The sequence below is a fragment of the Moschus berezovskii genome, chromosome Y (genome assembly GCF_049115385.1).
Source record: "Moschus berezovskii isolate FMDL1 chromosome Y, NW_MosBer_1.0, whole genome shotgun sequence".
Classification (NCBI taxonomy): domain Eukaryota; kingdom Metazoa; phylum Chordata; class Mammalia; order Artiodactyla; family Moschidae; genus Moschus; species Moschus berezovskii.
The window spans coordinates 42,294,625-42,438,803 of record NC_142489.1 but is presented as its reverse complement, the minus strand read 5'-3'; the positions used below and the strand labels follow the sequence as shown (position 1 = coordinate 42,438,803).

Genomic DNA, 144,179 nt, shown 5'->3' with positions numbered 1-144,179 from the left:
CCTCCTCAGAGAGTCATTTCGCTTTTTTGGATTTCTTTTCCATGGGGATCCCTGTCTCCTGTACAATGTCATGAACCTCCATCCATAGTTCATCAGGAACTCTGTCAGATCTAGTCCCTTAAATCTATTTCTCACTTCCACTGTATAATTGTATACTTTAATCTCTTTGATGTTCTGAATAGTGTCACAGGACCTGGTTTGGGTGTATGGTGTTAAATATATATATATATATATTTTTTTTTTTTTTTTGTGAAATACTCCAGGAGAGTATGTGATTTATCACACTCTTTCTACCTCTTTATTTGTTTTTTTTGTTTTGTTTTTTATTTCATGGGAGTGCACTTTTCTAGTCAGGCTCATGCTCTTTCCACATCCATCCCACCAGTACGCTAAGCTGTCCATGGTACTAATGTTACTCTACCATTGATGCCATATCCAGCTTTTGAGCGTGTCCTTTTTCAACTCTCAGGCAGAGGTGATAATTGTCGGGACCAGCCCAACAATGAACCGATCTGAAGGAACTGTGCTGCAGAAGAATAAAGAAAAAGAAGACTCAGAAATAAAGTGGGAATCAGGGGGCTGATACCATTTGCAGGCAAAAGCACAGATCCTCATCCTTGCATGATCTCTTATTTTTAACTTCTATTTCCTTATTTGTGCTCTAAACATATCTGTTCTTTACTATCTCAGATTGGGGAAAAGATACACAACTCACAGTCCTCAGTGTCAATCCTTCAGGCCTTTCATGACTTTGTTTAGCCCTTCAGCTACTCACGCCCTTTGTCAGCAAAACCCTCAGGTAAATAGTTAGTAAATGGATTCCCCTGGTGGCTCAGGAGGTAAAGCCTCTGCCTAAATGAGGGAGACCAGGATTCAGTCCTATGGTTGGGAAGATCTCCTGGAGAATGAAATGGGAACCCACTCCAGTATCCTTATCTGGAAAATCCTATGTAAATAGGAATATGGTAGACTACAGTCCATGGTGTGGCAAAGCGTCAGACACGATTGAGAGACTTAATTTTCAATTTCACTTACTATTATTGCTCTACTGTTTCTTGTCTCTAGAGTTTTGGATAGAAATTGGATATCACAATTTCTCAGTAGTGATATCGCATTGCAGTTTAACTTTTTGTATCAATGATAAGAAAGCAAATGAGGTACATTTCTAGAGGCTTCTTTCTAAGCACTGAATTACATTTATCTGCTGATGTTTCTTTCCCAATCATGTGGCTTGTCCTTGTTTATATTTTGATGTGTGAACCCTGGCCATTTTGTAAGCTAAGGTGTCATTTAGACAGTGTCAATGCGAAGAATTGACTCACTGGAAAAGATTCTGATGCTGGGAGGGATTGGGGACAGGAGGAGAAGGGGACGATGGAGAATGAGATGGCTGGATGTCATCACCGATTCGGTGGACTTGAGTTTGAGTGAACTCCAGGAGTTGGTGATGGACAGGGAGGCCTGGCCTTCTGGTATTCATGGGATCGCAAAGAGTAGGATACGACTGAGCGACTGAACTGAACTGAACTGAATCAGGCCAAGGATTAAGATTGCTGTTTCCAAAACCAGACACAGGAGGCAGCATTTCTTCAGGTTCTACTCTTGTTACCATGGTAACTGCATCATAAGAGGAATTTGAGATTTCTTCTTGTAAATGAGAGTAGAATGAGGTAGAGGAAAACCCCCAACAGCTTGTGTCTCCTTCCTTCTTGGTTTTATTGTAGTTTGTTTATTGCTACTGGTTGGGGCACAGGCTTGGATTACTGTTATATTGAATGGTTTGCCCTGGAAATGAACAGAGCTCATTCTGTCATTTTTGAGATTGCATCGAAGTACTGCATTTGGACTCTTTTGTTGACCATGATGGCTACTCCATTTCTTCTAATGGATTGCTGCCCACACTAGTAGATATAATGGTCATTTGAGTTAAATCCCCCATTCCAGTCCATTTTAGTCCACTGATTCCTAGAATGTCAACGTTCACTCTTGCCATCTCCAGTTTGACCACTTCCAATTTGCCTTAATCCATGGACCTAACATTCCAGGTTCCTATGCAATATTGCTCTTTACAGCATTGAACATTGTTTCTATCACTAGTTACACCCACAACTGTGTATTGTTTTTGATTTGGATCCATCCCTTCATTCTTTCTGGAGTTGTTTCTCCACTGATCTCCAGTAGCATACTGGGCACCTATTGACCAGTATCCTATCATTGTGCCTTTTGATACTGTTCATGGGGTTCTCAAGGCAAGTATACTGAAGTGGTTTGCCATTCCCTTCTCCAGTGGACCAATTCTCTCAGACCTCTCCACCATGACCCATCCATCTTGGGTGTCCCCACATGGCATGGCTTAGTTTCATTGAGTTAGACAAGGCTGTGGTCCATGTGATCAGATCGACTAGTTTTCTGTGATTATGATTTCAGTGTGTCTGCCCTCTGATGCCCACTTGCAATACCTACCATCTTATTTGGATTTCTCTTACCTTGGTTGTGGAGTATCTCTTCATGGCTGCTCCATCAAAGCGCAACTGCTGCACCTTACCTGGGACAAGGGGTATCTCCTCACAGCCGCCCCTCCTGACATTGAACATGGAGTAGCTCCTCTCGATCCTCCTGCACCTGCACAGCTGCCACCAATTGGACTTCGGGTTGTTCCTCTTGGCCCCTGGCCCTAGCCTCGGGCGAGGGGTAGCTCCTCTCGGCTGCTGCCCCTGGCCTCAGATGTGGAGTAGCTCCTCTCGGCCATGCTTCTGCACATGGTCGGTCATAGAGCTGGCGTCGCTTCTGCGATCTCGTATGTGAAGTCAAGTGGGTCTTAGAAAGCATCACTACGAACAAAGCTAGTGGAGGTGATGGAATTCCAGTTGAGCTATTTCAAATCCTGAAAGATGATGCTGTGAAAGTGCTGCACGCAATATGCCAGCAAATTTGGAAAACTCGGCAGTGACCACAGGACTGGAAAAGGTCAGTCTTCATCCCAGTCCCAAAGAATGCTCAAACTACTGCACACTTGCACTCACCTCACCCGCTAGTAAAGTCATGCTCAAAATTCTCCAAGCCAGATTTCAGCAATATGTCAACCGTGAACTTCCAGATGTTCCAGTTGGTTTTAGAAAAGGTAGAGTAATCAGAGATCAAATTTCCAACATCTGCTTGATCATGGAAAAAGCAAGAGAGTTCCAGAAAAAAATCCATTTTTGCTTTATTGACTATGCCAAATACTTTATGTGGATCACAACAAACTGTGGAAAATTTTGAAAGAGATGGGATTACCAGACCACCTGCCTCTTGACAAACCTGTATACAGGTCAGGAAGCAAAAGTTAGAACTGGACATGGAACAACAGACTGTCCAAATAGGAAAAGGAATACGTCAAGGTTGTATATTGTCACCCTGCTTATTTAACTGATATGCAGAGTACATCATGAGAAACGCTGAGCTGGAAGAAGCGCAAGCTGGAATCAAGATTTCTGGGAGAAATATCAATAACCTCAGATATGAAGATGACACCACCCTTATGGCAGAAAGTGAAGAGGAACTAAAAAGCCTCTTGTTGAAAGTGAAGGAGTAGAGTGAAAAGGTTGGCTTGAAGCTCAACATTCAGAAAACAAAGATCATGTCATCTGGTCCCATCACTTCATGGGAAATAGATGGAGAAAGAGTGGAAACAGTGTCAGACTTTATTTTTGGGGCTCCAAAATCACAGTGGATGCTGATGGCAGCCATGAAATTAAAAGATGCTTACTCCTTGGAAGGGAAGTTATGATCAACCTAGATAGCCTCCTAAAAAGCAGAGACATTACTTTGCCAACAAAGGTCCGTCTAGTAAAGGCTATGGTTTTTCCAGTGATCATGTATGGATGTGAGAGTTGGACTGTGAAGAAGGCTGATCGCTGAAGAATTGATGCTTTTGAACTGCGGTGTTGGAGAAGACTCTTGAGAGTCCCTTGGACTGCAAAGAGTTCCAACCGGTCAATTCTAAACGAGATCAGTCCTGGGTGTTCATTGGAAGGACTGATGCTAAAGCTGAACCTCCAATACTTTGGCCACTTCATGGGAAGAGTTGACTTACTGGAAAAGACTCTGATGCTGGGAGGGATTGGGGGCAGGAGGAGAAGGGGACGACAGAGAATGAGATGGCTGGATGGCATCACCAACTCAATGGACATGAATTTGAATGAACTCAGGGATTTGGTGATGGACAGGGAGGCCTGGCGTGCTGTGGTTCATGGGCTTTCAAAAAGTCAGACATGACTGAGTGACTGAACTGAACTGAGGGTTACTTTACTGGTAGTCTATGATCTTGGAGTCAATGCTCTCACTCCAGGCTCAGGCTCAGGGATTGATCTCTGGTTAGGAACAACGATTCTACAAGTGGTTTTCCATGGCATTCAGTTCAGTTCAGTTGCTCAGTCATGTCCGAATCTTTGCAACCCCATGAATCACAGCACGCCAGGCCTCCCTGTCCATCTCCAACTCCAGAGTTCACTCAAACTTAAGTCCACCCAGTCGGTGATGCCATCCAGCCATCTCATTCTCCATCGTCCCCTTCTCCTCCTGCCCCCAAACCCTCCCAGCATCAGAGTCTTTTTCAGTGAGTCAACTCTTCCATGAGGTGGCCTAGATTAACTCTGGACAAATGGCAGTTACAAAATCAGTCAGATAATATTAAAAATAATGGAATACACAAATATATACATGCATCCAGAAGCAAAGTGAAAATAATCCAGTAAAAATAAAGAACAGTCGATTTAGCTGGTGAAAAAGCAAATCTAAAGTTATATTTGCCAATTAAGAACAAAACTAACTTAACACAAACTGGATAACAAAACTAAAGAATAGCACCAAGTGGGGAATAAAGCAATGAAGACAAAAGTAACAAATATTTTGAGGGAAAATGACAGAAAAGAAAGAATAGATATGCAAAATTAAATAGAAGTAATTGAAGTTTCATGTACATTAATCTCAAGGGGAAGAGAAGAGTAGGAAAGGCATTAAATGTAGAAAGGATTAAATAGAGAAAAATATAATAGGTTGTAAAAATATTTAAAATTAAAATTATAAAACAGAAAAAAGAACACAGGATAAAACAAAGGAATTAATAAACAGGAAAATTCTGCCAAACTGTAAAAGTTCAATGTAGAGGCACAGGTTTAAGACAACAATAAAATATCTGATCAAATATAAACATATACATATACATTTATAAGGGAAATCATAACAGTCCAACAAAAATAGGGTACACTATATCAACCTGTCAAAAACAGGAAACCAAATATTATATCTAGCAAAGGAATATTAACGAAAGTACAAACTGGAAAACAAAACTAGAGCAAGGTGCCAATAGGGGTATAAAGCAATGAAAATAACACTAACAAAATGTTGAGAGGAAAGGAAATTAAGAAAAGAGAGAAAGATTAGATATTTAAAAGTAAAAGAGGTAGATGAAGAAGAATTATATACATTAAACATTAACCACAAGGGGAAACCAAGAGTATGAAAGGCAGGCAAAGGAATAAATGTGGAAAAAATATAATAGGGTTTTTTTTTTTTAATTTTAAAGTATGAAAAAGAAAATAGAAAATGGAAGAAGACAGTAAAGAGGAAAAAAAAAAATCACAAAAGAGCAATAAACCAACATAGAAGCAGAGGTTTCAGTTCAGTTTAGTTCAGTTGCTCAGTTGTGTCCGACCCTGTCCATCACCAACTCCCGGAGTTCACTCAAACTCATGTCCATCGAGTCAGTGATGCCATCCAGCCATTTCATTCTCTGTCGTCCCCGTCTCCTCCTGCCCCCAATCCCTCCCAACATCAGACTCTTTTCCAGTGAGTCACCTCATCACATGAGGTGGCCAAAGTATTGGAGTTTCAGCTTCAGCATCAGTCCTTCCAATGAACACCCAGGATTGATCTCCTCTAGAATGGACTGGTTGGATCTCCTTGCAGTCCGAGGGACTCTCAAGAATCTTCTCCAGCACAACAGTTCAAAAGCATCAATTCTTCAGAGATCAGCCTTCTTCACAGTCCACCTCTCACATCCATACGTGACCACGGGAAAAACCAGAGCCTTGACTAGACAAACCTTTGTTGGCAAAGTAATATCTCTACTTCTTAATATGCTATCTAGCTTAGTCATAACTTTCCTTCCAAGGAGTAACCATCTTTTCATTTCATGGCTGCAATCAGCATCTGCAATGATTTTGGAGCCCAAAAATTAAAGTCTGACACTGTTTCCACTCTTTCTTCATCTATTTCCCATGAAGTGATGGGACCAGATGCCATGATCTTTGTTTTCTGAATGTTGAGCTTCAAGCCAACCTTTTCACGCTCCTCTTTCACTTTCATCAAGAGGCCTTTGAGCTCCTCTTCACTTTCTGCCATAAGGGTGGTTTATAACAACAATAAAAATTGTGACTGAATATATACATATACATATATACCCATAAGGAAAATCAAAACAGTCTTAGAAAAATAAGCTACATTAAAAAGACCCAGCGATAAAAGGAAACCAAAATTATATCTACAAGAACACAAGGCACAAACTGGTAAATAAAACTAGATCAAAGTTCTAGTTGGGGAATAAAACCATTCAAATCGAACTAACAAATATATTGACAGGAAAGGAAAGAAAGAAACATTAGATATGCATAAACAGAGGTAGTTAAAAAGTCAGAGAATCCGGGCCAGCCACATTCTACAGGGTAGAAAAAGTCTGACACTACTGAAGCGTACTACACCATAGACACAAGACTTTTTTGCCTGTAGCAGTTCTGACCCAGTGAGAGTTGAACATGAAGGTCGCACAGCTGCTTGGCTTGAGGGGACCCTGGCAGCGCCAAGTGTGCAGGGGCTTGACTGTCTCTGCCACAGGAATTGTGTTCGTTATCAGCGTCTTTCTTTCAGCCTCTTAGTGTTGGCAATCAAGAGGCCTCTTTGGCCAGTCTTTCTCCATAGTTCTGCCTATTTAGACACTTAGAGGGCTTCCTTGTCTGGGGTCTTTCTCTGATATTCAGTGCATCAAGCACATAGAGATGGCCCTCCAGGCCGGGGTCCTACTCTGTACTTCAGCGCATCAGGCACTTAAAGGGAGACCCTGGGTCGAGTCCTACTCTGTAGTTTAGTGCATGAGACTCTTGATGGGTCATCTTCTCTATTTTTCAGCTTCTGAAGCTGACAAATGGGGAGAGAGAGGTTGTGGTTATGGCTCCACCTCCCACACGTGACTCAACAGTAACGTCTTGCTTCTGTGGCTACCTGGCTTACATTCACAGGCATTTTCCACCACAATCTCCTACCTCAGGCCCCCTCAGTCTGTCTCTCTGCAGTCAACAGACGCCCTCGTGCTGGGATTGCTCCAAAATCCCTATGCTCCAGCAGCCAGATGCTGGGCCTTCTAGGGGACCTGCATCCCTCTCTGGGGTGTGTATGTCTGTGGCAAGGACTGTCTGATTCCAATACATTTAGACTGCCACAGATCAGCTACTTCACTCTCGTTCTTAAATGTTTCTCATCTGATCCAGACAGTTGCTCCATGTGGTGTCAGACACCTTCAGTTCTCCCACCCACTGAAGACAGGCCCAGTCCTGCTAGCACTCCTGATTATCCCCATAGTTCCTTCATCCTACTGTTTTTTGTGGTTCCATATATTACTCTGGTCAGGTACTCCTATCAGCTCTCAGTTGGTGTTCTACAAGCACTTCTGTGTCTGAAAGTGCATTCCTGATACATCCATGGAGAGAGATGTACTCCATGTCCACCTACACTTTCTCCATCTTGTTCATCTCAACTTTTTGACTATTAGAAATAAGACTGCTAAGAATATTTATGTGTATGTCTTTGGGCAAACGTTTTTTTTTATTATTCTTGTTGGTATATACCTAGAAGTGTTATTGCTCAGTCGTATTATAACCCCGTGCTTAAATCTATAAGCAACTTCCAAAGTGTTTTCCACATGGGCTGTCCCATTTTGTATTCCCTTAAGCCTGAAATTTCAAATTTTTTTCACACAGTCAAGACACTTGTTCTTGTCTGTTCTCCCATTAGATCCATCATTTTGTTGTGCTGTGGGTGCTTAGTTTCCATCTGTATATATTTATTTGGTGAATTTCCTGTGCAAATCTTTCTTCCATTTTTTTCCGCATTGTTACCTTTCATATAATTGGTCAGATTCTTAAGTTTTCATACTTCAATGTTACAGTTATTATTTTTATTTAAATTCTCAATTGTCTATTTTGCTATATAAAAAAGCCATAAATTGAATATTATGTTAGAAGTAAATCATTCAGTCTTCTACAAAAAAGTGGGATGTTAGTTATTACCTTCATCAGGTTGAAGAAATTTTCTACTTCTAGTTTGCTAAGAATTTTTAATACAGAATGTGTTCAGTCGCCCAGTTTTGTCCAGCTCTTTACAACCCCGTGGACAGTAAGTCCACCAGTCTCCTCTGGTCATGGGTATTCTCCAGTCAAGAATACTGGAGTGGGTTTCCATGCCCTCCTCCTCCATGGGATTTACCCAATCCAGGGATGGAACCTAGGTTTTCCGCTTGCCAGGTAGATTCTTTACCAGCTGAACCACAAGGGCAGAATGCTGATTGGGTAGCATATCCCTTCTCCATTGGATCTTCCCAAACCAAGAATAAATTATAGATTTTATCAAATTATTTTTCAGCATTTATCCAGAGGATCCAACTGTGTTTCATTTTTCATTCTTTAGTAAGTTGAATTACACAGATGGATTTCCAAACGTTTAACCAATGCTGCCTTCTTAGGGGGACAAAAATCAATAGATTATGCTGTGCATACTTTGTATATATTTGTGAAGTCTGTGCTTCATTCTGGACACTTACTATTGCTGCCTGTTCAATTGTCAGTTTTCTCCTGCTGCCCTGTGTAACCTGTCATTTATTCTAGCCCCTGTGTTTGTCATCTGACACACTTTCATAGCTATAAGATGAAATTGAGTTGATTTTATTTCTACATCTCTCTACTAAATTTTATAACATACAAAACACAGTTATTCCAAGTATTTTAATATCTCTGTCTGCAATTTCTAAAATCTATGCCACTTCTGGGTCAGTTTGACTTCTCAAGGAAATTTTAATATGATTTTTCTTACCTTAGTGAGATTAAATGTCTTTTAATGTGGTTGGGGGCTAGTTCCATACCTTTCTTTTCAATTGGCTTCTCATGTTTTTTAAACATCTCAATAAATTTAAAGTCAGTGCTACATCTTTCTTAGAAAGTGTTGATGAGTACTTTTCACATTTTTCTATCAAGTTTTACTTTCTTTGTATACAAATATTAAGTATCATATTCTCAGTTTATGCATGATGTGCTTGGTTCTACCTTTTGAAATTTTTAGCAGTGTGATATCTCCTGCATGAATAAGCAACCAGTGGACACCAGGAAGTAAGAACAGGAAGTTCCACTAAGCCAACAAGCTGTGTCCTCAGGGGCACATTTTAGGCTGGCTAACCCTGCTAGTCAATTAGGAACATAAGAACTCCAGTGAAGCACACAATTCATTCTCCTATTGTCCAGAGTCAACAACCTCAATGAGAAACCTTGGAACTAGCTGGACAGGACATGATTACTTAAGTGTTTCCTCCAAGAAGCTGAAAGATTGTGAAAGCTATTCACAGAAATGAAGTGCACCAAGGTCTCGAGTTTAAGGCTAGGTCCAATGGACATGCCAGCAGGAATAAAAAGTTGAGAAAAGAGGTTTTTGAGGGCACCTGTTTAGAAGACTTTTGCACATGAGGCTCACACAACTCTGGGCAAGCTCCACCCCTTCCTGGGAACACTAATCAGTCAGGTAGTCATTCCCTGTATTTTATCACCCTGCACAACCTGAAACATTCATTTATCTGCTTCACCCAATCACCCTGTTAAAACCCAAGCCTGGATAATACACCTAATGAAGTGAACGTGAGTCCTAGACTTCTAACAAGGCACTTGAGGGGGAGCAGGTGTATTCAATGAATTATCAGAGCCTGATGACAGGGGTTTCAGACTGTAAACTAGGAAATGGAGAAGAGCTACAAAAACTGAGAAAAAGAGGTGGGATGGGAACGGTTTCTCATAGGTGGTCCAGAATTAAATGATTTTCAAGATTCATTAAGACCACTTGTAGTAGGAAAGCGAAATTATTTTCATTTCCACAGCCTAATTATCATGGAGGAATTTTAGTCAAGATATTAAAACCTACATAACAGTAAAAGGTGAGAATAACAGAATGAAACTCCAAATAGTGTGGCTGTGAAGCAAGGTTTGGAGAAGCACTCTGGCCTGTGAAGCCACAAGTTTCTAGCAAAATTATGGAACAGCTGACGCCATATAACTAGGACGAAAAGATGAAGACCTCCTCTCAACTAAGGTCCAAACGAAGCGTCAAGGTGAGCTGAAACCACAAAACTCCGCTTGACTATTGAACACCCCATAAGACCCCCTCGCTGTCCTTGCCTGGCACATACTCCCTTTCTGCCCACACCCCTTCTCCTGGAGCCATAAGTTACAGCCGTCTTCACCCTCTTCCCCAAACTAGTTCCATTCTGTGCTCCCTCTCTTTTTGTCTCCACATGGCCAGGGTAACTATGAGTCAGAAACTGTCTCCATTGTTCCCTGATTTACTTGTCATGAAGTGATGGGAATGGATGCCATGATTTTAGTTTTTTGAATGTTGAATTTAAGCCAAATTTTTCACTCTTTCACTCTCCTCTTTCACTTTCATCAGAAGTTCTTTAGTTCTTCTTCTCTTTCTGCCATAAGGGTTGTGTTATCTTCATATCTGAGGTTATTGATATTTATCCTGGTAAACTTGATTCTAGCTTGTGCTTCATGCAGCCCAGCATCTCTCATGATGTACTCGGAATATAAATTAAATAGGCAGGGTGACAATATATAGACTTGACAATTCCTTTTCCAATTTGAAACCAATCTGTTGTTCCATATCTAGTTCTAACTGCTGCATCCTCACCTGCATACAGATTTCTTAAGATGCAAGTGGTCTGGTAGTCCCATTTCTTTCAGAATTTTCTACTGTTTATTGTGATCCATACAGTCAAAGGCTTTGGCATGGTCAATAAAGCAGAAATAGATGTTTTTTTCTGGAACTCTCTTGCTTTTTCAATGATCAAGCGGATGTTGGCAATTTAATCTCTGGTTCCTCTGCCTTTTCTAAAACCAGCTTGCACATCTAGAAATTATGGTCCAGGGTTTTCTTAAGCCTGGCTTGGAGAGTTTTGAACATTACTCAAAATGCTTTCAAAAAGTAAAAACCCCATGAATAGTGCTCCATAGAGTTTCTTAGCAGAGACACAAAATATAAACTGCTTCAGTACATCAACTCTGAGAACTGGAAAAGGCCACCATGGGAAATGGTCCAGACAAGAAATGGTAGATTAACATTGGTCAAGGTAATCCTTTTATAGTAGTTGGGGCATTCCGTGGGAGAAGCCAGTATAAGAATCACAGTCCACCTGAATTTATAGAAAAAAAGAGAGAGAGACAGAAAGTATGATATGGCCTCTCCACTCCTAGAATGCCTCAAAATACACAGATTTTGAAAACTACATGCAACAGAGAATGAAGCAGCATTCCCGATGCCCAGAGATGAAAGTAAAGAAAGTACGCAGGGACAGAGAAATGACTGATTCAAAGAGTAGGATTCAGTTTCAGGATGGAATATGATTCAGACATTGAAACCCGGAAATAATGTCATTGTCAGTGACACAGGTAAGTGTAACTATAATCAGAATCAATGTAGAAAGGCAGATTAGAGAGAGGTCATATGATTTGCCTTTCAAAGGGAAAAGAAAATATTGCTGGCAATAAGTGCCCTAACCGAGGTAAACTGGACATCCAGTGCTGGGAATTCCCTCATTCTTAGCAAAGGGGCTGGTGAGAGGAAGCTTTATGCTGGAAAGATGAAATTCATTGATTCCCAAAACTACCTGCCAAATACACAATCCTCAGGGACTGACACAGAAACAGTGATGTAATACACACTTTCTGAGATCAGGTCAGTGGAAATAACCACTCCTGATTGCCTCTGTGTATTGGTAAGGGAGAAAAAATTAGTAGAAATACAGCAAATGTAACTATGCACATCAGCTGTGTCAAACAATAAACATCAGTCCAGTCCAGTTCAGTTCAGTCTCTCAGTCGTGTCTGTCTCTTTGAGACCCAATGAATCACAGCACACCAAGCCTCCCTGTCCATCAACAATTCCCGGAGTTCACTCAAACCCATGTTCATCGAGTCGGTGATACCATCGAACCATCTCATTCTCTGTCATCCCCTTCTCCTCCTGCCTCCAATCCTTCCCAGCATCAGTCTTTTCCAATGAGTCAACTCGTCGCATGAGGCAGCCAAAGTATTGGAGTTTGAGCTTTAGCATCATTCCTTCCAATGAACACCCAGGACTGATCTGCTTTAGAATGGACTGGCTGGATCTCCTTGCAGTCCAAGGGACTCTCAAGAGTCTTCTCCAACACCACAGTTATCTTGTGTTGTTGAAAGAGGGTGTTTGCTATGATCATTGTGTTCTCTTGGCAAAACTCTATTAGCCTTTGCCCTGCTTCATTCTATGTTCCAAGGCCAAATTTGCCTGTCACTCCAGGTGTTTCTTGACTTCCCACTTTTGCATTCCATTCCTCTATAATGAAAAGGACATCGATTTTGGGTGTTAGTTGTAAAAGGTCTTGTAGGTGGTCATCAGTTCAGTTCAGTTCAGTCTCTCAGTCGTATCCGACACTTTGCGAACCCATGAATCACAGCATGTCAGGCCTCCCATGTCCATCGAGTCAGTGATGCCATCGAGCCATCTCATTCTCCGTTGTCCCCTTATCCTCCCGCCCCCAATGGTTCCCAGCATCAGAGTCTTTTTCAGTGAGTCAACTCGTTGCATGAGGTGGTCAAATTATTGGAGTTTCAGCTTTAGTGTCAGTCCTTCCAATGAACACCCAGGATTGGTCTCCTTTAGAATGGACTGGTTGGATCTCCTTCCAGTTCAAGGGACTCTCAAGAGTCTTCTCCAGCACCGCAGTTCAAAAACATCAATTCTTTGGTGATCAGCCTTCTTCACAGTCCAACTCTCACATCCATACATGACCACGGGAAAAACCATAGCCTTGACAAGACGGTCCTTGGTTGACAAAATAATGTCTCTGCTTTTTAATATACTGCCTAGGTTGGTCATAACTTTCCTTCCAAGGAGTAAGCGTCTTCTAATTTCATGGCTGCAAACAGCATCCACAGTGATTTTGGAGCCCAAAAAATAAAGTCTGACACTGTTTCCACTGTTTCCCCATCTATGTCCCATAGGTCGTCATAGAACCGTTCAAATTCCGCTTCTATCAGAAGGCTGCTGCTGCTGCTGCTAAGTCACTTCAGTCGTGTCTGACTCTGTGTGACCCCATAGATGGAAGCCCACCAGGCTCCGCCATCCCTGGGATTCAGAGGGCAGACACACAGAAGTCATAATCAAGAAAACTAGTTGATCTGATCACACAGACCACAGCCTTTTCTAAATCAATGAAACTAATCTATGCCGTGTGGGGACACCCAAGACGGGCGGGTCATGGTGGAGAGGTCTGACAGAATGTGGTCCACTGGAGAAGGGAATGGCAAACCACTTCAGTATATTTGCCTTGAGAACCCTATGAACAATATCAAAAGGCACAATGATAGGATACTGAATGAGAAATTCCCCAGGTTGGTAGGTGCCCAGTATGCTACTGGAGATCACTGGAGAAATAAGAAAGAATGAAGGGACGGAGCCAAAGCAGAAACAATATCCATTGTGGATGTAACTAGTGATAGAAGCAAGGTTCGATGCTGTAAAAAGCAATATTGCATAGGAACCTGGAATGTTAGGTCCATGGATCAAGGCAAATTGGAAGTGGTCAAACAGGAGATGACAAGAGTGAACATCAACATTCTAGGAATTAGTGAACTAAAATGGACTGGAATGGGTGAATTTAACTCAGAACACCATTACATCTACTACTGTGGGCAGGAATCCCTTAGAAGAAATGGAGTAGCCATCATGGTCAACAAAAGAGTCCGAAATGCAGTACTTGCATGCAACCTCAAAAACAACAGAATGATCTCTGTTCATTTCCAAGGCAAACCATTCAACATGACAGGAATCCAAGTCTATGCCCCAACCAGTAATGCTGAAGAAGCCGAAGTTGAATGGTTCTCTGAAGACCTACAAGACATTTCAGAAGCATCACCCCAAAAAGATGTCCTTTTCATTATAGGGGACTGGAACGCAAAAGTAGGAAGTCAAGAAACACCTAGAGTAATGGGCAAATTTGGCCTTGGAGCATGGAATGAAGCAGGGCAAAGGCTAATAGAGTTTGCCAAGAGAACGCACTGGTCATAGCAAACACCCTCTTCCGACAACACAAGAGAAGACTCTACATATGGACATAACCAGGTGGTCAACACTGAAGTCAGCTTGATTATATTCTTTGCAGCCAAAGATGGAGAAACTCTGTACAGTTAGCAAAAACAAGACCGGGAGCTGACTGTGGCTCAGATCATGAACTCCTTATTGCCAAATTCAGACTGAAATTGAAGACAGTAGGGAAAACCACTAGACCATTCAGATATGACCTAAGTCAAATCCCGATGCTTATACAGTGGAAGTAAGAAATAGATTTAAGAGACTAGATCTGATAAATAGAGTGCCTGATGAACACTGGACGGAGGTTTGTGACATTGCACAGGAGACATGTACCAAGATCATCCCCATGGAAAAGAAATACAAAAAAGCAAAATGGCTGTCTGAGGAGGCCTTACGAATAGCTGTGAAAAGAAGAGAAGAGAAAAAACAAAGGAGAAAAGGAAAGATATAAGCATCTGAATGCAGAGTTGCAAAGAATAACAAGGAGAGATAAAAAAGTCTTCCTCAGCAATCAATGCAATGAAATAGAGGAAAACAACAGACTAGGAAAAACAAGAGATCTTTTCAAGAAAATTAGAGATTCCAAGGGAACATTTCATGCATAGATGGGCTCGATAAAGAACAGAAATGGCGTGGACCTAACAGAAGTAAAAGATATTAAAAGAAGTGGCAAGAATACACAGAAGAATTGTACAAAAACGATCTTCACGACGAAGATAAGAACGATGGTGTGATCATTCATCTGGAGCCAGACATCGTGGAATGTGAAGTCAAATGGGCCTTAGAGAGCATCACTATGAACAAAGCTAGTGGAGGTGATGGAATTCCAATTGAGCTATTTCAACTCCTGAAAGATGATGCTGTGAAAGTGTTGCACTCAATATGCCAGGAAATTTGGAAAATTCAGCAGTGGCCACAGGACTGGAAAAGGTCAGTCTTCATTCCAATCCCAAAGAAAGGCAATGGCAAAGAATTCTCACGTTACTGCACAATTGCACTCATCTCACACGCTAGTAAAATCATGCTCAAAATTCTCCAAGCCAGGCTTCAGCAATATGTGAACCGTGAAATTCCAGATGTTCAAGTAGGTTTTAGAAAAGGCAGAGGCACCAGAGATCAAATTGCCAACATCCGCTGGATCATGGAGAAAGCAAGAGAGCTCCAGAAAAACATCTATTTCTGCTTCATTGACTATGCCAAAGCCTTCGACTGTGTGGATCACAATAAACTGTGGAACATTCTGAAAGTGATGGGAATACCCTGACCACCTGACCTTTCTCTTGAGAAACCTGTATGCAGGTCAGGAAGCAACAGTTAGAACTGGACATGGAACAACAGACTGGTTCCAAATAGGAAAAGTAGTACGTCAAATTTGTATATTGTCACCCTGCTTATTTAACTTATATGCAGTGTATATCATGAGACACGCTGGGCTGGAAGAAGCGCAAGCTGGAATCAAGATTGCCGGGAGAAATATCAAGAACCTCAGATATGCAGATGACACTACCCTTATGGTAGAAAGTGAAGAGGAACTAAAAAACCTCTTGATGAAAATGAGAGTGAAAAGTTTGGCTTGAAGCTCAACATTCAGTAAACAAAGATCATGGCATCTGGTCCCAACACTTCATGTGAAATAGATGGGGAAACAGAGGAAACGGTGTCAGACTTTACTTTTTTGGGCTCCAAAATCACTGTAGATGCTGATTTCAGCCAGGAAATTAAAAGACGCTTACTCCTTGGAAGGAAAGTTATGACCAACCTAGATAGCATATTAAAAAGCAGAGACATTACTTTGCCAACCAAGGTCCATCTAGTCAAGGCTCTGGTTTTTCCAGCGGTCATGTATGGATGTGAGAGTTGGACTGTGAAGAAAGCTGATCGCTAAAGAATTGATGCTTTTGAACTGTGGTGTTGGAGAAGACTCTTGAGAGTCCCTTGGACTGCAAGGAGATCAAGCCAGTCAATCCTAAAGGAAATCAATCCTGAATATTCATTGGAAAGATGGATACTGAAGCTGAAACTCCAATAATTTAACCATCTGATGTTAAGAGATGACTCTTTTGAAAAGACCCTAATGCTGGGAAAGATTGAAGGCCGGAGGAGAAGAGGACGACAGAGGACCAGATGGTTCGATGGCATCACCGACTCAAGGATGATGAGTCTGAGCAAGCTCCAGGGGATGATAAAGGTCACGGAAGCCTGGCATGCTGCATTCCATGGGTCACAAAAGTCAGACATGACTGAGTGACTGAACAACTATTACATATTCTAATACTTCTCACCTCCCTTTCCTTAAACATGGGTTTGTGGTCTCCTCCACCCTGCTCCACCTTCTACCCCATCTGTTTTGTTTAGAGATGTATTCCTAATTTCTAAGGCAAAACCTGGCACACAGTAAGTGCTTGATAAATATTTATTGTATGAGCATGGATAGAACAAACACTATCAGACTTGCAAAGATGAAGAGCAAGTAAGTGCCTTGTGCAGGTTTTCAAATATGTCTACAATTTAATTTGCACTTCTCCCTATAAAAAGTAGAAACTAATTCTCCTCCCCTTGAGTGTGGGACAGACTTCTTTTTTAAATTGGGAAATAGTTGCTTTACACTGCTGTGTCCATTTCTACTGTACAGCAAAGTGAATCAGCTATCTGTATACATGCATCCCCTCTCTATTGGATTGCCTTCCCATTTAGGAACTACAGAGCATTGAGTACAGTTCCCTGTGCTGTACAGTTAGTCACTTACTTCTAATAAATAGAATGTGGTAGTGGCCATATGTGTGATTCCCAAGTCTGTATTGTATAAGATATTGTCATTGTCATCTTGCTGTCTTTTGGCGCATTCACTCTGGGAGAGTCATCCTCAATATCCTGAGGACACTCAAGGATTCCTGTGGAGAGAGGTCTCCTGTCACCATCTAGTCCCATCCTTCCAGGCATGTGAGTGAGCCACCTTGGAAGTGGACCTGCCAGACTCAGCCAGGTGACTGCAGTTTTGATTGACATCTTGACAACAACCTCAGTAAGAGACTCCGAGCCAAGACTGCCTAGCTAAGTCACTCTTGAATTCCTGACCCACGGAAATGGAAAGATATAAAATGCTTATTTTCTTAAGCCACTAAGTTTTGAGGTAATTTGTTACATAGCACTAGACAACTAATTTGTTGTTCAATTGTTCAAGACATGTCTGACCCTCTGCAAGCCCATGGATTGTGGCAAGTCAGACTCTGCTCTCCTCTACTCTCTCTCAGCGTTTGCTCAAATTCGTGTCCATTGAGTTGGTGATGCTACCTAACCATCTCATCCTCTGCCACCCTAATACATGCCTCAAATTAACCTAAGTCAACTTGGTGGTTCACAATTCATGTGTTCTTTTTGATGGATATTGGTAACCTCCAATTATTAGAATAGGTGAGGGCTCTAGTTCTTCCTGACAACATGACTGAACAAAAAACAATGGAAAACCTCAGATCTAATTCTGTGGTGGAGACAAGTAGAAACAAAATAATCACCCATTGCGCCTTCTGAACTCAGTAAAGTCCCCTTCCTTTGTCATTTTAGACCCATTGATATTAATCGCATTTCACATGAAAGGTTTATTCCAAGATAAATGTGACTTGGTTGCAATGGCAGGATCGACTAACCTTCCAGCTGAATTGGATGAAAGAATCCTCCAGAAAGTCAGTCTGGGTGACACAAAACTGAACTGAGTTATAAACTTCAGGTGTCACTCAGGGGGCGGTAGGCTTCTGGGCTCACCAGATAATTATACCTTATCCACGCCAGAATGAATTGCCTATACAAAATTTCCTGCCAACTTCACATCATTTCACACACAAGAACTTATTTTTAACATCTCCTATGTTAATTAATGAAACTTCTGGTGTGGATTCAGTTAGGCATATTTGAAGCTATGGGTGAAGGGGCTTTTCCAGTGTGTTGCTTCCTGATTAAGATCCTTCATTGCCAACTGAGTGTGGATTCTTGCTTACTGTACTTTGTATGGTATGTCACCACACCTTGGGCAGTGCATGTAGATAACACATATACGTTTTTGTCTATTTAAGTCTTTATGGAACTTATTACAGTATTGTGTCTGCTTTACATTTTGGTTTTTTGGCCCTGAGGCATACGGGATCTTAGTTCCTCCACCAGGGATTGAACCCATGCCTCCTGCATTGGGAGGTGAAGTCTTGACCAATGGACTGACAGGGAAGTCTCCTTTGTCTTTATGTCTCTTAATGTCTCTACTGACATGTTTGGAAACAAGTTAAAGACAATATAAAAATAACAGATGTTTGTGGGAAATTACCTGGATGCAATGATAGTCTCCAAACAAACTGCCAGGCAAGCTAACTCAGAGAATACTTAACTAAAAGCCTCATATACCAAGTAAGAAGTTCAAATCATGTGGTTTATTGAAGCAATTTGAAGCACACATTACAAGGTCTCCCCCAGTGGCCCAGTGGCTAAGATTCCCAATGTAGGGGGCCTGGGTTTGATCCCTTGTCAGGGAACTAGATCCCACATGCCTCAACCAAGAGTTTGCATACCACATGCAACTAATGAGTGTGCATGCCGCAACTGAAAGATCGCATCTGCTGCAGTGAAGATCGAAGATCCCGTGTGCCTCAGCTAAGACCCAGTGCAGCCAAATAAATAAAGAAGTAAAAATAAGTATTAAAAAAAAAAAAAAAACACCACATTGCAAAGCAAGAGGGACAAGATGGGACAGACTAACATAATAATTTAGGGTACCCAAGAGCTGAAAGGTTCAAACCACGTTTGCATGTTCCTTCTCTCTTACTCTTGCTCTCCTCCCTCTGTCTCTGCCACAGCAGTCTTCCTGGTAATGGTGTGTTTATGAGCACCAGAAGTGAGGTTTGAATAAAATACCCTAAAATGAAAGGTACCAGGGACAAGACACACACTTGCTCTGAGATGCCTGCAAGTACCCCTGGTCAACATCTGTACTCAAGAAAGTCAGATGAGCAGAAAACCTATTTGGGGGCAGAAATCCTGGAACCAGGATGAATGTCATTAATAGGAAGCAATTAAGACCTCACAGTTGGAGAAGGCAATGGCAACCCACTCCAGTAATCTTGCCTGGAAAATCCCATGGGCGGAGGAGCCTGGTAGGCTGCAGTCCATGGGGTCGCTAAGAGTCGGACACGACTGAGCGACCTCTCTTTCACTTTTTACTTTCATGCATTGGAGAAGGAAATGGCAACCCACTCCAGTGTTCTTGCCTGGAGAATCCCAGGGACGGGGGAACCTGGTGGGCTTCCATCTATGGGGTCGCACAGTCGGACACGACTGAAGCGACTTAGCAGTGGCAGCAGCAAAACCTCACAGACTGAATAGTGCATGATTCATGTACCTGGAGGCAACTGCATCAGTGTAATTTCCTACACAATACCCTTAAAAACAAATCTTGTCCTTATGTGTATAGCAGGAATATCTGGTGCCTCTCAATTTTTCCTCTCGCTTCCTGTCTATTTTTAGCATGTATATTCCTCTGCTTCATTTATCTATGTCTAATGTAGCTCATAAGATACTTGCTTCTATGTTTAGTTTCATCTCTTCTCCCTATTTGCTTCTCTTACTTTCCATTGCAGAATTGAATAATCTTAAATAATACAGCAAACACACATTACAAGAGATTATCATAGAATTAAGAGATTTTAGAAAAAAATATTGGTTTGAGAAATGATGATGGAACTTATTATATGAAATAATAATAGATAGCTTATCTATTTTTGGAAATAGCCAAGGGGAAAACCTTTGTGTTGGTGGTTTGTTTATCTACGTATTTTACCTCTAATAAGAGAGGGCTCTGAGGAAAGCAGATGTTGCAGAATTAAATTCAAAGTGAATTTGTGCAAATGAAACCTGGAAACTGGCTAATTCAGTTAATTTCTATGCATGCCATCAGTGAAACAGGAACTCTTATCATCAAATCAGATGCAAGAAGTCCAGTGTCCTGTTTCAGCAGGACATTGGAAACCAAATGGCTTTCCCAAAATTCCAGGTCCGACCATAAGAATTCAACCAGGTAAGAATATTCATGGTTGAGTTGTGTGGATCAACTCAGAACCAGGACCTATGGCTCCTTTATGAGGCCTGAAGCTGCTGTAGAACACATTCCACAAGGGGGAGCTGATTTGCCTAAATGAGGGAGCTATTTCACTTCATAAATCACTCTGCTGGTAATTCACCTGTTCTTCAAACTCATGTCACCTCTGACATGTTGTGAGTTGAATGTAAAAACAGGCTTCCTTGGAGTGAAAGAAAACAGTAAGCATAAAAAGCAGTTACAAACAAGTTTTACTAACACAGATTCTCATAAACGGGTCCTCATTATGGGCTTCCCTGGTGACTCAGATGGTAAAGAATCTGCCCACAATGCGGGAGACCCAGGTTTGATCTCTGGGTCAGGTAGATCCCCTGGAGAAGGGAATGGCAACACACTCCCAGTATTCTTGCCTGGAGAATTCCACCGACAGAGGAGCCTGGTGAGAGATAGTTATGGGATTGCGAAGAGACAGTTGCCACTTAGTGACTAACACTTTCACTTTTCACTTCACTGTTAGATTCAACTGGGCAGTTGATTGTTACATTTCTGGGCTTCACTGGAGACCTTACCTACCGAATTAAAATTGCAGCGTCTGGGGTCCAGGAACGTGCATTTTAAACAAACTGCACAAGGATTCTTCTGCACACCGAATTTCAATCAACAAAACTAAGGAAATATTTTAATAACACTCAGAAGGATGGAGTAGTCTTGTCTGGATAGAAGTTAAAGTTCTTTGTGTAAAAGTTGAAGTTTTTTCATGTAAGTTTGCAATTAGAACCACAAATGTGTATAGATGAAGTGCAATGAGTATCTTCCCCATCCTTATTAATAAGAATGATAAGGCAGTGGGCCAATTTTTAAAAAATTCATCAGTTGACATCTGGAGAAAATTTAGAATATTTGGTCATGTTGGGGCTTTAGTCACTTTTTTTCAAGTGAATTAAAATGGCAGAACATGTTGGAAGCTAACTTACTTTAGAGTAGAGTTTATGCTTCTTAACTCAAAGCCCAGTGATTTTTAAAAAGCCTGAGATAAAATTTCCAAACGGAAACGGGATTTACTTGGATGACAGTTTCAAGCTTAGACTCCTTCCTATCTCTTCAGCTTCCATTTGCTTCGTTCGAACTCGACTCCTCACCAGGAGGTTCTTTGGGCTTTGGAATTGTCATCTGTAAAACTGGAAGAATAACAGAACGTACCAACTACCAACTGTTTTCATGAAGAGTAACAGTAGACAGTAAAACAGCCCCTGATATTTGATATTCTTTTTGTGCTGTAGCCACTAAGGGTACAACTCATCCTCACCCATGTCCAGGTAATTGGGTGGAAGATTTTTTAGGAGAAAATAATGGTAAAGAACCAACAAGCTGGATTTTCCCCTGGTGGTCTAATGGTAAAGAACCCACCTGCCAATACAGGGGGCACAGGTTCAATTCCTGGTCCAGGAAGATCCCACATGGTGCGGGGCAAATAAGGCTGTGTGCCACAACAACTGAACCCACGCTCCAGAGCCCGTGAGCTGTAACTACTGAAGCCTATGTGCCTAGAACCTGTGCTCCACAACAAAGGAAGCCACAGCACTGAGAAGCCCATGCAATGCAACTAGAGAGCAGACCTTGCTTGCTGCAACTAGAGGAAGCCACGTACAGCAACAAAGACCCAACACAGCCAAAAACAACAATAAATAAACTGAATAAAAAAAAAGAGAATCAACAACTTTCCATTTTCCATTTGTCCACAGGACTAGCATGCATTCCACCAATTTTCCCACCGAGGGTAACCCTACTCCAGTGACCCTCCAACTATTGAAACAAGAACTTCCCTCAGGGCAAGGGTTTCCAAACTATCCAGCTCAGAATAATCACCAAGGGCACTTTAAAAAAAAAAATACAAATTTTAGATCTATTCTTAGATAATTTGATTTAGCAGATGTGGGAGGAGAGGGTGCAAGCACCAGCAATTTAAATGAGATTGCCCAGGGGATCCCAAAGATTAGGTCTGTTGGGAGAGTTGCCTGAGGGCCTTCCTGCCCCTTATTAATCACAGAACTGATTTCCCATGTGAAAATAGCCAGCCTTTTTTTTTTTTTTTTGTGAGACCAACTGGCTTGAACAGGACTAGGCAGCCGGGGGACTGACTTTTAGTTCCCATTGACCCCTATTTGGATGACTTTGTTCTTGTCCATTTCCTCAGCTATAACAGTGAGGATAAGGGGCTCCATGCAAGGATGTGGAGAGGTTGAGCTCAGAGTGTTGTTGTTGTTGTTTAGTCGGTAAGTCATGACTGACTGCATCCCCATGGACTGAAGCATACCAGGCTTCCCTGTCCTCCACTATCTCCCAGAGTTTGCTCAAACTTATGTCCATTGAGTCAGTGATGCCATCCAACCATCTCATCCTCTGTTGCCCGCTTCTCCTCCTGCCCTCAATCTCTCCCAGCATCAGGGTCTTTTTTGATGAGTCGGTTCTTCTCATTAGGTGGCTAACCTGTTGGAGCTTCAGCTTCAGTATCAGTACTTCCAATGAGTATTCAGGGTTGATTTTTTTTAGGATTGACTGGTTTGATCCCCGTGCTGTCCAAGGGACTCTCAAGAGTCTTTTCCAGCACCACAATTCAAAAGTATCAGTTTGTAGGATATTTAATAATAGAGGCGAACACAATTATAGCCAACTCTTTTTAGGGTATTCCTTCGAAGTGTCTCAGAGAACATGTTCAAAAGGAGCGTGCTTCCTTCTGTTTTTTATCTGACCAGCCCGACTTGTCTGTGGATGCTCCTAGCCTTCCAGAATTCAGCAGCATTTAATGAAGTTAGGAGGGGCTGAGTCCATTCCACCCACCATGCTCGCTGTCACCCTCGCTATGTCACTGCTCGAGATTAATCATAGCCTGTTAGTAAACTATATTCCAGAACTCATCTTGAACTTTTCTCATGTTCTTCCGTGTTAGATGACCTTGGGGAAACTATTCAGGAAGCCACATGTGTTGTCTGCCACACGCCCCAGGCTCATCTGGCAGGTGGCAGCTCTGGGCACTATTCCCACCACCACTCATTCTCCAACTTGGTCTCAGAGATGCTACGTTGCCTGCTGGGCATTGCAAAGGACACACTAACCTTTTCCAAACTTACAGAGGGTGGTGACAGAAAGAGTGCTTGGGTGTGGACAGGTCTGGGTTCCGCCATGTCTGTATTCTCGTGTGTGTGAAATGGGTGTTTCCAAGCCTCACAGGGTGTCCTCACCTGTGAAAGAAGGAGTGTAAGACCTCCCTCACAAGCTTCTGAAGCTTCAATAACATGTTATCCAAAGCACCTACCTGCCAGACTGCCCAGCCAGAATGCCCACTAACATTTTAGCTGTTCTTAGTATTACCAATTTTGTCAGTTCTTAGATGTACACTTTTTTTCCCCATTTTTAACCTTTTCAGATATGTGGCTGTGTCTTACAATTGGTGGCACACAACACGTTAAGTAGTAATGCTTTTTCTTGATTGTTGAGTTGCGGCAGGCATCCTGTTATATCCAATTCTTTGTGACCCCAAGGACTGAAGCCCACCAGACTCCTCTGTCCATGGGATTCTCCAAGTAAGAACTGGACTAGCTTGCCATTTCCTTTTCCAGGGGATCTTCCTGACCCAAGGATAGAACTCACATCTCCTGTGTCTCCTGCAATGGTAGGTGGATTCTTTACCACTAAGCCTCCTGGGAAGTCCTTTTTCTCAGTTGTGCATTGAAAAGTAGAATGTTGCACAATTCATGCTGTTTTAGGGTTGAATGATCAATGGCTAGAGCCATCAGTGTCATAATCGCACTCAGATTATTGTGCGACAGGACTTGTGTATCTTTGGGAAATCTTATAGCAATGTCTAAGTATAGTTTTTTCATTGTTTGCAGTGGAGGCTGGCGGGTGAATTTTGTCTCTCTTTGACCTAGCAGATGAATCTGCAGAATGACCCAGAGTCCCTAGTTCTGAGTGCCTGCTTCAAGAGAATACTAACCACACAAAAAGTGCTTAAGTTTCTCCCCCTAAAAAGCAGACTGCTCTCTCTGCGTGCAGACACCTAATTCAAAAGTCTTTCTTGGAACTCGGGACTGTGTTGTGACATCTGATCCCTTTGTTGTTCCCTCCAGTGAGAGGTCAATACATGAGTGGTCGAGACAGAATCGTCAGGGACTCCTGTGGCAGAGAAGAAAACAGGTAATGGCTGTGGCCTAAGCTGATCATCATGCAGTGTTGCTGTTATGCTCATCTGGAATGTCAAAGTTACCCACCCCCACCCCCCAACCACCCCAGGCCTGTACATCACCTCTGCCAATCTTGTCTGGAATCTGCTCTTCCTTGAATTAACCATGTTGACATTCTTGCTAGTAAGAGTCTACCTTCATTAGCACCTACTGGAAAAGGTCAGTTTTCATTCCAATCCCAAAGAAGGGCCGCACCAAAGAATGTTCAAACTACGATACAATTGTCTCATTCTTCACGCTAGTAAGGTTATGCTCAAAATTCTTCAAGCTAAGCTTCAGCAGTACATGAATTCGAGAACTTCCAGATGTACCAAATGAGTTTAGAAAAGGCAGAGGAACCAGAGATCAAACTGTCAACATTCGCTGGATTATAGGAAAAGCAAGAGAATACCAGAACAACATCCGCTGGGTCATGGAGAAAGCAAGAGAGTTCCAGAAAACCATCTATTTCTACTTCATTGACTATGCGAAAGCCTTTGACTGTGTGGATCACAATAAACTGTGGAACATTCTGAAAGAGATGGGAATACCAGACTACCTGACCTGCCTCTTGAGAAACCTGTATGCAGGTCAGAAAGCAACAGTCAGAACTGTACATGGAACAACAGACTGGTTCCAAATAGGGAAAGGAGTACGTCAAGGTTGTATATTGTCACCTTGCTTATTTAACTTCTATGCAGGGTACATCATGAGGAACACTGGGCTGGAAGAAGAACAAGCGGGAACCAAGATTGCTGGGAGAAATATCAATAACCTCATATATGCAGATGACACTACCCTTATGGCAGAAAGTGAAGAGGAACTAAAAAGCCTCTTGATGAAAGTGAAAGAGGAGTGAAAAGGTTGACTTGAGGCTCAACATTCAGAAAACAAAGATCATGGCATCTGGTCCCATCATTTCATGCGAAACAGATGGGGAAACAGTGGAAACAGTGTCAGACTTTACTTTTTTGGGCTCCAAAATCACTGCAGATGCTGATTGCAGCCATGAAATTAAAAGACGCTTACTCCTTGGAAGGAAAGTTATGACCAACCTTGATAGCACATTAAAAAGCAGAGACATTACTTTGCCAACAAAGGTCCGTTTAGTCAAGGCAATGGTTTTTCCCGTGGTCATGTATGGATGTGAGAGTTGGACTGTGAAGAAAGCTGATCGCCTAAGAATTGCTGCTTTTGAACTGTGGTGCTGGAGAAGACTCTTGAGAGTCCCTTGGACTGTAAGGAGATCCAACCAGTCCATTCTAAAGGAGATCAATCCTGGGTGTTCATTGGAAGGACTGATGCTAAAGCTGTAACTACAATAATTTGGCCACCTCATGCGAAGAGTTGACTCACTGGAAAAGACTCTGATGCTGGGAAAGGTTGGGGGCGGAAGGAGAAGGGGACGACAGAGAATGAGATGGTTGGATGGTATCACCGACTCTGTACATGAGTTTGAGTGTACTCCAGGAGTTGGTGATGGACAGGGAGGCCTGGTGTGCTGTGATTCATGGGTTCGCGGAGAGTAGGACACAACTGAGCAACTGAACTGAACTGAACTGAACCAGAAAAATATCTACTTCTGCTTCATTAACTATGCTAAAGCAGACAGAGAATCCCAGTGTGTTGCAGTCCATGGGGTCACAAAGAGTCGGACATGACTGAGCAACTGAATAACAACAAAGCCTTTGACTGTGTGGATCACAACAAACTGTGGGAAATTCTTAAAGAGATGGGAATACCAGACCACCTTACCTGCCTCCTGAGAAATCTGTATGCAGATCAAGAAGCAACAGTTAGAACCAGACATGGAACAAAGGACTGTTTCAAAATTGGGAAAGGAATATGACAAGGCTGTATATTGTCACTCTGATATTTAACTCGTAGGCAAAGCGCATCATGTGAAATGCCAGTCTGAATGAATCACAAGCTGGAATCAAGATTAACAGGAGAAATATCAACAACCTCATATAGGCAGATGATACCACTGTAATGGCAGAAAGTGAAGAGGAACTAAAGGGCCTCTTGATGAGGGTGAAAGAGGAGAGTGAAAAAGCTGGCTTAAAACTCAACATTCAACAAACCAAGATAATGGCATTTGGTCCCATCATTTCATGGCAAATATTAATAGATGGGGAAAAAATGGAAGCAGTGACAGATTTTATTTCCTTGGGCTCCAAAACCACTGCTGATGGCAACTGCAGCCACAAAATTAAGACGCTTGCTCCTTGGAAGAAACGCTATGACAAACCTAGACAGCATATCAAAAAGCAGAGACATCACATTGTCAACGAAGATCCATATAATTAAGTTATGGTTTTTCCACTCGTCAGGTACAGATGTGAGAGTTGGACCATCAAGAAGGCTGTGTCAAAAAACTGATGTTTTCAAATTGTGGTGTTAAAGAAGACTCTTGAGAGTCCCTTGGACTGCAAAGAGATCAAACAATACTAAAAGAAATCAACACTGAATACTCATTGGAAGGACTGATGCTGAAGCTGAAGTTCCAATATTTTGGCCACCTGATGGGAGAACTGACTTATTTGAAAAAACCCTTATGCTGGGAAAGATTGAAGGCAAAAAGAGAAGAGGGTAGCAGAGAATTAGACGGTTTGATAGCATCACCAACTCAATGGACATGAGTTTGAGCAAACTCCAGGAGATAGTGAAAGACAGGGGAGCCTGGTGTGCTGCAGTCCAGTGGGTGCAGTCCATGAAGTCACAGAGTTGGACATGACTTAATGACTGAACAACAACAACATCTAATTCCCATCTACATCATCTCATGAAGCACCTACATGATCTCACCCACCTATAGCCACATAAGATAGGATGCAGGGTAATGGCCGTTATATGGAGCAGCCATAGATATTTGCATTTAAATCCTTACTTTCCTACTTACTAGCTGTGTAGCTTCAGGTAAGTTGCTTAACCTCTCTGGGTCTCAGACTCCTAACTTTAAAACAGAGATAAGGAGACTTCCTTGGTGGTGCAGTAAATCTGCCTGCCAGTGCAGAGGACATGTTCGATCCCTGATCTGGGAAGGTCCCACATAAAAATGGGTCGTTAAGTCCATGCAACACAACTACTGAAGCACGGACTTTAGAGTCCACACAGCTGCAACCACTGAGCACACCCTCCCTAGAGCCCGCACTACAATCAGAAGCCCATGCACTGCAACTAGAGTAGCCAATACTCTCCACAACGAGAGCAAGTCCTCGCAGCAAGAAAGATCCTGCACAGCCAAAAATAAATAAACAAAAATCTTTAAAATAAAAAAAAAAAAAGGTAAAATAATACTTGACTCTGAGTCTTAATATAAGGACTAAGCATTGTTAGCCCTATGGGCTTCTAAGAACCACACTGACAAATTGTCAATACTTACCGAACGTTTCCCATAAGTGGTTAGTGCTGTTTCCACACACCCTGTGTGCTGCCTGGCACACAGTAGGTGCTTAATAAAAAGTCAGTTTCTCAGAGGGAGGAGGAGAACAGGAGAGGGATCTAGGGGAGTGCCTCAGTAGACCGACATCTCTTAACATCTAAACCTATGAAGGAAAACAAAGGAGAACAGGCAAACAATAATGACAATTTTTATTTATGTAGTTTTTGTATAGGCTATGAAGCACATTCATGTTTTCACTTAAACCTCTGAACAAACCCAAGACAGGAAGGGTATTATCAGTATCTCTTGAGGAATTTGAGGTCCAGAGAGGTTAAGGAGCGGAGGAGTACCTATGTGCCACTAGAAATGAAGGAGAATGATTAGAGAGCAGAGTTTGTGAGTTTAGCAATAAGGAAGCCATTGGTGACCTTCCAGAAAGCACGTTCAATAGAGTGGTGGAGAGAGACACCAGATCTTGGGGACTGAGGAAGGTACTGACAGAGAGGAAATAAGAACCAGCCTCTTGGCAGCAAAGCAAAGGAGAGAAATGGGATGTGAATAGGATCAAATAATGGCTTTTTCAAAATAAGAGTTGACCTGTGCACAGTTATCCATTGTTAATGACTTATTCAGGCTGATTTGTGATGACTGAAACTTTAAAAGGAATAAATCATGGTGCCTGAAGGATCACTTTGAAGAATGAGTCTTTGCAAAAGAATTCTCAATAGACTGGGGCCAGGGTGGGTTGGGGGGAACAGATCTAAGTGGCCAGTAAAAATAGGAAGAAACACTCATCTTCCCTTATACTAAAATAAATACTAGTAAAGGAAGAATGAGATACTATTTTTCACCAATGAAATGACCTAGATGAAAATATTTGATAAAATGGAGAGGAAGTGGGAGCATAGGGACCCATACACTGCTGATGGCAGTGGGAGTGGGTGTATTCTTTTGAAGAGTATATTTTGAGAACATTTACCAAATGTAAAATGTCCATGCTCTTTCACTCAGCAATTTCACTTGGTGATTATCCTAGAGACATACTTGCATATACGGGCAAGGATAGTTATTGGAGCATTGCTCTGTGTATATGTGTGTGTGTGAGAGAGACAGAAAGAGGAGAAAGAGGAAAAATCACCCAAATTTCCCTAGGTAGAACAATACTAACATAGATTTTACATGGTACATCCATTCAGAAGTTGAAAGAATGAGGGGGTTCTCTATGTCCTAACATGGAGTGGAGTTTATCACATATGGGTGAATTTTAAAAAGGCAAATATTCTATAAAATCATATTGAAATGTGCAGGCAAAAGTGGCTAGAAAACAAGAAAGTATTAAAATTGACTACTTGGGAAGAGTAAGAAGAATAAGGGGTGATATTATTTTTCTTATTAGTTTCCTCTCTCCTATTAGTGTTTTTTTTTTAAGTGAACATGTATTACATTTAAAATAAAATATTGACTTGAAAAATGCCCCCACATGATCCCCTTAAATCTTTAGGTCTTGTAGTAGTACACTTGAAAAAAATTCCACTTATAAAAATTTGATTCATTCACTCTTTTTTCTGGAACACATCTACTGTATTAAGGTACACCAATATAGTTCAATGGCCCATCACTAATGGGTTTCTATAAGTACCTTTTTCTCCGCTGGCCATTTCCTCTGCTGTGGAGACTACCAAATTGTCAAGAAGTTAGTCTCACAACCTAAGTGATTAAATACCTTTCAACACCCTCAGTGCAATCAGACTCATTTTGAATGAGTCTATGATTACAAAAGAGTGTTTTAAAACTGTCCTATTTTGAATTAATAGATGGAGTCTCCCAAATCTGACTGATCATTAAAATCTCTGGGGTGTTCTTTTAAAAAATACACTTATTACTCATCCTCCATCCTGACCTAAGACGTCAAAGTCGGTGCCCTGAATTATGGGTTTGTGTGTGTTGTGCGTTTTTAATTTTCTGAATTATGGGTTTGTTTGTTGTGTGCTTTTAATTTTCAAGAGCTAGGTTAAGGAATTTCTGCTTTGCATTATGGCAATTCTTTCTTTTTTCTTAGAAATTACTATGCAATGGTGCAAGTCATTCTGTCTAAAACAGGAGTCCCTATTTATTGGCTCAGTAACTGGGAACATGTTTACAGTTGCCAGAAGTCTATCGACATGCAGAGGGAATGAACAAGTGAGGACAGTGTTCCCTAAGCTTCTCAAATGGAGACTTTCAGTCACAGAGAACACCTTCTAAAAGATCACAGCTATGATATCTGTTGAGCTAAGATTGTGGGAGGCAGGGCTCATGGGACCTGTATAAAGCAGCACTTTCCAACACTCTTAAGGATATACAGTGTTTGTTAAGGCACTCTGTATGTAAGTAGGAGCCCTTGCTGAAATGATTCCCTCTGATGTCTACCATTGTCAAAGCTTTGCTGGTGGTTCTCTTAACGGACATGGACATCAGCCTCAGAAGAAACTCAGTTTGGTCTTGAATGTAGATATCCTTCCCCTCCAAACTATCTAAAATATCATCCAGAGGTTTGTACAAAATGGACTTGGAGAACTGCTTATCAAGACCCTCACCCCCACTGCCTTGAAGACTTAAGCTGCTTTTTTTCAGTTCTTATTCATTTAAAATGAAAATTATACTTTCACCATGAAAAAATTGTGCTATCTTTGCAGGCTCTCCAGATTAATCTCTCAGTGCTGCCCTGTTTTTGTACCTTAGCTCTGACCTGATGGTTTGCCGTTCCCCAAATGCTCCAAGATACTTCATACTCTGTTCCTTCATGCATGCTGTTCTTTTGCTCTTCATTGCTTTTTTCGGCTTGGCTAACTATCCTTCAACTCCAAGCTCAGGATCTCTGCCCTGCTCTGATCTCATCTTTAGTAATTATTTTACCCTCTAAAAATTCTATTTATTTTTTTATATTTGCACAAACTATCTCTGGACAATTATTAGAAATTAATAACAATTGTTTAGGCAGTGGAATGGCTGGGGAAAAAGGGTGGGAGGAAAGATACTTCATTGCTCATTTTCTGTTTGTTTCTTTGAACTTTTGTACTATGTAAATTTACACCTACTCCAATCAATACAATTCAAATTTTTTAAAAATAGCAATCTCAGCTTCAAAAGAAATTCTATTCTATACTCCTCACAGGTTAACAACTTTTAGGCATATTTCCAAATCTGTATCTTAAAACAATCTTTATTGTTAATTTCATAAGTAATATGTAAATTTTCTCCATTATAAATGCCAATGTAAATTAGTCTTTCCGCTACCAGTCTTCTCTGACATGATACTCATGTGATTTCCATTCTTGTCTTAAATATGTCTTGAGTATTAAAAAAGAAATCTCTGGGGTGTATTACAAACCTGAAGAGGGTCAATTGTTTATACAAAATGTGGACTTGAGATGCTTTTAAATCAATAATGTTGGGTTTTGCTAAAATGGTTCATTAGAGTGACAGTTGTCCCAGTTTCCCCAGAACTAAAAGGGTTTCCAGGATGTTGGATTTTCAGTGTTGTAACTGGAGATGCCTGATCAATCAGAACGGACACCTGCCCAAAGGGAAGGGACGTGTGCCTGCTCAGTCGCTTCAGTCATATCCAACTCTTTGCAATCCCACGGACTGTAGCCTGCCAGGTTCCTCTGTCCATGGAATTTCCCAGGCAAGAATACTTGAATGGGTTGCCATTTCCTTTTCCAGGGGATGTTCCCGACCCAGGAATCGAACCTTCGTCTCCTGTGTTGGCAGGCAGATTTGTTACCACTCAACCACCTGGGAAGCCCTAAGAGAAGGGATACCATATGTGAAACCCCACACTGGGGACTGGTGCATGGCAGCTGATTACTAGCCCTGGTTTTGTAGCTTTCTTCATCTTTCCAGAAGCTATGTTCATCAACTCCATGACCTTTTTAAAAAGATCTTAACTTCTACTTTAAATTTCAAAATGAAATAAGAGGCATAAATGAAGAATTTCTATGACATTTGATGCTGCTATGTTCTTAACTGAAGTTGGAAGATTTATCACCTTTAATGGTGCATGCAAAGTAAATCTTATTTTTAACTTTAGACTCAAAAAGAAAATATACCATTCTGACATTTTTTTTAATTGAAATAGTCCAGCGTTTACTAAGTCAAGAACCATTCAATCTAATTGTATAGTATGGTAGAAATAAGTAATTAAAAAGTAAATTAGCAGATGAAAATAATGAGTTTGTAAGTGGGAGGGGAAGAGAAATCTATAAATGTACTCAACCTAAGAAAAAAGTGAAGATTAATTTCAGTTAGACGTTGATCTAGAGAGCTCATTGAGTTTTCAGCCTAAAACTAAAATGCATGCTGAATGAAGCTGTTCCAGAATTAATTAACCAGTAGTCTATGTACATAAGAGTGACACTGAGCAAATAAATGTTGTGGAGTAAATAAATAAGTTTTTCAAAATAAATGTCTTTTAACAGTAGTTGTCTATTAGTTAAAATAAAGAAGCAGCTCCATAAAGCAAGTCTGTGAAGTTTTCCTCTTTTATGCTTCCTCCTGCCCATTCACAATTTTATTGCCTCATATCAGGAACCTACAAATAAAGAGAGCAATTTTATATATTCTGTAGATCTTTGCAAAAAGATGAAAGACACATATTGAAGGTTTTGTCCTTGGATGAGTTTGGCAGATCACACAGAACATTTTTAAATGGTTATTTGGCCACTCCTCATGGCTTGGGGCAGCCAAAGAGGAATTCTTTACCTGGATGCCTTTCTGGAAGTAAAAAGCCATCTGAAATTTAGAAAAACTCTGCAAAGTTTGGTGTTTATGTGTAGCTGGAACAAAAGCAAAAACAACACCCAGTTGTGGATGGGACTGGTGATAGAAGCAAGGTTAGATGCTGTAAAGAGCAATACTACATAGGAACCTGGAATCTTATGTCCATGAATCAAGGCAAATTGGAAGTGGTTAAACAGGAGATGACAAGAGTGAACATCGACATTCTAGGAATCGGCGAACTAAGACTGGAATGGGTGAAGATGACCATTATATCTACTACTGTGGGCAAAACTCCCTTAGAAGAAATGGAGTAGCCATCATAGTCAAGAAAAGAGTCTGAAATGCTGTACTAGGATGCAATGTCAAAAATGACAGAATGATCTCTGTTAGTTTCCAAGGCAAACCATTCAATCTTACAGTAATTCAAGTCTATGCCCCAATCAGTAAAGCTGAAGAAGCTGAAGTTGAACAGGTCTAGGAAGACCTGCAAGACCTTCTAGAACTAACACCCAAAAAAGATGTACTTTTCATTATAGGGGACTGGAATGCAAAAGTAGGAAGTCAAGAGATACCGGGAGTAACAGGCAAATTTGGCCTTAGAGTACAAAACAAGAAGGTCAAAGGCTAACAGAGTTTTGCCAAGAGAAATGCACTGGTCATAGCAAACACCCTCTTCTAAGAACACAAGAGAAGACTCTACACATGGATATCACCACATGGTCAATACTGAAACAAGGTTAATAATATTATTTGCAGCTAAAGACGATGAAGAAATCCTTCAATTCAGTTCAGTCCCTCAGTCGTGTCCGACTCTTTGCGACCCCATGAACCACAGCACGCCAGGCCTCCCTGTCCATCACCAACTAATGGAGTTCACTCAAACTCATGTCCATTGAGTTGGTGATGCCATCCAGCCATCTCATTCTCTGCCGTTCCTGTCTCCTCCTACCCCCAATCCCTTCTAGCATCAGAGTCTTTTCCACTGACAACTCGTCGAATGAGGTGGCCAAAGTATTGCAGTTTCAGCTTTAGCATCAGTCCTTCCAATGAACACCCAGGATTGATCTCTTTTAGAATGGACTGGTTGGATTTCCTTGCAGTCCAAGGGACTCTCAAGAGTCTTCTCCAGCACCACAGTTCAAAAGCATCAATTCTTTGGCGATCAGCTTTCTTCACAGTCCAACTCTCACATCCATACATGACCACGGGAAAAACCATTGCCTTGACTAGACGGACCTTTGTTGGCAAAGTAATGTCTCTGCTTTTCAATATGATATCTAGGCTGGTCATAACTTTCCTTCCAAGGAGTAAGCGTCTTTTAAATTCATGGCTGCAATCAGCATCCGAAGTGATTTTGGAGCCCAAAAAATAAAGTCTGACACTGTTTCCACTGTTTCCCCATCTATTTCCCATGAAGTGATGGAACCAGATGCCATGATCTTCGTTTTCTGAATGTTGAGCTTCAAGCCAACCTTTTCACTCTCCTCTTTCACTTTCATCAAGAGGCTTTTGAGTTCCTCTTCACTTTCTGCCATAAGGGTGGTGTCAATTGATATTTCTCCTGGCAATGTTGATTCCAGCTTGTGCTTCTTCCAGCCCAGCGTTCCTCATGATGTACTCTGCATAGAAGTTAAATAAGCAGGGTGACAATATACAACCTTGACGTACTCCTTTTCCTATTTGGAACCAGTCTGTTGTTCCATGTCCAGTTCTGACTGTTGCTTCCTGACCTGCATACAGGTTTCTCAAGAGGCAGGTCAGGTGGTCTGGGATTCCCATCTCTTTCAGAATGTTCCACAGTTTATTGTGCTCCACACAGTCAAAGACTTTGGAATAGAAAAAATATCTGGAAACTAATACTTTCCCTTCCCAGTTTCAGTATGTTCAACATTTCTAATTGATTAGGGAGGCCCTGAATGAGGCCAGTTGAGTAAAAAAAATAAAGGCATCCCTCTCCAAAGGTGAAAGTAGCTCTCATTAAGGTGAAGCCTGAACTGATAATGTGGACTCTATATGTAAGTCAGCAAAAAAAAAAAATATCTAGAATTTAGAAATAGGAAAAATGTTCCTGAATGTTATTTATTTCAGTGTTAGATTGACTTTACACTGTCAGGGACATTTCATCACTCATAGGAGGCAGAAATTTTATATATTTTTATGTGATAGGATTTAGCCAGATGAAATTAAATTCTATCTGGTAGAACAGAAGACCATAAAGGGTACACTTTATGATTTTGTTGGACATTAATCAATTCTGCAAAAAAAATTGAGGTAGAATTCATACAACAGAAAATTAACCATTAACTATTTTAAAGTGTGCAATTTATTCAAATTTATTATGTTCAGAATCTTGTGCAACAGTCTCCTCAATCTAGTTCTAGAACATTTTCATCACCCCAGAAGGAAACTCTGTACCCGTTAAAAAGTTAATCCCCATTCCACCATATTCCCAGCTCCTGTCAACCACTGATCTTCTCTCTGTCTCTATGGAGTTGTTTACTCTGGATATTTCTTTTGTGTCTAGCTGCTTTCATTTAGTATGTTTTTGAGATTATCTATGTTGTAACATGTATCAGTACTTCATGCCTTTTTATGACTGGGTAATATTCCACTGTACATTTAGCTCACATTTTGTTTATCCATTTATCTGTTGATGGACATTGGGTTCTTTCCACCTTTTGGCTACCGTGAAAAGTGATACTGTGATCATTCTCATATAAGTATTAGTTTGAATATCTGTGTTTAATTCCTTTGGGTATATACCTTGGACTGGAAATGCTAGATCATGTAGGAATTTTATATTTAAGTTTCTGAGGAAGAACCAAACTGATTTCCATAGTGGCTATAGCACTTTACATTCCCAATGACAATACACAGGTATTCCAATTTCCTCATATTTCCGTCAACATTTATTTTCCTTTTCTAAGGGTTGTGACCAACCCTAGTGGATGTGATCTCATCGTGGTGTTAATTTGTCTTACTCTAATGACTAAAGATCCAACCAGTCCATTCTAAGGGAGATCGATCCTGGGTGTTTTTTGGAAGGACTGATGCTAAAGCTGAAACTGCAATACTTTGGCCACCTCATGCAAAGAGTTGACTCACTGGAAAAGACTCTGATGCTGGGAGGGATTGGGGGTGTGAGGAGACGGGGACGACAGAGAATGAGATGGATGGATGGCATCACCAACTCGATGGACATGAGTTTGAGTGAACTCCGGGAGTTGGTGATGGACAGGGAGGCCTGGCGTGCTGTGATTCATGGGGTCGCGGAGAGTCGGACACGACTGAGCGACTGAACTGAACTGAATGACTAATGACATTGAGCATTTCTTCATGTGCCTGTTGGTCATTTGTATGTCTTCTTTGGAGACATCTTTTCAAGTCCTTTGCTGTTTTTAAATTGGGTTGTTTGTCTTTCTGTTGTTGAATTCATTAGTATTCTTTATATATTCTCGACATTAAACAAACTCCTGTCGCATATATAATCTTCAAATATTTTCTCCCATTTTGTGGGTTGTCTTCTCACTCTCTTGATAAAGTTGTTTATTTTTGGTTATTTTTGTTGCTTGTGCTTTTTGTGTCATATCTAAGAAAACATTATCAAATCCAAAGTCATGAAGATTTACTCCTGTATTTTCTTCTAGGTTGTATAGTTTTAGCTCTTTAGGTCTTTGGCCCATTTTGAGTTCATTTTTGTATATGGTATGAATCAAAAGTCCAACTTAATTCTTTTGCATGTGGGTAATCAGTTTTACCAGGATCAATTTTTGAAGAGACTATTCTTTCTTCATTGAATGGTGTTAGCACCTTTGTCAAAAATCAACTGACTAGCGTTATATAGGCTTGTTCAATTCTATCCTTATTTATCTCTGGACTCTCTGTTATTTTATCCTCCTCCAAAGATTCTGATGTGATTGACCTGGGACTGGCATCCACTCTGTTTGTTCTTTTTTTTTTTTTTTAGCTTTCCAGGTGATCCTAACAGTGTTGACAATCACTGTCTTAAGGCAAGTTCTACTAAAACCACTTGTGATCTAGTCTCTTTGGTGCTTCAGGATTCCACATCCGGGAAAAGTGGATGTGAGTGGATGTTGCTGGAGAGAGATAATGTTTGGGGACTAGTGTTATGTTGACCGTGAGCTTAGGTGAAACAAACACTACACTAGGAAAAAGGGACACTTCTTTTATATCTTCTCACTGTTGTGGCTCCTTTATGTGTAAGAAAACTAAAACCAAGTCCTTGTCATATGCCACAAAAGGGTAACACAGTCTAGTGTCTCCGAAACAATAAGTAAAACAGCAACCTACATCTGAAGTCTCTCAGATAATAAATACATTATTAAACAAAGAGTAATGAAGAGAATGGACAGCTTAAAAGTAGGAGTTTCGGGAGAAGAGGTTGGTGACCTTGGCAAGCTAGTGAGGGAGGTATTTTTACTACAATGGTGCCTTCTCTGCTTTTTGAGAAAAAAGTGGAAATACGGAGTACTGTGCTTAGAATGATTTGGTGACACAGGGAAAGTCTCTCACATTGTTAGTCATTTTTTCCAGTGTTACTTCTTACACTTGGAGCCTCTCTGACTTCCTACACTGTCACTTCTCCACATCTGTTCTTTGGACTAATTCCTCATTTCAGCCTCTTCCTTCTGAAGCAGGCTTATTTCTATGAGGCAGTTTTGTGTAAGGGCTGAATATACAGGCACTGGAGCCAAATTGCCAGGGACTGTAGCTCAGCTCTACTACCCTCTAAGTATGAGCTGGACAGGTTACTCAGCACCTTTATTTCCTCACATGTATAGAATCCTCTTTATTGAATTATTGTGAGCTGGTAAATAATCCACCTGCCAATGCAGGAGACGCAAGAGATGCAGGTTCAGTCTCTGGATCGGGAAGATCCCCTGGAGAAGGAAATGGCAACCTGCTCCAGTAATCTCACCTGGAAAATCCAGGGACAGAGAAGCCTGGTGGACTATGGTCCATAGGGTCGCAAAGAGTCAGACATAACTGAGAGACTGAACATACACACACAGACACATACATTAAAGCACTTAAAATATCACCTGTCATGGAATGAGTGCTCTATAAACCCTAGCTATTTCATTATTATATTGCTATTGCCCAGGAGTTAGAGCCATCAGCTGGAGTAACAATGAGGTACAGAGGTCTTCAGGAGCATAGAAGAAGGCTGTGAGGATTCTTAGTGAAACCATGGAGGATGTGTGGCCTTGAAGACAACAGTGAGAAATTCTGCACAAAGAATGACTTGCACAGAGATAGACTGAATGGATCTGGCATCTGCTTTAAACAAACAGGTGAGTAGGTTTTATCTTATTCCTGATTGGCCTGACAGATGCAATTCCCCCGTGTAAATGCAACTCTGTCTTGGGATGGGAAGCAGGCTGCACCGTGGGGATTTCATTTGCCATTTCCAGCTGCCTTGTCTCCAGTACCTTCCTAGACTACAATGGGTGACTCAGGAGCTTTCCCTGTTCACATATCTGATACTTCTGCTGCAATAATATAGCCATTTTCTAAGCTGTGTCACAGAGGTGTATAACACCTGACCTTTCCTATTTGCCCCCAATTTCTGCTCAACACCTGATCTGACCACAGACTACTCTATCTCCGAAAGCGAAATAGAAGTATGGAAGCACGTGATTTCAAGGTGGAGTTCCCTAGCTGATTTATGGACCTGGGTTCTTTCTATCTTTCTGCTCTGCCATTTCCAGTGTATCGGTGACAGTGTTCCTTCAAAAGTATAAGATACCTGCTACAGTAGCAAGAAGCAACAGTCTCAGAAAGCAGGAAGAAAGATTTCTTTCAAACATTTCTTTCCTCATCCCAGAAAGTATCCCCCTTCCAGTCCTACTGGACAGGCCTGAGTCACATTATACGTTAACTTCAAGGAGGCTCACATATTAAACATCTGGATTTTCAGCGTCCCTTGGAATACAGGAAGGCTCTGACAGGAAGAAAGAAGGGTAGGAAAATGACTGTTAGGTTGGCAACTAAAACTGTCTGCTTTTTGAAACAGTAATTGCACTTTTTGTTACCTTATCACTTTACATTTTAATCGACTACACTTGAGCAGACTGGCATAGCTTATTGGGATAAAATGAATTTGCTTAAAGGTGCTACAGTCTGTAAGCAAATCCTGTGTCTGTCACTGACCACTCCATCGAACTAAGTCCTGATTCAATGTTGCTCTGACTAGGGAGCCCTATGTGTCTTCCTCCTTTATGCTTCTGTAGAATTTGTGATCTTCTGAGCCAATTTAATTTAATTAATCTAATAAATGACAGCAAAGGAGAGGTTGTTTTTCTGATGCAATGCTCAGGAGGTAGCTCTGAATTTGCTTATTTCTTTTTAAAGTTTGATTAAAAATTCTATAAAACAAACAGGTTACAATGTATAATTATCATTAATTTCAGAGCAGATTATTTTCATGTACTTATGATAAGAATACTCCAGTAATCTTACCTAGCCTTGGAATTTAGAGGTAAATTCACTGAAGAATTCCTCTTTGTTTTTATTCAAGATTCTGCTCTGTCCTAATATTAGAACTTATGCTTGCATATTTTCCAACTTTTTGATCAATTATTATTTGGGCAAATACAAAATATTGTTTAAATGAAATTATATTTCCTGGGATGAAGAAATAAATGATTGAAAGAAATCTTTCTTCCTGCTTTTTCAGACTGTTGCTTTTTGCTACTGTAGCAGGTTTCTTATATCTTTGAAGGAACACTCTCACCGATACACTGGAAATGGCAGAGCAGAAAAATGGAAAGAACCTCAGTTCAGTTCAGTCGCTCAGTCGTGTCCGACTCTCCGCGACTCCACGAATCACATCACGCCAGGCCTCCCTGTCCATCACCAACTCCTGGAGCTCACTCAAACTCATGTCCACAGAGTCGGTGATGCCATCCAGCCATCTCATTCTCCGTCGTCCCCTTCTCCTCCCGCCCCTAACCTTTCCCAGCATCAGAGTCTTTTCCAGTGAGTCAACTCGTCGCATGAGGTGGCCAAAGTATTGCAGTTTCAGCTTTAGCATCAGTCCCTCCAGTGAATACCCAGGATTGATCTTTAGAATGGACTGGTTGGATCTCCTTGCAGTATAAGGGACCCTAGGTTCATTTAAATTAAATTGTTAAAGCAACCTTCTCCTGTGCTGTCATTTATTAGATTAATTAAATTAAATTGGCTCAGGGGATCACAAATTCTACAGAAGCATAAAGGGGGAAGACACACAGGGCTCCCTAGTTAGAGCAACATTGAATCAGGACTTAGTTGGATGGAGTGGTCAGTGAGAGACACAGGATAAAGATTTGTTTAAATCTTTAAATAAAAAATATTGTTTAACAGTGCATGTTCACTGTAAGAATACAAACAATATAAAACTACAGAAAGTTAAAAATGTCCCTATCTCATTCACATCCCTTGCACCCCAGCCAGTTTTCCATCCTGAAAGAGCCCTTCACAGAGCTGCCCACAGTTAATAATTTAATTTTTGATCTGTGCAAATCGGTCAGTCACGTCCAACTTTTTGCGAACCCATGGACTATACAGTCCATGGAATTCTCCAGGCCAGAATGCTGGAGTGGGCAGACTTTCCCTTCTCCAGGGGTCTTCCCAACCCAAGGATCAAACCCAGGTCTCCCACATTGCAGGTGGATTCTTTACCAGCTGACCTACCAGGAAAGCCTAATTCTTGATCTAGTCCTATACAAATATAAATATGCATTTACAAATATGATTTTTTAAAAAACAACATTATGTATTGTTCCACAACTGTTTTTTTTTAATTTACCAATATATCCTACTCAGTTTTCCATATGCTTATGTATAAACTTATTTAATTTATTATCAAATATTATATTCATATAATGTACCTTTTGCAATTTTCAGAATATTTTTATCTTCCACTCCTCCTTTTTCTCATAGACAATAACTCCTCTTGACTAACACTATAATGACTCTTTAAAGAGTTTTAAAAATGACTCTAATAAACTCTAAGAATACTAAAGCCTTGATAGAACATAACCTTTTTTGGATGGAATTGGATAGAAGAGGACTATGATTTTATAATGATGATGACAATGATTATAACTCCTACTTGTGTTTATACATTTTAAGATAATTTCTATAAAGAATCTCATTTAAACTCCATCTAATGTTATTTTGTTCTAGAAGTGCCTGCAGATTCTCCTGATAACACTATTTTTATTGTAATAAAGTTTTACAGGTTGAGCTGGGAACAGCATGATAATGTTGTTATTGCTACCCATGCAATCATTATTTAATAAAGATGAAAATTAATAGCTCCAACATTGCTCCATGCCCAGCCTTACCCAGATTTGAATGAAGGTTTCCTAACTATAGTGTGCTGTTTCTTATTTCTATGCTTCAAAATACATGAGGGAACAAGGACAGAATTAAAGGGAGAAGGATAATTTTACAGCTATAGGTCTAATTTTTAATACTCCATCACAAGAATTTAAACAAAAACTAGACCAAAATATTTAGTAAAGATGTAGAATAACAACACTACCAACCACCTTGGCCTGATTAATACTAGGATACTATACAAGGAAATGCAGAATACACATTCTATTCAAGGTCTCACTATACATTCTTAAAAATAGACCATAAACTAGGTCATAAAACAAGTCTTAATAAATGTTTAGGAAATTAAATCATGCAAAGATGTTTTCTGACTGCAGAGGAATTAAATTTAAAATTAATAACAATATAATATATAGAAAAATATTTAATATTCAAAAATTAAACAGCATACTTCTAAATAATTCATAAGTCAAGGAAGAAATTACAGAGAAAGGTAGAAAATATTTTGAACTATATGATAAAGAACATGTAACAGGTGTTTGTTACTGACTGGATGAAGCACAAGCTGGAATCAAGATTGCCGGGAGAAATATCAATAACCTCAGATATGCAGATGACACCACGCTTATGGCAGCAAGCAAAGAACTAAAGAGCCTCTTGATGAAAGTGAAAGAGGAGAGTGGAAAAGCTGGCTTAAAACTCAACATTCAGAAAACTAAGATCATGGCATCTGGTCCCATTCAGTTCAGTTCATTTCAGTAGTTCAGCCGTGTCCGACTCTCCGCGACCCTATGGATCACAGCACGCCAGGCCTCCCTGTCCATCACCAACTCCCGGAGTTCACTCAAACTCATGTCCACTGAGTTGGTGATGCCATCCAGCCATCTCATTCTCTGTCGTCCCCTTCTCCTCCCTCCCCCTATCCTTCCCAGCATCAGAGTCTTTTCCAGTGAGTCAACTCGTCACATGAGGTGGCCAAAGTATTGGAGTTTCAGCTTTAGCATCAGTCCTTCTAATGAACACCCAGGATTGATCTCCTTTAGAATGGACTGTTTGGATCTCCTTACAGTCCAAGTGACTGTCAAGAGTCTTCTCCAACACCACAGTTCAAAAGCATCAATTCTTCGGCGATCGGCCTTCTTCACAGTCCAACTCTCACATCCATACATGATCACGGGAAAAACCATAGCCTTGACTAGACGGACCTTTGTTAGCAAAGTGATGTCTCTGCTTTTTAATATACTATCAAGGTTGGTCATAACTTTCCTTCCAATACTTCATGGCAAATAGATGGGGAAACAATGGATACAGTGACAGACTTTATTTTCCTGGGCTCCAAAATCACCGCAGATGGTGACTGCAGCCCTGAAATTAAAAGATGCTTACTCCTTGGAAGAAAAGTTCTGACCAACCTAGACAGCATATTAAAAAGCAAACGCATTACTTTGTCAACCAACGTCTGTATAGTCAAAGCTATTGTTTTTCCAGTAGTTATGTATGGATGTGAGAGTTGGACTATAAAGAAAGCGAGGGCTGAAGAATTGATGCTTTTGAACTGTGGTGTTGGAGAAGACTTTTGAGAGTCCCTTGGACTGCAAGGAGATCCAACCAGTCCATCCTAAGGGAAATCAGTCCTGAATATTCATTGGAAGGTCTGATGCTGAAGCTGAAACTCCAATACTTTGGCCACATGATGTGAAGAGCTGACTCATTTGAAAAGACCCTGATGCTGGGAAAGATTGAAGGCTGGAGAAGGGGACGACAGAGGATGAGATGGTTGGATGGCATCACCAACTCAATGGACATGAATTTGAGTAAGCTCCAGAAGTTGGTGATGAATAGGGTGGCCTGGGGTCCCTGGGGTCACAGTCCATGCTGCAGTCCATGGGGTCACAAAGAGTCAGACATGACTGAGCAACTGAACTGAACTGAACTGAACAGGTGTTTGTCAGATGAACCCAAAACAGCATTTAGGAGAAAAGATAAAACTTTAAATGTTTATATCAGTGACCAAAGGGCTTTCCTTATAGTTCAGTTGGTAAATAATCTGTCTGCAATTTAGGAGACTATGGTTTGATTCCTGGGTTGGGAAGATCCACTGGAGAAGGGATAGGCTACCCACTCCAGTATTCTTGGGTTTCCCTTGTGGCTCAGCTGGTAAAGAATCTGCCTTTAGTGTGGGAGACCTAGGTTTGATCCCTGGGTTGGGAAGATCCCCTAGAGAAGGAAAAGCTACTCACTCCAGTATTCTGGCATGGAGAATTCTATGGACTGTGTAGTTCATGGGGTTGCATAATTGGACATGACTGTCACTTTCACTTTTCATCAGTGACCAAAAATTATAAATTTATAAGTAGCTAGCCTAAAGAAAAAAGGGGGATCTTCCTTGGTATCTCAGTCAGTAAAGAATCTTCTTGCAATGCAGGAGATATGGGTTCAATTCCTGGGTCAGGAAGATCCCCTGGAGAAGGGAATGACAACCCACTCCATTATTCTTGCCTGCAGAATTCCATGGACAGACAATGGAGTCACAAAGAGTTGGACATGACTGACTAACACATATATGCACACACACACACATGCACACACATACACACACTCCAAAAGGGGGGAAATAAAAGATAACGGATCAGTAAAATAAAAACAGATAAAGAATAAGGAGAATTAACCAATCAAGAAGTTGACTCTTTAAACTGATCAACAAAATTGATGATGCCCTAGCGAGAATGATCAATGGAAAAACAAAACACAAATCACCAACATCAGGATTTAAATAGATATTTTTGTTACAGATCCCACAGACAGTAAAAGGGTAATATAATATTATAAATTAGTTCATGCCAACAAATTCAACAGGCTGGATGAAACTGAAAACTTTATGAAAAATACGATTTACCTAAACTAACCAGTCCATTCTAAAAGAGATCACTGGAAGGACTGATGCTAAAGCTGAAACTCCAATAATTTGGCCACCTCATACGATGAGTTGACTCACTGGAAAAGCCTCTGATTCTGGGAGGGATTGGAGGCTGGAGGAGACGGGGACGACAGAGAATGAGATGGCTGGATGGGATCACCGACTCGATGGACATGAGTGAACTCTGGGAGTTGGTGATGGACAGGGAGGCCTGGCGTGCTGTGATTCATGGGGTCGCAAAGAGTCAGATACGACTGAGCGACTGAACTGAACTGAATGCAAGACAAAACAGAAAATCTCAATAGTTTTATTTCTCTTAGAGAAATGAAATACATTATCAAAGTTCTTCCCACAAATAAAACACTCACTAAGCTCAGATGATTTCACTGGTGAGTAGTATCAAACACTTAGGGAAGATACAAAACCACTATTACACAATCTCTCTCAGAAAAGAGAGGAGAGATACGTCCTTACTCATTTAATGAGGTCAGCATAACCTTAATACCCAAACCCGAGAAAGGCATTACTAAAAAAATGTTACAGATCAATATCCCTCAGAAGCGCTGATGCAAAAATTCTTATAAAAATACAAGCACATTGAATGCAACAATATAAAACGGATCAGATATAATGACCAAATAGGGCATTTATATGCTGAAGTGAAAAAGTGAAAGTGTTAGTAACTCAGTTGTATCCAACTCTTTGGGACCCAGTGGACTGTGCCAGGCTCCTCTGTCCATGAGGATTCTCCAGGCAAGAATGCTTGAGTGTGTAGCCAATCCCTTCTTCAGGGGATCTTCCCAACTCAGGGATCAAACCTGGGTCTGCTGCATTGCAGGCAGATTCTTTATCACCTGAGCCAACAAGTTTGCAAATAAAAAATAAAATTTAAATTCCATGGACAGTAGTGCTCCCAAATACAAACTTCTTGAAAATCTACTAATGCTATCCAAGACTTTTACAATGAAAGTATTGCTTATATTTTAAAGACTTAAATAAATGGATTTACAAATACCATGTTCATGGTTTGTAACATTAAATATTGTTAGGATGTCAATTCATACCAATTCATCTGTAAATTCAACATGATCCCAGCTTAAATTTGTCTTCTTTTTAATAGGAATTGACAAATAGTTTTAAAAATTAAATACAGATGCATTGGAGAAATCTCTTTTAATCTCTGCCCATTTTAAATTTTATTTATTTATTTATTTTTGGCTATGCTGCATCTTCAGTTCTGTGTTCAGGCTTTCTCTAATTGCGGCAAGTGGGGGCTACTCTCTACTTGTGGTGGGCAGGCTTCTCATTGCAGTGGCTTCTCTTGTTGTGAAGCACAGGCTGTAGAGTGCACAGGCTTCAGTAGTTGTAGCAAGTAGGCTTAGTAGCTGGGGCTCACAGGCTCAGTAGTTGCATGGGATTAGTTGCCCTGCAGCACGTGGAATCATCTTGGACTAAGGACCAAACCTGTGTCCTCTGCATTGGCAGGTGGGTTTTTAACCACTAGACCACCAGGGAAGCCCAGTTATCTGTTTGTTTGTTTGTTTGTTTTTTGTTGTTGTTGTTGAGTTGTATGAACTGTTCAAGTACAAATGTCTTTAATAGAATATGGTGAACTGGTTAAAGTACAATGATCGTTTCATACTTATACAGTTTTAACTTGAGAAAAAAAAGAAATACTAGGCATCTAACCCACTGAGCATGTGGGCAGGACTCTATGGTGATAACATGAGAAATGTAGCCAGCTTGTTTTCTTTCCAAGAGCCATGTCCAGAACCCTGGGACTCTGATTTCCATCTAACACATGGGGAAGTTCCCTGGAGGTTATTCAGTGAATTTGGTTTTACATTAAGGAATTACTTGGAATCTGCCTTCAGCCAATTCTAGATTTAATTATTCAAGACAAATAATGCTTGCCAATTGACATCTTTGTTTATATTGAAACTGATGACTCCCAACTTTGATTGTGTGTGATGTATTTCCTTTAGTATTATATATCACTCAGTCCTTCAAGGTAAAGTAGAGAGACACCTTTCATCACTTAAGGTGAGCTCCTCAGTTCTGGGTAGCATCAGTCAATGGATTTTTATATCTTGCCAGTTCTCTAATTCTTTATGCTTAATTCATTGTCTCATGGACTTTTATAAATAGCTTTGATAAATCCAAAAGGCCATCCACTTTCTCTTCACAGAAGTTGGACATTGGTATTGGTCCATGTTTGAGTATCTCCAACCAGTCTTCCTATCCAAACTTGTTTATTTTCAATGACATCTTGCCCAGTTCAGTGTCCATTGAGATTATTCATAATAACTTTTGAAATCATCTGGGGTTTTTTTGAGTATTTATCTTCAGGAAACTTCACAGCATACTATGGAATTCATCAAGTTGATGTCTGTTTTTCCATTCTTTAAGTCATTAAGAATAACGCTGAATCAAGTATTCGAGAAGATTTTCCATCCAGGGAAACAAAGATGATCCTGATTTTCTGCTTTTCTCATTTTCACATTTTTCTGACTAAGGAGATTTAAACAGTGTGAAAATAATCCAAAACAAATAATCTGTTCAAAATAAATCAATTTAAGAGTGACTCGGAGGGTGATTATGGGGTATATGAATGGAATAAATGCATTAAATTACCAGATTCAATTTCACAGGTAGCACCTAGCTGCAGATGGTCTATAGATAGTATCCACCAGTCAATGTTTGTTGGGCATCTGTAACATGCCGAGTTAAGCACTATGAGGATTCTGGAGATGAAAAAGGCAAGTTTCCTAGGCAGACATCTGCAAATCAAGCAAGGAAGTATATGATGAAGATCAATAGAGATGTATGAATTAATACTATTGGAGCTGAACAGAGAAAGAACCCTACAAATTGCTAGGTTTAGAAGATTTCATGGAGGGACATGGTGTTGGAACTGGGCCTTGAAAGATGGATAGTAGTTCCACGGCAAGGAAGGATATGCCTGATGGATAAAATGGCATATGAAAAGGCCTAGAATTCGGGAAGTCAGTTCAGTTCAGTTCATTTCAGTCACTCAGTCATGTCCAAATCTTAGCGACCCCATGAACCACAGCATGCCAGGCCTCCCTGTCCATCACCAACTCCCAGAGTTCACTCAAACTCATGTCCATCAAGTCGGTGATGCCATCCAGCCATCTCATTCTCTGTTGTCCCCTTCTCCTCCCTCACACAATCCTTCCCATCATCAGTCTTTTCCAGTGAGTCAACTCGTTGCATGAGGTGGCCAATGTATTGGAGTTTCAGCTTTAGCATCAGTCCTTCCAATGAACACCCAAGATTGATCTCCTTTAGAATGGATTGGTTGGATCTTCTTGAAGTCCAAGGGACTGTCAAGAGTCTTCTCCAACACCACAGTTCAAAAGCATCAATTCTTTGGAGATCAGCTTTCTTCACAATCCAACTCTCACATCCATACATGACCACTGGAAAAACCACAGCCTTGACTAAATGGACCTTGGTTGACAAAGAAATATCTCTGCTTTTTAATATACTGTCTAGGTTGGTCATAACTTTCATTCCAAGTAGTAAGCATCTTTTAATTTCATGGCACAATCAGCATCTGCAGTGATTTTGGAGGCCCAAAAAATAAAGTCTGACACTGTTTCCACTGTTTCCCCATCTATTTCCCATGAAGTGATGGGACCAGATGCCATGATTTTTGTTTTCTGAATGTTGAACTTCAAGCCAACATTTTCACTCTCCTCTTTCACTTTCATCAAGAGGCTTTTGAGTTCCTCTTCACTTTCTGCCATAGGGGTAGTGTCATCTGCATATCTGAGGTTATTGATATTTCTCCCAGCAATCTTGATTCCAGCTTGTGCTTCTTCCAGCCCAGCGTTCCTCATGATGTGCTCCGCATAGAAGTTAAATAATCTTGGTGACAATATACAACCTTGACATACTCCTTCTCCTATTTGGAACCAGTCTCTTGTTCCATGTACAGTTCTGACTGTTGCTTCCTGACCTGCATACAGGTTTCTCAAGAGGCAGGTCAGGTGGTCTGGTATTCCCATCTCTTTCAGAATGTTCCACAGTTTATTGTGATCGACATAGTCAAAGGCTTTGGCATAGTCAATGAAGCAGAAATAGATGGTTTTCTGGAACTCTTGCTTTATCCATGATCCAGTGGATGTTGGCAATTTGATCTCTGGTGCCTCTGCCTTTTCTAAAACCTGCTTGAACATCTGGAAGTTCACAGTTGACATATTCCTGAAGCCTGGCTTGGAGAATTTTGAGCATGACTTTACGAACGTGTGAGATGAGTGCAATTGTGTGGTAGTTTGAGCATTCTTTGGCATTGCCTTTCTTTGGGATTGGAAAGAAGACTGACCTCTTCCAGTCCTGTGGCCACTGCTGAGTTTCCTAAATTTGATGGCATATTGAGTGCAGCACTTTCACAGCATCATCTTTCAGGATTTGAAGTAACTCCACTGGAATTCCATCACCTCCACTAGCTTTGTTCCTAGTGATGTTTTCTAAGACCCACTTGACTTCAGATTCCAAGTTGTTTGGCTCTAGGTGAGTGATCACGCCATCGTGATTATCTTGGTCGTGAAGATCTTTTTTGTACAGTTCTTCTGTGTATTCTTGCCACCTCTTCTTAATATCTTCTGCTTCTGTTAGGTCCATACCATGTCTGTCCATTATCAAGCCCATCTTTGCATGAAATGTTCCCTTGGAATCTCTAATTTTCTTGAAGAGATCTCTTGTTTTTCCTATTCTGTTGTTTTCCTCTATTTCTTTGCATTCATCACCGAGGAAGGCTTTCTTATCTCTCCTTGCTATTCTTTGGAACTCTGCATTCAGTTGCTTATTTATTTCCTTTTCTCCTTTGCTTTTTGCTTCTCTTCTTTTCACAGCTATTCGTAAGGCCTCCTCAGACAGCCATTTTGCTTTTTTGCATTTCTTTTCCATGGGGATGGTCTTGGTCCCTGTCTCCTGTACAACTTCAAGAACCTCCGTCCAGAGTTCATCAGGCACTCTATCTATCAGATCTAGTCCCTTAAATCTATTCCTCACTTCCACTGTATAATCATAAGGGGTTTGATTTAGGTCATATCTGAATGGCCTAGTGCTTTTCCCTACTTTCTTCTATTTAAGTCTGAATTTGGCAATAAGGTGTTCATGATCTGAGCAACAGTCAGCTCCTGGTCTTGTTTTGGCTAACTGTATAGAGCTTCTCCATCTTTGGCTGCAAAGAATATAATCAAGCTGATTTTGGTGTTGACCATCTTGTGAAATCCTTGTGTAAAGTCTTCTCTTGTGTTGTTGGAAGAGGGTGTTTGCTATGACCAGTGCATTCTCTTGGCAAAACTCTATTAGCCTTTGCCCTGCTTCATTCTGTGGTCCAAGGCCTAATTTGTCCATTACTCCAGGTGTTTCTTGACTTCCTACTTTTGCATTCCAGTCCCCTATAATGAAAAGGACATCTTTTTTGGGTGTTAGTTCTAAAAGGTCTTGTAGGTCTTCATAGAACCATTCAACTTCGGCTTCTTCAGCATTACTGGTTGGGGCATTGGCTTGGATTCCTGTAATATTGAATGGTTTGCCTTGGAAACAAACAGAAATCAATCTGTCGTTTTGAAGACTGCATCCAAGTACTGCATTTCAGACTCTTTTGTTGACCATGATGGCTATTCCATTTCTTCTAAGGGATTGCTGCCCACACTAGTACATATAAAGGTCATCTGAGTTAAATTCACCCATTCCAGTCCATTTTAATTCACTGATTCCTAGAATGTCTACGTTCACTCTTGTCATCTCCTGTTTGACCACTTCCAATTTGCCTTGATTCATGGACCTAGCATTCCAGGTTCCTATGCAATATTGCTCTTTACAGCACCGGACCTTGCTTCTATCACCGGTCACATCCACAACTGGGTATATGTTTCGCTTTGGCTCCATCCCTTCATTCTTTCTGGAATTATTTCTCCACTGATCTCCAGTAGCATACTGGGCACCTACTGACCTGGGGAATTCCTCATTCAGTATCCTATAATTTTGCCTTTTGATACTGTTCATGGTGTTCTCAAGGTAAGTATACTGAAGTGGTTTGCCATTCCCAAAGGTATAGGGCTTTCCAAAAATAGAATTTCATAGAGCTTTGATGACTGATGTTTGAGATAAATATCAACCTTGAGAATCCCAACATTTCTTAATTTGTTTGGATTAAGCTAATATTAAGAGTAGGTTGCAAATACTGTATTCACTCTATGAAGAGTAGATGCAAATATTAACATGTAATATATATTGAGTACTAAATACATGCAAGATCCTGAGACAAGAGTTCACATGCATTGTTTCAATCCTTATAACAGCATATTAAAGTAGATAATATCATTTCTATCTTACCTTTGAGGAAGTTAATGCACAGTAAATTACCTTGACCAGGTTTTATAGCTGGTAGGTAAAGGAGCTATGATTTAGACCTAGGCAATATGGCTCTACTGGTCTCAACTGCTAGGCTTAGTACAATGGGGATAATAATGCTGTATTTTTCATAGCACTGTTATGATCATTTCAAGAGTTAATACACGTCTGTGTCTACTTCAACATCAGCTGTTTCAGTTCAGTTCAGTCACTCAGTCATGTCCAACTCTTTGTGACCCCACAGACTGCAGCACGCCAGGCCTCCCTGTCCATCACCAGCTCCTGGAGTTTATTCAAACTCATGTCCATTGAGTCAGTGATGCCATCCAACCATCTCATCCTCTGTCTTCCCCTTCTCCTCCCACCTTCAATCTTTCCCAGCATCAGGGTCTTTTCAAATAAGTCAGTTCTTCACATCAGGTGGCCTAAGTATTGGAGTTACAGCTTCAGCATCAGTCCTTCCAATGAATATTCAGGACTGATTTCCTTTAGGGTGGACTGGTTGGATCTCCTTGCAATCCAAGGGACTCTCAAGAGTCCTCTCCAATGCCACAGTTCAAAAGCATCAATTCTGGGGTGCTCAAATTTCTTTATAGTCCAACTCTCACATCCATACATGACTACTAGATAAACAATAGCTTTGACTAGACAGAGCTTTGTTAGCAAAGTAATGTCTCTGCTTTTTAATATGCTATTTAGGTTGGTCATAACTTCTTCCAAGGAGCAAGCATTTTTAAATTTCAGGGCTGCAGTCACCATCTGCAGTGATTTTGGAGCACAAGAAAATAAAGTCTGTCACTGTCTCCACTGTTTCCCCATCTATTTGCCATGAAGTGATGGAACCAGATGCCATGATCTTTGTTTTCTGAATGTTGAGTTTTAAGCCGACTATGTGTGGAGGTTCATGACATTGTACAGGAGGCAGGGATCAAGACCATCCCCAAGAAAAAGAAATGCAAAAAGGCAAAATGGTTGTCTGAGGAGGCCTTACAAATAGCTGTGAATAGAAGAGAAGCGAAAGGCAAAGGAGAAAAGAAAAGATATACACACTTGAATGCAGAGTTCCAAAGAATAGCAAGGAGAGATAAGAAAGCTTTCCTCAGCAATCAGTTCAAAGAAATATAGGAAAACAATAGAATGGGAAAGTCTAGAGATGTCTTCAAGAAAATTAGAAATACCAAGGGAACATTTCATGCAAAGATGGGCACAATAAAGGACAAAAATGGTATGGATCTAACAGAAGCAGAGATATTAAGAAGAGGTGGCAGGAATACACAGAACTATACAGAAAAAAATCTTCACGACCCAGATAAATCATGATACTGTGATCACCAAACTAGAGCCAGACATTCTGGAATGCGAAGTCAAGTGGGCCTTACGAAGCGTCACTATGAAGAAAGGTAGTGGACGTGATGGAATTCCAGTTGAGCTATTTCAAATCCTAAAAGTTGTGAAAGATGCTGTGAAAGTGCTGCACTCAATATGCCAGCAGATTTGGAAAACTCAGCAGTGGCCACAGGACTGAAAAAGGGCAGTTTTCATTCCAATTCCAAAGAAAGGCAATGCCAAAGAATGCTCAAACTACCATACAACTGCACTAATTTCACAAGCTAGTAATGTTCAAAATTCTCCAAGTCAGGCTTCAATAGTACGTGAACCATGAACTTCCAGATGTTCAAGCTGGATTTAGAAAAGGTAAAGGAAACAGAGATCAAATTGCCAACATCCATTGGATCATCAAAAAAGCAAGAAATTTCTAGAAAAAATATCTACTTCTGCTTTATTGACTATACCAAAGCCTATGATTGTGTGGACCACAACTCTGGAAAAAATCTGCTGTTTAGTAACTACTCAATAAAAAATAAAAGCTATTATTGAAAAATGAAGTTACTGACCCAAAGTTGCAAGTGGCCACACTCACTAAAGAGCACCATCCTTTTAACACTTAAAATACTGTACAGATATTCCTGACTTTACTGTAATTACGTCATCTCTAGTTGATGCTGTTTTATTTAATTTTGTTTCCGAAAACTTAACTTGCTGCAATATTTGACCAGCCAGTAAAAGTAAAACTTGAATTTCATGTTTTCAGCTTCAGTTTCAGTTCAGTCTCTCAGTCGTGTCCAACTCTTTGTGACCCCATGAACCGCAGCACGCCAGGACTCCCTGTCCATCACTAACTCCCAGAGTCCACACAAACCTATGTTCATTGAGTTGGTGATGCCATCCAAACATCTCACCCTCTGTCGTCCCCTTCTCCTGCCAGAATTCTATCTTTCCAAGCATTACGGTCTTTCAAATGAATCAGCTCTCTGCATCAGGGGGTGAAAGTATTGGAGTTTCAGCTTCAGCATCAGTCCTTCCAATGAATATTCAGGACTGATTTCCTTTAGGGTGGACTGGTTGGATCTCCTTGGAGTCCAAGGGACTGTCAAGAGTCTTCTTCAACACTACAGTTCAAAAGCATTAATTCTTCAGTGCTCAGCTTTCTTTATAGTCCAACTCTCACATCCATACATGACTACTGGAAAAACCATAGTCTTGACTTGACGGACATTTTTTGACAAAGTAATGTCTCTGCTTTTTAATATACAGTCTGCTGCTGCTGCTAAGTCACTTTAGTTGTGTCCAACTCTGTGTGACCCCATAGACGGAAGGCCACCAGGCTCCCCCGTCCCTGGGATTCTCTAGGCAAGAACACTGGAGTGGGTTGCCATTTCCTTCTCCAATGAGTGAAAGTGAAAAGTGAATGTGAAGTCGCTCAGCCGTGTCCGACCCATAGCGACCCCAAGGATTGCACCCTACCAGGCTCCTCCATCCATGGGATTTTCTAGGCAAGAGTACTGGAGTGGCTTGCCATTGCCTTCTCCGAATATGCAGTCTAGGTTGGTCATAACTTTCCTTAAACATGTACAAATATAAACACAATCATTGTGCCATGCATTTTTTAAAAATATGCCATATTCCTAGCAGTATAATTCACAATAGACAAAAGGTGGAAGCAACCCAACTGTTCACTGATGAATGAATAGTTAAACAAAATGTATTATACATATCCAATCCTGTCACGAGCTACAACAGAGATAAAACTTGAGGACATTAAGTGAAATTAAATCAGTTTTAAAAGGACAATACTGTATGATTCAATTTATAGGAGGTACTTAGAATAATGAAATTTATAGAGACAGAAAATGGGATGGTAACTGCCAGGAGTGGGGGAAGGAAAGTGGGGATTTATTGCTTTAGTTTTATAAGATGAAAAAAGTTCTGAGGATAGATAATGTTGATGTTACCCAATGATGTGATTGCACACAATGCCACTACACTGTACACTGGAAAATAGTTACAATGGTAGAGTTTATGATGTGTATATATGATTTCAATGTAAAAAAATTCTATACAAATTGAAATTCCATATATTCAGACAAATTTTAAGAACTTCATGATCATCACAGTAAAAATGAGACATTTTTGAAAACATGTATAAATCATTTCCCTTCTTACGCATTGTGACTGCAACTTGATAAAATTTTTGTTTCTTTTAAATATTGAAACATATTAACTGAAGCCTTCAGTATTCAGCAGCCAAACACCGGATTTCAGTAATCCTCTTCTCTGTTATTTTTCTGATGTTCTTATTTTTAAAACATAATTCTCCTGGGGAATGTATTACTCTTTTTTAGCAGATGAACAGCATCTATAATTTAAATATTCAAAAATCTGAGGTGACTTTGGGGTGGGAGGACACAGTAGGGAGATGCTATTATCTTGGGGACACCATATGAAGAATAAATTGGGTTCTTCATTCCCTTCTGGAAAAGAGTTGGGAACTAATAATTTTTGAGCATCCATTACCATCCATGGTTTCAGCAACCATGCTGGGAACTTTATACATGTTACTACATTTATTCTTACAAGATAGGTATAAAGAAAATACATTGAATTATAAGAGATTGTGGGTGATTTCCTTCCCCTGTTCCTAAAAGAGGAAGGCTGCTGCATTGGTTAAGGAGCTACATCTGTAGTGCAGGGTCCAGATGTTCCAAAATGAAAAGAAAATCAAGAGATGAAGAAACTCATCTACATCCTTGACACCTTAACGTCTTGTGCCAAACAGTTCTTTGTTTTGGAGGCTGTCCTATGCATCATAGGGTGTTTAGTGGCACCCCTGGTCCCTACTTGAGAAACACAGATATACGTGTTTAAGGATTGAGACCTGGAGGGGAGAGGGAGTGTCACCAGGTGGTGGAGTGGTGATGAGGACAATTTTAGGGGGTAGAAAAGGAAAAGGAGAATTGTTGGAGACACTGCTACAGATTTTTGAGAAGTTATTAATACATTTTCTCGTTTATAATCTTCTTGAAAGTTTGCATCACAATTTTAGTTGCTCTGAATAGTTTTTATCTGGTTGGGTATTTCTTTGAATATGAGTCTGTGTTGAAACTGGACCATATAGTAGGGGTTTCTGTAGATTTTGTATAAGTTACACTCATAGCAGTCTTTTAAATTCATGGCATCCCCATTTTTATAGACAATGTCCTGAACTCTATGAAAGGTAAGACTTTACCTCATGCAATTCTTCCTTCCTCTTCCCTTTGCCTTCACAAAAGGAACATTTCACTTTGTCACGATTTTAAAAAGACTAGTATGAAAGACACCTTTTTTATTTTAATGATGATCTTACATTCAGAATTTAACATCTAACCACTCCTACATATATACAGTGGAGTATATAAAAAGGAATGAAACTGTGCCATTTGTAGAGACATGAATGGGCCTACAGACTGTCATACAAAGTGGAGTAAGTCAGAAAGAGGAAAACAAATACCATACATTCATGCATATATATGGAATCTAGAAAAATGGTACAGAAGAACATATTTGCAAAAAAATAAAGAACAAACTTATGGACACCAAAGGGAGAAAAAGGTGGGTTGTGATGAACTGGGAGATTGGGACTGACATGCATACACACTATTATGTTTAAAATAGATAACTATTGAGAATCTACTGTATAGCACAGGGAACTCCACTCAATGATCTGTAGTGACCCAAATGGGAAGGAAATCCAAAAAAGAGGGGATACATGTGTTTGTATAGCTGATTTACTTTATTGTACAATAAAAATGAACACAAAATGGTAAAACAACTATACTCCAATCAGAAGAAAAGCTGACCATCATATTATTCAGAAAGGAATGTCTACAAGTTTTTAGTGGTGCTGTAACAAACTACTACAAATTAAGTGAGTTAAAACCGTACAAATATTTTCTTACAGCTCTGGAGATCCACTATCAGTCTCAGTGTACTAAAATCAAGGTATATTCCTTCTGGAGAATATAGGGGAGAAACCATTTCCTTGTCTTTTCCAGTTTCCAGAGGCTGTGTGCTTCCTTGAATTATAAACCTTTATCGTTTCAACCTCTCTTTTTCTCATCTTATGTACTTTTCTTTTTGACTTGCCTGTCTCCTTCTTAATGAAGACACTTGTGATTACTTTGGGCCCATCTGAATCATTCAGGAGAATCTTTCCATTTCAAGACCCTTAATCGCATTGCAAAGTCCTTTCTGCCATGCAAAATAGCATATCTGCCAGTTCCACAGACTACCATGTAGACATCTTTGGGAGCTGTTATTCTGCCTTCCACAACAAGGGTGTAAGAACTTGTAAATGTAGTCTCATTCTGATAACATGCTTGAATTGTTCCATATTGACTTGATTTTTTTTAATGTGAAATTCGTAGGCTTAGATGACATTTAATTTATGCATTAGAAAAGGGATAAAGATTAATCAAATTACAATAATATTGATGGAGATACTGAGAAGAGTTTTAAATACTTACTCAAATTCCTCTTTAATTTCATTGCTAGTATCTAATTACCAAGCCCCTCAAAAGAAAGCTGTGACTACAGCACATTCAGTGGTCCTCGTGAAACTTACAACCGGTCTTCCTGAAACTTACAGCATATCTAATAGTTAAATATGTGGAATAAATCATCTTTCAATGGATTTAAAAGTGTCACCTGCCTAGCACAGTGCCTAGCACAGAGTAGTGGTCCATGAATGTGGCTTAAATGATTAAAAGATAGCATGATTACATCTGTTTTTGTTTATGTTGAAATATATTGGGAAGAAATGAGATTGAAAACTGTTATGTCATGTATTATGTATTTGCAGATAATGCAATTTGACCTGCACCATCTAACTTCTGGTGAATCTCATGGGTTGGGTGTATCGGGATTAACGACATTTCATTTCACTTCTTCCTTGTCAATATACTTAAACTAGTTTCTCAGAGGCGTCTTCTCCTGAACTCATTTTTGTCTTATGCTTGAAAACTTGTCTTTTTGGGAAGTTCAGCTATGGGCTGATAGTGTATGAGTTAAGAGCATAGGTTTGGCATCAGACTGAGGATATATTTAAACGCTACTTATGCCACCTGCTGAGAAGCAGCAAGACCATTCTGAGCCTCAGTTTTCTAACCCGAAAGTGATGATCATAGTACCAATTGAACTGAGGGTTATGGTGAGGTTTCAAGGAGAACTGTGTGAAATGCAGAGTCAGTGCCTGGCTCACAACAACCACTTAGTAAATGAATTAATATTTATCAGATTGAATTATTAATATTACCTATTAACCAGTAATATTGAAGAAAGGGGCTTCTGTACTTTCCTGTGTCCATGACTATTTTGAGGAGGTATTTTGGGGAGAGCCTATCCTTCCTCCTAGAGGCAGGTGGGTGGGGAGTGGATTTTTAATGGTTGTAGGATTTTCTTTTTGAGGTGATAAAAATATAACTAGAAAGAGGTGGTGGTTGTACAACATTGTGAATGTATTAAATGCCATTGAATTGTATACTTTAAAGTGGTTTAGATGGTAAGTTTAATGGTATGTACAGTTTGCCATAATTAAAAAAAAAAATACCATGGGACAATCTGAAGGTTTTATTTCTTCTGAAATTTAGGAAACATAAATGTGAGGGAGTGTAGAGATATTTACATAAGCACCTGCTGGAATTTGAGGCTTTTAAGCTAAGAAAATTAGAAGTTAAAAATTATAAGAATTCCTCTAATGTCCCCTTAGTTTATTTTTTCTATTGAAGTCAAACAAAATCAAATATTTTATTTAAAAACTATTGAAACTATCTGATTTTAATAAATTATTTCTCAAATGATTTATTTATCTATATAGCCAAACTTTTAGTGTACATACATAGAACAATTTCAATAATATTGCTCACCTGATGAAAACAATAATGATTTCTAGATGGTGAAATTTAGCGTGATTAAAATAAACTTCCTTCTTTTTTTCCTGCATTGTTTGGATACTTCATATTGAACACATATCATTCTTTGTGAATAGCATTTTGTGATTTTTCTTGAGTCAACCGACTACCCTAGAAAGCAAACATAGAAAATGGGGACAAACAAGCCAAGATGTGTGTGTTTGTTTGTGTATGTGCTGAGATACATCAGACTGTCTGTGATGCTATGGACTGTAGCACATCAGGCTCCCCTGGCCATGGAATTTTCCAGGCCAGAATACTGGAGTTGGTTGCCATTTCCTACTCCAGGGGATCTTTTCGACCCAGGGATCAAACCCCCATCTCTTGCATCTTCTGTATTAGAAGGCAGGTTTTCTACCATGAGCACCACCTGGGAAACCCCAAGCCAAGATGTAGTGGCAATTAGTTCTGGGGTAAGTATTGCTCATTATTATTTCTTTCTTTGTTCTTTCTTGGGGTACTTTTTAAATTCCCAAAGCAATACTTTAAAAATGCATAAAAGTTAGAGAAACATTAGGAAAGTTGTCTAACGTCAAAAAGCTCCTAGGGGTGGAGATGGTGGGAGTTCAGAATCAGAACTGCTTGCCTCCAAAGCTCAATTCTCAGCCTTGAGTTAACCTTGCCATAAGTAATATGGTTTTATTTTTAAAACATTTACCTTAACTGTCTTTTCCTCCTGGATTCTAACTACTGACTGAGTCCTGCATCTGTCCTTCAAAATGTCAAGACTGCAGAGGAGGGTATCGTCTCTGCCACCTGTTAAGAGCATGAAGAACTTGATTAATTTCCAGGAAATTATCCACCTACTAACAAAATTCCCAGGGATGGAGCATCTGCTCTCTATAGGGCACAAATAAGAAGCACTGCTCAGAGAATCTGAGTCTGAAGTTGTTATGAATTATAATGTCCAGTAGCCTGCAGCAAAGGGGGATTTCTGGTAATAAGACATTAATTTGTTCATTTATTTGTTTACTCACTGTTTATCAACTTCTTAGGAACTATAAATGTTTGATGTCTGATTGTCACTAATGTGCTCCTTAAGACACTTTTGGCTGCATGAAACAGAAGCCACATTAAACTAAAGAAAATGTGAGAGTTTATGACAGAAATACTGAGTGACTTTTATAACACATGCAAATAGAGAGACACATCTGAAACAGGCACAAAATGGAACGAGAGAAGGGATGTGGGGGTTTAAAGCAAATGCTCTGAAGACAGATTGAGTTTGAATCTTTGCTCTGACACAGCTCTGATCTTGAACAGTTTACTTAACTCAGTGAGCTCACCTGCAAAATGGACTATTTATTTAATAGCAGCTTCCTCAAAGGTGATCCTCAGCAGTAAGCAGTGATGCACATGAAGGACTTATCAAAGAGCCTGCTACTTACTAAGCACTCAGCAACTGTTTGTTCTTTGAATTCTTCTTATTACAGTATGTGACTGTAGATTTGATTTAACTTTCCAGTTTGTATAGTTAAGAATGACCACTCAGTCCTACTGATTTAATAGGTGTCTGCACTAGTCACAGGGAAGAAATTAACTTGACATTCTCTTAGTTCTAAAGTCAAATTTCTAAAGATGAGCCCTTGACTTGTTGGAATGGACATGCATTTCAGGCCTAATAAACTAAACTCGAAGGTTTGTATGGTGAAAGCTACGGTTTCTCCAGTAGTCATATACGGATGTGAGAGCTGGACCATAAAGAAGGCTGAGCGCTGAAGAATTGATTCTGGTTGGAGAAGACTCTTTAGAGTCCCTTGGACTGCAAGAAGACCAAACCGGTCAATCCTAAAGGATCAACCCTGACTATTCATTGGAAGGACTGATCCTGAAGCTGAAGCTCCAATACTTTGTTCCCCTGATGCGAAGAGCTGACTCACTGGAAAAGACCCTGATACTGGGAAAGATTGAAGGCAGGAGAAGACGGGGACAATAGAGGATGAGATGGTTGGATGGCATCACCAATTCAATGGATATGAGTTTGAGCAAACTCCGGGAGATGGGGAAGGACAGGGAAGCCTGGCATGCTGCAGTCCATGGGGTTGCAAAGAGCTGGATATGACAGAGTACTGAACAACAACAAGAGTGGGGAGGGCTAACCACAGTTGCCAGGAACCCAGTGAGGTAACCATGTGAATAGAGAAAATGGGTCGGTCAGGTGGTGGACATTGGCCAGACAGTCTGGTATTATGATATGTCAAAGAAACCTTTAAATGTGCTACTTTTTGGTGGTATTCAATACGAAAAGGGAAAAACGAAGCAGACAAAAACAAAAATAAAAATAAAAATAAAACAGGCTTTGTTTTATCTTGTTGTTCAAAGAATATCTCTGTGAATTCTTATCTTTCTTCTTAAAAACAAAACAAAATAGTGTTCTTGGATTAAACATTTCATGAAGGAGACTGCACATTGCCATGGAGATGATAGAAGAAATTACACACGTGTTCCGTTTCTTCTTCACAGCCCGTGTGTAGTGAATGGACTGAGGTATTAGCCTCAGCTCTTTTTTTCACAGTGAACTAAAATGTTTTAATAAAATGTGCCATTTTATAAGCAATAACAGACTTTTCTACATGCTAGTGTTAAAATCTTTTCATTGTAATAAAGTAAACTTTTCTAAAAATTAGGATACATTTGCTTGTCAAATGCCCTGCACTGTCTAAGCTTTGAATCTGGATAATTTTATTCAACTCTGCGGGTTTTTACAGTTCTAATATGGTTTCAGCTTCTGTTAATAATTAACTAGATTACAAGTATCTGTTACTTACAATTATTTGGCTGCAAGTAACAGAAAGTCCAATTTGCATTAGCTTAAACAATAAAGGGAATTTACCAGCTTATTTAACTGAAAAGTTAAGTAGCGGTGCAAACTTCAGGTATAGATTGATCTAGTAGTTCACTCATATCATTAGGTGCCTAGTTTCTTTTGTGTCTCCATTGTCCTTCCCATCTTCACTTTCTTCCCGCCCCCCCGCCCTCCTGCTTTTCTTTCATATTTCCTTGGCATGTGGGATCTTAGTTCCCAGACCAGGAATGAACCCATGACCCTTTGCACTGAAACACAGAGTCTTAAACACTGGCCCTCCAGGGAAGACTTTTCATTTAAAGATGTCCACAAAAGGATGGAAGAAGGGATACAGCCCACACTTTTCTGTTTTAGCAGAGAGGAGAAAGAATTATTTTAGTAGCTTCTCCAGAAAAGATAGGACACTTCTTTCTCAGAATTCATACAAAAAACCAGTCACTCCAGCTGGGAGAAGGAAGTACAAGTTGAACAGCCTGTCTTTAGATTCTTGCTGCTAAGCTGCTATGTCACTTCATTCGTGTCTGACTCTACGTGACCCCAGAGACGGCAGCCCACCAGGCTCCCCAGTCCCTGGGATTCTCCAGGCAAGAACACTGGAGTGGGTTACCATTTCCTTCTCCAATGTGTGAAAGTGAAAGTGAAGTCGCTCAGTCCTGTCCGACTCTTCGCGACCCCATGGACTGCATGCAGCCTACCAGGCTCCTCCGTCCATGGGATTTTCTAGGCAAGAGTACTGGAGTGGCTTTCCATTGCCTTCTCCAGTCTTTAAATTCTTAGGAGAGTTCAATTCCAACCAAACCTCATGACTTAAAAGTTTGTGGATTTGTTTTTGTTTTTAAAGAGAGGCTAGAAGGTATGTGGATAAAGCAACCAAAATATGTTCTCTCCAAACTGCCTCTATTTCAAAGCATATTCATTTCATGGTCTTCCCTGGACTGCAGTGCAATACACCTTTTGGCAAGTTTTGGTGAGTGTGGTCAGATGTCTGGCTTTAGTTAGAAAGCAGTCATCCACCAACCTATTTTAGACTGCCTTAGAGATAAAGGCCTTCCCAGGTGATACTCATAGTAAGGAATCTGCCTGCCAATGCAGGAGATGCAGGAGATGTGGGTTCGATCCCTGGGTCAGCAAGATCGCCTGGAGGAGGAAATGCCAACCCACTCTAGTATTCTTGCCTGGAGAATCTCATGAAGAGAGAAGCCTGGTGGGCTACAGCTCATGGGGTCACAAACAGTTCTACACGAATGAGCACACACACACAGAGCCCAATTAAGAGGGTGGGCTCTAGCTTTTTCTATCGAAGACATCCATCAGAAAGATAAAATTAATATTAATTCATTAAAGAACTATCTTTATGTTTACTGAAATACTATATGCAGACCTGTTTTTATAGTTTGAATGGAATCATGCTGAGACTCTTGATTTTGGATTTAAAACAGTTCCATCCAGACTTCCAAGCTATGTCCTCAGAATAGAGCTACTAATTATTAAGGCACTGGTGAACATTAGCCTCATTTCATTGTCCATCAATAGATAAATTTATGGTCATGCCTGAATTACTTGCAATTGTATAATTAGGAATGTCTGTAAAAAATTGTTGAAGGGTGGGCAAAACATGTAATAGTGGCCAAAAAAAATCCATTTGGATGAAATTCAGAGCCTGAACATTTAAACTATGTGCTTTATGGTCTTCACTGGTTCTCTTTGAACAAATAAAGTAAATTTGAAATTGTGCAATCATCAGAGGAAAACACAGATATGTCAATGTAATGATTCCCTTTACACTAATTATCCCTGGTGACCTGAATACATGTAGGGATCTAACATCTTTTCCTCTTCTTCATTTGTCTTATACAAGCTTTTGAGATATTCCTGATGTTAAATGCTTCCCCAGTGCCCAGATAAGTCTATTATTATTTCTGGCGAGCCTGAATATTGATATAATTAAAGAAAAGTATGAACTCTTATTAATTTAGCAAATTAACAAGAAGCATCATTTCCCTTTGCTCCAAAATATCCCCAAAAGTTTTATCTCATTTTTCTCACATGAAAGGGCAAAAAAAAAAAAAAAAGTAAAAAAGAGAGGAAAATAGTTCAGTCATTTTTTATGTTAAGCTACTTTTCAACATTTTGCTGTCATAACTCCCTTTGGCTGCCATCCTTATAACTCTCTATGATTTCTTACTCATTCAGATGAATGCATAACTTTTCCTGAAAACTGTTCATTTTTTTTGTTTTTTTTTCCTTTTTGTATTTTCTGTTTTTGAAAAAGATGATAGTTAAGTATACCTGTGTAATAAAAAATGATTTTTTTTTTAATTATTGTAGTTTTCAGGATGAAAAGACACAGTTTTTAAATTATCCTGTCCTATTTTGTGTTGAATTTTATTCTGGAAGTGTTGGATCACACAGGTAGAATTCAGACTGCAAACCCAAGTGAGGGCTGGCTTGTAGTTACAGACTCTCAGGGGAACTTTTTCCCTGTTCATCCAGAGCTGTTTTCTTCTGATTCCTTTCAGTACACATGTTTATTTCTCCTTGCTCCTTGCACTGAAAGTACAGCCTGTTTGGGTCTCTACTTTATACACCTTCACCTGGTATACCAAATTTGCACCCCTCTACACCTCCAGCCCCATCCCCTCAGGAACTCACTCTGAACTGCTTTCATTGCCAAAAATCAGTGTCTATAGTCTTAGAAGAATGTCTCCCAGGCACCCTGCTTTTCTGTTCTTGGCCTCTGGAGAATCTGTCTTTCCATTCCAGTCCAGCAAAGCACTTAAACATATGGTTTTTATATTTTTAATCAAGCTTTTTACTCATTTCATTCAGCAGTGTTGTTTATTTAGTGTCTGCCCTGCTGAAATCAAAGTCCTGAATTGCTTTCTAAAATGGTATCTCAAAGACTTGTTTATAAATAATATAACTCTTGGATTTGTGAAGTTATACGCTTAGGAATACTTTCTAAATCTGTCTTAAATTTCTCTGTCTTTTAATTTGTTTAAAAAAAAAATTATCAGGTGACCTCCATAATCAACCAAAATCAACATTGTTGAAGTTGGTTCTGTTTTAATAACTTGTTCTTCAAATTAAAATATTTGAGCACATGTCCTATATTGAGAGACTTGATAAGGATTCAAATACATGTCAACTCTCTTCATTTTGGTGGATAAACATTTGAGAAAATTAAAATTTACTTTATATTCATGCATATGTGATGCTCTTACACAAACACCCATTAGAAATATTCTACTCTCTATAGTGTAAGTCTGTATAAGTCTCAGTGTCTACTTAGGAGCCATGAGTTTCTTGAGGCTAAGAGATGTCTTACTTATTTCTGTGTCTCTTACACCCAACATCATAGATGGCCTTTGCATCCAGCATGCTTGTGAAATGACTGAATGAAATAATTGGTTGTCTTTGAAGTGTTTGTTTTTTTTTTCTTTTGAGTGTTTTTTTTTTTTTCTTCCTATCACTTCATAGGAAATAGATGGAAAAACAGTGGAAACAGTGTCAGACTTTATATTTTTGGGCTCCAAAATCACTGCAGATGCTGATTGCAGCCATGAAATTAAAAGACGCTTCCTCCTTGGAAGGAAAGTTATGACCAAACTTGATAGTATATTAAAAAGCAGAGACATTACTTTGCCAACAAAGGTCCGTCTAGTCAAGGCAATGGTTTTTCCCGTGGTCATGTATGGATGTGAGAGTTGGACTGTGAAGAAAGCTGATTGCCAAAGAATCGATGCTTTTGAACTGTGGTGTTGGAGAAGACTCTTGAGAGTCCCTTATACTGCAAGGAGATCCAACCAGTCTATTCTAAAGGAGATCAATCCTGGATGTTCATTGGAGGGACTGATGCTAAAGCTGAAACTGCAATACTTTGGCCACCTCATGCAAAGAGTTGACTCACTGGGAAAGACTCTGATGCTGGGAAAGGTTGGGGGTGGGAGGAGAAGGGGACGACAGAGAATGAGATGGCTGGATGGCATCACCGACTCTGTGGACGTGGGTTTGAGTGAGCTCCGGGAGTTGGTGATGGACAGGGAGGCCTGCCATTCTGTGATTCATGGAGTCGCGGAGAGTCGGACACGACTGAGTGACTGAACTGAACTGAACTGTGTTTCTATATTCTTGCCTATTTCCATGTTATTCTTCATCAGTTTGACCATAGTTGAAACCAGAATTTCCATCTGCTTGGGGAACTATGTGCTTTCTCTATGCATAAACTTAAGAGAAAACCAAGGGATGTAGTAAAAGATGCATCTATCTTGACTGACTGTAACTTTTCTCTTTGTGTCAACAGAGGTAGAATAATTTACTGTTATCACATTCTGTGGAGCCTTTGCTTCCTTTTCATTCCTCATTGGGGTCCATGTTTCAGGGACAAACAACATTTACAAGATCACTTACTGAGGGCAGTAAGTCCCACATTTACCTTAGTGTCTAGTTTAGACCAATTAAAATGCTTTGCAAGGCTGGTTGTATTATTCTTATTTCTGCCATAGCTCAGAGGGTGGCCCATAGTAGTCAGTCATGGTTTAGAATAAACAAATGAATCCACATGCACTCTGAGAAAGAGAGAGAGCAAAGATGAATTAGGTTCAAAATTCCTGGCAACGCCACTGAAAAAATTTAATCTCAGTGCAGTTGTAGAAAATCATATTGAGTGCAAGCAAGCAGTTTTATTCTTGCCTTCATTAGGGCCAATAATAATAATAATGATAACAATAATAATAATGATGTTTTTGAATGTTTATGATCCATGTGCTAGGAAATGGCCTAAGCATCTGGAATATGTCACCAGTTGGGTTCTCCGGAAGCAGATGTTAAGATAGAGCTTTTTGTCCAAGATGTTTGCTAGGGATCAAAACTGAAAAAAAAAAAAAAGGAGGAGGAAGCAGGACAGGTAAGAGGAAGAAGATTCCCACGTAATTTTCATCCAGACTGGTGGGGAATTCTAAGGTGAGAATTCTATTCTAATTCAATTCTATTGACTATCGTGCATAATGCATTAGGCTCAAACAGCCCAGCCTTTATACCTAGGGTTGAATATTTACTAGATGCTTCAAACCTCATGTTGGAGCAGATCACACATCTTCTTATTTAAGTCAAATGCCAAGGCTTAGACTTTTCAGTGAGAACACTTACCCTACTACCATCTATCTTGCATCATTTTTGCACATGGAGACACAGATGATGATTGGCATTTGAGGGGAAGAAAAAAAATGTGAAAAGTAAATAAGTCAAAAGAAACATTAAAAGGAGGGGGAATATGTGTCCACAATTTCAATCAGAATGACACAATTTCTAAATTATTTACTTCTGCTTATTCCCCGAATAAGCGTTGAGTACCAGTTCTATCCATTTCTGACTCTTGAGTGTTAAGAATGTCATGGAGGACAAAAAGAACAAAGCCCTGTCCTCAGGGATCTTATTTTCTGGTTTGGAGGGTAGATGTTGAGTAGTTATTAGATGGATAAATTTGAGTAAAATCTTAAGTCCTTACTGTGAGGCCTCATGTGTTCTGGTCCTTGTCTATCATTTTACCTTATCTTCAGCCTTCCTCCTTGCTCTTACCAAGTGCTTCCTCGGTGGCTTGGCTCAGATGGTAAAGAATCCACCTGCAATGCAGGAGACCTGGGTTCAATCCCTGGGTAGGGAAGATTCGCTGGAGAAGGGAATGGAAACCCATTCCATTATTCTTGCCTGGAGAATCCCATGGACAGAGGAGCCTGGTGGGCTACAGTCCATGGGGTCGCAAAGATTTGCACTTGACCGAGCGACTCACATCCTCCTTCTAGCATAGCCATGATCATTCTTACTTAGTCTTTGTATCTACTGCTTCCTCCGCTATTATTCCACATCATCACTGAATGGATCTTTCTTATTATTTGGGCCTCAGCTCAGTCATCAATGCCTGGAGAGGACTTCCTTAACCACATTGTGTCTTTGCCTTATTTAGGGTTTTTATTGCTTTTTTTTAAAAAAAATGTGGCTGCTCTGGGTCTTGGCTGCAGCATGCAAGATCTTTCAGTGTGGGGCAGAAGCTTCTCCCTAGTTACAGCGCACAGGCTCCAGAGCATGCACATCCAGTGGTTGCAGTGCAAGTGTTCTCCAGTTGTGAAGCTTGGGCCCCGTGGCATGTGGGATCACAGTTCCCAGACCCAGCATTGAACCCATGTCGCATGCATTGGAAGGTGGATTCTAAACCACGGGACCATCAGGGTCATCCCTGGGTATTCACTGTTATCTCCAATACCTAAAAAAATGGCTGGCACACGTCGGCACACAATACATTCTTAATGAATGAAGGAAAGAGTGAATGACTGCATGACAGGCAAGTGCTATAAACTATGAGAATTCTTAAAAGTGTCAACTACCTACTTAGAGATCAGGTACATACTGGACATATGTACATATGATCTTTCACTTCAAGTCAACTATAAATTCCTCAAAGGCAGAGAATCTTACATTCTCTTAATCTTATTAACACAGTGTTTTAAATTCTGAAGGTACTTACTAAAGCTATTCAACTTCATATTCTGCACAGAATCTGAACTTTTGAACTCTTCCATGGTTGTGCTTATCATTTTGTTGTTGTTGAGTTGCTAAGTTATGTCCGAATCTGCGACCCCAGGATTGTAGTACATGAGGCTTCCCTGTCCTTCACTATCTCCTGGACTTTGCCCAAAGTCATGTCCATTGAGTTGGTGATGCCATCATAATTTATGCAAAATTTTCAGTTGTATATCTGTGTCCTTTGTCAATGAACCTTTTGAATCTTACTCCACCCTGTATCACACAATAGAGTGAATGAATAAATGAATACCTTCCAAGACTTCCTTTTCCTAGCTTCTTTGCCGATGAAGTCAGCCATCATTATACCATGTAAATAGTGTGCAGCAACTAGGAGATGCTTGTGAAAGTGAAAATGGAAGTCGCTCAGTCGTGTCCGACTCTTTGCGACACCATTGACTATATAATCCATGGAATTCTCCAGGTCAGAATACTGGAGTGGGTAGCCTTTCCCTTCTCCAGGGGAATCTTCCCAATCCAGGGATTGAACCCAGGTCTCCCGCATTGCAGGCAGATTCTTTACCAGCTGAGCCAAAAGGGAAGCCCTAGGAGATGCTTAGTAAAGAGTTATTGAGAGAATAAATTGTGCAGCCTGGTGCAGTCTAGAGAATAAGTACAATGCATCTACAATGAATGGCTCATGATGCTATATTTCAGTGACAGGTGAGGAACTCTGGGCTCTAGTTTAGCTCTATGGCAGTGATGTCAAGTGACTCCAAGCATTCTTATGCCTCTCTGCTTCTCAGTTTTCCCATCTGTGAAAGTATGTGGCTGAGAGCTGATATGTCTAAATCATGTGGATTCCAATCTTGGTTCCACCATTACTGGCACCTGTAAACCTTGGGCAATTGTAACTAGTCTGATTTCCATGGTTCTCATTTCTAAAGGGAGAAATAAAAGTCCTCACCTTCTAAGGTTGTTGCCAGGAATAGAGTGCAAAATGTAAGCGGATGCCAAACACTCAGTAGTCAAGGTAACTAATGGTTTAATACCATATTTAAAAAACCAAAAGTAATGCAAAAATTTATCATGAACATTTTCAAAAAGGATATTATCTGTAATAGTGCTGTTTTGGAGTCTGAGGCAAAAAGAAAAAGGATTAAACGAGACCCTGCTTGTAAGGTATTTAGCACAAAGCCTTCTACTATAGTCAGTACACAATAGATGTAAACCAGTATTACTGAATAATCTCCAAGGTTTCCTCTAGTTATGAAATTGCTTAGCTACCAATTCTCCTCACAGTTTGGAGTCTTTTTTAAAAATGCAACTACACTGAATTAATTTTATGAAAAAATAATGTAGGGTTGGCATAATGCACTTCTAAACTTCTATGTGCACTGAGGATACAGTTAAACATGTTGAATTGTGAAAATAATTTCAGAACAAAGGTAAGTCTATACACAGAATCACAGTCCAACTAGCCACAAACAGCCCCAAATTGCTCATGATCACAGAAGTATCCATCCACCTACTCAAGAAATTAATATTTTTTATAATTTTATCTACTTTTGTTTATTTATTTTTGGCTGTACTGGGTCTTCATTGTTTCATGGGCTTTTCTCTACTCGTGGAGAGCAGGGACTGGGGCTTCTCATGGCAGGGGCTCCTGTTGTTGCAGAGCATGAGCTCTAGGCACACAGGCTTCTTTAGTTGCAACTCCTTGGCTCTAGAGCACAAGGTTGTGGTACACAGGCTTAGTTGATCTGCAGCATGTGGGATCTTCCTGGATCAGGGTTCGAATCTGAGTCTCCTGCATTGGCAGGCAGATTCTTTACCACTGAGCCACCAGGGAAGCCCAGAAATTCATATTGAAAGCCTGCTGTATTACACTACACTGATCTAATAGCTGGCCACACAAAGCTAAAAAGAGGTGTAGATCCTGCTCCTGTTATGCTCTGATGGGGAGAGAAGACTTGCCCGAGAAGACAGGGAGTTTGTATCACATATCAAGGCTATATCTTGGGAAAAATGCAACTTACAGGGCAAAGATTTATAATGGTAAATTATTTCCATAAGAAGTATTGTAAAAAAAAAAACTAGACACATGCTCAGAGCCTTACCACTCAACACTTTTTTATCCATTAACATTGACCTGGAACACATATTAGAAACACTTAAAAGGCATTATGTAAATACTGAAGGAATAATAAAACGCCATGTGCAATCATTTGCACCTTAAAATGTTGAGCTTTGGCTTGTTGGAGGAATTTTAGGGATACAGTAAGATGTTGCACAAAATACCATGGACATAAAGAGTATGTCTTTCATTGTGAGGAGTGACGAGGGTAGAGGAGGATGAGAATAAGTCTTGTCCAGAGCCACCTCTTCCACCTCTACTTCTACATCAACTTCATTTCTGTACTGGGGAGGGGAGATGCACATGGGTGAGAGGGAGCAGTTTAGTGAAGGGCCAAGAGAAGGTCTTTTCTCCTTTATATCCTTCTTACAGAAAATGAAGAAGGAATCAAGCATCTACTGTTTTGTATCCCCAGTTTTAGAGCTGTGTGTTAGAAACCTTACAGAGTTTGTGATGAGATGGGGTGATGGGGATGGGAAGAAACATATGGGATAAAGTCTGAGAAATCTGGAGAGCTGAGGTTCACTCTTAGTTGTTTGCATTACATACAGTCAATTTATCAGGAGAATTGTCTTCCTGGTGTATCAAATTCTCCTTTTTATTTCATAGTCACAAAAGCTAATCTGACCAGAGACAAACAGAGAGGTGCCTACTGGGCCTATTGCTCATCTCCTCCTGGTTTCAGAAGATGAATTTAAACACTCTAATTTCTGTGCTTGAGAATCTGACATGAGTGACCCCTTGTGTTTTGGTGCCTGTAATTGATTTTACATTATGCCAGCTGAAATAGTATGACCTAAGCATGTGGTTGATTAGTTTAAGCTACACCTTAGGGGCAGTCAGTCTCCAATTGGGAATGTGTTCCAGAGATGGCCAGTTTGCATTTGTTCATAAGACCACACTCCAGATGAATTTAATCACAAGTGCTTTAACTATATTTATCCTTGACCAATACCAAAGGTCTCATTAATTAGTATAACAATGTTAGAAGTGGCTCTTCACTAGTAAAATGACTGGTGCTCAAGATTTGTAGATTGACTAAAATGTTTAGAGCCATTTCTCAATCTTAAATGAAGAAGACATACAACTCTAGTGAGTCTTTTATCCTTCAACTTTCAAAACAATACCTGTGGTTTGACTCTGCTACTGCTAAGTCACTTCAGTCGTGTTCGACTCTGTGTGACCCCATAGACGGAAGCCCATCAGGCTCCCCTGTCCCTGGGATTCTCCAGGCAAGAACACTGGAGTGGGTTGCCATTTCCTTCTCCAATGTGTGAAAGTGAAAAGTGAAAGTGAAGTCTCTCAGTCGTGTCCAACCCATAGCGACCCCACGGACTGCAGCCTACCAGGCTCCTCCATCCATGGGATTTTCCAGGCCATAGTACTGGAGTGGCTTGCCATTGCCTTCTAATGGTTTGACTCTAATATGGTCCTATCTCCCTCCACTAAGTGAGATGATTCTGCTTGCCTGATGATTTCTAGGAAGCCTACTGAATCTTTCCTCAAGAATATCGTGTTCATCTCAAGAGAATTTGTCATGCAAAGAATGATTGGAGCACATTAAAGAACAGAGAGCAGGGATGTTATCAAGCATAGAGATTAATTGACTGTTTTGTCAGCCTCTTTGCTGATAAACACTTATCTAATAAATGTCTGTGGGATTGAACATAGTACTGGATATACTTTTATTACAGCAAGATTTGGGGGAGGCAGTTTATACTAACCTACCTCTAACTATTAAAAGAAATACTGAAGCAACTTAAATGTCCACCAACAGATAAACAGATAAAGAAGATGTGGTACATATACAATGGAATATTGCTCAGCCATAAAAAGGAAGGAAATTGGGTCACTTGTAGTGATGTGGATGGACCTAGAGTCTGTCATACAGAGTGAAGTCAGAAAGAGAAAAACAGATATTGTATATTAATGCATATGTAAGGAATATAGAAAGATGGTACAGTTGAGCCTGTTTGTGGGGCAGGAATAGAGATATAGATGTAGAGAATGAACATATGGACACAGTGCGGGAAGGAGAGGGTATATTGGGAGAGTAGGTTCAACATATAAACACTACCATGTGTAAAACAGATATCTAGTGGGAACCTGCTAATATATAACAAAGGGAGCTCAGGTCAAAGCTCTGCAAAGACCTAGAGGAGTGTAATAGTAGGGGTAGGGAAAGAGGTAGGGTACAAGAAAGAGGAAATATGTATGCACACATAGCTGATTCACTCTGCTGTACAGCAGAAACGAACACACTATTGTAAAGCAATTATACTCCAATTAAAAAACTACTTACTGAACAACTATTATGTCCCTTCCTGGAACTTCAGTTCAGTTCAGTTCAGTTCAGTTCAGTCACTCAGTCGTGTCTTTGCGACCCCATGAATCACAACATGCCAGACCTCCCTGTCCATCACCAACTCCCGGAGTTCACTCAAACTCATGTCCATCGAGTCAGTGATGCCATCCAGCCATCTCATTCTCTGTTGTCCCCTTCTCCTCCCAGCCCTAATCCCTCCTAGCATCAGACTCTTTTCCAGTGAGTCAACTAGTCGCATGAGGTGGCCAAAGTATTGAAGTTTCAGCTTTAGCATCAGTCCTGGAACTTATATTCTATTAAATAAACCTAGTAGTTTGTACTTAAGCAAATTGGCCTGAGTAAGTTCATACTGTTATTATATACTCCCAAGCCAGAGATAGACACATCCTGGTGGAGACTTTTGTTTAGACACCAATGGTTATAAAGTACACCCTCTGTTTCTTCTCTTCCTGGATTTTATCAGTAGAACAATTTCCATGAGGCAAATACAAGAATGTCCTGGGAGTTTGAGAGAGCATTCATATTTTAAAGCTTTTAGGCTTTTTCCAAATATCTCTCTGGAAGACCTTGTCTTCACACTTGTGTTCTGATTACTTGCCTTCCCTCTCTCCCAGTGAGAGCTGCTACTCAATGATGCAACTTTGTAAAGCAGTGATAGCAAAATACGTTACATGTAAGTGAATAATGTGCTTCAAAAGGGACACAGGAAGGGTCAGTTCACAGAGCAGACTTTCCTAATTGCAGTTCAACAAAGTGAGTGACATGAAAGAGATAGTAAAATCATGGGTATTTAGAGGAGGGAGTCCTTGCCTTGAGCTGGGGATGATAGAGGAGAGGCTTAAAGAAGTAGGCGGCATTTGAGCTGGTTGTTAAAGAGTGGCCGGGGTTTGGATACACACTTATATTTGTTCTGCCTTATGAAGAATAAAGGTAAAAGGTATGGAGTTAGAGTGAATTTTTCAAAAAGACCATTCAAGACAGTCACATATAAAATAGAGTGACTCCTCAGTTCTCTATGGGGGGGAAATATCTTGTGAAAATCAAGGTAGTGGGGAGAGATATGGATGGAATATGCACTTGAAAGCCTAAATAACTGTCAATAATGGAATGATTAAGCAGGTAATGGAATATCAATGCATTGGTATTCTATAATGTATTAAAAAGATTAAGATGGGTGTCCCAGGGAACTTCCCTAGTGGTCCCAGTAGTTAAGAATCTACCTTGCAGTACAGGGGACGCTGGGGTGATCCCTGGTCAGGAAACCAAGATCCCATGTGCTGCAGAGCAACTAAGCCCAAGCACTGAAAATATTGAGGCTGCGGGTCACAACTGGAGAGTTCAGGCATTGCAAAGAACGGTCCTGTGAGCCCCAACCAAGACCTGATGCAGCCAAAATAAAGACAGATGTCCTAGATAAATTAACTGACAATTTTTTAAACATACAAACAGAATGATACCATCTGCATTAAAAATCAGATGCTATGTTGAAATATTATGACCACATTTGCAGAGGAATGATAATGTAAGGCTATAACTATCAAGAATATTAACGTAGCTACTTTTTCCAGAGCATTCCCTACAGTCAGGCACTGTCCTATGGGTTAAACTTCACAAGTATGATTCACATCTGTGGTAACAGGAATTATCACTCCTGTTTTACAAATGAAGACCTTAAGATTCAGAGAAGTTTAGTGACTTGTCTGAGCTCACAAAGCTCTGCATAAGGAGTTATGCAGCTAAAGCCCCAGTTTGTCTGAGAATAATGGCTGCCTCTGGGATTGGGAGTTACTGTTGGGACAGAGAAAGGAAAAATTTTACATTCTATTTTATGAAGGTGAGCACTTCACTGGTGGCTCTGATGGTAAAGAATCTGTCTGCAATGCAGGAGACCCAGGTTTAATCCCTGTGTCTGGAAGCTCCCCTGGAGAAAGGAATAGAAACCCACTCCAGTATTCTTGCCTAGAGAACTCTATGGACTTGGTGGGCTACAGGCCATGGCGTCACAAAGAGTTGGATATGACTGAGTGACTAACACTTTTATGAAATTTAATGAGGTTCCATTTGTTTTTCTTACAACAAGCTGGTATTCCTTTTGCAAAAATAATTTTAAAATATACCTTTTGGAAAAAAAAAAAAAAACACGAAGTGATTTAAACAAAGGGGAAAAATTTGAAAACTGTGTAAACACGATGGAGATAGAAGTTGAGGATCGTTGGGGGGAAAAGATCTACAAATGTACCAAAGAGCTATCCAAGTATTTGAGTCACAGGGCAAGTGGGAGGGTAATCACATGTCAAACTGACTGAATGTTTAAAACGAAGGCAGGGTGAGGAGCCTGGTGAGAGACACTGAGGGTAGTGGTCTCTCAGTGAGGCAGGGAGTACTGGAGAGTGAACACGAAGTTTCTGACAGCCTCCTGGAGAAAACTGTGAAGGCCATCTTGACAATTCTGCAAACACTGAGGACAATATATTTCTGAAAACGAGCAGCAGGTTTCACAGGAAATAACTCATGTTGTGCAGTTTGACATCCCTTTAAAAATGGAATTATTAGGTTAGTGAATAAAAGAGCCATTATGATCCTTAGCATTTGGAGCTCAGCAGGACTATCTTAAGAACCCCTCCCATATAATTTTTTCAAATGGGCTCCTGCTGGGGACACAGGCATGGTTTCAGAGACAGAAGATAGTTATTTACACACTCAAGGATGCAAAAGGTACATGTATAAGGATGCTCATCACAGCACTGCATGTAGTAGGGTAAAAGGGAAATGATCTAGATGTCATCCGCTGGGGATCAGATCAAAGTATTCTGGAGTACCTATGGAATGGGCTATTGTTTAAATCAGTAGATGACAATCTATGGCCCAGAGACCAAATCTGCCTCAGGAATTAAGAAAGATTTTTTGTAGTTTTAAATGGTTAAAAAATTCAAAGAAGAAATATATCTCAGGACACATAAAAATCATATGAAATTCAAATCATTATGTTCATTCATAAAGATTTTTTGGATCATAGCCAAGCCAATCCCTCAATGTATTGTTGCTGACTGGCTTCAACCCTTCCACGACAGAGTTGAGTACAGTATTAATAGTTCAACAGGAACTGGGTAGCCCGAAAAACTTAAAATATTTACTATCAAGCCCTTTAAAGAAAGTTTACTGACTGCTGGTCTAGAATAGATCACTAAACAAGATTCTTTCGAACAACAGATTCATTTTAACCCCCTGTCCTTCCTAAACTGCCTGCTTTCCTTTCAATTGTGGGTTTTTTCCTAGTATTCTTTGACCTGGTTTATTTATTTACTTAAATTTAGTTGTTTTTATTTATTTTCAGTTGGAGAATAATTGTTTTCCAGTATTGTGTTGGTTTCTGCCATATGTCAACACAAATCAGCCACAGGTATACAAATGTCCCCTCCCTCTTGAACCTCTCTCTCACCCCCATGATCTGGCTTATTTCTTGCTTTGTTTTGTGCTTTCATTTATTTCTTCTATCTTTGTCTTAATAGCTGCTGCAGACCATTCATATTCCAAAAGTAAAAAAAAAAAAAATTATTTGTATTAACCCAGTAATACCTAATTGTTACTTAAAAAAATCAAATGGTCTCCAGCATATAAGATATAGATGTCAGTTTCAGCCACTGGAATGGAAACTCCCCTACAACAATGACCATATTCTGTAGGGAGCACAGGGCCTGGCACATAACAAAGCCTCAATAAAGACTTTTGAATGAATTACTGTGTGAATGAATGAACAATAGTTTCATATGTATATACATGGGATCACATGCAGCATATTGTCTTCGGCATGCTTTCTTTCTATGTGATGGTATGTGGGCGATTACACTGGATGTGCAGTGAGAGGGCATATTTTCCTTTCTTCTTGTCAGCAGAGTACACACTCCTCTTCACGGGAGCCAAAGCCCTTGTAGCAACTTGCCTCTGCACGACTCAGAGGAAACCTCAGGCAGGCAGAGTGGATCACAGTCATGAAGCATTTAGCTAATCTGCTTTGGGGGTGACACACAGGCAGGGACCCAGGAGAGCTGTCATGGGGCATTTCCTGGGCCCCCTTACTTAGGAGAGTAAGTGAATTTTTGTGCTGTGAGCAGAAGCCTTGTTGCTCTCCTTCCTGCCCATCTTCTCTTTCTTGTTTTTATTTTCTGACTTGCTACTCTGCCCTTCCTTTCAACCCTCTACTTTTTCCTAAGATGCTGTACATGTAGGTGAGTTGTGTATGTGTGTGTGCTCAGTCACTCAGTCGTGTCCAGTTCTTTGGGACTCCATTGACTGTAGCCCACCAGGCTCCTCTGCTCATAGATTTTCCAGGCAAGAATACTGGAATGGGTTGCTATTTCCTACTCCAGGGGCTCTTCCTGACCCAGGGAAGAACCCATGTCTCCTACATTGACAGGCAGATTCTTTACCACTGCACCACCTGGGAAGCCCCTGTATGTGAATTAGTAATATTGCATTTCAATCAAGTGGTACTGTGCATTGTGTCTTTCTAGACTTAGATTGGGACTTCCCTCATAGCTCAGTTGGTAAAGAATCTGCCTGCAGTGCGGGAGACCTGGGTTCAATCCTTGGGTTGGGAAGATCCCCTGGAGAAGGGAAAGGCTACTCACTCCAGTATTCTGGCCTGGAGAACTCCATGGACTGGATAGTCCATGGGTCATAAAGAGTCAGACATGAAAAAAGACTCTCACTTTCACTTTCAGACTTAGACCTAGGGGTTATATTAGACAATTTTGATTTGTTGTCCCTCTATTTCATAGATAAGTAAACTGAGACACAGAGAAGCTGAATATTTTGCCCAAATGGGAAGCCTGGCTGCCAAAGTAGTGCTTTGCTAGGCTGCCTCTCCAGCATCTGCATCTTCTGCCTCGCACTCCAGTGCTGTTCCCTGCTAAACTGATAGACCTTTGTTGACTTCTGTATCTCCAGTGCTGGGTATAGAACCTGTGCCCAGAAACAGACACTTTGTAGGCCAGGTAAAAAGATGGTATAGAAAGAAAATTTATGATGCTTACCCAATATTCCATGTGCAGCTGTCTCATAAGCTCTTTCATACAATGCTCAGGTGAGATGGGGTGTACTTAGTTTGAACTTTTTTTGGTTTCAGCTTAACAATATGGAGCAAAATGTTCTTACTATTGGACAAAAGCAAATTTACTTTTAGGAATTTGTCTTAAGGAAATAGTCACATGTGTGTGCATGCTAAGTCACTTCAGTCATGTTCGACTCAGTGAAACTATGGACTATAGGCCACCAGGCTCCTCTGTCCATGGAGATCTCCAGGCAAGAATACTGGAGTGGGTCGCTGTGCACTCTTCCAGGGGATTCTCCCAACCCAGGGATTGAACTCGCATCTCTTATGTCTCCTACATTGGCAGATGGGTTCTTTACCACTAGTGTCACCCGAGAACCCTGAAATAATGACACATTGTATGTAAAAAATGTATATTTAATGATGCTCATTGCACTAATATACATAATTGTGAAAAACAGCAGTAAAAAACTGGTTAATTCCAAACTCCCTAACTGTCCCTTAACCACCCATTCTTTCCCTAGCAACGGCAAATGTACATTCATTCTCTAAGACTGTAAGTTTGTTTTTGTTTTGTAAGTTCATTTGTATCATTTCTTTCTGGAGTCTGCATATAAGGGATGTCATACAATATTTCTCCTTTTCTGTATGACTTACTTCACTCAGTATGACAATCTCTAGGTTCATCTATGGAATGGACATTACACACTGCTATATTTAAAATGGATAGTCAACAAGGACCTACTGTACAGCCCATTATACTCTGCTCAAGGTTATGTAGCTGCCTGGATAGGAAGGGAGTTTGTAAGAGGATGGCTATATATGTACACATGGCTGAGTTCCTTCACTGTTCACCTAAATCTATCACAGCAGTGTTTATCAGCTATACCCAAATACAAAATAAAAAGTTAAAAAAATTAAAAGAAAAATAATGGTTAATTATGATACATTGATTATGTATAGATTATGATACATTTCTATGAGGGAACATTCAGTTCAGTTCAGTCGCTCAGTAGTGTCCGACTCTTCGCGACCCCGTGAATCACAGCACGTCAGGCCTCCCCGTCCATTACCAACTCCCAGAGTTCATTCAAACTCATGTCCATTGAGTTGGTGATGCCATCCAGCCATCTCATTCTCTGTCACCCCCTTCTCCTCCCTCATTCAGTCCCTCCCAGCATCAGAATCTTTTCCAGTGAGTCAACTCGTCGCATGAGGTGGCCAAAGTATTGCAGTTTCAGCTTTAGCATCAGTCCTTCCAATGAACACCCAGGATTGATCTCCTTTAGAATGGACTGGTTGGATCTCCTTGCAGTCCAAGGGACTCTCAAGAGTCTTCTCCAACACCACAGTTCAAAAGCATCAGTTCTTCGGCGATCAGCTTTCCTCACAGTCCAACTCTCACATCCATACATGACCACGGGAAAAACCATAACTTTGACTAGACGGACCTTTGTTGGAAAAGTAATATCTCTGCTTTTTAATATGTTATCTAGGTTGGTCATAACTTTCCTTCCACGGAGTAAGCGTCTTTTAATTTCATGGCTGCAGTCAGCATCCACAGTGATTTTGGAGCCCCAAAAAATAAAGTCTGAGACTGTTTCCACTGTTTCCCCATCTATTTCCCAAGAAGTGATGGGACCAGATGCCATGATCTTTGTTTTCTGAATGTTGAGCTTCAAGCCAACCTTTTCACTCTCTTCTTTCACTTTCATCAAGAGGCTTTTGCGTTCCTCTTTACTTTCTATGCACCAAGAAAAACTCCATACTTAGTGGAGAGAAGATAGGAATGTTACTCCAGAGGTTTACACAGAAAGCTTCAACTGAGTTTGTAATAATTAATTTCTTAAGCTGGGCAGTGGGTTTAGGGTGCTCATGGTATTGTTCTTTGCTGCTAAGTTGCTTCAGTCATGTCCATCTCTGTGCGACCCCACAGACGGAAGCTCACCAGGCTCCCCCGTCCCTGGGATTCTCCAGGTAAGAACAGTGGAGTGGACTGCCATTTCTTTCTCCTCTTCAAATATCTGAGATATTGAATAATTAACTGAAAAAATAAAATTTAAAAGTATCATTTAGAATTCTTAATGATGTGGAATAATGATCATAAAATATTTGTTTAAACAAACAGTTTGTAATAAATAATGCTAACATAATCATAGCTTTCAAAATCAGTGTGTATATCTGGTTATAAAAGAAATGTACTACCCAATGTATAGAACAAATAGCTAGTGGGAAGCTGCTCTATAGTACAGGGAGCTCATCTTGGTGCCCTGTGATGACCTAGAGGGGAAGAATGGAGGGAGGAGAAGGAGGCAGGTTCAAGAGGGAGGGGATATATGTATACATATGGATTATCACACGGTTATACAGCAGAAACTAATACAACATTGTAAAGTAATTATACGCCAATTAAAAAAAAAGAGAAATGCACTAAAAATTGTGTTTGTCTTTGGGCAGTGTGATTATAGGGAATTTCTATTTCTACAATTAAACAGCTATACCCAAATACAAAATAAAAAGTTCATTTCTTTTTTTTTTGTAAAAGAAATGAAAGCAATACTTTTAAATTTGTGAGCTCTAATTTATGGCTATTTTCTACTCTATGTCTAGCTTCCTAAGCAAAAAACTCCAGCACAATTTCTAATTTGTCTTTTTCTTTGTATTCCCAGTCCAATTTTTTGCCAGATTTTAATTTTTTTTTCACATTTCCCCAATCTTTTCTTCATCTGTAGTCATCCTCCGTAAGGTTTTAGATTTTATTTTTGCTACGTATGCAAAGCAGAGGCTTTTTGGGACAAGTAAATTATGGTCCAGAGGTATGGAAATCCCCTGTGTTTTCTTTTTGTTTTGTTTTGTTTTTAATATTTATCTATTTATTTGACTGATCTGGGTCTTAGTTGCAGGTGTGGGATCTTTGATCTTTGTTTTGCATCAGGTGGGATCTAGTTCCCTGACCAGGGATTGAACCCAGGTGCCCCTGCATTGGGACTGAGGAGTCTTAGCCACTGGACCACCAGGAAAGTCCCCTTGTGTTTTCATTTAAGCATTCTGAGCTTCATTTTAAATTTCTTGACAGAAATCACAGGGTCTGGCAATAAATTACTTGTGAGGGGTCAAGAATGGTGATAAGCTAAAAACTGACTTTATAACTTCATACTAGGGAGGCGTGTTGGACTACTCACTAGTTCATCTCATCACATCAGAAAAGCCATTAAATATCAAAGATCTAGTGTCCCTCACTGGGGTGTGAATGCATTAAGTGGAGGGTGCACATTTGGAGGATACAAGGAGGTGACTGACCTGTGTTCGCTGAGTCTTCTCTCCTTGACTCTCTCTGATGGAGACTTTTCCTGAAGTATTGGGTGGCCATGATCGGTTTAACGACCTTGGCCTCATAGGACGCTGTTCTTGCTTCTTACAGAAAAACACAACCGGAGGAAAGGCATCAGGTGATGAGGAGGCCAGTCATTCACACAAAATGAAATGCTTTCATTAAGAGAGAGAAAAAGCAGAAGTCCAGTTCTCAAGTTCATTTGGAATGTTTCAGCATAAGTTCTGAATTTGAAAACATTGTGCAGAAGGAAGGTACGGAAACAAGATTTTGCTGAAGAGCTTAGGAAATGTGTGGGAAAGTGTTTGTAGCAAGAGAATTCAATTATAAGAGCTTCCTGTCCTTCCCTTATGCCTATAACATTTTTCCTCCTGGACCAGAAAGAGTAGTTCAGAAAGTTCCAGATGGATAGAATAACAATTTCATCAAATAGTCTTTATGGGGGGTGGTCAATATATTGTTTCTCATGTGAATTACTCAATATTTTTGTAGTTGCAAGTAACAGAAACCTAATTCAAAAATAAAATTAAAAAGGAATTCAGTGACTGGTGTAATTGAAAACTCCAGGTGGTAGAGCTACCTCAGTCATGGCTGGAGTCAATGATTCATACAATGATATGAGGAATATGTCTTTCTCAGTCTCCTGGTTCTGCTTTTCTCTGAGTTGATTTGATTCTGAAATTGGCTCTTCCTTCTGATGGCAAAAATGATCTTGGTCTAACCAGCTTAATGAACTCAGCTGAAAGCACCATCTTCCCAAAGGCTCTAGCCCAAGAAGGCCACTGGTCTGTCTTGTGCCATACTGTCTCTCTTGGATCAGTCACTCCGGCCAGGGAAATTGAATGCCCTGACTAGCCAGGCCTAGGTTCTAGTCCCATTCTTGGAAATAATGAGGTGGTGTTACCCTCACTGAACATATATAAACTATGATGGGCAAATGGTGGTGTTCCAGAAGCATACTTGGATGTCAGTCTCAGAGAAGGGAAAAAATAAAGATTTTGGCCAGTCAAAAACCTCAGAGGTGACTTTCTTGGTGGTCCAGTGGCTAAGATTCTATGCTCCCAATGCAGAGGGCTGGGGTCTGATCCCTGAATAGAAAACTAGATCCTGCATGTCAGAACTATGGGGTTTTCAAGCCACAACTAAAGATCCCATATGGCACAATGAAGATCGAAGATCTCCAGTACTGCAACTAAGGCCTGGCACTACCAAATAAATAAACATTACATTCCACCCCACCCCTCGCTCAAACCTCAGAGGTCCACAACCCACCAGAAGCTCATTCTTCTGAAGAGCAAGATAACTGCTGCATCCAGAACTAGTTTGTTAACAACAGTCATAACACAAAAGTACATAAGATTGCCTTAGCTGGGAGGAACGAGGGTCATATTCCTTATTCTTTTCTGCTACAATTTGCTCTGCAATGACTAACTCTTTAGCCAAAATTCTGTGACCATGTGCTCATTACCATAGAAACTTCCTTTGAGGGAACAATTAGCATCTATTGTTATCTTTGGAATGTCGTCATTTCATGAGGAGTTGCTAATAACATGACTCTTTTAGTTTTCCATGCTTTCCTATGGATCTTCACATTGCAGTCAGTTCCTAGAGGTCATGGCCTACATCAGCACACCACCAGCCAGCTAATTAGTGGCTTGTCAGATGTCCACTTGGTTTCTCTACTTTTAGGATAATAGCAGCTCCTGATGTGCACAAACAGAGAAAAGCTAGTAAGAGTAATTGTGAGTTTGTCAGCCTAAGAACAGCATGTTGGAATTCTTATTTAATAGTTAACAGGACAAAAGGAAAAAGAAGGATCCTTACTATATAGAGAGACAACAAAAGAAAAAGATTACAATATTGTGAACACTGGGTATCCTTTTGTTTTTGAAAAGATTTGACAAGTTTACTCATGTGGGAATGATGGCTAGAGATAGCTAGAACTGATTACAGGCCCTTTTCCAAAATGACCAAGCAGAGAAGTACTAAAAATTAAAGGCCATGTTTCTCAAAGACTCGCTTTTGGCTCTCTTTCCAGAGTTGTCATGGAATATGCAGACCCCTGGGCTTCCCTCGTGGCTCAAACGGTCAAGAATCTGCATCCATTTGCAGGAGACCTGGGTTCGATCCCTCCATCAGAAAAATCCTCTGGAGAAAGAAACAGCAATCTACTCCAGTATTCTTGCCTGGAAAACCCCATGGACAGAGGGGCCTGGAGGGCCGTAGTCCATGGGGTTGCAAAGAGTTGGACAAGACTGAGTGACTGACACACACATGTCAATGCATCTAACATTGTTCAAAATAGAACAGCACAAGAGTCACTATCAAGTCTCTTTCAGACATTCATGGACTAGAAAATTACTGAAGACTGCAAGTCTATTCTCCAAAAACCGACATGCTATAGAGACACAGCAAAGCTGAGTACTACTGTGGACCAAAATAGAGATGAGCCCACCCCCTTTTCCTGCATTTTGCCCTTTGAAGCTCAATACAAGACTCAAACCCCCCTTACAGTGCAAATGCCACTCTATGAGTCTCATCCCTTTCTTCTGTTGGCAAGTGAATAAAAACTCTTTTCTCCTCTTGCTAATATTTCTATGAATTCTTTCACAACTTGTGTTGTGAAAGTTGCGATACTAACAGTATCACTTTAGTTGCAAGCATCAGAAACTGATTGGGTAACCTGAGCAGGAAATATTTGTTGAAAAGATATTTGGGCAAGTAGGATGGAGGACAAGTTAGGTCAAAAGAACTCTTGGATGGAGCAGGACATCTTTGTTGAGCTACAACATTTCCATTTTTTTTCTTCCCTGAAAATTCAAGGCCTTGCAAGAGTCCACACTATTGGCTAACCTTAGTTTACCTGAAAATTCCTTAGCAAAACCAACTGATGGGAAAAGGGATTTGGTTTCTATGAGAATAAGTGCCTGGATTTACCCTCTTATTGGGATCAAGCCCAGCACAGAAGTAGTTCTCTCAAATAAAATTAGGTTGGTTTTAGGTTAGGAGATGGATAATGGCAGCTACAAAGTAACAATTGCCTCTCTATTTAGGTAGGATGCTTGTTGAAAATACTGATGCTGGGTTCAAAACCTATCTTATACAATGAGAATCTCAGAATGTGAAGCCCTGATATTTTTGTTTTTAACAAGCTCCCCAGGTGAGACACGTATATCAAAAGTGGAGAATCACTGAACATTGTGGGCAGGGGTACACAGAGCGGAAAAAAACTACAGCGATCTCTGAAATATGAGCTTGAATGAGTAGGCAGAAAATATCGATTCAGCTAGTAACCAAAGTTCTAAATATGGATTTTCCCTTCCCTCCAGAATTTTTTAGAAAACATGAAGGACCTATTGATTTAAGGATTGCAGAAATTCCTTGAATATTTGGCATGCAATGACTGCAATCAATCCATGACACTACAGAATAAACTCATTGAGGGTTAGACTTGGAAGTGGGGGGTCGTACTCATTTACTATTCACTTATGTTCACAACATCCATATTCAGTCATTGAAAAATGTGGTTGAGTGGTTAGGCACTTGGGTTCTGAAATCAGTCGGAACTAGGTTGAAATTCTATTCAGTTGCTTTAACATGTCTGTTTCACTTTCCTCATGTGTCAAATAAGATTTGGAGTACCAACCTCACATGGTTGTTCTGAGAAAGAAAATGAGATAGTGAATGTGAAATTCTTAGTACAGTTCCTGACGTGAGATCTCTGCTAATTTAGTAGTAGTTGTTATGATTCAATAACTAATGCTAGGTATTTATGGATTTCTTACAGGGATAACCAAAAGAAGACGTCCAGAAGGAAAGAGGTGGTTACCTTTTGGTCCGTAAAGATCCTATCAGAATGGGATATGGAAAGCCTTCTCATTGGTCTCCCTGCTTCTTTTTTCCCTTCATTGGACCCTTTAGGCTCCTAGCCTTAGGTCCTTGAGTTTTTCCTAGCTCCAGTCTGGTGGTAATGGAAAGCTTTTCCTGTGTGCTGAGTGAGCAAGCTTTCATATTCACCAAAGGGGAGCACCTCTAAGAAAGTCAGAGCTTTCTTTTTTTTTACATTGACCTTTCCTCTCAAAAAAGCTATTCTTTTTACTTAACTTGAGCAAAGGCTATCCTACCAAAACCAATGAGGAGAGAAAAGAAAAGGGCAAGGGGGTAAGAAAATCATGTCAGAACTCAGACACTGAAAGCTATTCCTCTACTTGTGCAGCATTAAAGACTTTACTAGACAGTTGTGATGGGAATCATTATCAGCTAATAAAAACAATACTGAAGAGAAAATTGGTACTACATGTTAGAGAGGATGGGGAGCAAGTAGAACTCACATGCAGTGTTGGTGGGGATGTAAAATGATACAACTTTGGAAAGCAGTTTGGTAGTTTCTGAAAAAGGTAAACATATAGCTATCATACAATTCAACCACCATACTGCTAGGTATTTGTCCAAGAGAAATGAATGCATATGTCCCTACAAACACTTACAGGAACATAAGTACAGTATTGTTTACCATGGATTTATTTACAACAGCTCATAACCAAAAACAACCCAAGTGTACATTAACAGATGAATGGCTGAACAACTGCATTATAGTCACATAACAGAATATTATTCAGCACTGAAAATGAATGATATGGAAGGATTTCAGAGTAACCATGTGTGTAAAAGAAGCCAGCCCCCCCAAAAAGTACATAGTGTATAGTTCTATTTATACAAAATTCCCCAAAAAGAAAGCTTACAATGATAGAGAGTAGATCAGTGGTTGCCTGGGAATGGAGGTATAGGGAGGAATAAAGAGGCATAAGGAAAATTTTGAAGACAATGAAAATATTTATGTTTGTTCTAGTGATGGTTTCAGGGTGATACACATGTCAAAATGTATCAAGTTGTACACTTTAAAATTTATGATTTTGTGTCGTTCAAGTATACTTCAGTAAATTGTCACTGTTTTTAATAGAAAAGAATGTTGGATTAAAAATCAGAAGGCAAGGGTGCCAGTCCTGGCTCTTATACAAAGTCTGAGTGTACCCTTGGACAAGTCTCTTCTACGTCTATGTGTCTTCGTTCTTTCATTTTTAAATTGGAAGTGATGGATTGGTTTATGTCCAGAGTCTCACCTGGTGGAAAGATTCTCATTGTTGAATGGCCTTATGGCCAATAGATAAATCCATAAAGGTATCAGTTTTTCAGTTGATCTTCTAATTCTGTGTTAATTTTTTAAGTAATTTACTGAATTCTCAGATCTCAAACACAGCAGAACAATAGAATGAACTTTTCAAGCTTTGAAAAAGAGATCAATATAAATCTAAAGCCTTCATGTTAAGTCTGTTGTCAGTACCAGCAGATTTAAAAGAAATTCTCAGATGAAGAACGTAGGTTAACAATGATTCTTGAGGGTAGGAATCACAATAGAAATATGATCATGTTTCCTTAACACCAGCTTAATAGAGTTCGGGACGAGTTCACACACTGTCTTCAATACAAAATCTTCCTGTTACTCTTCTGTGTGACTAACATCCCTGCCCTGGAATCCAGAAGTACTTTGCCCCCGTTCTTATTGTACTAGTGTGATCTTGGGGAAATTACACATTTTCTCCATACTTCTCCTCTATAAAATGGTATAATAGCATAACTACTATGAAGGTTAAAAGAAATAGTGCATGCAAAATATTTTAGAGTAGTTCTTGGCACAATTAGATGTTAATTGCAGTTTTTCTAATTAATAATATCACTGTGTGATATAGTTATTTGAGTACATGTGTCATCTCCTTTAGGGAGCAGGAACTGCTTCAGATCCATCTTTGTTTTTCCTAGGCTGATCACACAGTAGGTGTTCAATGAATGTGTTTTGGATGGAGGTACAAGTGATGACTAACAGCCAATATGGGACTTAGGATGTTGATTTCTTCATTGGACACACAGCCTCTGTACGAATCTTGCTGACTGACTGCAAAGGAAATGTCACCAACTGTCAGAGACACAGGAACACATTGCTCAAGCATATGTGCCAGGGAAGCCAGAAACTTGTTATTGTGTGCATGAGAAATCCACAACCAACACAGCCAAAGAAATGCTCTTGGATTCTTCACTGGACTCCAACAATGTATTTATATATATTTCCTCTCTCATGAGTTGACAAGGTCCTTAAGGTCATGGGGCAGGATTATAACCCTGACTTGGTGGTATTCCTCCCCCTGTACCTCCCTGCTGGTTCTCCAAGGCTTTTTTCTTCCCACAGGCTTGACTCACTCACTCTGGAAGCTGCAGTAAAGACTTTAATACTCAGAGAAGGAAACTTCTGGCTCAAAGATTTTAGGTGCATGTTTTGCGAGTGAGTTTCTCTACTCCCTAGAACTTGATAAACCTCTGGCTAGGGAACAGGGGAAAGGAGAGGGAGGCTTTATTTAGACCTGTAGCTGATTCTGTTCCAAGGTCACTTTGGATGCTATGAAGAGGAAACTACCGACCGCCAGCGTCCAGCTCATCTGCCTCTGTGTCCAGTTTGAAGTGACAGGAGTCGGTGTCTTGGAGACTCTGGCTAGTTCTGTTCACAAATGTCCACCAATCTATTGGATAGAGGAAACCTCCATGTTCTGCTCTAGAAGTCCCTTCAAATACTCAAACAAGGGTGTGAGGTAGGGATTTCACTATGAGCTGATGGTGGTACATTCATAAAACTTTTATCAACAGGACGGCATAGACACTGTTGAAACTTACCCTATGAGCCATGGCACCTACGGACAGCATCTTCATTTCCAGTAAGAATGAGTTCTAGAATCAGACTGCATGAGTTCTAGTTCTGTTTCTGTCCTAAGCCCACCATTTTCCAGGTGTATGACCTTGGATACATTTCTCAACCCATCTTGTCATCTTTTCAGTGATAACTAATGTTCTTGAGTTATAAGCAACAGAAGCTGGCTCTAAACTTACGCAAAAATAGTTAATCAGGATGATATCATAGACTTGAAGGCGGCATGCATAGGACATTAAGAAGAAAGAAGCCCAAATTATGTCTTGATCAGAGAAGTCTGGTTTGAATGAAGCCCCTTTCCATTTCATTCTCTGCCTGCCCAATATTTAGATTCCAAGGAGGGAGCATTTGCTTGGTTTAGAAGCCTGGGTTACATTTTGACACTTGGCTGGGGAGGGTGGCGCCTTTGTCTAATGGTTCCAACTAGAGAATGTCTCTGGGAAGAATAATTTCTCAAGAGAAACAGTGGCTGTTAAGAACTGTGGATTCTAGGCAGTCTTCAAACAAACAAACAAAATGCCTACTATATTAATTTACATGATTTGCAGAAAATTAAGATGAGGTAACGCATGTAAAGCTCTTAGCACAGTGCTTACTGAGCATTCGCTCAATAAATGTTAGCTGTTATCATCCACTGAAGTTTAGGCACCATGAGACCTGACATAGTGTCCCTATGTGTCCACCACAGCTGGGCAATATAAATGAGTCATTGAATAGTTGATGAATGAGTGAATGAGTGACTGTCAGTATGTAATCAATGTGTTTTGCTGTATGTTTACAAAGTTCATAGTATATCCAAAACCAGATGCAAAATGTGAAAAGTGGGATTTGCAATTTCTCTTGTTTTGTGTTAACGATCAGGAAACATTTAAGCTAAAAGGTCCAAAATCTTGATGCCTGAAGTAAATTTCACAGTGGAAACTTGTGGCTTTTTTAACATCAGTGCTTCTAGTTATCCCTGGAAGCATCTGTCTGGTCACTGTAGATGGTGATGTGGTGTGTTGATTTAGTGACCTCTAGGTGAGAGCTTCCCCGGTGTCACTAGTGGTAAAGAACCTGTCTGCCAATGAAGGAGACATAAGAGAAGTGAGTTCAATTCCTGGGTGGGGAAGCTCCCCTGGAGTAGGAAATGGCAACCTACTCCAGTGTTCTTACCTGGAAAATTCCATGGACAGAGGAGCTTGGTGGGCTACTGTTCATGGGGTCACAAAAAGTCAGACATGAATGAAGTGACTTAGCATGCACACACAGGTAAGTCACTTCCTAGAGTAAGATAGAATCTGTTAAATGATCTTGGAACCTTATCCTTTGCCTGAGAGTCATTACTGTCTTTGACTAGAAAAAAGTCAGGCCACGATTGGTATACTTTTTTTCTTTATCAGGGACCTAAACTTTGTGATCTTTAGGCACTTGAGTCATGATCTTTAACAATATTTAGTTGTTGGGTTTATGCTCTTAAGGGACATTTTTTTTCTGTATCAATCATTCTTTAACTCATCAAATAGACATTTACTAGCACTTTGTGCTAGGCAGTGTTAGGAGCAAGACAGTCACATGGTCACAAAAGTAAACATACTCATGTCTCCGTGGATCTAAGCATTTGGGGGTAGAGACTGACTTGTATCAAATACTCACAAATAAATGTAAAACCATCAGTGATGAGTGTTTTTAATATGGAGAGGTAAGTGTGATTTATAATAAGCCTTGTCCAGGCATCAAGAAATGTGATGTCTGAGCTGACAATAACTAGGCAAAAAAGAGAGTGAAGAGAATTCTAGGGAGTGTTAACTGAACGATCATATGCTCTGAGGCCAGAAGAACTTGGCAAAGACAGGCTAAAAAAGGCTAGAGTGGTAGAGATCTGAGTTGGGTATCAGATCACACAGGGTCTTGCAACTCATGTTAAGGAGTTTGGGCAGCAGTTGATTTTAATCACAGACATGAACCAATACCACTTGCATTTAAAAGACCACCGAAGCGGTGTTGAAAAAGGGATTAGAGGGGACTGGAGTGATGGCAACACTGCAGTATATTAACTGTGACTCAGAAGTCTGCAGAGAAATGTCTTGGGTTGGTCTGTGTAGCAGATGACAACTGTGGTGAGAACTGTTCCACCAGGCATGTTGTCTCCCATCTATTACCAACATTTGCTAAGTGACAACTCAAATACTGTTTCATGCTGGCTTCCACAGAGCTCTCATTGGCGATCAGAATTCTACATCATCTCTCAAATAAATTACAGTGACTCCCATAAAAAGAAATGTGGAAGAAAAAAAGACATAAAACATGATACTTTAATTATCTCTGTCTCAGGTAGATTTTATCCTTCCTGTGCTCATTCAAAAAAAATAGTCGTAACCTTTCTACCAATCTTGCCTTTAGTTACTTTTCATTCATTTACTCATCAGACAGTTTTGTTTCCTGTGTCCACTCTTGCACTGGATATTGGTGAATCCAAGAGGAATCAAAGAGCCTCTCCCCTCTTTCTGAGAGAACACATTCTAACAAGAGTTGTTTGGTTGCTAACCCTTGTCTGACTCTTTTGTGACACCATGGACTGTAGCCTGCCAGTCTTCTCTGTCGAGGCTCCTCTGTCTATTTCCCAGGCAAGAATGAATACTGGGCCAGGGTTGGCATTTCCTTCTCTAGGGGATCTTCCCGACCCAGGGATCGAATCCATTGTCTCCTACATTAGCATTCTGACTCTTTACCACTGAGCCACCAGGGAAGCCCTATAACAGGAGGGGTGGGGCAGCATATTAGATCATTGCTTACATTCTGTTAGAGATGGGGGGAATCAAAATGTAAACACTGATTTAATACATTGTGATGGGTTCAGTTCAGTTCAGTCGCTCAGTCATGTCCGACTCTCCGCGACCCCATGAATCACAGCATGCCAGGCCTCCCTGTCCATCACCAACTCCTGGAGTTCACTCAAACTCCTGTCCACAGACTCGGTGATGCCATCCAGCCATCTCATTCTCTGTTGTCCCCCTCTCCTCCCGCCCCCACACCTCTGTGATGGGTACATACACATAAAATGACGTGTGAGTCTAAGAGTGATGACTACGTCTATAGTTGTGACAGGGAAACTTTGCTTAGGGGATAATTTTTGCTTACTTATAATAGCCATGAAGTTAAAAGATGCTTACTCCTTGGAAGGAAGTTATGACCAACCTAGACAGCATATTAAAAAACAGAGACATTACTTTGCCAACAAAGGTCTGTCTAGTCAAGGCTATGGTTTTTCCAGTGGTCATGTATGGATGTGAGAGTTGGACTGTGAAGAAACCTGATTGCCGAAGATTTGATGCTTTTGAACTGTGGTGTTGGAGAAGACTCTTGAGAGTCCCTTGGACTGCAAGGAGATCCAACCAGTCCATCCTAAAGGAGATCAGTTCTGAGTGTTCATTTGAAGGACTGATGTTGAAGCTGAAACTCCAATACTTTGGCCACCTGATGTGAAGAGCTGACTCATTTGAAAAGACCCTGATGCTGGGAAAGATTGAAGGTGGGAGGAGAAGGGGATGACAGAGGATGATACGGTTGGATGGACATGAGTTTGAGTAAACTCCGGGAGTTGGTGATGGACAGGGAGGCCTGGCGTGCTGCAGTCCATGTGTCACAAAGAGTTGGACATGACTGAGCTACTAAACTGAACTGAATAGCTTATAGCTATCGTTGAAGAAAAGGAAAATCTACTGTATTAGAGGAAGGAAAATATTTTAGGTTAATTATTAAGTATGTAAGATATATTTGGTTAGTGCCTATATAAATATATCATAAGTGCTTTGAATATATGCTGGGAAATATTTTTTATGTTACATTGGTCAAAGAGGAATGTTCCAATCTTGTGTTTGTCCAGTCTTGTAGTCACCAGCTGCAGATGGCTATTTACATTTCTAGTTAATTAAAATGTAAAAAAAATCTTTTTTCTGATAGAAGTAGCCACATTTCAAAGGCTCAGTGGCCACATATGTCTAGTGGGTCCCATATTGTACAGTTAAGACACAAAATTTTCCATCACTATAGCAGGTTCTATTGAAAAGTATTGTACTAACCTAATTGGCTTTAGGAGAACAATAGTTGATCGAAGTCATTGTAGGAAGACCTCATGAAGGTCAGTAGGAGAAGAGGTTGCGGGGTGTTTAGATTCTTGGGACCATGAGTGTGAGATGAGCCAGATGGAGATAAACCATAAGTGAAGCAGAGGATTTGACTGACACACTTCTGACTATCCTGATTGGAGGGGTTTTCATGTCATATTAATGACACTGTAAGGAGAAAGGCCATGTGCAAACAGATAAACAGGAATTGTTGGAGGACTGGCTAGTTTCATGGTGAAGGAAAGCTGAGGAGAAATTGAGGAGGCATGTGATCCAGAAGAAGAAGGATGAATGTCAAGGCAATGGTGGGGCTTTGAACAGGATGACTGATCCATCTCTTTGAGCTTGAGAACTCACCAGATCTGCAGACTCTGCTGATATGGTAGAAGCTATTGAAAACAAGGTAGGTGGTCTTGTCTGATGACATGGCAGCCTCTGCCCAGAGGAAACTGAACTGGGTGAGACAGCAATCTCATCTGGGAATTGACTTGGGTAACTAAGTTTTGTCAGCTTCTTTCTCAATCAGTTCAGTTCAGTCACTCAGCCATGTCTAACTCTTTGTGAGCCCATGGATTGCAGCAAGCCAGGCTTCCCTGTCCATTACCACCTCCCGGATCTTGCTCAAACTCATGTCCATCGAGTTGGTGATGCCATCCAACCATCTCATCCTCTATTGTCCCCTTCTCCTCCTGCCTTCAATCTTTCCCAGCATCAGGGTCTTTTCCAATGAGTCAGTTCTTCGCATCAGGTGGCCAAAGTTTTGGAGCTTCACAGCTTCAGCATCAGTCCTGCCAGTAAATATTCAAGACTGATTTCCTTCATGATTTATTGACTGGTTTGATCTCCTTACTGTCCAAGGGACCCTCAAGAGTCTTCTCCAATATCACAGGTCAAAAGTGTCAGTTCTTCAGTGCTCATCTTTCTTTATGGTCCAACTTTCACATTCACACATGACTATTGGAAAAGCCATAGCTTTGACTAGATGGACCTTTGTTGGCAAAATGATGTCTCTGCTGTTTAATATGCTGTCTAGGTTTCTCAATACTTTTCACCTTTAGCTAACAAAAAGGATTCAAGCCTACCCAAAGGTGTCAAGTTGTATGGAAGAGAAAATCAACAGGGGGAGGGAAAAAAAGGTAGCTTGGAAGTCCATTAAAGCAGCAGGGAAAACTTGTTTAAAAGCACAAAGCAGGAAAAATGCATGCCATGTTTTGGAAATAATCCCGTAACTGAAACAAAGGGACTATGAAGATTGTAGAGGTAAATGAAGCCAGACTGCCAAGGGTCTGCTGAGATGCTATGTTAAAGGGGGTCACAGTGGAAATATCCTTTGTCTTTGGAGTTAGAGCTCCTCCATATACTGGTTCTGTGAACTTGGGCAAGTTAGGTTATTTTTTGTGCTCCAGTTTCCTCATATTTCTATCTGTAGAGCTTTCTACTGAAATGAGTATCAACATTTTAACTATTATAATTTAGAGATACCAAGAAAATAGCTTCTTTATTTCCCATAATTTATCTAAAATTCTTGAGTGCCCATTTGCTTAACTTTGCTTAGACCTTTGGATAGATTTTCAGTTCTGGTTCTCTCAAAATGTTACCTTTCTTCCTCTTTCTCCTAAACTGGTGCCTGTGTATATATATTACATACATTGTCATGGATTGAATCCTGGATTGCAAATCCACAAGGCTGGTCCTTCCAGGACTTTGTTGGGTTTGTGAAGATTTCCTTGGCCCCACTTGGTAACTGTCATTGAAGTTGAGAGATGGTAAAACTTTCGTCTTATTTTCTTGGTTAGTTTTCTTTGGTGTGTTTTCCTCCCTTCCTATGCTGATGGGGGCTTTTTTGATGCAGATCCCCTGAATCTCAGCAATGTCCTTCATCTGAGTGCCTGGTCTGTTGTCTACTCCTAGCCTCTTCTATAAAGTCAACTCTCATTGAACTGCTGAGTCTCAACCTTGAAGGATAATCTAGTTATCCTTTTGTATTCCTCACCAGGTGCATGTGGACACATCTGGCTTCCTCCCTAGGCATCTCTGCCACCACCTTGCCATGCTTTTCTTCTTCTCTTCCACTATTGTACACTTGTCAGAAGAATGCTGAAAATGATCTCCTTCCAGAATGACAAAAGGAAAGTGGGTTTCAAATCCCTGAAACTTTCAGCTCCCACCTAATGCTGTCTGGCATTTTTATGGCCTTTCACCCAAACTATCCAAGCTCTTGATCCTGAAGGGAAGTCACCCTTGTGCCTGACCACTGGCCTCCTCTCCTCTTTCTCCACATTAGTTCCAGATTTCCCTATTATGAAAGTACCCTCATTGCCTGTCTGGGCTGCCTGGAAATTTCCTTATGTCATATCATAATTTATAGCTTCCTATGGCTTGTGTTAAAAATGTGTAGTCTGATGTTAAAGCTTAATCTTTGATACATTAAAAGGAGATTTTAGAACTGCCTTTTCTTTCTCAACTCAGCCTAGCTTCCAAAAATCATTGTTTCACTGGTGCATCATGTCCTAAAGAGATGGTGATTAATGGAAACACCAACAGATGAAGTTGGAGAATGTAAGAATCTTAAATGGCAAAGAATGTAGAAATAGATCATTAGCTAGCATGCTCTCAGAGGGATGGCTTCTTAGTTCCCCCAAGTTCTTCATAAGAGCCTATAGCAATGAATGCTCCTAACTGTGCTAAGTGAGGAGTGCCCCCCCATATGAGATGCTCCTTTGACATTCTAAAATTTTTCTAACTCTTCTGACCTCTTTCCCTGGAGGATGAAACAGCAACCCATGGACAGAGGAACCTGGTGGGCTACAGTCTATGGGGTCGCAAAAACTCAGACACATCTGAGGGACTGAACATGCAGGCACACTGACCTTTCTTCCTGCCTGACTTATCTGGAGATTCTGACCCACCATACATATTGGTGTGCCATATATATTGGTGCAATATAGTCCCAACTCCTTCCTTAGTGTTCATTGTAATCCTGACTGAAGCAAAGGGAAATTCCCTGAGGGACCCACCCATCAGCCTCTAAGGTCCCTTGTAGCATGAAACTCCAAACCAAAATTTCATGGTCATAGCTGAGCAATATATTTTATTGTTTTAGCCCAGGGTTTCTCAGCCTCAACACTAACCACATTTTGCACTGGGAAATACTTTATTGGGGTCAGGGTGTGGGGCTATCCTATGCATTGTAGCATGTCAAGCAGCATCCTTAGTCTCCACTCCCAGAGACGAGTCATCCCTTCCCAGTTGTGGCCATCAAAAATGTCTGAACATTGCATGTTCTCTGGGGGATGAGTTATCCCTGGTTGAAAACCACTGCTCTACTCTGTATCTGCTCCACTTGTGAAAAACCGAAACCATTTACTCATTAGATGAAAAACCACAGAGCACATCATTTAAGAGAAATTTTAAAAGTCATTGCTGAGTAGTTTATAAAAACACTGTAATTGTTATGCTTTTAAATGAAATGTTTATAAAATGCCCAGAATATAGGTTTTTACAAATGGTTATTATAACGATTTTGGACTTAATCCAGTAAGAAATTGGTTTGCTGCTAAAGATTTTTAAAACAGAGTCCTGACAATATCAGATTTATATTTTAGAAAGGTATCTCTGAAGTCACTGCGTAGGATTGATCCAAGGAGGTAAGATTGGTGACAGCAAGATTAGTCAGAGTTTAAAAAGATAATTCTTATTTTCTTCCCAACACTGATAGAAGAGTCTGGGTTGGAAACGTGTATATGTACTGGCTGAAACTGAGATAATTAGCTGCAATCAAGCAGGCATTCAGACCTTCTGGAAAGACTGGGAAGTCAATGGATAAATCTCCAGTCAAACAGGTTTGGTCGTAGGACATTTTAGTATACAAGGTTGTAACATAAAAAGCCTTCTATTTTTAACCCCCTAGGTGGACTAGACTCCAATCATAACATTTCAAATGTGTTAATATTATAAAAGTCTGTTTCTTGAAGATGCTGTCCAAAGGTATAACAACATCATTTACAAGGGCCAGAACTCTCTTCTTTGTTAGAATAGAGTAACTCATTGCCAAAAACCATTTTGAAAATTTCCAGAGAGAAATGATGGATTGTTTGTGTTCAGTTTTAGTACTGACAACTTCCTCTATTTCATAATTTACCTGACTAAACAAAACACCTGGCTTCTAAGAATCCCAAGACATAACTCCATTTCTCTGCCTTATTGTATATTTGGTATATGTTTCATTCTCATGGATAAGAAACGGCCATGGTTGCTGAAAATATGAATTTAGAACTTGAATGGCAAGTGGATCAGTAGACTGTTTTGAGGAGAGGGAGCAGCAAGCTAAATTCTGGAAGATGCCCAAATATGGGCTAAAACTTGTGCATGCTTTAAATTTCCATTTTGAACTAGGTGTTATCAAATATCAGTAGTTCACAGACATAACAATGCCATGTTCTCATTAATTTTCACAAGTGTGGTTTTCAAAGAAGGACAATTCTGTACTTCCTTTCTCCTTTTGTGTTAGGAAACTGCAGAGATTTTTTTTTTTTTTTTAAAGCTGGGCTCTGCCACGTCACTCTCCAACCTGCAATCACTTTTGCTCTCCCCTCAATAATTAGAAAAATGAGCGTTTATGATAAATTTCCTCCTAAATTAACTTGACGAACATTCCCCTACAGACTGTAATGTTAAATGTCTCCCTAAAAATCAATTAAGTCCTTGAAAATTTCAGTGTGCTGAAAGAAGTAGCTTAAATAAAAATCTCCAGCATTTTCCTCCAGAGTTGGATGTTTATAGAACTCTCTCTTACTTTATACTGTACATAACAAATCTCTTAGGTTTTGCTTACGCTGTACTGACTTGCCACTTTCGATTTTTTTTTTTTTATAAGCCCAAACTAGCTACTGATGGAGAAGGCAATGGCAAGCCACTCCAGTACTCTTGCCTAGAAAATCCCACGGATGGAGGAGCCTGGTGCGCTGCAGTCTGTGGGGTCGCTAAGGGTCGGACACGACTGAGCGAATTCACTTTCACTTCTCACTTTCACACATTGGAGAAGGAAATGGCAACCCACTCCATTGTTATTGCCTGGAGAATCCCAGGGAAGGGGGAGCCTGGTGGGCTTCCGTCTATGGGGTCACACAAAGTCGGACACGACTTAGCAGGAGCAGCAGCAGCAGCTACTGATATCCTGCTGCTCAAACCATATAGTTCTTCCGATTCAATGCCAGACAATCGCTCTCAATATAAAAGTCATGTCTATAATCCACTGGCAGTCCACCCAAAGTGATGTTTTGATATTTCAGTGTTGTTTTATTGTACACTTCTAGCCTGTAGCTCTATAAAACAGAAAGTTTCATAACAGTTGTAATTACTAAGTTCATTTTCCCCATATACTAGGCCAAGCTTTTCTGGAACTTGTTGCTTTTCCCAAAATAATGGGCTCCCTTTCTCCTCCAGCTCTCACATTCTGACTCTCTTCCACATCATGCCGTTAGGTGGGCAAGGTATTGGAAACTCCACTGTAGTCGAATAACCTTCTTCTCAGAGAGAAAATAAGACTCAAGCCTGTTTGAAAAGAGAGCAGGACAGATGGCATTTGCATTCCAGAATAATGATGATGATGTTGTTAATGATAATGATGATGACTGTCCTACTGTTAATGTAACACAGCTAATATTTGTTGAGGGCTTATCAAGTACCTAGCTTGCTGCAGGTGCTTCACATGTACTGCATTATTGAATGCCCACAACAATTATGCAAAGCCCTATTCCTATTCCCATTTTACAGAGGAGAGAACCAAGGGAAGTTATGAATCAATGCTGATGATAAATAAAGAGAAGGAATAAAAACTTTCCTGGATGTTAGTGGTCAAGGGCATTACCTGGTGACATAGACTCACTCATTTATTCATTAATAAAAATTTAACTGTTACCTACATACCAGGCCCTAAGCTGAGCACTATTGTGCTTCCCAGGTGGCTCTAGTGGTAAAAACCTGCCTGCCAATGCAGGAGACATAAGGGACATGGGTTTGATCTCTGGGTCAGGAAGATCCCCTGGAGGAGGGCATGGCAACCCACTCCAGTATTCTTGCCTCAAGAATCCAAGGACAGAGGAGCCTGCTGAGCTACAGTCCATAGGGTTGCAAAAAGTTGAACACAAATGAAGCAACTTAGAATGCACACACATGAGCTGAGCACTAAGCCTTAGTACTCTCCAAACTACTCCTTAATGTGCCTAAAGTGATGATTATTTTAGACATTCATCAAAAACCTGTGATTATAGAAAATCTTTGCTGACATCTAAATGAAGATTTGCCAGGTTGAAAGCTTGGTTACTTGAAAGTCTAAAAGACACAAGTCCTTTGTAGGATATTGAACCACACAGGGAAGACATTTAGCCCTCTTACTAACAATACTTAGTACAATGAAAAACTTAAAATTTTCTGTCAGTTATAATAAAATATTTTAGATATATTTAACAGTAAAAGTGAAAATCTTAAGTCTCATTTATCAATTTCTATTGATGTGACTGGATTTTTCTTTCTAAAAGTATCCATTTTAAAAAAGCAATAGTGAACTCTGTTTTGCATATAATATGTCCCATAAGTTTGTAAGCTTTATATGTACTTTGAGTTAAGAATCAGTTCAGTTCAGTTCAGTCGCTAAGTCGTGTCTGACTCTCCGCGATCCCATGAATCACAGCACCCCAGGCCTCCCTGTCCCTCACCAACTCCCGGAGTACACTCAAACCCACGTCCACAGAGTCGGTGATGCCATCCAGCCATCTCATTCTCTGTCGTCCCCTACTCCTCCCGCCCCCAACCTTTCCCAGCATCAGAGTCTTTTCCAGTGAGTCAACTCATCGCATGAGGTGGCCAAAGTATTGCAGTTTCAGCTTCAGCATCAGTCCCTCCAATGAACATCCAGGATTGATCTCCTTTAGAATGGACTGGTTGGATCTCCTTGCAGTATAAGGGACTCTCAAGAGTCATCTTAATCTTGAAATACCAGGAGGAGGGGGATACTGAAATATAGGTGGGGCAAAGTAAATCTTTTCTTCATATAAGCACTTAATTACTGGAACCTGTTTCCTGAAGAATGGTTTAACACCATTTAAATTGCTTTTAAAAAATGCTATGTCAAAGTTTATATGGCAGCTGAGGAAAGTAGCTCTTTGAGTTTGATGTCAGGAACATTATTCATTTTTGGAGGTTTTTTTTTTTTTTTTTTTTGACCCACCATACTGCATACAGGATCTCAGTTCCCAGACCAGGGAACAAACCCTCAGCCCCTGCAGTGGAAGAGTGGAGTCGTAAACCACTGGCTCATCAGGAAATTTCACCTTGGCATTCTTAACAGCCACCTTTTGTTGAGCAAATACTATAGGTAGGCACTATGTTATGCAACTGTTTAGTATTATATCAATATATACTTTCATCCATGCTACCTTGTCAGTAGTGATGCCAAAATAAAACTTGTTTGATTATTTAGGTTAAGGATCATTTCTTTCGGCCTTTAGTATGAAACAAAGGGGCTTCCCAGGTAGTGCAAGTGGTAAAGAATCCTGCTGCCAATACAGGAGACATAAGAGACGCAGATTCGCTCTCTAGGTTGGAAAGATCTCCTAGAGGAGGGTATGGCAACACACTGCAGTATTCTTGCCTGGAGAATCCCATGGACAGAGAAGCCCAGTGAGCTACAGCACATAGGGTCACAAAGAATCAGAGATGACTGAAACAACTTAGCACAGCTCAGCACATGAAGTGAAAAAAGAAACACAGGTGTAGTTATCGATATAGCTATTAGTACTCTACTAAACACTGCAGTGCTGTTTCAAATGGCTGAAAATTGGAAACCCAAATGCCCATCAATTGGGAATTTGTTAAATAAGTAATTGTATTAGGATTCTCCAGAGAAACAGAACTGATAGGGTATATATGGATATGTAAGAGGCAGTTTATTGTCGGATTTGCCTCACAGGATTATGGAGGCTGAGAAGCCCGATGATATGTTATCACAAGCTGCATAATCAGGAAAGCTGGTGGTATAATTTAGTCTGAAGGAGAACGTTTGGGAGCCAGGGGAGCGGACGGTGTAACTCCCAATCCAAGGCTGAAAGCCCTAGATACAGGAGCTCTGATGTTTGAGGGCAGGGGAAGATGGATGAGTCAGCTTAAGAAGAGAAAAAGAAAATCTGCCCTTCCTGCATCTTTTTGTTCTGTTCGGGCTCTCAACAGATTGTATGGTTGCCCACCCACACTGGAGAACACAGATCCTCTTTACTCAGCCTATTGACTCAAATGCTAATCTCTTCCAGAAGCACTCTCACAGACCGGCCCAGAAATAATGTTTTGCCAGCTCTCTGGGCATCCCCTTAGCCCAGACAGGCTAACACATAAAATTAACCATCACAGTGATATACAGTGTAGTCATTAAAACAGCAATAAAGACGAAGAATGAAGACATCAGGAAATGCTTGCAAGCCCATTCCTAATAGTGTATACAGTGAGATTTCATTTTCTCAAGTTTTATGTGTGTATAGAAAGTTGATTAGAAAGGACATCTTCTAAACATTGGCAATGGAAAAGTTGATGTTAGCCATGGCTGTTTTGGTAGTAAAACCATGGGTGATTTTTTTTCCTTATTTTTCCTTACCTTTACTTAAGAAATATCCTACATTGGTAATTTACAATAATGGCAAAAGTTGTAAAAGTGATAAGGAAAGAAAGAAAGGAGAGAGAGACATAGAAACTTAACACAGCCCAAACAGGCCAATGTTTGAAAGAATGGAGGACAATATTGTACTGTGTAATTTAACTTGTTCTTTCTCTTACATTTCTTAGTTTTTTTTTTTTTCTTTTTCTTTTTTTTTTTTTTTTTTTGGTGGCCCCAATTGTTTTGGACAAGAGATTTAGGTTTGACTACTAGGCAAATAAACCTTGTGATTTGCCCTGTGCTATAAATTTCTTGACTCATACATTGCTCTGCTATAGAAATATCTAAGCACTTTATAAATGTTTTCCTTTTAAGTATCACTGCAGACAGATGCTTCTGTAACAGGCACAATTTTTGAAATCATATTTACAATTTATGAACTTGTAGAAACAGTGAATCCATTTCTTGGGCTATACCACTCTCAGAGTATAAGTGAAACACAAAAATAAATACAAAACAATGATGGTGATGAGAATGACTAAATCACATGAAAAATCAAAGTGTAGCTGCTTCACTTGAATCCTGGAGAAATATAATTTGGTTTACAATGTGTTTCTTCAACTATTTGTAAATTATGTTGGCATTAAAATATGGAGGCGTTACACTGTGACTTCCTCTAATTTGAATGTACTCAGGTGATTGAAAATTATACTGTGGATGTAGAATAGGATTAGGACACAGCAAGGTTTGTAGGATTTGGAAGGCTGTGTGGGTGGCATTATGACATGATCTGCAGGCCCAGTATAAAGTGAAATGCAAGACTTCTCATTTGAAATGTATTAAGAATCTCAAGATTAATACAACAGCACAGGGACCTCTTGCAGTCTAGTGGTTAAGAATCTACCTTCAAGCAGTGCAGGGAACGTGGGTTTGATCCCTAGTGGGGGAAATAAGATCCCACATGCTGCCCAGCAATTAAGCCCTTGTTTTGCAACTAAGACCACACATGCAACAACGAAGACCTGACCCAGCCAAATTAATTAATTAATTAAAAAGATAACAGGACATTAATCCAAGTGCAGAACTGTCTCAGTGAGAGGACTGAGGACTCTGGGCAACTGTACAGGTGTACACCCATGAAGCCAGCCTATACGGCAGTGGGCTAAGAGGACACAGGTTCAGTTCTGTCACCAACTATATGACCAAGCCAGTCATTTGGTCCTTCTAACTTTCATGATTTTCATCCTTCACATCAAGAGGATATTTTGGGGGAAACACTTTGCTGAAAGTAATAGAGATCCAACTCCCATTAGCTTAAATTTGAGGGGCTCACATAACAGTTCAAGCCTGGTGGTGACCTTAATTTACAGCAGGAATCAGTGAACTTTTCTGTAAATACTAGAGAGTAAATATTTTCTGCCTTGCATGTGTGGTGGTCGCTGTCACAACTATTCAGATCTGCAGCTGAAGCATTAAAGAAGCCACAGATGAGATGTAAATGAGTGAGCGTGGCTGCTTCCCAGCAAAATTTTATTTATGGGCACTATATAAAAATTTCATATAGTTTTCATGTGCCATGAAATATTCTTGCCTTGATTTTTCTACAGCCATATAAAAATGGAAAAGTCATACTTAGCTCATAGGCCATACAAAAACAGGTAGAGAGGGCAGGATTTGACCTTCAAATGTTAAGCATGATGATCCATATTCTAGACACATAAGGCATTGGTTATTTATATTTTACCCACACAACAACAACAACAAAAAAAAAGTAAAAGGAATGCAATTGAACCAAATTACGTTCCAGAGGATATCTTTAATGTTCTGTGCAGTCTCTCATCAGTTCAGTTCAGTTCAGTCACTCAGTCGTGTCCGACTCTTTGTGAGCCCATGAATCACAGCACGCCAGGCCTCCCTGTCCATCACCAACTCCCGGAGTTCACTCAAACTCATATCCATTGAGTCAGTGATGTCATCCAGTCATCTCATTCTCTATCATCCCCTTTTCCTCTTGCCCCCAATCCCTCCCAGCATCAGTCTTTTCCAGTGAGTCAACTCATCGCATGAGGTGGCCAAAGTATCGGAGTTTCAGCTTTAGCATCAGTCCTTCCAATGAACAACCAGGATTGATCTCCTTTAGAATGGACTGGTTGGATCTCCTTGCAGTCCAGGGGACTCTCAAGAGTCTTCTCCAGTAGGAGCTGTACAATATGGTGAATAAGTATCCTCATTCTAGAGACAGCCAGCCATAAGACTGAACCTCAACCCCATTATTTAAGGATTGTGTGACCTTGGATAAGTTGCTGGCTTCACTGAGCCTCCCCCTTCCTAGCTCTGGAATCTGTATGATTAACAGCAGCAACAAATCCTGGGACACTCATGATGATGGGATAAGGAATGCAGGATGCTTAGCAAAGTGCTTGACTTGCAGCAAGCTTCAGTGAGTTGAAACTATTAGTATGACTTCATGTATTTTACATATGCTAAATAATAAGGACAATTTATTGAGTTTTTCAATGAGTTCTTTGCTTTCCAGGCTATCACTTGGGATGGAATCTCCATGTAATCATCCATTTTCATGGATGTTTGGAGCCTTAATATCTTCAGTTTGCTTTAGTCTCACTCCCCCATCATCTGCCTAATGGACTCAGACCCGCAAAGGATGAGTGAACCAGACAGGTGAGGCTTGTCAGCCATCCTTGGCAAAGATTCATGACATGGATATAATTTAGCAGCCATTCGCACACTGCACATTCTTCCCTCAAGTCACAGTGCTGGATCTCATATATCTGTCTTTATGTTGGGGCAAGTGATATTTGTGGTGCATTTGGTGATATGATTAAGCCAGAGGCTACATGGGGTATTATTTAATTAGGACAGACCTGTCTACATGTCCATTGTAGAGGTTGTTTCTTATCTTGCTACACAATTCCACAGAGCATATCTGAGGGATGAGTTCCCATTCAACTCTGTGAGAGATCTGCTCTCAGATAAGCATCACAGCCTTTGGAACATGAGCCAAAAGTAGGTTCTTTCAGGATCATTAAATAGTGTGAGTTAAAAAAATAAGCTATGTCATAATATGGTAACAGAGCGGAAAGCTTATCTTAGATATGGAGAAGAATATGTTGATTTTACTTGTTAGGAATTTGGGCAAATTTAACCATTCTGGTTTTTGTACTATCTATGAAGTATGGGGTTATAAAGTATACGAATCAGATAAATAAGCTAGTTTGGGTAAATGTTTAACCCACTTTTGAGAATCAATTGCTTTTTAAGGATTTAACTGGGCCAGTTTCCAGAAATTCTCCAAAACATTTTGCTGTTGTCAAAGCTGTCTTTTTACATTCCCCACTCCTTTAAATCTTCCACTCTCCAATTTACCTTCTTTCATTCTATTTTATTTTATGCCTTTGTCCATTAGGCAGGAAAGTCTGTTCCTCTCTCCTCTAATGCCAACTAGTTCATAAAACATTGACAAAACATTGAGTATATGTCAGAACTTGTGTTAAATGCTAGAGAGACAGGGAAATATTGCTGCAGGGGTTAAGAGCACGGAGTCTGGTGTTAGATAGACATGGATTTGAGTCTATCTAATGACTCATGGATTTGAGTTTGTCTAACGACTATATCTGGAGAAGGCAATGGCAATCGACTCCAGTTCTCTTGCCTAGAAAATCCCATGAACAGAGGAGCCTGGTGGGCTACAGTTCATGGGGTCGCTAAGAGTCGGACACGACTGAATGACTTCACTTTCACTTTTCACTTTCACTCATTGGAGAAGGAAATGGCAACACACTCCAGTGTTCTTACCTGGAGAATCCCAGGGATGGCGGAGCCTGGTGGGCTGCCATCTATGGGGTCTCACAGAGTCGGACATGACTGAAGCGACTTAGCACCAGCAGCAAAGACTATATCACTTAATGGCTGGGTCAGTGGAAAAATTTCTTAATCTCCATGAGGCTCAGATTTCTGATACCTTAAATATAGAGAATTATTGATACAACATCTTCTCCAGACAATGAGAGAACAAATGAAATAGAGAATGTCTGTCTATTAAGCAGGTATTTATAATTGCAAGAGTCAGAAACAGAACCCCAAATGGCATAAGCCCAAAGGAGGTTATAATGGCTCATATAACTGAAAACTCTAGGAGTGGATTTCAGGTATAGCTGAATCCAGGGGACTTAATGATTTAGCTCTTTTTCCATATCTAGCTTTTGCTTTCTTCTGTGTTGGCTTCACTTTCAAGAGAACTTTCCAAGTTTTCATTATTATTCTTATAGCTAGTCATCATAGTAGAAGGAGATCATCTCCCTCCAGAAAGTTCCATCAAAACAGGGAGTAATTCTCTTGGATTAATCTGGCTCAGCCTTTGACTAATGACCATAATCGGGGAAATGGAGTATCTTGAGAACGCCAACCTGTATCACAAGTCCACTCACCTAAATCAAGCAAAGTGAAATCTAGATGCTATTTTCAAAGAAAAGGAAATGGATGCTTGTAGACAAAAGTCAGATGTTCATCAGAGAAGGTTAACACAGAGGCTGGCATCATATAGGAATATCTGTTGTTATCATTTTAATTATTCAGTTCAGTGTCCGACTCTTTGCGACCCCATGAATCACAGCACGCCAGGTCTCCCTGTCCATCACCAACTCCCAGAGTTCACTCAAACTCATGTCCATCGAGTCAGTGATGCCATCCAACCATCTCATTCTCGGTCGTCCCCATCTCCTCCCGCCCCCAATCCCTCCCAGCATCAGAGTCTTTTCCAATGAGTCAACTCATCGCATGAGGTGGCCAAAGTATTGGAGTTTCAGCTTTAGCATCAGTCCTTCCAATGAACACCCAGGATTGATGTCCTTTAGAATGGGCTGGTTGGATCTCCTTGCAGTCCAAGGGACTCTCAAGAGTCTTCTCCAACACCACAGTTCAAAAGCATCAATTCTTCGGCGATCAGCTTTCTTCACAGTCCAACTCTCACATCCAAACAGGACTCCTGGAAAAACCATAGCCTTGACTAGATGGACCTTTGCTGGCAAAGTAATGTCTCTGCTTTTTAATATACTATCTAGGTTGGTCATAACTTTCACTTTGAAAATAAATAAAATAAAAATAAACTTATCAGTAAATAATTAAATCATGATTTGATTAAAGTAATGAAAATGATTAAGATGAAAATAGATTGGGAAACTCTGCAGTTTTCCATTACAATGGAGAGTGTGAGCTGTAAATTAGAATGGAGCAGGGTTGTTCCTAAAGGCATACAACAGTAGTTGAAGAAGACACCAAGACACCAAGTGACTGAAAATATTTCAAGGACTGTTTGCTTCTTAACAGTTCTTGTAAGTCCCACTGAATGGTACTACACGTGCAACAAATGCCATTGATTATCAATGCTTATGAAATAGCTTCTTTTATAATATTGGTAGGGGTCTCTGACTGTTTCAGAAATATTTGACCCTCTGATTGAGTGGGCTACTCAATAAATCATCCCTAAGAAAGCCAGATTTACAAAGTTCTCTTATGTTTCACTGATGTCTTGCCCAGCATTTTGTGGGCATGGAGTAAGGACCTTAGTAAAAACTTGTTGATTAATCCAGGTGAAAAGAAGCAATTAATGCACATTTACAAACATGTCTCATATACCAATTAAACTAGCCCTAATATCAGGCCCAATACTTTGTTAGCCATTTTTTTTTTTTTTTTTTTCATTTCAAGGGCATGTACTAGAAAAGCATTTATTTTCTTCTCAAATATTTTCCTGTTCACATTTTACTAATTTAGACCAACTTTATACTCATTAAGCAAATTAGTGCCATTTTATAGAATACAAACACTCGAATACTTATTCCTCCATTCTCATACTATTTAAAAGCGGTTTCCATTTTCAAAACATGTATATTTCCAACTCTTGCATTTTAAACTCAGGTATCTTTTAAACACAATAAGATAAAGATAAATATCTTGCATACTAACCCTTAAAGATAGACACCTTAATTTCAGACTTATTTCTAATTTCATTATGTCCCTAAGACATTAAGTCATGTAATGTTTTGGCTTGATTGATATATTTTCTTTTTTCATTTTCCATTAATGTAGGAAGATCAGTATCTCAGCTTTTGAAAAATGTGTTTCAAGATCTATTTCATTTGGGAAGATCATATGATAAACAGGAAGTATAATCAGTTTACCATTGAAATACTTTTGTTATTGTAATGAACTTTTTAATAAGTTCATTCCATTGTTTTCCATCCATCATGCCTTAAGGAATATGTTGTGTTTGATTTCTGACATACAAGTTCATTATTTTCCTAAGTTATAATCAGTATATTCAAGGTGCTCTGGTTAACTAAGAAACATTTTATTATTTGCCTTTGCATTTAAGAATTCTCAACTCTTGTTTTTTTCTTTTGTTTTTTGGCGGAATTTTTGTTGTGCATTTCTAGAGACTGAGACCAGTACTTTTGTGTTTTCACTCTCTTTTGATGTTAATTCTTTTCTGTTCTATTTGACTCCAGGCTCTACTCTAAGCCTTAAAAAATCTCCTTAACTAGCAGTTCCCTCCTTAACTATCCTTTCTATCTGTGACTGCACTTTATGGGGCTCACCATAGGAATTAATCAAACATTTACTGGCTCAATTTGATCATCAGAGAAAAAAATCTTATGCTCCATATCATACCATCTGGAGCAGTTGAGTAAAGAACATACAAACATACACATTGAATGCATATTTATATATGCATACTTACATATGCATTAAATTTTAAAAACCCCAACTAATCAACTTGTTTAGGGAATTCACAATATATTCATTTTTAAAGTCAGTTTTAGGGAATTTTCTGATGGTTTAGTGGTTAGGAATTGGTGTTTACACTGCCATGGTCCAAGTCCAATTCCTGATCAGGGGAACTAAGATTCAGCAAGTTGTGTGTTATGACCAAAAAAAAAAAAAAAAAAAGGTCAATATTCTTTATATCATACCTGGCATAATTTATGATTCATCCATGAAATTGGGAAAAACTTTAAAAAAAATTTAGAGCACAACACTCCATGGCAAAGGATAGAAAGAATAGAACAGTTGAGTAATTCCTTACTTTCAAATCATGTATTCAAGCACTGTTTGAGTTGCAAGACTAGAGTTATGGTCAATTGAATATATAAGAGTAATTTTAAAAATTGATTATAAAAATAACTATAAAATATTTAGATGTGATATTGCTATTTTTAAAATCAGTATTTACTCAACATCATCCTCCTTTACTACTCAGGAAATGAATGGTGACTTATTAATATTTTGATTATTTCTACATCTTTATGTCCCTGGTGGCTCAGCCAGTAAAGAATCCACCTGCAATGGGGGAGACCTGGGTTCAGCCCCTGGTTTGGTAAGATCCCCTGGAGAAGGTAATGGCTACCTACTCCAGTATTCTGGCCTGGAGAATTACATGGATTGTATATTTCATGGGGTTTCAAAGAGTTGGACACAACTGAGCAACTTTCACTTTCACATCCTTGTGTCATCTTCAGGCTTAAACCCTTCTACATGGAAAGATTATTTATGTTACAGATATTATAGAAGCATCACGAGAAATATTGGTGAAGAATGTAATGTACATTCTATATACAGTAATGTGGTATTCTGTATCAGGCAATTACATTATAGTTTCTATGGATGCTTGAAATGATCAGCTGGTTCTACTTTCTGGAGCAAGGAAATGGTCCATATAGTAACAGTGTGTGTAAAATACTACCCCACATGAATAAATTATTTATATTGCAGGGAAAGATTTCACTGGTCATCTGGGTTGTGAAGATGAAGACAAAGCTACCACAGTCAATGGAGGTGGGGTGGAAGAAGGTTCAAGAGGGAGTGGATATATGTATACACATAGCTGATTCATTTTGTTGTAACACCAGAAACTAACTCAACATTGTAAAGCAATTATATTCCAATAAAAAATACTATCTTAGCTTTAGTTGGTGATGTTATCTCAACACAATTTCATTATTCTTTATAGCCCCAAATAAATGGTTTGTTCACTCAAACCAGTTTGTCCACTCTGATTCTGCTAGGATCATTTCTGTACAAGCTAGACTGTAACAAGATGTGAAACCAGCAGAGGACTGGGTGCAAGACCATTTAGAAAACAGAAAAAAATAAAATTAAGGATCAGCCAAAGAGCTTTATCTTACAGAACCTATATGGCCAATTTTTGTTCCATGGATTTAAAAAAAAGCTTACTTTTTACAAACCCTAACATTTCCTCATTTTAAATGTATGATTCAGTCATTTTCAGATAATTTACAGCTGTGTGATGATCACAACAATCTAATCGTTGAACAGTTTTATTACTCTCCAAAAAATGCCTATTTGCGGTCACTCCTTATTTCCATCCCTACCTTTCAACAACTGTTAATCTATTTTGTTTCTACAGATTTGCCTTTTCTGAATATTTCACATAAATTGAGTCATATGATATGTGGTTTTCTGTAATTGTCTTTTTTTTTTTTACTCAACATGATATTTTTTTGGTTCCCCTCCATTGTAGCACTTAATAACATGCACTTCATTTTTATAGTATTCCATTGTATGAATATGCCATATTTCATTTATCCACTCACTGGTTGTTTCTATTTCTTGGCTATTATGAATATTTGTGTGCAAGCCATTAGGTGGATGTATTTTTTTAGTTTTCTTTGGTGAAATACCTGGAAATGACTATGCTGTGTCATATGTTAAATTATATGTAATATTTTAAGAAAGTTCTAAACAGTTTTGCAAAGAAGCTGTATCATTGTATCTGCTTAGCAGTAACGTATGAAGGTTTGCTTCTCTAAATCCTTGTCAACCCCTATTATTTTTTTCTTTGTTGTTTTTTGATTATCAGTATTCTTGTGTGTGACATGGTATCTCAAAGAATTCAATGGACAGTGTCTCATACATGCACCATTCAGTCATTCATCGGATAGTTGCTGAATATTTACTCTGTACCAGCCAAGCATACAAACAAGAATAGAACACCACCTCTAAAACCAAGGAATTCATAGACTACTAGAAATATAAACTACTAGACATGTTTCATAATCTACTCATAAAGCTTTCTAGGTAATATATATTCCTCCTTCCTTGCCCTCCTTGCCTGCAGGTTGGACTACAGGTGAACGTCTGACTCAAAGATGGCCACTCCATTGGCTGGCCACATATCTATGACTTCTGAGACATCACTAAAACAGTCAGATGATTTGGGCTGCTCAGATGCCTTCTCAGAGAGGTTGTCACAGAAGATGGGCTCTAGAGTTGCCAAATAATCTGGAATCTGAGGATATTACTGCTGGATATTGCCTAAGATGACTAGACAGAGGAAGCCAAGTGAGAGAAAGGTGAAGGTGCTGACTGTAAGATGAAGAAATGAGAAAACTCCTGTAGAGAAATCTTGATTTTCCTGTTCTCCATGTTCTAATCTGCATACAATTTAACTAAGCTTCGTTTCTTCTTCTTGGATTCTGTGAGATTTCTGCAGCATTACACTGAACCTCCACCTCCCATTTTCACTTGAGCTATTTAGTTAAAATTTTCTGCTGCTTATAAATGAAGAACTAGAAGGCAACAGCTAAATTGCTAAGTCAAGATCCCTCTGTGAACATCTCACTCTTCATTTCAGTCACTCAGTCGTGTCCAATTCTTTGTGACCCCCATGAATCACAGCAAGCCACGCCTCCCTGCCCATCACCAATTCCCGGAGTTTACCCAGACTCATGTCCATCAAGTCGGTGATGCCATCCAGCCACCTCATCCTCTGTTGTCCCCTTCTCCTCCTGCCCCCAATCTCTCCCAGCATCAGGGTCTTTTCCAATGAGTCAACTCTTTGCATGAGGTGGCCAAAGTATTGGAGTTTCAGCTTCAGCATCAGTCCCTCCAATGAACATCCAGGACTGATCTCCTTTAGGATGGACAGGTTGGATCTCCTTGCAGTCCAAGGGACTCTCAAGAGTCTTCTCCAACACCACACTTTCTCACTCTTAGAGACCTGTAATCAGGCCTTTCCAATTGACCATGACTTATCACTTTTTTTCTTTCCATGGACACACAATGTTTAATTATGCATATTAGTAAACATAAACAGTGAAATGTACAAAGCAAATCAGTAGACAACCTCCTCCCCTTCTTCCTCTCAAATTTCATAGTTCACTTTGTGTAGACTAAAAAAATAAATATTCGTATCCTTTGAATACTTCACAATCACTCATTTTTACAAATAGCTGTAGATTGCCTACCTATTTCAGACACTGTCCATGGCATTTGCAAAGATGAAATGAACAGGAGGGTCCTGCCCTTGGTGAACTTTCCCAGGGGGTATAGCCTCAAGTGACACTGTAAAAATAAGCAAAAATAATTCACCTAAGGCAACAGAACAAAGGAGGTTAAATGAAAGTAATAAAATCCACAGAGGTTCTGGAGAAAACTCCCAAAGCAGAAAAAAAACAGCTCCTCCAAGATTTTTGAGTGATTGGAAAGATGGTGGGGGGCGGGGGTGTAGTCCTAGTCCCTTAATCTATCTGACTCCCCAGAAATTGACAGGAGTCCATAAAATCTGAGGCTTCTCACAGACTCCGTAACCTAGACATGCAGGTACACTAGCGCGTTTTCCTGCTTTTGCTGCACTCCTGACCAAAGCACTTTCAAAAGGACGCTGGGAAAGCAGGTAATTAGCTACGTTATCTTCTGCGGAAGTGAAAGTCCCATGATCCGAAATGAGGAAACAGCCGCCTTTTCCCAAGTGGTGCTTCTCCAATGGACACCTTGATGTGAGTTCCGCAATTTAGATCCATTCAAGAGGAACCCAAAACTCAGGGATTCTAGCGTAGCTCTACGCCACCTCCAAGAGCGTCCCGCAGGAGAATGGGGAGCCTTGGACAGTCCCCACCTGGCACTCTCCGGACAGAGCTTTGCAGGAAAGGCTTGAAAGCTACACGGTATGTGTGGGGGAGGATGAGAAAGGGCTAAAACCATTTCTGAGGTTCTGAAATTGGCACGGTTTTCATCAAGAGAAACATTAATACCGAGTGAGAACTGTCAATTTAAGCAGAAGCCTACCTTCTGGGCAGATGGGCAAGTCAGACTATGCCCATCCCTCGGCCCACCACGACATTGTTCCGGGTCTGCCATGCCTCTGTTGGGGAGAAAATAGGAAGAGGAGTAAGTTAACAGCAGAACTAACATCCACTTCCAGCTGGGTGACCTACTTTCTGAAATAGGGTACGTGAACGCAATCATGATCTTGAAGATTTGTTAAGCTCTGAAAAAATTATACAGTGCCCTCATTCTGCCTGAACCCCGTCGAAGTTCCCATGTGCTTGGTAGTAAATTTCTGCTGCTTGAAAGAAGGTTCTGAAGTCACTCTAGCACTAACTTTAGAAACTGTTCCCTCACAACTCAAGGACTGAAACTTTTTCTGAATTTGCTGACCTCTTTGAAATGAGGTGGGGAGGGAAAGTATTTTAGTAAAAGATACTGCTTAATCTTTGGTGTGTTCCTCAACCACAAATGAATGGAATTGCAGTCGTTGGGCAGTTTAGTGAGATTATTTATAGCAAGCTTGGCTCCTACCTGTGGACTATCCCTCTAAAAACACTCTGGGAGCAATTACACACTCAGCAACACCTTATTAAGTAGCAATTTTATCTAACCTTACCCGTTTCTTTCTGAGTGTGAGAATGAAGGGAGAAATGAAATAAAATATATTGCGAGGCTCCATATGCTCTCCCCTTGGACAGTATGGAGAGCGTTGCTGCTACTGTTAGGTCACTTCAGTCGTGTCCGACTCTGTGCGACCCCATAGACGGCAGCCCACCAAACTCCGCCATCCCTGGGATTCTCCAGGCAAGAACATTGGAGTGGGTTGCCATTTCCTTCTCCAATGGAGAGCGTTGCTGCTGCTGCTGCTGCTGCTGCTAAGTCGCTTCAGTCGTGTCCGACTCTGTGCGACCCCATAGACGGCAGCCCAGGAGGCTCCCCCATCCCTGGGATTCTCCAGGCAAGAACACTGGAGTGGGTTGCCATTTCCTTCTTCAATGCAGGAAAGTGAAAACTGAGAGTGAAGTTGCTCGGTCATGTTGACTCTTAGCAACCCCATGGACTACAGCCTAAATCAGGCTCCTCCGTCCTTGGGATTTTCCAGGCAAGAGTATTGGAGTGAGTGGTTAGGGTGGCATAATACATGCGTGAGTGCCATGCAGAAGTTGAGGGAGAGGGTATTTTGGTTAACACTTCCCACTCTCCACCACCCACACTTCAAGTCAGCCCCAATTCCCAACGCTGACAGAGAAATGGGGAGGTGTGAGAGGGAAATAGCGACTTGCTGGCGCCATCCCCATTTCAAGCGGCAAATGTGCTGCTGCTGATGCAAAGTCGCGTCAGTCGTGTCCGACTCTGTGTGACCCCATAGAGGGCAGCCCAACAGGCTCCTCTGTCCCTGGGATTCTCCAGGCAAGAATACTGGAGTGGGTTGCCATTTCCTGCTCCAATGCATGAAAGTGAAAAGTAAAAGTGAAGTCGATCAGTTGTGTCCAACTCTTAGCGACCCCATGGACTATAGCCTCCCAGGCTCCTCTGTCCATGGGATTCTCCAGGCGAAAGGACTGGAGTGGCTTGCCATTGCCTTCTCCCGGCAAATGTGCATGTAGCACTAATCCTGTTTTCGAGTTGGGATTCTTAACCTGAGTCTAGAAACAACTGAGAAACAGCATGAGATAGTCTCTTGAGGGGACGGTGATCAGCTGTTTCTGCATTCTCATTTCATCGTAATTCTTGGTGGTTAGATTTTTTAAATTTCCTGAACAGACCTAAATTAATTTATGACAAACTTCGCCAGTGTAATCGGTGCTGAAACAAATGCATACAGATAATTAGGGAGATGAATGTGCAAGTAGAAGTCCCCAAGATAATGCATTTTAAATGCTTTTACTGACATCTTTCCCGTATAATGATTCCAAATTACCTAGTAACAGATTTGCTTTCCTTTTTATCCTCCCTCCTTCTGCTTTCTCCATTTCCCCAGGGAAGAAAATGAAAAAAAATGTAAATAATGAGTATACTTGGATCCCTCCGCCTTCTCCTTCTGAATTCTGGAATCTTGGTTACCATTCCCTCTGCCCTTAGTTCTGAAAGATTTTTTGCCAATAATCATGTGGCTTAGTGAATATTATCATTACTTTTTTTCCTTGATGATTGAGGGTAGAGTCTTGATGGGGGCAAAACTAAATTTTAGTTTTTCAAAGATCATGTATTTTAGGAGTTGTCTAGCTAGGAGACAATTATTTTAGGAGACAATACTGTGCTGTGGACCCAGACTGTGTGTCCCTAGCTGCCCCAGTGTTACCATTTACTGGGCACATTTTGTAATCTTCTGCCACTATTTTCACCCATTCAAAACAAGGGAGGTAATAGTATCTACGTCCTAGGATTCTGTGGAGGTGAAAGAGATTGACATGTGGAGGGAACGTAAAACCATGCCTGGCATGTAATAGGTCCTCACCGAAAATTACAGAATTCATTTAGAGAACCAACATTTCTTGAGTACCAACTGGTATGAAGAATTCTTACAGGCATCTTTAACGGGACAGGCCCAGAATGTGCTATTAAGGAAAAATTTTACACAAAACAATATTTTGCTAGTGTTTTTTCATGTTGTATATCATAATTTTCAAACCAGGCTGCATAGTATTCTGCAATTTAGCTAATCTGTTGGACAATTAGATTGTTGGATGTTCCCCTTTTAGGTGTGAATGTAGCTGTTATAAACATTTGATCAAACTGATCATTTTTCAGTTACTTAAATGTTTGCATTCTAGTCTGTCTTTTAAAAATGTTTGCAGGCATGTTGCCTGAAATGTTTTGATGCATGTTGCCAAATTAATATAGGTTCCCTAATTTGATTTTTTGGTGGTTGTGTACTATACCAGAATGCCATCCATAATATCTTCCCCTTTTGCATATTACCTTCTTTTTTTTCTCAGACTTACTTTCTTACTTGGTCTTCTGGCCTCTTTATTTTCTTTTGGTGGAGTATGGGTAGAGTGGTGCTTAGTCACTCAGTCATGTCCAACTCTTTGTGACCCCATGGACTGTAACCCTCCAGATGCCTCTGTCCATTGAGATTCTCCAGGCAAGAATACTGGAGTGGGTTGCCATTTCCTTTTCCAAGTAGAGAAGTAGGGTAGAGGGGGATAGGCAGTTAATCTGGGATGACTGGAAACAAAATAAGCTGATGGCACCTCTCCTGATCTGGCTCCCATCTAATCCATACAGGTGGTTGCAAAGGTCCCATCTTGCTCCAGGCTCTGAGATCATTCTGTATCCCTTGCTGGGAGAAATGCTGTAACTAGACCTTCATAACTCAGTGTCAGGTCACACTTCTTCAAGATTCACTTGCTTATTTCGTGTAAGCTTGTCATGGGTTTGGGTAGTGGATCCTTTGCCTTTGCCTCCTGTGTGAGACCCTCCTGCAGTTCTCAGTTTAGCAACCTGCTTCAGTGGTGGTTCTGTCCCCAAAGCTTTGTAGAGCCTGTTCCTCTACCATCTTGTTGACCAATTATCTAGATACTACTTCTACTCTTGGGTATATTCTAACTACCTCTTTTGCACTGTGGAATGAGACTTGTCATCAAGTCCCAGTCAGCCCAAATCTGACATGAAAGGAGAAAAAAATAAAAGCAGCCATATCACTTCTTACTTTCTTGTTCTGATCATCTGAGTGTAACCAATCACCCTGAAAGTTAGTGGCTTAAAACAACAGTAGCTGTTGCTTTATTTGTCATGGTTTCTCTGGGTCAGTAATTTGGGAAAGGCCCAGCTAGGCAGTTTGGCTTAGAGTGTTTCATGCAGTTGCAGTCAGAGGTGGCTGGGACTGGAGCATCTGAGGGCCAGCTAGACATTTCTTTCTCAGGGTTTCTCCATACAGTCTGTGGATCAGGTAGACTGGGCCTCCTTGTAGCATGGCACCTTCAGGGTTGTGGGAGTTCTCCCACAGGGAGAAGGGCTCTAGCAAGAGTGTTCTGGTGAAAAGGGCAGACATGAAATTTTATGACCGAATCTTCCAAGTAGTACTGTGTCTGCCATTTGCTACTGGGTTGAAACAGTTCAAAAGCCCACTCACATTCAAGGAGAGAATTAGATTCTGTCTCATGATGAGGAGTGTGGCCATCTTTGGAAAATGTGACTGATCACATCCCTCTACCACATCCTCTTCTCAGTGTTCCCCCAGCACTATACACTGAGCTCTTTGGAGAAATAGGTAGACATTTTCCTCTCACCTACTTAAGGAATTCCTCCGCATCTGTTAAACCAGATCATGTCTCCCTCCATTCTCTAGAAGGCCTTTCTCAAGTCTCTACCATGCTGTCTTTGCTTCTGAGCTATGAAATAACAGACATTGGAATACTGCCTTATATTTTACAAATCACAGTACCAAATATTCCACTTTGTATCTTTATTCATGTTGTACTGGTCTGTGTGTTTCCCTACCTAGGAACAGGAATCCTGCATTATGAATCTTGGTGTTACCTCCCACCCCTACCACCACCGTAGCATTGCGATCCACATTAGCTTTGCATGGACGACTGCTAAATGAAGAAATGAGTGAATGCATGAGAATTAAAAAAAAAAAAGGCATAAGCATGTGCTGAAAAACATAATTCACTAAGAAAACTGGGCTTACAAAATGCCTTCCTTTAAAATTGTATTGGCTCAAGATATCCTTTTTTGGTGGGCAGTCATATGGTCACAAAGTTCTAAGTCCTGCTATTTACCCTGTGTATCCCTTGGACTTTGCTGCCTTCTAAGCTTAGCAGACCAGTTAAAGCAAAGTTTATGGTAAAAGAGAGTATAAATTAAGGGGCTGGGATACATCATTAGACATATGGTCTCCTAGGAATTTAGATCTTCCTGTAGTAGGTGGAATTTGTAACATTCTGGCCTCCTGGACCATATGGTTGTATTTAGAGATGCCAACAGAAATAAATACTTGACTTCCACAGGACTCTTTTCTTGCTGGCCTTCCCAAACAGCCGTATAAGTTTCCTGTGCAAAATTTAAAAGGACAGAATTAACATTTAGTTTTCAGCATTTTACTGATTTGTTCGTGATCATTTAACACAGGGTATAGAATGGGTTCATCAAGGGCCAGTCCTGCTGAGGGTCAGTGACCCTGGGCCATCCCTGAGGTGACCAAAGATACGTACCTGATCTGTACCATATGACTCTGAACTCTTAGCTGTAGCTGACTAGACTGGGTTCATTCCACATCTCAGACAACAACTTGGGCCAGTGCCTTAAGAAATGACTTGGTTTTATAAGATCTGCTCTAAATAGAAATGAAATAAAAAGAAACTCTTCTAACAACAAACAATTGGAAATTAAAATTACAAAAACAATACTATTTACACAGCATTGGAAAAATGAAATACTTAGGGGGTAAATTTGACAAAAGATGTTTCAGATCTGTATACTGAAAACTATAGAACATTGCTGAGAGGAACTACAGGTGATACACAAAACGAAGAAAGAATCCATTACGTGAATTGAAAGCTTCATTATTAAAGTGCTGATTCACCCCAAATTAAACTATAGTCTTTGTAATCCCATTTGAAATTCTAGCAGATGTTTTAAGAGCCAAAAGAAATTTTTAAAAAATAGAATTAAATAACATACCTGATTGTAAGATTTACTGTAAAGCTATAATAATCAAGATAGTATAGTATTGAAGCCAAGGTAGATAAGTAGATTAATGAAGTAGAATACAGACTCCAGAAATTGACCCAACCATATCTGATTAATAGATTTTCTGACAAAGGCCCGTCAAAAGGCAGTTCAATAGAGAAAGAACAAGTTTTCCAACAAATTGTTGCAGAGCAATTGTATATGCATGTGCCACAAAATAAACCTCAATCCATACCTCATACTATATACAAAAATTGACTGAAAATGATCTGCAGACCTAAATGTAAAATGAAAAACTATAAAATTTCTGTGAGAAAATAGGAGGACCTTGTGACCTTGAGTTCAGTGTATATTAACATCAAATATAGTTCAGTGTAGATAACGATCAAAAGCGTGAACCATAATAAAATTAATAAATTGGACTTCATCAAATTATAATTTTCTTCTATTTTAAAGGAATGAGAAAGTAAACCACAGAGTGGGAGAGAATATTAACAAATCACATATATTGGAAAGGATTTATATCCAGAATAGCTAAAGAATTCTCAAAGCATAATAAGAAAACAAATAACCTAATAAAGTGGGCAAAAGATTTGAATGTGTACTTTGGCAATGAAGATGTACAGATGGCAATTAAGCACATGACAAGATACTCAACATTATTATTCACTGCTGCTGCTGCTAAGTCACTTCAGTCGTGTCCGACTCTGTGTGACCCCATAGACGGAAGCCCACCAGGCTCCCCCGTCCCAGGGATTCTCCAGTCAAGAACACTGGAGTGGGTTGCCATTTCCTTCTCCAATGTGTGAAAGTGAAAAGGGAAAGTGAAGTCGCTCAGTCATGTCTGACTCGTAGCGACCCCATGGACTGCAGCCTACCAGGCTCCTCCATCCATGGGATTTTCTAGGCAAGAGTACTGGAGTGGCTTGCCATTGCCTTCTCCGTATTATTCACTAGAGAATGCAAATTAAAACCACAAGTAAGTAGCATCACACTGATTAGAATGGGTAAAGTTCAAAAAAAGATTGACATAACAAGTGTCGGTGGGGGGTGAGGAACAACTAGAACTCCCATATATTGGGTGGGAATGTAAAATGGTACAACCATTTTGGAAAAGCGTTCAGCAGCAGTTTCTTAGCAGTTTAAATATGCACTTCGTATGAGACCCAGGTTCCAATCCCAGGTATTTACTGAATCACAATGAAAATATGTGTTTATACAGATATTGTACACAAATACTTGCAGAAATTTTATTCATTACTAGTCAAATAACTAAAAACAATCCAAATAGCCATCAATACATAAATGGATGAACAAACTGTGGTATGTCCCTGTAGTGGAATACTGTCAGGTCACAGGGAAAAAGGAATGGAATATTGCTATAGGCAATGTCATGGATGAATCTCAAAATAAGTATGCTGAGTAACAGAAACGAGACAAATTAGTACGTACTGCATGATGCTTTTTATGAGAAAGTTTAGAAACTACAACCTAAGCTGCATGTGGGCAATTGCATGGGGGTGGCGAGAGGAAGTAGAGAGAGGCAAAGAGGATTAAGAAAAGATTTAGGAAATTTGGGGAATGACAGATACGTTCACTCTTTTAATTTTGATGATAAATTCACAGATGTGTGTATATGTAAAACTTCAGCAAACTGAATTGTAAATATGTCAGTTATAACTCAGTGAAGTGAAGGAAGGGAGGAAGAAAAAGAGTGAGAGGGAGGAGGAAGGGGAGAAAGGAAGGAAATGAGGAAAGAAAAGGCAGGGAAGGAGAGGAGAAAAAGGGCATGAATGTGAGAGCAAGCAAGCCGAGAGAAGCAGAGATCGACCAGGAAAGGCTGTTAGGCCAACAGCAGAACTCAGGGGTATCGGGGTCCAGCCTCGATAAGGCCCAGGGTATCCTCGGGATGAACAGCGTCGGCGTTAGAGAGAGAGAGAGAGAGACAGGGGCTGATGATTCCTTGGTTTACGCTGGAAACCAATAAAACCCCAGCACGGGGCTTGCTCTGTTTACGTAGGCCACAGGCGCCCTCTCGAATCACTGGAGGCACCCCACCAGGGCACCCCCTCGAGTGGGTCTTAGAAGCCCAGGCAGATAAGTAAACTCAGAGGGCCCAGTGCTCCAAGGATCTCAACCAGAAAAAGGAGAATAGAGAAAAGGATGGAAAAAGAGAAAGAACGACACGGGGAGACCAAGCTTCAGTGAGCAAGGCCCAAAACTTTATTTTCCAGTGCTGCTTTTATACCCTAAGTTATGCGCATAAGAAACAAAGAAAGGGAGGTATAGATTCACACCAAAATCACGTGGGGTCAGCAGTCTTGACCCTTATCAGGATCAGGGCTTATTTTTGTGTGATAAAAGTTTTAGGTGATTTACATCATCTTCTGGCCAGGGGGGCTGCTAACAGTTTTATGGCCCTCTCTCCTGACAATAGGTTAGTTAGCAAGTAAAAGACTTTTCTTTTAAGGTGACTTTCCTAAAGTTAGGTGGTAGACACATAACAAAGTTACATTCCTATAAGGCACCGGTGTAGTGAGCTGCAAGAAAGGAACTTATTAACTTAAGATCTGATGTGGTTGAGTCAAAGGATTAATATATTTCCAAGGATACAATAGAGGAGACTGCAGCAAGCATTGATTCAACAATGAAATCTTTTCTAGTACTATTCTAGTGATTTTAACTTCTTCAACAGATTCCTGTATTTTAGGAGCCCGAACAAACTTGTCATGCAAGTTAGAAAGCTATCAGAGGGGCTTGGATTGGAACACTCCTATTAAGCCGAGTAGAACTTTTAAACTACAGCTCTGAATTAATGTTTTCAGAGAAAGGTGGTTGGGGGGAAACCCCCGTAAGTATTAGAGGACTTGGTAAGAGGTGTAAGATAGTAAATCAGTCAGATTCCGGTTTTCTTTGGGGTAGATGCTCAGGTAAGTCCAGGGGGTTCCTCGAGCCCTGATTAGCCTTTGCCCGTCAGGCCTCTTCCCCAGTTGACCTTTGCCACAGGTAGGATTTCCCTCGCTGGCTCCCGGCATCTCCCCCTTTTTTATTTCTTAAAATAGCCAGATGTAGTTTAGCTGCGAGCTCTGACAATACAAGGAAGAATTATAATGAGAAGCAAAATTACAGCAGCCACAGCAATATAGCTGAAAACAGTAGATAGAATGTTTTTTCCAGAAATGAAGTTAGAGAAAGTATGAAAAAAGTCATTTGCTACTCCTGCGGCAGTAAAATCTAGTCGGGAGTGTTCCAAGGTCTTTATCTGATTATGAAGTTTTCCTAAATCTAAACTAATGCTGGAACTGTTCCAAACCCCCAAAATGTGGTTTTTAATTTTCTCCCAGTCATAATCTGTGTCATTTACTCAGGGGTGTAACACATATCCACCGATAGTCAGCATGACAGGACAATGCCAATTTTACTTTTAAAGCCTGTAATTCAGTCCCAATATACATCATCACCTCTTCTAGGGCATTTACCCTTATTTCTAGCTTCCTATCTATAACTTCCTGTGTAGCTAGCATTAAAGAAACATCTTTGGACATATTGTCAACATATTGAGCAGTATGTACTTGTTGAGTCAATGACTCTGCTGCTGCATTAACAGAAGTGATTGCTACTACTAAAGCTGAAATTCCTAGGATAAGCAAGCCCACAAATCGTCGCGGTCACATTAAATCTTGTAGTTGTAGCACAGCAAGACCATAGTTATAATACCAATGAGTAGTTAAAGTTACAGGCACCATGAGATAGGGTGGTCATTGTAATATCACAAAAGAGCAGACATTGTATTGGGGAGTCAGACAAGATGAGAGCATACATTGTTTACAAGACACTACATTAGGTCCGCCTGAATAATTCATACATATATTAATTTTCTCAGAGTGATTAGTAAAGAGAAAAACATAGGGAGACAGTAAGCAAAAATATTCTTTGGTTGAATTAGAGTAATGGGGGCAGTAGCGGCAAGCAAAGTACAGAAGCAAAAATGCATTACAGGAGCATTAAGTTCTACATTAGGTTACAGCGTCTAATCTGAAATCACACCCATAATATCATTTTTCAGGATATCTGGGAAATAGTTATTTCCCAGGATGTTTGAACCATAGCTACTTTATTTTGACTTTTAATTGTAAATTTTTTTTTTTTTTTTTTTTTTTTGAGCCAAAGCAGATGTCACCATTAATGATGTCAGTGTTTTTCTAGGTATGAGAAGATGCAAGAATTGGAAGTCATACTCTGGACCACTGTCTTACTAGCCTCCTGGTCCAGGAAAATATTCCCTCTTGTTGCTTTTTCTCATATCCAGTCACACTATTACAATTATTGATCTCATATGGAACTGCATATCAGCATTATATCATAGGCTCAGTGAAACAAGTGACATAGAAAATAATATAGCCATAGCTAGCAGTTATTAGTAAAATAAGAATTATCAGTCAAGAACTTTTATTAGATAAAGCTTGGTATACCCCAAGTCACCTGACTTCATTTGTTAAATGACTATGCTGCTGCTGCTGCTAAGTCACTTCAGTCGTGTCCGACTCTGTGTGACCCCACAGACGGAAGCCCACCAGGCTCCCCCGTCCCTGGGATTCTCCAGGCAAGAACACTGGAGTGGGTTGCCATTTCCTTCTCCAATGTGTGAAAAGTGAAAGTGTAGTCGCTCAGTCCTGGTGTTAATCTCCTGGTTGTACATTATGGAGCATCTGACCTTTATCGAACTGTCTCAGCAGCGAGTCTTAGTAAACACTAGACTTTAATTAACAAAACTAGAAACTTAATTTATCAATTTACAAAACTTAATATTAGAGGTCTAAGAAGTCAGGAAAACATTATAAATGATCATACGAATCAGGTCCAGGATCTTGGGCAAGCTGTCTACCTCTGGTGTCATCGTCTTCTCATCCTGGTGCAGTGTAGTTTCTTCTGAAAAAAGTCCTCCCATCCAGGTTGGAGACAGTCCCTTAAATTATGTCTTTTTTTTTTTTTTTTGTCCTGGTTGCAGGTCATGAGACATCTGATCTTCATCCAAAGATGAAGTAATCTACTGAGATAAGCTTCAGAAACAAACTTAGGGTGTTCTTTAAGAATTCAATTAAATTTTATATTAATATCACATAACAGCAAAGATCTATTCAGGAAATGAGTCTTAGTAGATACAGACTTCCATTAACAAACTTGAATTCAACATTCATTGAAACTTTTTTTTTAATTACTCTCATTTTTATCAAATATAACCAAATTAAGACTTGTTTACAAAATAGATCTGTTCTCAATAAACTTGACCTGATTATTTATATAACCATAGACTTTTTTTTTTTTTTTTTGCTTTGCTGAAACTTTTATGGAGTCTCAAACTTAACTTTAAAATAAAACCTTTCAGGGCTAGGAAAGTCATCCCAAAGGCTTATCACAGATTTCGCCTAACAGATCTAAGTGAATTCCTCCCTTATTTTTTAGTGAGATAACCTTTCTAATTTATGTGATAAAGTTACTGGAAGCCAAAGAGTTTCCAGTCTCTGAAGGGGTCAGATAAAAATGTTAAAAAATGTTAAATGCTTTAATTTGTTTAATAAATACCATTTTACCAAATTACTGTTAAATGATAATTAGTTTGAGGGGAAGGTTTCCTAAGACCTGGAAAACACAGATTCAAACCAGTAATTTTTCAGAAACCATAAAAGTTATAAGCATATTTGCCAGTTCATTCGGTCCTTTTGTTAACCTTTTTACAGTGATTAGGTTTTCCACTAGAATCTTTTAATTTCTTACCCAGTTCAGAAACTTATATTTATCCTAAAGTCCTTTCCATAAATCTTCTGGAAGAGGAAGAATTTTTACAAGAAACTTGTTTAGTGCTGTGATAACACTTTAAGATAGTAATCAGAATTATGGCAACATTTTACCTGAATATATCAGAATTTATGTATAAATTGTTTCTAGGATATCTGTATTAGTAACATCTACCATACAATATACCCGAGATTTATTATTTACTTGACAATACTTTTTATGTAATTTAATCATGGAAGTTGAACCCAATTACTCTAATATCTCCCTTTGGGATGTTTCAGGGGCCCTCTGAAGCATCCCAAAGTTAGCTAGAAGCCAAAAGTGCTTCATCAGATTGATTTAGAAAGTTTTGTCAACAAATATCAGAAAGGTTTAGAGCATTCAGTCAGATGGGATTATAGGTCACTGTGAAATAATAGATATTCACTCAGCCATAGTAACAATATAGGATTTCAGAGGAAAATATGGAACAGACCATAAAACTTAAATCTATTGTCAAATGCAGTTTAAAATCTCAAGAAAAAGTTTATTTATACACAAAACTCTTTCTTTGGGGTCCACTTTCCACAAAACCTTTTCATCACTTTCTGTACCCACTTGTTCTCCCATCCTGGAACAGCCAACTGTAAGTCATACCTACTACCTTTTTCCTTCATAAAATGTAACTTCATTCTTCATACCTTCTTTACTGAACACACCCATCTTACTTCCCTTAAGCAACCAAGAATTTACCTTTATATTAGCATTCTATAGATTGGTGAACATAAATACCAGTGAAAACTTAAAAAATTTTAGCGAACATCTCAGGATGGCATCAAACATTATTTATTAATAGTCTAAAATCTTTAGTTTTTTTGTAAATTAGTATTCAGTAGTGAATGTTTCAGCATCTTATTTTATTTGGAAATGACCTAGCTAGTCAATAAACTTTTGTTACTTAATTTAGCACAACCTTAGAAATTCAGGTTACCAAAATCTAGAGAAACTGTTTTAGACAGACATTTTTAATCTTAATAGTTTATCTAAAAGCTCATCTCATTTACTTTTTTTTTTTTTTTTTTAACTAGAGGTACCTTTTTTGCCAACAAACTTATGACAGATATAACAATATAACAATATTTAACTTATAATAAACCTAGGTACAATGAAAATATGCTTAATGTTAATGACTCTTAGACATGTCTATATTGGATTAGCAAACAAACATTAATACTAGATATTTAATATTGACTATTTACCAGTTCACGTGACTCTGAAACTTAAGGTTAATTTTTTTTGTACTTAGAATTGTCTGATTTGTAAGCGCTTATTTATTTATTTTTTAGGCCAGTTAAATTAGAGCTCACAGCTTCAGCAATATTGTAAAATAAACAAGAAACAAAAAACAAAAGACACACACTGAGACATACATAAATCCAGACAGACAGACTTTAAAGTCTCTTGTTCCTTACAGGTCGGGGCACTCTGGCCAGTTGTCTGCATCAGGAGGAGACCAGGGACAAAAGTGTCCCAGTTGTGGCCGCTGGGTCTGGTCCATTGGCAGGCAAGCTGGCCCCTGAGTACCTCGAGTACTTTTTTAGAAACCCAATTTTAACTGCATTTGGTCTTCATCGGCCCCAAATTCATCAATTCCTGCCAACATTCCCTGAGTAATATGTTCTGGGCCATGTCTGCCAAAGTATATTAGGTTTGAGACCGCGAGGGTTAACTCTCATATGCAAACTATTTGTAGTAGTGGGACAATGTGAACAAGAACGAACAATCTCCCAAGCAGATTCTCGAGGGATCTGAAAATGATATCTTAAAGCCATAGCATTTTGATGGTGCAGTGAGTGAGAAGTTTGGGCCTCTTCAAAAGCAGAGGCCACTGTAATCTTGGTCAATGCATCTGCCAAATCATTGAAAGCATATAAAGGGCCAGGCAGCCCAGAATGAGCTCGAATGTGGCCAATAAAAAATGGGCGGTTTCGCTTTCAAATTTATTGCTGTAATTTAGTTAGCAAATGAAATAGTGGTTTTATTTTCAGGCAGAACTGCAGTCTCAATATGTGGGAATAATCTGACTACATAATGAGAGTCAGAAAAAAGGTTGAAATCTTCTTCTGCAAACATGACAAAGGCTTCTATAACAGCTGTGAGTTCAGCTCTTTGAGCTGAAGTCTCCTGTGTTTGCAGAACCTTATGTTGATTTTTTGTAACTATAGAGGCTCTGCCATTAGCTGACCCGTCAGTAAAGGCTAGCTGAGCGCCTGGAATGGGGAGTTGTCTGCACCTAACAGGGAAGATAACCGGGTGTCTAGATATAAAATTTAACAAAACATGTGAGGGTAAATGATGTAAAATTTGACCGAAATAGTTTTTTATAGCAATTTGCCAATCTTCATCAAACATTAAAAGAGCATCAAGCTGTTCTTTGTTATATGGAATTGCAATCTCTGATGGCTCTTTACCAAATAGTTCAATGCTCCACCTTCTTCCTTTTAATATCAAAGTAGCTATCAACCCCGGATAAGAAGCCACTATCTTATTTGCTTGAGCAGGAAGATGGACCCATTCTAAGGGGCCGTTTTGCCATAAGACTCCCGTAGGTGCAATGGGGGTAGCTAAGCAAAAGAATTGCCAAGTGGCTGCTAAATCTATTTGTTTTACATAACTATTAGATAGGGCGTTTTTCACTGTAAGCAAGGCTTCTTGAGCCTCAGTAGTTAATTGCCTTTTTGAAGCTGGGTCGGGATCCCCCACAAAATGTTAAAGAGAGGTTTTAGCTCAGCAGTGGTTAATTTCAAGTAAGGCTGAATCCAGTTAATATCACCTAAAAGTCTTTGAAAGTCATTAAGAATAACAAGATGATCTTTTTTTAATTGTAGTGGGGCATGAGTCACTGTTTCTGAATGTATAATCCTTCCTAAATAAGTTATGGGTGGGTTGGTTTGAATTTTTTCCGGGGCAATTTTTAAGCCTCTAGCTGATAACGCCTGAGTTAACTCTTGGAGGACAGTTTGTAAATGAGCTCTATCTGGATGAGCTATTAAAATATCATCCATATAATGAATCATATATACCTGCTCATATTTAGCCCTAATATCTTGTATAGCGGTATTAACAAATTTTTGACATAAGGTGGGGCTATTTTTCATTCCCTGAGGTAACACTTTCCATTGAAACCTCAAATAGGGCTGTTTAAAATTTTCTGACGGCAGGCTAAAAGCAAATCGCTTTTTATCCATGGCTTTTAAGGGAATAGTGAAAAAGCAGTCTTGTAAATCAATTACAATTGTATTATATCCCTCTGGAACAGCTACTGGGGAGGGGAGCCCTGGCTGTAAGGCCCCCATGTCCTCCATAGTGGCATTAATAGCCCTAAGATCTTGTAAAAGCCTCTCAAGGTGCGGATCAAACTCATCTCCGGGGCTAGAGAGAACTCTTTTCTGGGGAACTTCCAGCGGTGGTCTCTCGCCCCTATAAGGGGGGGGAGGCAAAGGGGGACTAGAATGTCCCACATATTTGGTCTCTAGTTTTATAGAGCCTTTCTGATGTTTAGATTTTGAGGACAGTTTATTTGAGGATTTTTTTTTTTTTTTAAGCTTTTAGGAGTATCAATAGCTAAAAGGTATTCATCCTCATCAGAATGGTATTGATCTATTATCTTATCTAAATCTTCCTCATCTTGAGGAGGAGCAGAGGGTGAAACCTGTTCTTCTTTTTCATCCCCGCTTTCTGAATGACTATTGGTGTTCTTGGTGGCTTGATAACTAGGTAGAGCCTCTTTATTTCCACTACCTTTTTTAATGGGTGGTCGTTTAGATTCATGGGCAGGATCTAAAGCATCTCTGATTATATTCCATAAATAAAAGGTATTGGTGGGCACTTTTTCTGGACTCTGCTGAGTATAGTAAATTTTTAGCTGTTTTCCCACCTTTTCCCAGGTATCTAAATTAACAGTGCCCTCTTCCAGAAACCAAGGACACTGCTCCTGAACAAGAGTAATTTAGCTTTTTTGACCTTAATTCCTCTTTTGTTTAATAGTTGTAAAATGACTCCTATAAAGAGTTGTCATCATTTTGACTTACTGTTACCCATGTCTGAAGTTTTAGTCTCTTAAAGAAAGTATAAACCCTTCCACTTTTACTCACCCTACCTATCTTATGCAGGGGGGTTCCGGAAACCCTAAGTGGGGTCCTAGCCGTCCCGAAAACTGGACAATGGGGGAGACTTACCCTCAGAAGCACCAGAGGCTAAGGTGTCTTAGATCCCAGAGGAGTCTGGTTCAGTCCTCATGACTAGTGAGTCGGTTCCACTGTTCTTGAGGAAATTCCATTATTATTATATCTCCTCTTCTCTCCTTAATTAAGCTGTACCTTTGCCTTTTTGCTTGTCTCACAGTTTCCAGACTGGGATATCTGTAGGTCTTCACTTTGAGTTTGTAGATCACCCTATAAACATGGGAGAGGGAGAAAGAGAGGGCCAGAGACTACCTTGCCTTCTCTGGAAGGATGTTCATACTCGAAAGCTGGTGCTTCTTCAGCTGGCTATTGTGCAAGACAGTAGCATCACTTTGAAAGCTGCTGGAGGGTGGGGACTGTATTTATCTTTGTGTTTAGCACAGTAATGAGCTAGATAGGTGCTCAATACATGCTTATTAAATATATATTTGAAATTAGAAGAGAAGTTGCCTCACGTTCGGTCACAGGGGAAGCTTTCATCCTGACTTTATAATGCTCAAAGAAAATTTTCATATAAACCATTTAGAACTATCTGATTTCCAAGTTCTCTCGCTCACTCATTTCACAAACATTGATATTTGTTGAGTACCTGCTATATTCTGGGATCATTCCATTCAAGGTAAGCTATGAACAAGTAGGCCTCAGCTCTTCCTTTATGGAGTTTAGTTGGGGAGACAGAAAATAAATGAGGCAAATACATAAAGCTTGTAGTGTATTAGTAAGTGCTTAGGAAAAAAGATAAGTGTAGGAAGGGATTTAGGGAGCATCACGGTATGGTGAAGATTATGATTTTATAAAGGATGAGCAGGAGAGGCTTATAGACAATTCAGAGGTCATACTTCCAACTGGAATGGGTTATGCTACAAAGGGAATTTATTAGTTCACATGAGTATAATTAGGCCATCCCTAAGCACAGCTGGATGTGGTGTCTGAAGTGAAGATTTCTGAAATCTGTTTCATATCTTGACTTTGCTTTCTTCTCTTTGGTTTCAACATTCAGCTGGTAGTCTCCCAGTAACAAGATGGCTGCTAGATTTACAATCTCTTAACTCAGAGGTCCTAGGGAAAAGACGTCTTTTCCAAAGGTTCCAACATGTGTTGATATTCAGTCATATTGGTCTAGCTAGGATCACATGGAATTGTTAGTGTGCTAATTATCTGGACTCAGCCAAGTATGTGCTCTGGGGTGGAACTTGGAAAGTGAGGTCTGATGTTCCAAACGTCAAATACTGAAATGTTAAGGTAGGGGGTCTCCACCAAAAGGAAACATAGGAAGGCATTTACAACAAATGAACACTGTCCCAGCCCTTATGTGGGGAGGAAAGGCTGCATACTGAGGCTCACCAAGCATCTGCCGTGTGTAAAAGCATAAAACAGCCATAAGTCAGAGCTACACGGGGTGCTTAGGTTCCTTGCAAACCATTTCTCTGCTGGGCATTAGCCTAAGAGTATCTATAGATGACCCTTCATTACGTATGGACCAACCACTCCAAGAATGCTTAATCCTCAGGACCTCAGATTCCAAGGTGATGTTGTTAAATTGAGAACTGAAATATGTCTGAAGCAAGGGAGACAGACTGTATTATAGAGGAGTAGAGTGTTTACAATGGATTACCTAGTGAATCCTCTCCAAGATGATTCTAGGTTGTAAAGTGACTAGTGTATAGGTGAGGATGCTAGATGAGTGGGCTGGAGTCCCACAATCCTTTTAGATTTCTGTTCCTGAGAGGCAGGAGAATACAGCAGTTAAGTGCATAGTTCAGAATCAGAGAGATACAGGTTATAAATCCAGTTCTACCACTTCTACTGAATAAGTTGGTTTACCTATGTCATGCCTTTGTTTTCTCATTTATAACATGGGATATGCCTAAGATCTGTATCATAGGATTCTTCAGTTAATACATATAAAGTTTTAGTTCTTATTGTCATGATGATTACCACTTGTGGCCCAACAGGTAAGTCAGGGATTGTCCATGTGGTATAATTTGGAGACAATCAGTTCAGTTCAGTTCAGTTCAGTCGCTCAGTCGTGTCCGACTCTCCGCGACCCCATGAATCACAGCACGCCAGGCCTCCCTGTCCATCACCAACTCCCGGAGTACACTCAAACTCATGTCCACAGAGTCGGTGATGCCATCCAGCCATCTCATTCTCCGTCGTCCCCTTCTCCTCCCGCCCCCAACCTTTCCCAGCATCAGAGTCTTTTCCAGTGAGTCAACTCGTCTCATGAGGTGGCCAAAGTATTGGAGTTTCAGCTTTAGCATCAGTCCCTCCAATGAACATCCAGGATTGATCTCCTTTAGAATGGACTGGTTGGATCTCCTTGCAGTATAAGGGACTCTCAAGAGTCTTCTCCAACACCACAGTTCAAAAGCATCGATTCTTCGGCGATCAGCTTTCTTCACAGTCCAACTCTCACATCCATACATGACCGCGGGAAAAACCATTGCCTTGACTAGACGGACCTTGGTCGGCAAAGTAATGTCTCTGCTTTTTAATATACTATCAAGGTTGGTCATAACTTTCCTTCCAAGGAGCAAGCGTCTTTTAATTTCATGGCTGCAATCAGCATCTGCAGTGATTTTGGAGCCCAAAAAAACAAAGTCTGACACTGTTTCCACTGTTTTTCCATCTATTTCCCATGAAGTGATGGGACCAGATGCCATGATCTTTGTTTTCTGAATGTTGAGCTTCAAGCCAACCTTTTCACTCTCCTCTTTCACTTTCATCAAGAGGCTTTTGAGTTCCTCTTCACTTTCTGCCATAAGGGTAGTGTCATCTGCATATCTGAGGTTATTGATATTTCTCCCAGCAATCTTGATTCCAGCTTGTGCTTCTTCCAGCCCAGCGTTCCTCATGATGTACTCTGCATAGAAGTTAAATAAGCAAGGTGACAATATACAACCTTGACGCACTCCTTTTCCTATTTGGAACCAGTCTGTTGTTCCATGACCGGTTCTAACTGTTGCTTCCTGACCTGCATACAGGTTTCTCAAGAGGCAGGTCAGGTGGTCTGGGATTCCCATCTCTTTCAGAATGTTCAGAAAGCATGTATTCAAAACATGTTCCCTACACACTTCACACCTGCCTTGGTTTCTGAGGTGCCCATGCCCTTTCACGCCTTTGGTTTAAGGAAGAATTTGTTATGTATTCTGGAATCTTTAAATGTTCCAACAGTTGTGCTTCAAGGACCACTAGGGGAGGGTAAGGGTTGAAGGGATCAGATAGCCCTTGGTCTTCTCACCTACTGCCTCCAGCAGAGAAGTTTTATCTGTTTTACATTCTCACTTCTTCATGAGGGGCTTACTTAGAGAATTCCATGGACAGAGGAACCTGGCAGGTTACAGTCCGTGGGGTTGCAAGGAGTTGGACATGACTGAGCAACTTTCACTTCTACCTGAGAATTTCATTGATGAGGAGTTCAGTGGCTGAGAAAAAAGTTTAGAAATGACTGCATCAAAGCATCAGTGGCCCCTGTTAAAACATCATTATATCATCTGGAGAGGGATTGGGGGTGTTTTGCTTGAAGAAGAAAAATCACAGGTAGGATGATGCTGACTGTTTTCATGAATCTGAAGGGTCACCATGTGGGGTCCAGAGAATCAACATGAGGCTAATTTCACCTTCGTGGCTAAAAGGAGGACGATCTTTCTAACAATTCAAGCTGTTCCAGTAATTCATTTTCAGGATAGAGGTACACTGCTGTCCTTGGAGACATCTTAGCAAAGGCTTTAGGCTGTCAGTGATAATACTGAGGGGGTTCCCTCAAGAGTAGGATAATGGACTGGGACTGCCAAAATATAGTTTAAACTGTAAAATTCTGTCATTCTGAGTAACAGAGAAAGCTTTTAAGGTGTTATTCCCCCATGTACTTCTTGGTGAAATTTTATCACCTATGTTAGATTCTTAGAGTATGACTTTAAAAGAATGTACCATAGACAGTTGAATTTTGAACTTATTTTAGACTTAGAGAAAGTTTTATGAATATTTCAAAAAGTTTCGGACTTCCCTGGTGATCCAATGGTGGTTAAAAATCTGCCTGCCAATGCAGGGGACATAGTGTGATCCCTGGTCTGGGAAGATTCCTCTTGCCCGAGGGCAATGGAGCCCATGTGCCACGACTACTGAGCCCACACTCTAGGGCCGCTGAGCTGCAACTACTGAAATCCATGCCTTAGAGCTTGTACTTTGCAGCAAGAGAAGCCACCACAATGAGAAGTTTGAGTACCCCAACTAGAGGGTGGCCCCTGCTTTCCAGAACTAGAGAGAGCCTATGTACAGCAACAAAGACCTAGTGCAGTCAAAAATAAATTTAAAAAAAAATTTTAGAAAATTTAAAAAAAAGTTTTCATTATCCCTCACCCAGATTCTCCTAGTGTTGTATAATCTTGTATAACTGTAATGCAATGATCAGAACCAGGAAATTAACATTGGTGTTATACTGTTAACGACATTAAAGATTTTATTAAAATTCCATCAGATTTTTCATCATAGTCTTTTTCCTCAACAATGAAAAACTAGGTTTTATTATTTACAATTATCTTTTGTTATTTGATCAGTGTTAGCAAAAATGACATGAGGTGGTTTTAAAATTATTAACCATTACCCCTTGAAAGAAACATATTTCTTGTAATTTGTGGAGCTCTATTATCCAGAATCATGTAATTTTAGAGTTTAGATGTCATCTCAGCAGTCACAGTTTCTATCTTCCTCTTGAGGGAATCCCTTCAATCCCTGACAAACCATCTTGGGGAACTCCTTGTCATGGGTTTTGTTCAGAAGTATATTGTCACTCATTTAACAGATACCTATTTAGCACCTAGCTAAAGGTGTATATAAGACATTGCTGCTAAGTCACTTCAGTCGTGTCCGACTCTGTGCGACCCCATAGACGGAAGCCCACCAGGCACCCCCATCCCCGGGATTCTCCAGGCATATAAGACATTAGAGATACAGAAATAATAGATATGACTCTTGCCTTCTAGAAATTTGTACTCTAGAAAGAAAGAAACACATGGGCAATTATAATGGAGCAGAATGTGGGATAAAAGAAGAAAAGCAAATAATAATTATTTGGGATAAATGCTGGGGCAGGATGAAATACTGTGGGAGCCTAGTGTGGGCACCTCACCCTTCCTGGGCTATCACAAAGACTGCCAAGAGAAGATGATGGGTGAGTGAGTACAGAAGGATTGGATCTCTAGAGTCAGTTCCTCCAAAGTGTCCTCCACATCCTTCATCTTCAAGGAGTTTGATTCTGAAAGTGGTCAGAGGATCAATCCCTCTATCTCACACACACACACACACACACACACACACACACACACTCATACACACATATATACCCCCACACACATACATATATATTCAGTGAGCTAATTTGTTAAATCTGTGAGGCACTTTACTGCTATTGCTTGTTATTTCATTGACATTTGGTAACAACCCTGGCAGATCTAATGGGCAAGAGTGGAAGTCATGATCCAGGCCAGAGATGATGTGTCTTGGACATACAGAATGAGAAATTAGACTAGTGTCTGTGGGGTCCCTTAGTAGCTTTGGGATCTTGGTCAAGGTACATAACCTCTCTGAGCCTCTGTTCCGTTATAGATCAAACAGGATTAAGAATGCCTATTTCACTGAACAAATGTGAGAATTCAGAATAATATGTAAATTGAGGTCATGCATTAAGGAATATGGCTGCAATGTTTATTACTTATCTGTCAAGGTCCAAGCAGGAAACAGATGGTGCACTCAAATGTGATAATTCAAACAGGGTTTAATTATGAGACAATTTTCAAAGCTTTGGGCACGGTTTAGGAAAACTCATAAAGAATAATGTAGTATTCTAGAAGTTCTGATCATGTCTAGGCCTTAAAGGACAAGCCGGGGAGTGGTTACCAGAGCTAGGAAGAAAAGTTTGAGTGTAGAGGGCAGTCATAAAAGGGGATGAAATGTACAGCATGGTGGCCGTGGTTAATAATACTGTATTGTATACTTGAAAGTAGATTTTAAATGTTCTCACTACCACTACCAGAACAACACAGGTAATTGTGTGAGGTGAGGGATATGTTAACTAACCTTGTGATTATTTTGAAATACAGATGTGTGTGTCATATCATCATGTCTGTCTTAAACTTACACAGTGTCACGTTTCAGTTATATCCCATGAAGAGAAGGGTGGGGAGGAGCTATGATGTTTGGTTGGGGGATAGAACAAGACGAAAGGACCCCTTCCTTTTTCCCTTAGATCTTTTGCGGGTGTTCTGCACTTACCAACCCCAACCAAAAGTCATAGAGAGGGTCCAGAAACTCTCTCGGTCATCCTTTCAGTTCAGGCTTCTGGAATAGAAAGCAGGGCTTGAAGGATACAGAGTGGCTCTGGAGGGGCAAATAGAAGGAATCTGGTTCAAACCATGAGGCAAATGGAAAAATTCTCAGAGAGGGAAACCAATGAGAAGATATCCTCAGAAGGGGCCACTGTACTTCCCAACTCATTGTCAGTCTGCCTCCCCATGCCCTATCCGTTGGCCTGTTCTTAAATGGAGATGTTCCCATCTTTTAAGGGGACATTTGTTATTTTCCCTTCCAGTCTCCATTGTCCTTTTTTCTAGCAGCAATACTTGCTGTCCCCCACCCCCGCCCCCAAGGATTCATTCTTCCCCTATCGTCAGTCTGTATGGTTGGAATGGGATTCTGTCTTGCAGGGCTGTGTGTGATCCAGGCCTGAATCAGTCAACATGCTCCATCCTGCTGTGTGTGATGGATGGTCCAAGACTGAGCACAGGGTTCAATTAGAACCTGGCAGCCACAGTGAGTCTTTTCTTTTTTTTTACCCATTTTCTTTTTTTTTTTTTTCTTTTTTTATTCCTTTTTTTTTTTTTTTTATTGGAGGCTAATTATTTTACAATATTATATTGTTTGGTTTTGCCATACATTGACATGAATCCGCCCCGGGTGTACATGAGTTCCCCCTCCTAAACCCCCCTCCCACCTCCCTCCTCCCTTTATCCTCCCTCTGGGTCATCCCTGAACACCAGCCCCGAGCATCCTGTAACATGCATCGACCCTGAACTGGTGATTCGTTTCACATATGACAAATCATCACATATGACAAATCATCCCACCCTCAGCCTCTCCCACAGAGACCCAAAGACTCTTCTATACATCTGTGTCTCTTTTGCTGTCTCGTATACAGGGTTATCATTATCATCTTTCTAAATTCCATATATATGCGTTAATATACTGTATTGGTGTTTCTCTTTCTGGCTTACTTCACTCTGTATAATAGGCTCCAGTTTCATCCACCTCATTAGAACTGATTCAAATGCATTCTTTTTAATGGCTGAGTAATACTCCATTGTGTATATGTACTTAAGAATGCAGGAGAGCGTTGGGAGGAGCTGCTGCTCCCATCCTGCCATCAGTAGGGACAAACTTTGGGTCTGAAAATGAAACCAGTCTGTCGGAAAACCAGCCTGGGAGCCCTGAATCCAGGTGTGCCTGATGGAAGCATCACCACTGAACTTTGTAGTTAAGAAAGTCACTGTATTGTGTTTCCACTGTGTTGTTTTGAGATGGATTTTCACATATACCAAAAAGAGTCCTGATGTAGAAAATGTCCCACATGTTACTTTTTCCTAGATAATAATTTTAATGTAAATGTGAATTTAAAAGTCAGTGTTAGCCAGTGTCATCGTTGTTAGAGGCTGTTGCATACATCCTTTACTTCATACTCTCCTCCTTGAAAGAATAGCATTAGTGATAACCTAGCATAGCATAGAAGCAATTCACATAGTAATCAGCTGTAAATGTAATAATAGGGTAGTTGAGATTTGTGTTTTAAAACATATTCTTGCACAATTATTTCCCCCATTAAATTCATACAGAAAGCTGAAGTTGGAAATCAGGATTGATATCACATATCTGCTAAGTGGCTGTCTGAGTAGAAAATTTAAATCGTACTGAAAGTTAAAATCCAGTATTTTACTGAATTGACAAAATAGTAAAATTCCAATTGATCTAATTCCCAGTGGCTGGTGCTTTTAGATTAAAAAAACAAAACCAAAAACTATTATTGGGAATTACAGGGCTCTCTCTTTCTCTAAATCTTTGATCAGCTGTTCTTGTTTAAATGCCTTTTTCAATATAATTGTTAAATTTTGGCTCATTGAATTTTAGAATGCAAGAAGCGTTTTAAAAAACATGACTTTAAAATTAAAGACTTTTAAAAGTCAGTTCTTTACCTTGTTTTTGCTTAGAGATTTAGACGTTGTTTTCTCTCATGATATAATAAGAGGGACTTTTTTTTTTTTTGTAACAGCTTTGAGATATAATTCACATGCCATAAAATTCACCCTTATGAAATGTTCAATTCATTGGTTTTCAGTATATTAGCAAAATTGTGCAGCCATTGTTACTATCTATTTTTAAACATTTTTTTTCTTCCCATAAAGAAACTCGGTACCCACTAGCATTCTCCCCTAGTCCCTTCTCACCCCAGCCCCTGACAACCATTATCTTTCTGTCTCTATGGATTTGCCTACTCCAGACATTTCATGTACATGGAGTTATTCAACTTGTGGCCTTTTGTGACTGGCTTTTTTCACTTAGCATTGTGTTTTCTTTATTTCTGGCGGCACTAGGTCTTTGTTGTTGTGTGCAGGCTTTCTCTCATGGCAAGCAGGGGCTACCCTTTGCTGCAGTGAATCAGCTTCTCATTGTGGTGGCTTATCCTGCTGCAGGGCACAGACTCTCAGTGCATGGGCTTAGTTGCTCTGTGGCATGTGGAATCCTCCCAGACCAGGAACTGAACTCCTGTCCCCTGCAGATAGATTCTTATCCACTGTACCACCAAGAAAGTCCAGCATCATGTTTTCGAGGCTCATCCATGCTGTAAAACTGGAACTCTTGCCTGAGCTTTCAAGAAATAGTGATGATCTTGATTTGGTAAGATGCTGCTGCTTCTTCTCTGGTCTGCTTTACCAATACTTTCTCTACACTACAGCAGAATGATTTGTTTCATCTACGTCAGCTGATGGCCATTGTATGTATCTACCCTCGACGTGGCCCAGGAAGCCCTACCTGGCTGCCCTGGCCTAGCTCCCCAGCTCCATCAGACTCCTCTGTTCTCTCTGCATTCTGACATGCTCCCTGCAGCCAAGGGCATCTACTCATGCCATCCCCTCCACCTGCAGTTGGTCATCTTCTGTCACTTACAGTTAATTCCTTCGATTCCTTCTTCAGATCTTGTGTCACTTCCCTAAGTTCAGGTCATGTTCCTCAATTATTTTCCTTCATAGCACTTATTCTGTTTCTAATTATACCCCCATCATAGTGACTGTTTTGTTAACTTTTATATCCACCTACTAGACCATAAACTTTCAGAGAGCTCATATCTGTGGGTCATTAAAAAAAAAAAATCTATAGTTCCTGGCCATAGGAGGTGCTCCCCTTGCCTCAAAGCATTTCTAAACTGTTTTCATATAGTTTTCATGTTCAGGGTGTTTATGAATAGTAGAATACTCTGAATATTGGAAACCTTGTCAGTTGGAATATTGGATTGACCTTTGCCTGACGGCTGGGTAATCAAGTTCCCTGTTCTTTGTTTAATGTTGACCACACTGGTCAATAATAGAATCATGCAGAGAGCAAAGGAAATTAGGAGTTAGCATAAAAAAAAACAAAACCCTGAATTTTGAATTAAAACAAGCCTCTCCCTCACCTTTACCCTTATACCTTTTCTCTCTCTCGTCTTCCTTCTCACAGCCAGAGGATAGCATCTTTCCTTTCCAAATGAGAATTAGCACATAGGTATGCCTTTTTTAAAAGCAAACCTATATTTTTATAGAACAATAAACGACATGATCTCATCTTTTTACAAGGTAATTATATTGAAAAGATGCTTTAAAGTTTTACATGCAGTAGATTTAAATGCCTTTAAAAACATATAATAAACAATGGCAGATTTCCTCTTACAAAGAATAATTGATATCTCTTGGGATCAAATAAAATGTTATGGGAAATCCTGCCTTCACATATGTTATAAAAGTTAAGATCTATACTAAATATCAGTCTATACTAGTTCCTGTTAGCTGGGGTAATTCTGTCCCTCCTTTCCCACCAGGGGATACTAGGGGATAGTTTTTGATAGTTACAACTAAGAATTGGGGAGCTACGCGTATCTAATGTGTAGAGGCCAGTGATTCTGCTAAACATTCTGTGATGCTTAGGACAGTTCTTAAAGTGTTATCCACCCCAAATGTCACTAGTACCAAGGTCAAGAGACCCTGTTCTGTATAAAATAAGTGTTTTGAGATGTTATTAACATAAAACTAAATGGTTATTTATTCCCTTTTTAATTAAGTTTGTGGAAATTCCCAGATAGTAAAATGCCTTCCTTTGTTCACTAAACCAGCATTTCTTTAGTCTCTCCTTCATTCCGGGCACTGGACTCAGCACTGTAAACACTTGGTTAAAATAACTGGCATTCACTGTTCTGCTTACAGTCAGAGAGACAGACATAAAATTTGGCATTTAATACACATGGGAAAGATTAAAAGAGCAATGTCACAGTGTGCTCTGGTCATACATACTAAGAACACTTCTTTACCTGGGTTTCAAAGAGGCTTCTTGGAAAACACGATACACCTGGAATGCATCCTGAAGAGAAAGAACGGACTTTTTTGGCAGAGGGACTAGCAAAGCAGAGGAGGAGAAGTGTGAGGCAGAATTAGCAAGCTATCTCATGTTAGTAGTGAGTGTTGAAAGCAAGGAGAGGCAAGAGACAAGGCTGAAGGGACAGGTTGGACGGTGATGGAGAGTCTTGTGTGCAGACTCAGGAACTAGAGGACACAGGTTTTAAGCAGCAAAGCAGTGTAGTCTAATTTGCATCTCATATATCTAACTGGTGCTTCTGGGTAGCTCAAATGGTACAGAATCTGCCTGCAATGCAGGAGACCCAGGTTCAGTCCCTGGGTCAGGAAGATTCCCTGGAGAAGGGCATGGCTACCCACTCCAGTATTGTTACCTGGAGAATCCAGGGTTGCAAAGAGTCAGACAGACTGCGCATCTCACACACACATATACAACTAACTCTGCCTACCCTGAAAGTGATGGATTTAAAGGGTTAAAATTGGATTCAGGGGAAGCAGTTAGTAAGCTATTTCATAGTCCAGGTAAGAGATCATGAGTGCCTGGACTTAGGCAATGGCAGTTGGATGGCGAGGATCACTTGGATTGAGAGATGTCAGTGAGAAAGAACCAGCAGAGTGGTGCTCGATTGGATGTGATAGCTGAGGTAGAAGGAGCCCTCAGGGAGGACTCACTGGTGTCTTGTTTGGGCAGAATGAGGACAGGAAAGGAAAAGCCAGTGAAAATTTTGCCGTGGACATATTAAATGATACATATTTGAAACCCTTAAAAGGGCTGCTGCTGCTGCTAGGTCACTTCAGTCGTGTAAGACTCTGTGCGACCCCATAGACGGCAGCCCACCAGGCTTCCCCGTCCCTGGGCTAGAGACATTGATTGGGAGTCTTCAGTGCACAGGCCAGAACTAAATTCATGATGTCGATGAAACTGCTGAGTGAGTAGAGAGATAGGAAGTTGATCCAAGAATGGAGAACCAGGTGACCCAAGGATATAAAGTTACAAGGTACTAATTATTTTATGTCAATATATATGCATGCATATGTAGGTATCAATATTTGCGTGTATATGTGTAATATTTGTTAGATTAAGAAAAATACACAAGACACAGACAAGAAAAATTGAAAATGAGTTGTAGAAACCCACTGCTTGGATTACCTCTATTAACATTTTTCACCAGCTAAAAGTTAAGCATAGTGTTGTGGGTTGAACTGTTTTCTTCAGAAAGATATGTTGAAATCCTAACCCCCAGAACCTGTAAACATGACTTTGAGAGCTTGTTTGGAGGTTCTAGCAGGGGAGCGCAGCTACTCGTATACCCGTGACCGAAGACCGGTCCTCCTCTAGCGGGGATGGTCGTCCTCTTCGACCGAGCGCGCAGCTTCGGGAGGGACGCACATGGAGCGGTGAGGGAGGAAGGGGACACCCGCCTAGCCAGCCAGATCAGCCGGATCAACCCTGGCGATCAATGGGGTGACAGGTGTCGCAACCAGATCGCCCTCACATCCAACATGACTTTAATCAGAAATAGGTTCTCTGCAGGTGTAATCAAGTTAAGATGTAGTCATACAGAATCGGGGTGTGGGGGAAGATCCTAATACAGTCACAGGTGTCTTTGTAAGATAAGAAAAAATTTGGACACAGACACAGACATAGGTGAATGCCATATAACAACAGAGGCAGAAATTGGGCAGAAATTGGGGTGTTGAATCTACAACCCAAAAAAATGCTAAGAATTGCCAGCAAGGGCTGGAAGCTGGGAAGATCGCAAGCAAGAGATTCTCCCCCAGAGCCTCCCCAAAGGAACCAACCCTGCTGACACCTTGATCTCAGACTTCCAGTCTCCAAAACTATGAGAAAATATATTTGTGTATTGCTCATCAACCCAATTTATGGTTCTTTGTCATAACAGCCCCACCAAACTAATATACATGGTTGGGTTATATAAAAATAAACACAGAAAGCTAATGATAAGTGAAAACATCTCTTTTTAAAAGTTCATGAGATACTTTTAAAATGTATCTACATCACCACAAACAGAACTACCTCTTCCTTTTAAGCTGCTACCCAGTGGGAATACTAATATTTGGTGGTTGGACAGAGAAGGAGAAGAAAAAATAGGGTGGGAGGTAGGAGGAGCATTAGGTAAAAGTAGCATCTTGAAGGTTTCAAGAAACCCTAAGTAGTCAGTTGGGTACAATGGAGAAATAGATCCAGGAAAATCAGGACCGAAAAATATTTTGGTTATGGGCCCATGGAAATCTTAGGCAATCAGTGTAAGAATTACTGTGGATCTCAAGTAGCAGAAACTAACAGTAAGTAAAAGATCTCCATTCTTCACATGCCCATTCTCTCTGAGATAGGACAAAATAATGAACAGGACAATTGTGTAGAATGATATATAGGTGAACGTAAGGTACAATGGAAGATTGAGATAGGAAAGAATTGATTACGTGAAGTATAAAAAGACAGTGTTATATTTTAGCATGGTTTCAGAAGTCAGCACCATACACACATACCCACCTTGGGCCCTGTCTGAAAAGGTGTCAGAAAATAAGTCCCCAATGCTGGGAAAGATTGAGGGCAGAAGAAGAGAGTGGCAAAGGATGAGATGGCTGGACGGCATCACCAATGCAATGAACATGAACTTGGGCAAACTGGGAGATGATAAGGGACAGTGCGGTTTGGCATGCTACAGTTCATGGGGTCATAAATAGTTGGACACGACTAGGAGACTGATCAACAACAAATTTCACCTCTCCTAAGGTTGCCTGCTGTTAGGACTGAGAAAAACCGTGTTTTTAACTATGGAAATGTACCCTTCTAACATTGAGCACTTAGAACATTCTGGGCACTCTGCCCTAAGGATGACCTCATTTTATTCTCACAACCCTCTGTGAGGCAGGGCCTTTCAGAATCTTCATTTGCAAATCAGGAAACTTATGCCCACATAAATTATTTTCTAAAGTCAGGGAGGAGAGGTGCTGGAATACAAATCCCAAGCCTTAATCACTAGATTCTGAAGCATAGCAGGCGTGAGGAAGGGAGAGAAGACAGCATCCCCCTGTCATTGTTTAGGGATGAATTGCTGCCAACAAGAACAAAGTTCTAGCTGCACTGTGTCCAAACAGCATTGTCTAACCAGCCTGAGTTGATGGGGATAATGGAGGACCAGGAAAATCTTTTGGCTAGAAATTTTCAACTATAGGTAAAAACAACAGTTCATGAAGGTTTTCTGGAATATTGTCAAATTTAACTTTGTCTCTTACTATATAATATGATCGCATAACATTCTCATTGCCTTCAGAAAATATAAGCCATCAGCGGAAAAACTGAGTTTGGTTCTAAGATCCAGTATAGAGGATAATCTCTTAGCCACATTCATCTCAGATATGAACTTGGTGATAGGAAGTTCTGGGGGTCAGAGTCTAGGGGGTCTAGAGCAGAGACTTCTGGATGCAGTGGCCTCCTCTGCTTTACACACAGAGGTGAAATGCTTTGGGTATTAAACAAGTGAATGGGCTATATTGATAAGCACAGCTGACCAAAACCTCTTTCCATCCCAACACCTAAAGAAATGCTTTTCTTCACTGTGATAGAAGAACAAACTTTGAGGTAGTGTTTTTATAAGCAAATTTGTTTACTCTGCCTGCTATATTATTAGCCGTAAGTGAATGCTGTTCATTTGTATTTCTAATAAGGCATGGAATAAATAATACGTATAGTAGTTTTACATTAAATAGTATCATGGGTTCTGTCTACTCAGTGGCAATTTTTATTCACTACATTGTCTTACTTAAAATGTTCCTTCTCTTAGATTTTGATCTTTTAAAGGCCAGAAAGAAGGTTAAGTAAGACGAAAGAGAAAGGGGATAAGAAATAAAGAGCCAGTGCTTTTGTTGCACATAGTCATGGGGGGGTCACTTTTTATATAGTTATCACCCTATTCTGTGCTGGCAAGTCAAATGTGGTTTGTTTGGAAATCCCCACTGCAATACACCAGAACAAATGTATTTTTTGCTAAATTTTTCTGGTAGGTCCCATCACTTCATGGGAAATAGGTGGGGAAACAGTGGAAACAGTGTCAGACTTTATTTTGGGGGGCTCCAAAATCACTGCGGATGCTGATTGCAGTCATGAAATTAAAAGACGCTTACTCCTTGGAAGGAAGGTTATGACCAACCTTGATAGTATATTAAAAAGCAGAGACATTACTTTGCCAACCAAGGTCCGTCTAGTCAAGGCTATGGTTTTTCCCGTGGTCATGTATGGATGTGAGAGTTGGACTCTGAAGAAAGCTGATCACCGAAGAATTGATGCTTTTGAACTGTGGTGCTGGAGAAGACTCTTGAGAGTCCCTTGGACTGCAAGGTGATCCAACCAGTCCATTCTAAAGGAGATCAGTCCTGGGTGTTCATTGGAAGGACTGATGCTAAAGCTGAAACTCCAATACTTTGGCTACCTCATGGGACGAGTTGACTCACTGGAAAAGACTCTGATGCTGGGAAGGATTGGGGGTGGGAGGAGACGGGGACGACAGAGAATGAGATGGCTGGATGGCATCACCGACTCGATGGGCATGAGTTTGAGTGAACTCCGGGAGTTGGTGATGGACAGGGAGGCGTGGCGTGCTGTGATTCAGGGGGTTGCAAATAGTAGGAAACCACTGAGCGACTGAACTGAACTGGGAATATTTATAAGGAAAAGTCAACTCCCACATTAAGAAAGAGCATCCCTGTCCCTTATAATGCATACTTGTTAATTCATTTCTCTGATTCTTCTGAGTCACTTAACATGGCTGTAATGCAAGGAATACTCCTCTCTGGATGCATGAACCCTATCACAAAGTAGTAGTGGCAAGAGTGTTAGATAAATCTAGGAGATAATGAAACTTGACTTACCTACCTCACAGGTTTCTTGGAAGGATAAAATGAAATAATGGATGTGAGCATGTTTTTAAAAAGCAAAAAGTGCTGTAAAATTCAAGGTAGTATTTTTTTGTGCCTTGGCTGCAAAATTGTTTTCTATCACATTCAAAGTTTATTAGCTCTTCTGCACACATATGCATATGGAAAAAGCATTCCTGCTGCTCTTTCTCTATCCTCAAGAAATTAGAAATTTTTCTGTTCCTTTATGAAGGTAGCATCATTTAGATTGTCATTAAATTCTCAATTCCTCATTTAGTGTTTCTACACCATACAGGGTAAGTTTAAGATAAGTACATTGCTCATTCTCTGAGGCCTAGTCATCTTTGCACAAATCTAAACAGCACAAATGAAAGGACCTTTCCGGGAGTAACATCTTTGGGTCAGTGTCATTAAATCAATACCGTGATATATCAACATGTCACCTATGTGAATAATAACATACCCACACTTAATTTATAGATTTCTACCCCCCTGTTTTCCTGAAATGGAGGCCATAACGATTTTGGACTCCCCATTCAAATGTATCTTCTTAGTCTTTCTAAGTCACAATTTTTTTTTTTTTATATTAGCCAGTAATTTCTTTAACTCCAATAGCTGTCCATCTGCAAAAAGAGATTGAAGAAATAATGTAATAACACAGTGGAATGATTTTCATTTTCAAGCAATATGTAGTTTTTTTATAAATAAAACCAAAGACATGAAACTAGAAATAAAATGAAAATGTAGGCTGTATATATTTTTCTCCGAATGCTACTTGGGTAAGGAATGAGTCCCCAGATCAAAGTAGTATGAGTCATTTCAAATCTAACAACCTCATATCATCATAAAATTGTGTTGATGTATTTGTAAAAATCTATGAATTCTATAAGGGGCTTTTGATCTTGACAGGATCCAGGGGTAGGGATGTAGACTGAAGAGGGAATATTTGTGTTTCTTATCTAGTGGATTTTGCAACATTGTCACACTGAATTTACTAATAAAAGAGTTATCAGATTTTTAGACTAAATTAATAAGGATGAGATTTGAAGGCAAAAATAATTGCTTTTCCTGCATGGAATATTAGAACAGAGAGGGTATTTTAGCATCTAGTGTAAGTATGATTTTTTCTACATCTCAGTAACATTGCTAATTTGTCTCTGAATTCCTTCCGGCTAAGCCTGTAAATGACCCCAGGATCCTTTTCAACACAGACCTGCAGGCAGCCATTACTAGGGAATTAGAGATGACATATGAGTGAAATCTTTATCAGTCCTCTTCTATAGAACATTTCAAATAATCATCTTTAATTTCCTTCAAAAATACGTCACAAATACTTCTTGTGCATTATTACATTCCAGACATTGGGTATACACACAAATAGAAAAGACCTGAAACTCAGCCTTAAAGAGTATATAATTTCGAGGGGAGAGAGTAGAGCTAACTGGTAATTAAAATATAGCATACAAAGAGCCAAGATGAAGGTATGCATAAGCTACACATGGGAGGGCCTCATAACACAGCAGATGATACCTGTCTTTATGTTTAATATACAAGCAGAAATTATTCGGGCAAAGCTGGAATGTTCTAGTATAACAGTTCTCAACTTTTAAAAAATCTCAGATCCCTTTATACTCTTGAAAGTTACTGCAGACTTCTCAAAAAGTTAAACAAAGAATTACTGGGTAATCTGGCAATTCCACTTCCAGAGTATAGTCTCAAACAGATACTTGTATACCAATGTTCATAGCAACATTATTCATGAATTAGTCTACTGTATGAATGAACGTATTACAATTTACTCATGATATGGATTTTTATGCACAGTCTCTTTTTGGAAATATGTTTTCTTTTCAGTAAGTAATTAGTTGTCCAGTGGCTTGGCCATAGAATAGTTAAGTGGTTTTCAACTGGGGACAATTTTGCATTCTAGAGGACATTTGACAGTGTTTGGGGACATTTTTGTCATCAATGTGGAGGTGCTAGTAGCATCAGACACGTAGAGGCCAGGAATACTTTAAAACATTTTGGAATGCACAGGATAGCTCCCATAGCAAAGAACCATCTGACCCAAAATCTCAGTAGTGTTGAGGCTGAGAACACTTGGATTAGATACATGTTTAAAATTTAAGGAAACATCTAAACTCTTTTATAATGAAATTGTACAATTTTGCATTCCCAGCAACAAGGTATGAAACTACCAGTTTTTCTGTGTCCTTGCCAACTCTTGGTACTGTCCTTCTTTTTAATTTTAACTATCATATGAGGAGTAGAATAGCATTTGTTTTGTGATTTTAATGTACATCTTCTTGGTCACTAATAAAGTTGAGCATCTTTTTATTATTGTGATTTAAGAGTGCTGCATATATTCTTGTTTTGCCTTTTTTATTGTTAAAATATTCATAGCATACAATT

At 40.0% G+C, this 144,179-nt stretch overlaps 1 protein-coding gene across 4 annotated transcripts; it reads right to left on the bottom strand.

The window, feature by feature from the left end:
- Positions 1–77,068: 77,068 nt before the first annotated feature.
- LOC129557951 (uncharacterized) lies at positions 77,069–128,195 on the bottom strand. 4 transcript variants are annotated; one of them, XM_088834367.1, is made up of 5 exons: positions 113,503–128,195; positions 110,576–110,651; positions 109,756–109,852; positions 79,938–80,051; positions 77,069–78,681 (listed from the first exon to the last, which is right to left on the bottom strand). In XM_088834367.1, exons 2-5 carry the CDS (start codon positions 110,645–110,647, stop codon positions 78,542–78,544), a joined length of 423 nt encoding a protein of 140 aa, XP_088690493.1. In that variant the 5' UTR covers positions 110,648–110,651; positions 113,503–128,195; the 3' UTR covers positions 77,069–78,541. The 4 variants fall into 4 exon arrangements, 1 of the variants encoding a protein (XP_088690493.1); XR_008686362.2 differs by lacking the exons at positions 77,069–78,681; positions 79,938–80,051 and adding an exon at positions 100,821–104,474 and having other exon boundaries at positions 113,503–115,558; positions 115,720–128,195; XR_016036987.1 differs by lacking the exon at positions 79,938–80,051.
- Positions 128,196–144,179: the final 15,984 nt, after the last annotated feature.

Coding starts and splice junctions, on each gene's coding strand:
- LOC129557951 (XM_088834367.1), bottom strand. CDS start 110,647: ATGGCAGACCCGGAACAATGTCGTGGTGGGCCGAGGGATGGGCATAGT. Junction 109,853..110,575: donor CTTGCCCATCTGCCCAGAAG/GTAGGCTTCTGC, acceptor TTATTTTTACAG/TGTCACTTGAGGCTATACCC. Junction 78,682..79,937: donor AGAAGACTCAGCGAACACAG/GTCAGTCACCTC, acceptor TTATTTTTTCAG/TTAATTATTCAATATCTCAG.